The sequence below is a fragment of the Grampus griseus genome (genome assembly GCF_964374135.1).
Source record: "Grampus griseus genome assembly, chromosome: 20".
Classification (NCBI taxonomy): Eukaryota; Metazoa; Chordata; class Mammalia; order Artiodactyla; family Delphinidae; genus Grampus; species Grampus griseus.
Genome location: NC_139014.1, coordinates 48,654,464 through 48,793,793, shown reverse-complemented (window position 1 = coordinate 48,793,793; position 139,330 = coordinate 48,654,464). Strand labels below are relative to the sequence as shown.

The following is a 139,330-nucleotide window of genomic DNA, read 5'->3' as shown; positions in this document are numbered from 1 at the left end:
GCCTCTGATGCAAAACAGAGGAGTTGCAGCAGAGAAGTGGCAAGATGAGACCTGCTTTTATTGGGAATGGAGCTGGGGTATATGGGTAGATGGGGAGGAGGCTGCAGTAGTTCAAGGTGAGCACTGATGAGCCCGAGCTAAGCAGTGGGGCCCTGGGACAGACCCAGACGGACAGGACAGACTAGGTGCCGAGGAAGAGGGAGAGGTGATGGGGGTGGAGTCAGGATGGCAGAGGAGGAGTGAGTTGAAGCTTGCCTGTGGGATGGACAAAGGAGATGAAAAAATGTTTGTTGGATGAATGTCTTCCCAGTGGCCATAGGATTGGAGTGGTCACGTGTTCAACAGAGGGATAGTTAATGCAGCCAGTCTGGCCACAACAGGTTAAACCAACTCTGGGGCGTGTCCTGCTGCTGGCTTTCTGCAATGACACAGTCTGGTTTCCTGGAAGACAATTAACACACAGCTAGCTTTACTCCTGATTTACCACCTGGGTCTAGCTTCTTCTGTGATGCCTCCTGCTGTCCCTCTGGTGCAGGGAATGTGGGTTGGGGAGTGGGCTGGTGGCCAGACCAGCAAGAGCTGGAGGAGGAGCAGGTAAACTGGAGGTGGGGGGAAGGGGGAAACATGGGTCCACCGACCCCAGCCCCCATCCAGGCTGCTGGCTAGAGCAGAAGGTCAACCAGGCCTGGTGGCCACTGCCCTTTTCAGGCATGTGTTCTAGATCCTTCTCCTACTTCAGCCCATGTTTCTTCCACAGGCTCTCACCCCGTGTATCCCAGAGTTCTCAGTCCCAAATGAAAACTCTCAGGTGGCAACAAGAAACCCATTATCAGTACCTTAGTCTCTCTTTTAGGGTCTGCAGATAAATTTGAATTTCAGATAATAAATTTTTTAGTATAAGTATATCCCAAATATTGTATGGGACGGACATACTTATATACTTCAAAAATAAAAAGAAAACCACTCATTTGAAATTCTCCTTTAACTGGGCATCCTTTTTTAAAAATTTGCTAAATCTAGGGACTTCCCTGGTGGCACAGTGGTTAAGAATCTGCCTGCCAATGCAGAGAACACGGGTTCGAGTCTTGGTTGGGAAAGATCCCACATGCGGCAGAGCAACTAAGCCTGTGCGATGCAACTATTGAGCCCGCGCACCTAGAGCCCATGCTCCGCAAAGACAAGACAAGCCATCGCAATGAGAAGCCCGCGCACCGCAATGAAGAGCAGCCCCTGCTCGTCTGCAACTAGAGAAAGCCAGAGTGCAGCAACGAAGACCCAACGCAGCCATAAATAAATAATTATTTATTTATATTTTTTAAAAAAACTTTCTTTAAAAAACTTTTTTTTTGCTAAATCTGGCAACTCTGCCAGCCCTCCCCCAGCGGATGGAGACAGCCACTGCCACCTGACCTGTCACTGGCCCAGGTCCTTTAGTGCGCGGGCACCAGGGGCTTTACTTCCATTTGCCAGGCACATGGCCACACGACGACCCTCTGAGGAGGGAGTTCAGCCCCCTCTGGGTGAGAAAACTGAGGCTCGGAGACACGAAGTGACTTGCCTAAGGTCAGACAGTAACGCAGGCGCAGAGGCAGGATCCGAGCACCGGCCCGGCCAACTCCAAGTTCAAGCTATCTGCCCTCCCCACTCAGTTTGTCAAACCACCTCCTCTCCGAGCAGGAAGGGCTAAGGGTGGGCTTCCGCCCTGCAATTCACAGAGAGGAAAAAAGGCCAACGCGGTGGAAGCCCCCAAGCCCGGAACAGACAAGATTTGGTGCTAGAATATTCAAAGCGATTTTGAAACCAAGCGCCTCTTAGTAATAACAATACTAACCGCGGTCATTTGCATAGCTCTCGGCAGTTGACAAAGGGTGTCTCCAGCAGTCGATTAGAATAATAAAGAAAGCAGATGGGAGAGGGAACGCCTGCAGGACCACTCGGCAGGCCCGGGGACTTTTCCGGAACTCAGTCCGGGTGTCGCGTGGGGAAGAAGGGAGGGGGGAAGGGAAGAGAGGGGAGGTGGGGTGCATCCTCTCGGCCGACTTCCAGGAACTCCGGGGTTAGAGAGCCGGAGCCCCAGGCTTGGGATGAAGATCTGGGCGGGACTCAGAGCCTGGCGATGCCCCAGTGGGCGTGAACGTGTGGGGGTGATCAGTTCCTGACATTTCCTGCTGGGCTGTGTCCCCGTGTGTGCGCTCAGCCAGAGGTTAAGGTGACCGGGTTGGATTTCGATGGCAGGGGACTGGGAGCCCGGCCCGAGGGTGGGTCCGGGACGGTGGGTCAGGGACGGCTGGAGGGGAGGGGCTGGAAACCCCTACAGGGGGTGGGGTGGGGGAGTGGAGGTGGGGGTGGGTGGACAGAGGTTGGGGAAAGTCTGGTCAAAACGAGACTTATGTAAATTAAACCTTATTTTCCCCTTGACCCACAGGATCCTTTTGGATCGCACCTGAAGTTCTCACCTGCAGTTGCCAGAGGCTGCTAGATACTTGAGTTTTGAGTTTTTCTTCTTTTTATATGCCACGTGCTGCTGGTGGGGGAAGGGTCGCGGTTGGAGTGGGGTTAGAGGTGAGGGATGTGCTTTAGGCTACCTGGGGCTTAAGGAGTGCCAGGAACCTTAGGGAATCTTTCCGAAAAGCTAGAAAGGAGAAAAGCTGGGTAGAGAAGGGGAGGGGAGGGGAGGGAAGAGAAGGGAAGGTGGTCCCTGAAAACTGGGTTCACCTCTTGGTGGGTATCACAACCAAGCCAAAGATCGGGAGAAGGAAAGATTTATTACTTGCAGCAAGTAAGGAAAACATGGGGGATCTCTCCCAAAGCAGTGTCTCCAAGAACAGCAAAATTGGGGAAGTTTTAAGCTAAGAGTACATGTGTATTTATGAGGGTGCTAGAGCACAGGAGAAGTCAGCATAGAATTGGGGCAAAGGGCAGCAGAGTCCAAGCCTTCGTTGATTGAAGTCAGGAGCGTCAACATCATCATTCCGTCCTCCACCTGGGTGGGGCGTTAGCTCCTGCAGAACGCAAAAATGCGTTATTACCTATATCCCTTGAGGAACCAGGACCCTGCCCCGAGGCTGCACTACTGTTTCAGGGCAGCCTCCCTTGTTTCTGCAGTTCCCTCCCTTAAGATCATTAATTACTGAGAACTGTTTGAGGGCAACCATTGTGTCCAGGCTTAGATTACAAAATGGCTTTGGCCAAAATGGATTCTCTTATGTCAAGAAAGCCATTCCTGGTTCTCTTTCTCCAGGTACCACACCCCCCTGCCCCGCCCCGCAACCTATCTGCTTACAAAGGGAGAAAGGAAAAAAAGAAAGAAGGAGGGAGAGGAAGGAAGGAAGGAAGGAAGATATACGGGTGTGGATAAGGATAATCTCCCCCTCAGTTTCTGGTTTGATAACGTTATTTTTTTTCTTAGTTTTCTCCTCTAAGCAGCTGTGTCCAAAGTGTAGTCGTGTTAAGCTGACAAGAGGGCAGAAGATACACTGATTTGACCCCCCCCAAGTTAAAATTTTATTTCAAATCTTCTGCAAAGGGATATACTTTGAAAAAATCTAGTGGAAAGATTCCCTCTGGGTAGAAACGTTTGATATGAAAAAAATTGTTAGTTAATTGTCATCAAGCTGGACTTTAAAAATCTGGGTAAGCAACATTAGCCTGTTTGCCAGATGGAAGATGGTTGTGTGAATACATCTAACTTCCAGAGAAGAAGGTCTTCTCAAGTATTTTTATCAGGAATGCTAGGGATTTCCCTGGCGGTCCAGTGGTTAAGGCTCCGTGCTTCCACTGTAGGGGGTTCGATCCCTGGTCAGGGAACTAAGATCCTGCATGTCTCGCGGCTCTGCAAAAAAAAAAACAAAAAACAAAAAACGAAGGTTCCAGGAATTACATTGGGCAAAAAAGTTCTGCTCCAGATAGGTGTGGGACGATTGGCACAGTGAGGTCGTCCCTGGGCAACTGGGCTCCCCAACACGTACCCAAGGGAATGGGGTACATAGGTCCATCAAAAGACACGGGCAGCACACACTACCAGCCCTCTGGGGCACCTGCACCCCACCCCTGCCCTCACCGCCTCGTGCTATACAGCACGCTAGCCCAGCTGGGCCCCCTGGGCCCGAGTGGGGAGCTGTTTTGCTTTAGTTTCGGTTCCCAGCAACCCCTCCTCCCCACCTACCACACTCGCCCACCTGGAGCAGCAGTAGACAGGATGGCCGGAGAGAAGGCAGCCCTTTCAGTATCTGTGGGCATCTGCTGCATCTCGAAGCCTCAGGCCCGAGAGCTGCCACCTGGCCGAGCTCAGAGCTCTACCTTGTTTCTACAGCCTTCTTGCTGGTCAGACGGGCTTCTCTTCTTCCGGAGTCTTCAGGAACCTCCCCTATCCAGCCCACCTGTTTGTGGCCTGGCCTCCTCGAAGCATTGTGAGGCCCAGGTGAGTGGGGTCAGCACTTGGGTGGCCCTTGAGGGCAGGAAGCGGGACTAGTGATGGGGCACCTTCTCTCAGGTAGCACTGTCTGTGCATGGGATGAATGGCTTCAGGAGGTAGGCAGCTAGCAGTTCTTGGGAGTTTAAGCACACACAGGGGCCAGACACTTTCCAGAGATTCTGTGGAGAAAATCCAGCCACTGACAAAGCCTGTGGTGTCCTCACCTGGGTCCCTACTGTCCCACCTCCGCGAGAGGTTGGAAACTCGTGAGGGCATTTCTGGAGCGCTACTAGCGGTTTGTGCCTTCTAGGGTTTTGGGACCAGGAATACTAAACTCATGCAGTGGGTTGGGAGTTGGTCCCAGCAAAGGAGAATTATCTCTATTGAAATGCCAATAGTGGAAATTCCTTGGTGCTCCAGTGGTTAGATTCCAAGCTTTCACTGCTGAACGCTGGGGTTTGATCCCTGGTGGGGGAACTAAGATCCCACAAGCTGCGCAGTTCAACCAAAACCAAAACCAAAACCAAAACCCTCACAAATACCAATAGTGACTCCCTGAGAAGCACTGGTAGGGTTGAACTGGGTGACTTCTGAGGGACTTGATTTATTTATTTGGTTGCACCAGGTCTTCGTTGTGGCACGTGGGCTCCTTAGTTGCAGCACGCAGGCTACTTAGTTGTGGCATGCGAACTCTTAGTTGTAGCACGCATGCAGGATCCAGTTCCCCGACCAGGGATTGAACCCAGGTCCCCTGCACTGGGAGCGTGGAGTCTTATCCACTGCGCCACCAGGGAAGTCCCCTGAGGGACTTTAGATGTGAGTGGCTGCCATTTTAACATCCACTGTAGGTGATATATGGAATCCTGGCAAAATAACCCCCAAAGAGGAGGATTCAAGGTCTAGGCACACATGGCGTGTATGTGTGTATGTCCAGGCATACATGGGGGTATTGTGCATGCACAGGCACACTTGAGTGTTCACAGTATGGACAAGCACACACGGGTTTGTACATGCACTGTAGGTACACACGCACACTCACACATGCACACAGGTTACAAACAATCCTCTGGGAAAACTCTGACCAGCCCAGTGATGGGTGTAGTGAGCTGGGCAGGGAGATGGGGGAAGAGAGGAGCAGGGAAGGGAGGAGAGGGGAGGGGAGTCCTGGGGGCAGTGTGGGTGGAGAGGCTGCATTTGGGGACCTCAGGTGACACAGCAGCCCCAGTTCCCTTTCTGGGAACTCAGCCTCTCCCTGGCTAGAATCAAGCCTCTCCCTGGAGCTCTGCCCACCAGCAGATTTGGAGCCAAGAAGATGCCGTTCAGTTTGAGTGATGGAGTCAGCTGGTGGTTGGCTGGCACAGGTCCCTTGGGTTGATTTAGACATGTGTCCATCCCCTGCCTCCCACAAGCCTCCGCAGTGGGACCAAGGGTGCCTGCAGGCAGATGACTGAAGGCTCTTCCGCTGGTCTTGAGCATCCCTTTCCTGAATCATTGGCTCTGCCACTTGCGCTCCACCCTCTCCTTGCCTGCCTCCTGCTGACAGCCTATGTCCGCCCCCTGCCCTTCCTCCAGCTTGCTGTCCTCCTTCACCATGATTGCCACTCACCTGAGGATTCAGCTGTGTCCCATGAACCTTCACCTGGCCCAGCCCATCCCCCTGCAACAGGTTTCTAGGTTTGTCTTGGGCCGTATGTGAGACCCAGGCTGAATGAAGTTGCTGTGCCCATGGGGACGGAAGCAGGGAAGGGGTTCAGAACATCTGAGGCAGAGAGAAGCCCCTTGTCGTTAACAGCTTAAGACACAATTGTGGGCATAATTAACACATAGGTACTTTTTTTTTTCTTTTTGGCTACATGGCATGCAGGATCTTAGTTCCCTGACCAGAGGTTGAACCCACGCCCCCTGCAGTGGAAGCCCAAAGTCTTAACTGCTGGACCAGCCGGGAAGTCCCCCACAGGTACTCTTAAAACAACACATTTAAAAAATCACCGCTTACAGGTGCATGTTCCGGTTCAACTTCAAGAGCAGCCCCCAAACACGGGCACACACAGAGCTGTGCGTGCACCAAGGGTGCCCCTGAGCGCTCACAGTGCATCCGTTGTCTCCAGCAGCTCGCTGGGCCAGTGCTCTCTTTCAGCTGTGTCTCTCTACTGCTCCCTGAAGGGCAGAGACTGCCAAGCCCAGCTGGAGAAGGAGAAGGGGGGGTGGGGTGTGAAGCATCTGCACCCCACTGGAAAGGCACAGCCTCCAGTAGCAGTTGGGCATACCTTTGGGCATAGTTTTCCAGGAGGGAGTAGGTAGGGTGGTGGGCTGGAGCTGGATCTTCTGGGCTTGCAGGCGCTGTGTATTTAGTGATGTTGCAAGTCTGGACATGATGGGAGTATTTATACCATGGCAATTGACAAATGCTACAAGTCCCCCTCCCCACTCAGTGGGTTAAACATTTCCCCAGAACAAAACTGGAGCAGGAACAGAATTGCCTTGTTTGCCAGATTCCTGTGAAAGCTCTCAGCCTGACCTATTGTGCCTGTCATGGGCAGGAGAAATGCCAGGGGGTGGGAGTGAGTGTGGGGAACAGATATTTCTATACCTGTGGGTGGCCTGGGTTAAGTGGAACAGGGGCCTCACCCTCTGACCGTGATGCACCTCGGCACCCAACAGTTGTGACTGTTCCCTTTGCCTGGAAACCCTTTCCTTCTTTCTCTATCACAATCTGACCTTCAAGGCGCAGCTGGATCCTGCCCATTCTGGGAGGGTTCCTGGATGCACTGCAGGTAGTGGGGATGGGGTCTGGAGCCCAGCCAGGGCCCTGACTCTGCCACTTACTAGCTGTGTGGCTTTGGGTGACTTAACTGTGCAGAACTTTGATCCCTTCCTCTATAAAATAGGCGTAATGGTGGGGGAGATAAATTAGGAGTTTGGGGTTAACATATATACACTACTACATATAAAATAGGTGAACAAGGACCTACTGTATGGCATAGGGAAGTATACTCGATATCTTGTAATAACTTATGGCAATAACTTGTAATATCTTATAATGTAATATCTTGTAATAACTTATAATAGAAAAGATATCTTGTAATAACTTATAATGGAAAAGACTCTGAAAAAGGATATATATATATACACACACATATATATGTATAACTGAAAAAGTGTTGCTGTACACTTGATAAAAACACAACGTTGTAAATTAACTATACTTCAATTAAAAAAAAAACTTTCAGGAATTCCCTGGCGGTCCAGTGGTTAGGACTCACACTTTCACCGCAGAGGATGTGGGTTCAAACCCTGGTCAGGGAACTAAGATCTTGCAAGCCGCGCCGTGCTGAAAAAAAAAAAAAAAAAAAAGGAGTAATGATATTTATGCCAACACAGTGTGAGCATTGACCAAGGCCACCTGTGGGACACACATGGCACAGGGCTGGCACAAAACTAACATTTGATAAATGGCAGTTCCTTTTCCCTCCTCCTGTCCAACCCATGGCAGATTGCAGACACCTCTGTTTAGCCTGAGTCACGATAATTGTAAATGCTCCAACTTGGCCAGATTGGCTGTCAGATTGGATTATAAAAAGAATCCAGATTCATGCTGTTTACAAGAGAAAACATCTAAAACAAGGATATGGAAGGTTGAAAATAAATAGAAAATACTAACCAAAAGAAAGCTGGTGTATATCTACAAATATCAAACTATTATTTAAGACAAAAAATATTTATGAGGAAAAACAAGAATATCTACATTGTGATTACAGGAACAACCTGCTAAGATGAAAAATTCTCAAGTTGTATTACCTAATAATATATCCTTAAAACATATAAAGCAAATATCAAAAACGTGAAAAAAAAACCCATGGGAGAATGGGAAAATAGTTTTGCAAATCATGTAGTGATGAGGGATTTGTATCTAGAAAGTATAAAGAACTCTTACAACTTAACAATAGAAAGACAGGGAATTCGCTGGTGGTGGTCCAGTGGTTAGGACTCCACGCTTTCACTGCCCTGGCTCGGGTTCCATCCCTGATCGGGGAACTAAGATCCCACAAGCCATGTGGCCAAAAACGAAACCAACAAACAAAACAAACAATAAAGAGAAAAATAACCCAATATAAAAATTGGCAAAGGATTTGGATAGACCTTTCTCTGAAGAAGATATGCAAATGACCAATAGCTACATAAAGATGTTGAACATCATTAGTCATGAAGGAAGTGCCAATCAAAACTTCAGTAAGGGCTTCCCTGGTGGCACAGTGGTTGAGAATCCGCCTGCTAATGCAGGGAACATGGGTTCGAGCCCTGGTCAGGGAAGATCCCACATACCGTGGAGCAACTAAGCCCGTGCGCCACAACTACTGAGCCTGTGCTCTAGAGCCCGGGAGCCACAACTACTGAGCCTGCGCGTCTGGAGCCTGTGCTCCGCAACAAGAGGGGCCGCGATAGTGAGAGGCCCGCGCACCGCGATGAAGAGTGGACCCCCGCTTGCCACAACTAGAGAAAGCCCTCACACAGAAATGAAGACTGAACACAGCCAAAAATAAATAAATAAATAAAAAGCCAAGCATTTGAAGAAAAAAAAAAAAAAACTTCAGTAAGTAAGATACTACTTCACACCCACTAGGATGGCTAGAATCAAAAAGGCAGACAACAAATGTTTGCAAGGATGTGGGGAAATTGGAACCCTCGCATGTTGCTGGTGGGAACGTAGAATGGTGCAGCTGCTGTGGAAAACAGTCTGGCAGTTCCTCAAGCTGTTAAAAATGGAGCTGCCATTTGATCCAGCAATTCCACTTCTAGGTATATACCCAATACATTGAAAACATAGGTTCACACAAAAACTTGTACATGAATTCTCACAACAGCATTACTCATAATAGCCAAAAGGTGGAAACAACCCCGATGTCCATCAATGATGAATGCATAAACAGATCATAGTGGATCCCTACAACGGAATATTATTCAGCCATAAAGAGGAATGTAGTACTGATCCACGTGATGACATGGATGAACCTTGAAAACACTATGCTCAGTGAACAAAGCCAGACACAAAAGGCAAACGTATGATTCCATTCATATGAAATGTCCAGAACAGTCAAATCCACAGAGACAGAAAGTAGACTGGTGGTTGCCAAGGCTGAGGTGGGGGGTAAAGGGGAGAAGCTGGGGAAGAATGGGGAGTGACTGTTCATGGGTACAGGGTTTCTTTTTGTGCTGATGAAGTGTTTTATTACTATAATTATTATTTTTATTTTTATGTTTTGGCTGTGCTGCACAGCTTGCAGGATCTCTGTTCCCCAACCAGGGATTGAACCTGGGCCACAACAGTGAAAGCCCAGAATCCTAACCACTAGCCCACTAGGGAACTCCCTGAGGAAGTGTTTTAAAGTTGATCGTGGTGATGGTGCGTAACTCTGAAAAGACTAAAAACCATTGAACTGTACAATCTTAATGGGTGAATGTGTGGTATGTGAATTATATATCAATAAAGCTGATTAGATAGATATATATGTAAATTCGCCTTTGCTGTATTCTGCCCCCCCTTACCACCCCACCCTTTGGTTGTGACTTTAGTTGAAGTGTGTGGGTTTCTTTTTTTTTTTTTAGATTTTATTGGAGTATAGTTGTATTCTGCCTTTTTTTTTTTAACATCTTTATTGGAGTACAATTGCTTTACACTGGTGTGTCAGTTTCTGCTTCATAACAAAGTGAATCAGCTATACATATACGTATATCCCCATATCCCCTCCCTCTTGCGTCTCCCTCCCACCCTCCCTATCCCACCCCTCTAGGTGGTCACAAAGCACCGAGCTGATCTCCCTGTGCTATGCGGCTGCTTCCCACCAGCTGTCTATTTTACATGTGGTAGTATATATAACTCCATGCCACTCTCTTCTCACTTCGTCCCAGCTTACCCTTCCCCCTCCCTGTGTCCTCAAGTCCATTCTCTATGTCGTCTGCGTCTTTATTCCTGTCCCGCCCCTATGTTCTTCAGAACCTTTTTTTTTTGGATTCCATATATATATGTTAGCATATGGTATTTGTTTTTCTCTTTCTGACTTACTTCACTCTGTATGACAGTCTCTAGGCCCATCCACCTCACTACAAATAACTCAACTTCGTTTCTTTTTATGGCTGAGTAATATTCCATTATATATATATATATGTGCCACATTTTCTTTATCCATTCATCTGTTGATGGACACTTGGGTTGCTTCCATGCCCTGGCTATTGTAAATAGAGCTGCAATGAACATTGTGGTACATGACTCTTTTTGAATTATGGTTTTCTCAGGGTATATGCCCAGGAGTGGGATTGCTGGGTCGTATGGTAGTTCTATTTTTAGTTTTTTAAGGAACCTCCATACTGTTCTCCATAGTAGCTGTATCAGTTTACATTCCCACCAACAGTGCAAGAGGGTTCCCTTTTCTCAGCTCCTCCCCTCTTGCCCATGGGTGTTTGACAAGGAGCAGGAGGCTGTGTTCCCAAGTCTTTCATCAGTCCTGGGTCTGAATATACCCCTGAAAGGATGCCCCCCTTCTCTTTGGGGGCTGGATCGAATCAGGATGAGGATGAGCGTTCTGGCAAGAGGCATAACCCCTCTCGCGTTAACCATTTTGACCACTTGGATGTGTGCAGAAAAATTCATTCTCACTGAAGATCTGGGGTCTTTTCTGGTGGGGGGGCCCACACCACGTGGCATGTGGGGATCCTAGTTCCCCGACCAGGGACCGAACCCATACCCCCTGCAGTGGAAGCAGAGTCCTAACCACTGGACCACAGAGAAGTCCCAAAACTTGGGGACTTGAAGAGTCACCCCCAAGCCCCAGGCATTTCCTCTTGTCTCTGGTTGCCTCTCTCCTTCCTCTCCCAGAACCCAAACTGATCTCTCCCTGGACTCAACACTCATAGCAGTGTGTTGAGCCTATTCTGTGTGTGTGTTTTATCGGAAGGAAGAAAGTGCAGACCTTGCACAGATCAGTGCCTCTCCCTGAGGCTCTTCTGTTTCATAGATGCCTGGGACTCCAAGGGGCTCCTTACAGGGTTTCCTCTAAACCAGGGGTCTGCAGGCTCTGACCTGTTAGCAAAACTGGTTGGTGGCCTGTGTTTGTTGAACCCTGACTACTAATGGTCTTAACATTTGTTGGTTTAGAAAAATACACTTCCCCTCCTCCTCCAGGATCTCCCCAACTCACACAAGAGGAATTCTGTGGAACATGATTGTTTCTGCCTCATCGCAGACATGGTGATAATGAAGTCACACTGTCACAGGAGATTTCCTGTTGAATGTGTGGGCACCCTGAGCGCACCCTGGGAAGGACATGTCCCTGTCCCAAGAGAAGGGCCCCTGAGAGCAGAAGAAGGAGGAAAAGGGCACCCTCTTCCCCTTTTCCATCTTCCTTTCCTCCCACCTCAATTCTACTACAGAGGAAGGATTTGAATTAGAACCTGGACAATGAGTCTACACCCAATGGACAGATGGGAAGACTGAGGCCCCAGCCCCAGGGCCTTTGCCTGGCTGGCTGAGTCACTGGAGACCCTGCCTCTAGTAAGCATGTGCTGACTCCAGGTGTTCTTGGAGACCCTCATAGTGGTGAGCTGACGGTTTAGCCCTCCTGTCCAGCCTTGGAACTACCCTGCCATGGATCTGACTCTTAGCAAAGAAGTTATCTTTAGCAACACCTGGTGGTCACTGACCGTCATAACTCTGATTTGCCTTAAAGGCTGATTGATCCTCAGAAGCAAAGAGCTTATCCAGTCACATAACTTTATTTCATGGAGAAAGTTCAGAGAATAGCACTGACCTACCAGAAGTGACACAGCAATTCACTCCCTTCTTTATTAAAATGTGAGTGAGCCCAGCATGAGTGCCAGGTACTAGTGACAGCAGCAGCTGCTAAGACCCACCGTGGGAAAGAAAGAAAACAAACAAGAAAACTATCAGGGACTTCCCTGGTGGTCCAATGGTTAATACTTTGCCTTCCAATGCAGTGGGTGTGGGTTCAGTCCCAGGTCGAGGAGCTAAGATCTCACATGCCTCGAGGCCAAAAAACCAAAACATAAAACAGAAGCAATATTGTAACAAAATCAATAAAAACGTTTAAAAAATAGTCCACATCAAAAAAAAAAAAAATCTGGGGAAGCTGGGACGAAGTGAGAGAGTGGCATGGACATATATACACTACCAAATGTAAAACAGATAGCTAGTGGGAAGCAGCCGCATAGCACAGGGAGATCAGCGCAATGTTTTGTGACCACCTAGAGGGTGGGATACGGAGGGTGGGAGGGAGGCTCAAGAGGGAGGGTATGTGGGGGTATATATATATACATATAGCTGATTCACTTTGTTGTACAGCAGAAAGTAACACAACATTGTAAAGAAATTATACTCCAATAAAGGTATTAAAAAAAATAAAAAACAACTAGCAGACAGTGATAGGAGCCATGCAGAGCATTAAACTATGAAGCTGGGACAGAGAGTGACTGGGTGACTTTTTTTTTTTAATTCAAGTAGTTGATTTACAATGTTGTGTTAATTACTGCTGTATAGCAAAGTGATTCAGTTATACATATATACATTCTTTTTTAAAAAATATTAATTTTATTTATTTATTATTTAGGCTGCAATGGGTCTTAGTTGTGGCACGTGGGGTCTTTTAGTTGAGACATGTGAACTCTTAGTTGTGGTATGCATGCGGGATCTAATTCCCGATCGAACCTGGGCCCCCTGCATTGGGAGCTCAGAGTCTTACCCCCTGGACAACTAGGGAAATCTCTATACATTCTTTCTTCAATATTCTTTTCCGTTCTGGTTTATCATGGGATATTGAATACAGTTCTCTGTGCTATACAGTAGGACCTTGTTGTTGATCCATTCGATATATAAAAGCTTCCATCTGCTAACCCCAACCTCCCAATCCATCCCTTTCCCAACCCCCTCCCCCTTGGCAACCTGTTCTCTTTGTCCGTGATTCTGTTTCTGTTTCACAGATAGGTTCATTTGTGTCTTATTTTGTTTTATTTATTTTTTGAGGCTATTGTGAGCAGAATTGTTTTCTCAATTTCATTTGGTTATTCTTTTTTAAAATTCTTTTAAAAAATTTAAAAAATGAGATATAATTGATATATCATTTCATTTTGGATTGTTCATTCCAAGTGTATAGAAATACAATGTAAACTTGCTGAACTCATTTATTAGTTCTAAAGGTCCTTTAGTGGATTCCTTAGGGTTTTCCATATCAAAGATCATATCATCTGTGACTAGAAATAGTTTTAATTCTTCTTTCCAATCTGGGTACCTTTTATTTCTTTTTCTTAACTAATTGCCCTGACTACAACCTCCACTGAAATGTTAAGTAGAAGTGGTGAGAGCAGACATTCTGGTCTTATTCCTGATCGTAGGGGAAAAACATCCAGTCATTTACCGTTAAGTATGTCAGTTGTGGATTTTTCATAGATGTCCTTTTTCAGAATGAGGAAGTTCCATTCTATTCTTAGTTTGAGTGCTTTTAATCAGGCAAGGGTATGGGATTTGTTAAATGCCTTTTTTTTTTTTTTGCATCCGTTGAGATCATATGATTTTTGTTTATTGATGTGATATATTACATTAATTGATTTTTCAGATATTAAACCAACCTTGCATCCCTACGATAAATCCTGCTTGGTCATGGTGTATAATTATTATTTTTTAAAAATTTTATTTATTTCTGGCTGTGTTGGGTCTTCGTTGCTGTGCACAGGCTTTCTCTAGTTGCGGCGAGTGGGGGTACTCTTCATTGCAGTGTGCGGGCTTCTCATTGTGGTGGCTTCTCTCGTTCCGGAGCATGGGCTCTAGGTACGCAGGCTTCAGTAGTTGTGGCATGTGGCCTCAGTAGTTGTGGCTCATGGGCTTAGTTGCTCTGCGGCATGTGGGATCTTCCCAGAACAGGGATTGAACCTGTGTCCCCTGCATTGGCAGGTGGATTCTTAACCACTGTGCCACCAGGGAAGTCCCGTGTATAATTCTTTTTTTTTTTTTTTTTTTTTGTGGTATATATATATACATATAGCTGATTCACTTTGTTGTTTGGCCTCTCACTGCTGTGGCCTCTTCCGTTAAGGAGCACAGGCTCCGGACGCTCAGGCCCAGCGGGCATGGCTCACGGGCCCAGCTGCTCCGCGGCACGTGGGATCTTCCCGGTCCAGGGCACGAACCCGTGTCCCCTGCATCGGCAGGCGGATTCTCAACCACTGCGCCACCAGGGAAGCCCCCCGTGTATAATTCTTATAATTAAAAATATTATTATTGTTTTAAGCCATAAAATTTGGGCATAATTTGCTAAGCAGCAACAGATAATTAGTTCAAGCTGCTTGGTGTGGGGACCATGGGCTCCTTGCCCCCTTAGTTGCCAGGGGAATGTGGTCAAGAGTGAGGCAGTTGCCTGCTGCAGTGTCTGTTCTCTTGGGCAGCTATGAAGGCCTCATCTCTCCAGTGACTTGGTGGTGGGGTAGTCTCACGTGGAGCCAGGAGCCAGGAACTCCTTCTTCTCTTTGGTGGTGTGAGTGTTACAGCTGGACATGGGACACCTAGAGGCAGAGCTGGAACTAGAACCCGAGCTTCAAGTCCCTGGGTCTCCAAATTCTTTCATTGGGAGTCATGACGCAGCTTGTCCTCCTGTCGCTTTCAGTTATGCTTGAATACATGGGGAAGAAAGGCGTCTTTTTGCATGAGGGTCTAGGTTGGCCCCTGGAAAATAAATTGCTCTAAATAACAAGAGAGTCAGGGCCTCCAGCTTAACTTTTTATTTTTATTTTTGGCTGCACCATGTGGCAGGTGGGACCTTAGTTCTCTGACCAGGGATCAAACCCGTGCCCCCTGCAGTGGAAGCGCAGAGTCCTAACCACTGGACCACCAGGGAAGTCCCTGGTGCCGTGTACAGCTCAGGCAACCACTTAGGCTGTGCTCCACTCCTCAGATCCTGGTCCACACCAAAAGGGAAGGGAGCTGTGAACACTAGCACAGGGATTGCTTCCCCAGGGCTGCCGGAAGCCCCACAGAGAGGTGTCCTTGTGTGCAGAGAGCTCCTAGGTGCCCTATACTTGAGAGAACATTCTGTGCACAAGCACGCCACCCTCTGCATGATCCCCAAAGAAGTGTGTTGGGTCATGTTTTCAAAAGGGGACAGAGTTCTAGCTATTTGCTAGTAAAGGCTGGAGTGACAGAAATACCTCAGCTGAGCGGCTTCCCTGGTGGCTCAATGGTTAAGAATCCCCTTGCCAATGCAGGGGACATGGGTTCGAGCCCTGGTCTGGGAAGATCCCACGTGCCGCAGAGCAACTAAGCCCGTGCACCACAACTACTGAGCCTGCGCTCTAGAACCTGCGAGCTACAAGTACTGAGCCCATGTGCCACAACTACTGAAGGTCGCACGCCTAGAGCCCATGCTCTGCAACAAGAGAAGCCACCACAATGAGAAGCCCACGCACCCCAATGAAGAGTAGCCCCCGCTCGCCACAACTAGAGAAAGCCAGTGCACAGCCAAAAATAAGAATAAATAAATAAATAAATAAACAAATAAATTTAAAAAAACAAACAAAAAAAGAAATACCTCTGCTGAAAATAATTAGTCCCAGGCTGGTGCAGCTGGTCGCCTAAGAAGCATGTTTCATTCACTCATTCAGAACATCCATTCTGTCTTGCTGCTCTGGTTAAGGCCTGGGCCAGACTCTGGAGGAGGCAGAAAGAGTGCCTTTCTTTTAAGGGGCTTACTGACTCATGGGAAAGAGAGAAAATCCCAATAACGAGCAGTAAGTTTCAGGATAAAGATAAGTACTCAGCCAAGCCTGCAGGCTTCCTGGAGGAGGTGACCTCTGAGTGGAGTTTGGAAACACCAGTAGGAGGTGGTATCATGAGCCCAATGGGTGGATATTGAAAGCTCAGGGAACACTGAGAGCCGGGGATGGGGAAAGTTTAGAAAATTCCCTTCCTTTTTTTCATCTGTCTCTGCCCACTTCCTCTTTCCCTCTCTCTTTCTTCCTTTCCTTCTCTTTTCCCATCTTCCCTTTAGTTTGGCAGCCTCCCTCAGCCTCACCCTGCCCCCAGTTCGGGCCCACCACTCACCAGGGCTAGGTCCCTATTAACTGCTAGTCCTTGTATTCATAGCTTCCAAGGGAAAGGAGGAATTTTCAAAATTGCTACCAAATCAAGAGAGCCCAGGGAATTCCCTGGAGGTCTAGTGGTTAGGGCCCAGCTTTGATCCCTGAGTGGGGATCTAAGATCCTGCAAGCCTTGTGGTATGGCCAAAAAAGAAAAAAAACAAAACAGGGGAGCCCAGGTGAAGAGGGGAAGTGGGCTTCTGCAGTCACAAAATCCTGACCTTTCTGGTGTAGCTGCACCCATGCAGCACCGGCAGCCCTGACCCTGCCTCAGCCACAGGTATAGCACATGGTCGGTCATGTTTATCTTGTTTTGTCTCATAGCATTATTTTTTGGTGTGATCATAAAAACTATACAGGCCACTACTTTTTCTTTTTTAATATTATTATGTAAGTGAGATACTGCAGAAAATTTAGCATATACAAATGAGACAGTAAGGTAGTACAGGGAATTCCCTGGCGTTCCAGTGGTTAGGACTCAGTGCTTTCACTACTGGGGCCTGGGTTCAATCCCTTTTTGGGGAACTAAGATCCCGTAAGCATGACCAAAAAAAAAAAAAAAAGAAAAAGATAGTATAGCAAAAAGGAGAGGAGCACAGAGTTCAGAACCAGGTGGGGCAGTTATTTAGCCCCTTTGGGGCTGTTTCTGATTCTAAAAAATAAGTATAGTTATCATACCCAATTCACAGGTAGTTGGCAGGGTCCAGCACATGGTGAGTACTATTTAATATTTGCTATTATTACTATTGGAAAGTAAAGAAAAAAGAAAAAAAAGAAAGGAAAAAAAGTACCTATAATTCTAGGAGCCTGAGATAAATACTGTTAACTCTTTGGGATATATGCTTCTATACTTTTGCCCTGGGTATATGCTTTATAAAAATGGTCGGTTCTGGGCTTCCCTGATGGCGCAGTGGTTGAGAGTCCGTCTGCCGATGCAGGGGATACGGGTTCGTGCCCCGGTCCGGGAAGATCCCACATGCCGCGGAACGGTAGGTCCGTGAGCCATGGCCGCTGAGCCTGCGCGTCCGGAGCCTGTGCTCCAAAACGGGAGAAGCCACAGCAGTGAGAGGCCCGCGTACAGCAAAAAAAAAAAAAAAAAAAAAAAAAAGGTCGGTTCCATAATGTGGGATACAATATGATCACAGCTCTTATTTTCCCAGTTAATCACTCATGATTGCATGTGTCTCATTAGCAAGAAATCCAGGATCTTTAGACCACCCTGAATTATCCATGAGATTTGGGGGTTTATACTATGCCTGGAATAGCTCATGACTGCTGTTGCTTCTTATGGCCACATGGTGTCACTATTGGAGCCTGATCCCAACCAGTCCATAGGACTTGCTGGTGAAGGATGCTGTTGTGTCCTTTTGAAAACCGGCTAAACTCAGCTAGGGGCTTGCAGGCTTGAGATCCCAAGCCTGTGGCTCTCAGTGCGAAGCAGCTCTCTTTCCTGTACACTTCCCCCTAGTTAGTGTGCCCGCTAGCTTCAGGAGCCCCAGGTTAGGACAGTATTTCCCTTTCTCCTTGGGAACCCACACCAGGGGCTTGTTTAAACCCTCCAAATATAAAGGGTCACCTGACACCCCCTTATCCTGGGAGTGTGGTCACTTCCTCTTGTAGGGCACCGAAGTGGTTAGCTTTCTGTGAAAGATGTTGTTTGCTCACACAACGGCTACTTGCCTACTTCTTCTTTACTAACGGAGGCAGCCTCCCACGGGGCCCACCTTCCCAGCTTCTCTTGCAGCTGGGTCACAGACATTGGCTCAAACCTGGCTGGAGGGTCTTGAGGGGATGCTGGCTGGGGGATTTCTGGGGAAGATTTTCCTCTCTGATAAATACACATGAATATATTTCAGGAGAAATCTTCCTTATTGGGACTTCCCTGACCGTCCAGTGGTCAAGACTTCACCTTCCAATGTAGGAGGTGCGGGTTTGATTCCTGGTCAGGGAGCTAAGATCCCACATGCCTCTCGGCCAAAAAACCTAAAACATAAGCAGTATTGTAACAAATTCAATAAAGACTTCAAAAATGGTCCACATCAAAAAAATCTTTAAAAAAAGAAAAGAAATCTTCCTTCTTATATGTGAGAGGGCAAACCTGCAGACGAAGGCTGAGGTAGCCAGCCTTCAAGAAGATCTCCAGGTAGCTTTGCCTCCTGGTTTCCATGCCCTTGTGTAGTCCTCTCGTGCAGTGAATCAGGGCTGGCCTATGTGACCGATTAGAATACAGCAGAATGCAGACTTAGAGGGCTAGATTGTGAAAGGTATTGAAGTTTCTGCCCTGGTCCCTATTGGATTGCTCCCTCTGGAGGGAGCAAGCCACCACACTGTAAGGACACATACCCCACTGTGAGGACACATACCCCACCGTGAGGACACTCAGGCAGATCTGCAGAGAGGAGTCAACAGCCAGTGCCGACTTGCCAGCCATGTGGGTGAACCATGGGGGTCCTTGGAAGTGGACCCTCCAGCTCCAGTCAAGCCTTCAGATGGGCACAGCCCCAGGTGACATCTCACTGCACCACATGGGAGACTGAGCCAGAACCCCCAGTAAGCTGCTCTGACCCACTGAAGCCGTGAGGGATAATAAATATTGTTGCTTAAAGCCATACATTTGGGGGGGGGTTGTTATACAGCAATAGATAAGTACTCAAAGGCCAACACTATAAAGACTTCAGAGAGGAAAGATGGAAAACACTGGTGTCTTCGATGACATCATGGTGCCACTGAGTTCTCTCATCCAAGTACTAACCAGGCCCGACCCTGCTTAGCTTCCGAGATCAGATGAGATCGGGCGTGTTCAGGGTGGTATGGCCATAGACCATGGTGCCACTGAGTTAACCAACCCTGAAACCTCCTACTTCCCATCCCTTAGAGTGAGAGACGTACACACAAACTGCAAAGCTGAGTGGACCTTCTAGGGCCATCCAATCCCTCCACCACCATGGCTACCAACATTCAGATAGGGTAGTTGAGGCGCAGAGAGGGAAAGCCTCTGGTTTGCCCCTCGTAGTGTTGGACCCCAGGCTTCCTACGTGGTCATCCATGACTCTGTGTTGCCCCACGCCGGCCTCCTGCTCCTGGGACGTGATGTTCTTCTGTTTTATTCCTAAAATGCCTCTTGGGCAACGCCTCTTCATAAAAAACCCCTCTAGAGGTCAAATCCTGAATCCCTGGTAGGAACCCACCTTTGGAAGCCGAGGAGTCCAAGGCAGTCGGTCGTATTCTGATGCTGTGCTCCTGGCCAACACCCAGTCTCCTGGATTTGACCAATCCCGGGGGTTCTGACTCCTTGAGCTGCTCCCTTGCTCTGAAAGCCAAGGCAGGGTGGCATTCTGGGCTGGCATAGTGAGGGCTGGACCTGGAAAGGGGTGACCATGACCAGCGTATCTGGGGCAGCTGCCTCTGGATGGGGGGCAGCTCTGTCTCAGTGTTCACTAGCTGCAGCGCTCTTGTGTAGTTTGCATGAGTGTGAGTGTGTGTGTGTGCTTGCAGGCTTGGCTTCTCACTCATGCACTCATACTTGAGGGTGTAGCTCTGCCCGTCACTCCTCGGCCCTGAGGGCAGGGCTGAGACCAAAGTCTCATCTATGTGTGCTGGGGAAAACCCTGTTTTATTTAACACTGACATAGCATTTCCTCAACACCAGGCAAAGTTCTAGGCACATTTCAAACTCATTTAAGCTGCAACAACCCTACAAGGTATGTACTATCATTATCCCCATTTTATAAATTTATTTATTTACTTATTTTTGGCTGTGTTGGGTCTTCGTTGCTGCGTGCGGGCTTTCTCTAATTGTGGTGAGCGGGGGCTACTCTTCGTTGCGGTGCGCAGGCTTCTCATTGCTGTGGCTTCTCTTGTTGCAGAGCACGGGCTCTAGGGCACGCAGGCTCAGTAGTTGTGGCGCGCAGGCTCAGTTGCTCCGCGGCATGTGGGATCTTCCCGGGCTGAAACCAGTGTCCCCTGCGTTGGCAGGTGGATTCTGAACCACTGCGCCACCAGGGAAGTCCCATCCCCATTTTATAGATGGGATAATAGAGGCACAGAGAGGTTGATTGGCCTAAGATCAAAGGGTCAGTGAGTAGTGAGTCTGGCTCCGGGTTAGGATCTTAGCCATGATGCCAGCCTGCCTGCGTGTGCTCAGGCTGAAAGGCCTGATTCTGAACTTCCCTATGTTTCACAAAGACCATCCACATGGGGTTTGTGGTTGGACTGCATGGCAGAGGCCAAGGACCAATCACTACCATCATCATCATCACCATCATCGTCATAACAATAATAATTGTCACCGAATGCTTCCTACGTGCCAGGCTCTATGCCGGGAATGTTACGCGTACTTATCTCAGTTCGTCCTCACAGTTAACCCCTCCAGCACATATTCTTCTCTCTGTATCACACATGAGATCATTGAGGCTCAGAGAGGCTGGGGACTTGCCCAAGGTACACAGCTAGGAAGAAGCAAAATCGGAATTCGAATCCAGGCTCGTCAGACGGCAAAGCTCGTTTCCTTGCCATGTCACCAGACTGGTTTTTTGTTTGTTTGCTTTAACTTAAAAAAAAAATTGAGGTGAAATTCACATAACATAAAATTTTAAACGTTTTAAAGCATGCAATTCGGTGGCATTTGTTACATTCACTATACTGTGCAACCATCACCTCTATCAAGTCCCCAAAACATTTTCATCACCCCAAGCGAGAGAGACCTATGTACCTATGAAGCATTCCCTCCTCTCAGCCCCTGGCAACCACTAATCTGTTTTCTATTTCTATAGACTTAACTATTTGGGGTATTTCATGTAAATGGAATCATATATTGTGTGACTTTTTGTGTCTGGCTTCTCTCACTTAGTGTGTTTTTGAAATTTAGCCACGTTGTACATGGGTCAGGACCTCATTCCTCTTTATGGATGACTAATATTCCATCGCAGGTATACACCACATGTTGTTTACTGATTTTTCAGTTGATGGACATTTGTTTCCACCTTTTGGCAAGTGTGAATAGCACTGCTATGAACATTCATGTGAAAGTGTTTCTTTGAGCCCCTATTTTCAGTTCTTTTGGGCATATGCTTAGGAGTAGAATTGCTGGGTCATGTGGCATTCTATGATTCACCTTATTTTTTTAAATTGGAGTATAGTTGCTTTACACTGCTGTGTAGGTTTCTGCTGTACAGCAAAGTGAATCAGCTATACGTATAAATATAGCCCCTCTTTTTTGGATTTCCTTCCCACGTAGGTCACCACAGAGCACTGAGTAGAGTTCCCTGGGCTATACAGTAGGGTCTCATTAGTTATCTATTTTATACAGAGTATCAATAGTGTATATATGTCAATCCCAATCTCCCAATTCATCCCACCCCCCACCTTTCCCCTTTGGTGTCCATATGTTTGTTCTCTATGTCTGTGTCTCTATTTCTGCTTTGCAGATAAGATCATCTATACCATTTTTCTAGATTCCACATATATGTGTTAATATACGATATTTGTTTTTCTCTTTCTGACTTCACTCTGTATGACAGTTTGTAGATCCATCCACGTCTCTGCAAATGACACAATTTCGTTCCTTTTTATGGCTGAGTAATATTCCATTGAATATATGTACCACATCTTCTTTATCTATTCCTCTGTTGATGGACATTTAGGTTGCTTCCATGTCCTGGATATTGTAAATAGTGCTGCAATGAACATTCGGGTGCATACATCTTTTTGAATTATGGTTTTATTTGGGTATATACCCAAGAGTGGGATTGCTGGGTCATATTGTAGTTCTACTTTTAGTTTTTAAAGGAACCTCTATACTGTTCTCCATAGTGGCTGTATTAGTTTACATTTCCACCAACAGTGTAAGAGGGTACCCTTTTCTCCACACCCTCTCTAGCATTTATTGTTTGTAGATTTTTAAAAATTTTTATTTATTTATTTTATTTTTGGCTGCATTGGGTCTTTGTTACTGCACGCGGGCTTTCTCTAGTTGCAGTGAGCGGGGACTAGTCTTCGTTGTGGTGCACAGGCTTCTCATTGCAGTGGCTTCTCTTGTTGGGGAGCACGGGTTCTAGGCTCGCGGGCTTCAGTAGTTGTGGCTCGCAGGATCAGTAGTTGTGGCGCATGGGCTTAGTTGCTCCACTGTATGTGGGGTCTTCCCAGACCAGGGCTCGAACCCTTGTCCCCTGAATTGGCGGGCGAATTCTTAACCACTGCGTCACCAGGGAAGCTCCATTGCCCATTTTTAATTGAGTTGTTTGTCATTTTGTGGTTTATCTTTTTATTTAGAAATAACTTTCAACTTACAGAAAAATTACAATATAGTACAAAGAAACCCAAGCAATCTTTACCCGAATTCATCTATTATTAACATTTTGCCCCATTTGCTTTCTTGCTGTATCTGTTTTTTCTTTTTTTTTTCCTGAACCACTCGAATGTAAGTTGCTTACAGGATGGCCCTTTACCCCTAAATGCTTCAGTGCAAGGATTTCACTTACATAACCGTAGTGCAGTCATCAACTTCAGTAAATTCAACACTGATCTATTTCTTCCTAATCTATCATCTACATTCCAATTTTATCCATTGATCCAATAATATGCATTTCTTCCTCCAGTTTAGGACCCAGTCCAGGATCCCATATTGCATTTAATTATCATATCTCTTTCATCTCCTTTAATGTGAAACAATCCCTCAGTCTTTCTTAGTCTTTTGTGACCTTGACATTTTGAATAATACAGTTCCTTTAAAAAAAATATAGTCTTCTATACTCTTACCATCTGATCTAGCAATTGTGTTTCTTGGTATTTACCCAAAGGAGTTAAAAACTTACGGCCACACAAAAACTTGCACATGGATGTTTTTTTATCAGCTTTATTTATAATTGCCCAAACTTGCAAGCATCCAAGATGCCCTTCAGGAGGTGAATGGATAAACCACGGCCCATCCAGACAATGGAATATTATGCAGTACTAAGAAGAAATGAGAACCTGCTAAAGGGGCAGCCGGTGGTGCCCTGCTCGCCTGCGTCAGCGCCCTAGGCTGGTAGGACCTGCTCCCTTCCCTTGCCTCAAGGTGCTCTTCAGAATCTGAAAAGGAAGCAGTTGGGGGCATGGTGCCTGTGAGCTGGGGCGCACACCAGGGACATCTTTCATCCCCAGGTCCCTCCCCGAGCTTGAGGTCAGAACAGAGATGAGAGTCTAGAGGAGAAAGGAAACTCGCCCTTTGGGCTGATGCCCACGCCGGGAAAGCTCTGGCTGACTCTTCGTGGTGCAAGCATCTCGGTCTTCATTTTACACATGAGCAGACTTGAAGCTTAGAGGAACCCATTCATTTCTTAGTCCAACAGTTAATTAAAGCACCTACTTTGTGCCGGGCCCTGGGTTAGGCTCTGGAGACACAACCACGAACAAGACACGCGCTCATGAAGGAAGACACAAAACATAAGGAAGTGATGCCCAACTGAACTTGAGCCCGCAGAGGTCTGCACAGGGGTGCCCAGCTCTGCCACACATGTATCAATACAGAGTGGCGGGCTGCCTCCCTGGACCTGTTTCTCCATGAGGAAGTAGAGAACATCTGCTCCCTTCCCCTAACTTTCTGGAAAGAAGGCCAGGGAGGAAGAGCCCTCTCTCCCCCAAGGTCCTGGTTCTTTTGGACAGGTCCACTTGCCAGAAGACCAAGGGGGCTTATTTCTGCCGAAGCTGCAGGGATAGGTCTCAGGGCACAGAGCCCTAGTGACCTCACTGCCGGAGCAGGTGCAGGGGGATGGGATAGTTTCTAACTCAGGGGCACAACCTTTAGACACAGGACCTCCTCCTCTTTCAAACACTGCGTGGCTGGAGAGCCAGGAGCTAGAGCTGTCTCCCTACATGGTCTCTATAAAGCAGTGCTGGATAGCTGGGGCTGGACTAAGAGCTGCTGGCAGGTAGATCTGGTTTCCCGTACCAGCCGTGGCTGTGGGCAGTTCACTTAAGCCCCTCTGAGTCTCAGTTTCATCCCAGAAATGGAGGAAATGACAGTATTTACCGTATAGAGGTGTTGGGAGATCAAATGAGATAATGCATTTAAAATGCTGTACAGTGGTTAAGAATCCACCTGCCAATGCAGGGGACACGGTTCGAGCCCTGGTCCAGGAAGATCCCACATGCTGTGGAGCAACTAAGCCCGTGCACCACAACTACTGAGCCTGCGCTCTAGAGCCTGTGAGCCACAACTACTGAGCCCGCGCGCCACAACTACTGAAGCCCCTGCGCCTAGAGCCCGTGCTCCGCAACAAGAGAAGCCACCACAATGAGAAGCCCACGCACCACAACGAAGAGTAGCCCCAGCTCGTCGCAGCAAGAGAAAGCCGCGTGCAGCAATGAAGACCCAGTGTAGCCAAAAATAAATAAATTAAATAAATAAATTTTTAAAAAAAGAAGAAGAAGAAGAAATGAGCTCTCAAGCCGTGAAACAACATGGAGGAAACTTCAATGCAAATGACTAAGAGAAAGAAGCCAATCTGAAAGGGCTACATCGTGTAAGATTCCAACTATATGACATTCTGGAAAAGGCAAAACTATGGAGACAGTAAAAATATCAGTGGTTGTCAGAGGATGAGGGGAGGGAGGGATGAATAGGCAGAGCACAGAGGATTTTAGGGCAATAAAACTATTCTGTGACACTATAATGGTGAGTACATGCGGTACGTTTGTCCAAACCCATAGAAGGTACCACACCAAGAATGAACCCTAATGTAAACTATGGACTCTGAGTGATAATGATGGGTCAAGGTCATCAACTGAAGCAAATGTCCCACTCGGGAGGGTGGGGTGCTAATAATAGGGGAGGCTATGCGTGTGTGGGGCAAGTGGGAGTAAAGAGTAAAGAGGGGTAAATGGGAAATCCTAACCTTTTGCTCAGTTTTGCTGTGAACCTAAAACTCTAAAAAATAAAGTCTATTAAAAAAATAGTGTCCCTCATTTGGGTTTGTCTGATGTTTCCACGTGATTAGATTGGGGTCATGCATTCCTGGTGGGAATCCTGCCCCTCGTTGGTGATGCTATTTTAATCCTTTGGTCAAGATGTTGCCTGATTCTCCTCCTGTATCGTTACCCTTCCCCCCACCTGCTACTAATAAACAATCTGTAAAGAGACACTTTAAGAGCATGCCAATATCTTTCCCCTCATCAAAAATCTCCCGCTAAACTTCACATCCAATGTTGAGTTTTGCCCACAGGCTGCCTTCCTGTCGGCCGCCCCTCGCTGTCTTTGTTTCTCCGGTTAGGACATTACGTAGGAGCAGGTTAGCCTCCGCTTCCGGTCCAGTCCAGTGTCGCTCTCCTGGCCAACACCCAGCCTTCCTGATCTGACCCGGGTTCGAGTCCCTCATTCACAGCCCATCTCATGTGTGGCAGCCAGACCTTCCCACAGCGAGTGGAACTCTGGGAGACTCGTCTCATTTCCTGTCCTGCAAAGCTTCTCTTTCTCACGGCTGCTACCATAGCCCCAGGCTAGGTCAAAAGGACCAGCCACCCTGGGTGGTGAGGCCAGGAGCTCTCTTCCCCCCAGCAGGCCTCAGGGGCTGCGGATGGTGAAATCTCACCTTCGAGGCTGCACTGGGATCAGTAGAGACCTGCAGTAAGATACCGAGCGGTTAGGGCAGCTGCTTTGAGGTTGGGCGGCTGGGAGCCCACAGGAAGTGACTTGGTGCAGATCTGATGCGTCTTTACCCCGGCACCCATCCCGGGACGGGAGCTGCAGGCTGGCGAGGCTGGGGGCATGTCCGCGGAGTGCGGGGAACCTGGGCCCGAGGGGCTTCAGGGCTGGTCCCCGGGGCCAGGCGGGCACTCAAGGGCCATGGGCTCGGGTCCGTGCCCCTCTCCATCCCCGCCCACCCCCTGGAGCCTGCCCCGCTGGAGAGCTTACGTGGCTGCTGCCGTGCTCTGCTACATCAACCTCCTGAACTACATGAACTGGTTCATCATTGCAGGTGAGGAAGGGGACGGGCATCCTGGGCGGCACTTGCCCATCTACCTGCTGGCTGCCCTGCCACCAGCCGGTGCTGTGTATCCACAGTGGGCTTCTGTCCAGCAGACTTTCTTCTTGTGCAGCACATCCCTGCTATTCTTACCCCCGGCCTGGTTTCAGCCTGGCCTGAAATGGGGGAGGGTCAAATGAGTTCCCAATCCAGCCCCAAACTGTATATGCACCCAGGTGTGGGTGCACAATGGTGGGTGGGTGAGGACAGCAGGGAGGACTGGGCCTCGGGCAAATGTCTGGTGGTTCTGGGTGGAAGGTCGGGGTGAGGTCGTGGAGGACAGGGTGGCCTGGCCCTGCTCCCAAGCAAGAACTAGCTGGCTGGTTGTTTCTGGGGCATCAGGCTGCGTGCAAACTTTGCACATTCTGCCTTCCTTCCTGTAGGCCCCAGGGCTCAACCTGCTGTGTCTTCATGTCACTCACTCATGCACTTATTCATTTGTCCATTCATTCATTCAAGATTCAGCCTTTTCTCTCTTGATCGCGGATTCCTTCAAGATCGACTGAGCACTATGGGCCTTGGGGACCCTCTGGTGGGCCTTGGGGACCCAGGGGAGGGGAAGTCAACCTTGTAGCTCCTGAACTCAGGAATGAGCCTCATGGGGCAGAGGGACAGAGGAGCCTGGGGAGCTCCGAGGAGGTGCTTGCAGCAGGTGGGGCCCTCCTCCGAGCCCAGGGTATGGATTCAGCAGTTACCAGCTCGCAGCTGTGGAATGAATGGGCCTGGGGTTGCAGATAGCACCAGACCCAGTGGGCGTGTCTGTCTTCGAGGAGCTCAGAGGCACACAGGACACACGTAGAAGGGGCTCTAATCCAGGACAGACTTGGGAGAGCATCATTTGGGCAGCCCCAGGATGAAAAACTGAGGGTTCCGACAGAATTCACAGAGGAGGGGCATATGGTTTGGGTCTTGAAGGCTGAAAAAATCGGTAAAGCAGGGAATGGGGTCAGGCAAGGGCGTTCAGAGAGAGGGGTCGGCGTGAGCCAGAGCACATGGGGCCAAAGTGCATGCTCTGATCAGGAGAGGAGCTGGGGGAAGCGGCAACTTATTCTAAAAGGGTGTTTGGGGCTGGATCATAGGTTTCTTGGGGGCCAGGCTGGGAGCTTGCACTTTCTGCTGAGGCCGTGGGGAGCAAGTGGGGAGACTGTAATCAGAGTTGAGGCCCTGATGGAGGCAAGAGGAGACGGGGAGGTCAGTCAGAGGCTACCACTAGGATTAGACTGGAGCTGGGGAGGCATGAGTTGGACTGGGGGTGGAGGGCATGAAGGGGAGAGGAGGGGTCAACCAGGCATGTGGAGCTCTTTCAGCCCCACAGGCTGGGATCCCTGCTTTCCTGGGAGGCCGCTGGCTGGGCTGTCAGTCCCTGAGTCCTCCCGGCCTGAGGCACTTTCCCTGATGGGAATTCCTCTGGCTGTGTGAGTAGCAAGGCTGTGGTTATTGGGCTGAGGGAGACCAGGGGAAGTGAAACCCCACAGAGTGCCTGGGGACGGTTGGAGCAGGTGATTGTCAGCCACTAGAATTCTCTGGTGTGAAGCAGGTCTTTGGCAGGCCAGAGGGACAGAGGAAAGATAAAAACAAGGCTGGGACTTCCCTGGTGGCACAGTGGTTAAGAATCCACCTGCCGGGCTTCCCTGGTGGCGCAGTGGTTGAGAGTCCGCCTGCCAATGCAGGGGACGCGGGTTCATGCCCCGGTCTGGGAAGATCCCACATGCTGCGGAGCGGCTGGGCCCGTGAGCCATGGCCGCTGAGCCTGCGCGTCCGGAGCCTGTGCTCCGAAACGGGAGAGGCCACAACAGTGAGAGGCCCACGTACCGCCAAAAAAAAAAAAAAAAAAAAAAAAAAAAAAAAAAAAGAATCCACCTGCCAATGCGGGGGACACGGGTTTCAGCCCTGGTCCGGGAAGATCCCACATGCCGCGGAGCAACTAAGCCCGTGCGCCACAACTACCGAGCCTGCGCTCTAGGGCCCATGAGCCACAACTACTGAGCCCGAGTGCCAGAACTACTGAAGCCCACGTGCCTAGAGCCCGTGCTCCACAGCAAGAGAAGCCACCGCAATGAGACGCCCACGCACCGCAACGAGGAGTAGCTCCAGCTCGTCGCGACAAGAGAAAGCCGCGCACAGCAATGAAGACCCAACGCAGCCAAGAAAAACAGAGCAGCACAGGACTGGGGGGATCCCAGGAGCAGTCAAAACAAGGGGCTGAGTCCCAGTCCCCCAAATGAGTGCGAATATAGAGAATTTTTACTTAGCCATTTTCTTTGTTTACCTGTGTTGTCTCTTGCCAATGAATATGTCTAATTCGTGTAAGTAAAAGTATTAAAAGGGAAGGAAAGACATACAAGTTGGTATCTGGACGTTGTGGCAACTGGGTACAAAGTGAATATCAGAACAAAACCCTCTCACTTTGCTTCTCTGCTTCTTCCATCTTTTTCACCCACTGGCTGGTCTTACAGGTGTGGATGTGGGGCTTTCTTCTCCATCGTGGGGGTGTTTCTGCAGGGCTCCATTTGTGACTCTGGGTGGGAGGGTAGACCCAGCTCCCCTAATTCCAGCTGTACAGCCATAGGTGGCTGGAGCCTCTGTTTCTCCATCTGTATAATGGGGACAGTGATACTGAGGGCCCTCAGCCATCTCATAATGCAATCAAAGTGATGACAGGGCCAGAGCCTCACAGCTCAGATGAGCAGGTGCCTGGGACCGTGACTAACTCTGAAATACCACCAAGGGGCTGAGGGGATTTCGGCCTAGCAATCCTCGGAGGGGCTTCAGAGCAAGAGCCTGCCACCCTCAGGGGCCGAGTTCGGACCTAAGTGGGACCCGCTGAAGCTCTCATGGGCATTCCGTGTTTGTGTGTCCATGCCTCTGGAAGAACATGCTTGTGTGTGCATGTGTGCAGGCCAGGGCACATATGCCTTTGCATGTACATGCTCATGCAGGTATATGTATGTCTATGAATGTCTGGAGTTTGTATACAAGCAGGGCTGCACAATCCCAGGGACTTTCATTTACACTGTAGTCTAAGTGAACGGCTGCCGTCACTATGACTGTGACGTGAAGGGCAGCCCTGCACGAGTGCAAATGCATGCATGCCTGTGCGTGTGTCTTTACGTGTACATCTCAGTGTACGTATGTCCGGGTGTACGAGACTGGGCTTACACGCCTGTGAGTGCAGGCTCCTGTATGTGTATGTCTCGGTGCCTCTGGGAGTGCCTGTTTGTATGTAGCTGTGTGGATCTGCATGTCTGTGTGCCTGCATGACTAAGTGTCATGCTTGTGCATGAATGTGTGTGTATATCTGTGCCTTTGGGATGTGCTGGCTCCTGTATCTGTGTGTGTGTGTGTGTGTATGTGTTTGTGTGCATGTGTGGGAGAGAGGGGAAGAGAACAGTGGGCCCGGGTGCCACACCGGTGCTGTGCTGGTCGGCTGCAGGCCTGTCCCAAATGCAGGGGCAGCTGCCCTTAGAGGCCTGGCAGGCAACTTCCCATTTCCTGAGCACTGTCCGTCTGCCCACAGGAGTTCTGCTGGACGTACAGAAGTTTTATCAGATCAGTGACAGCAATGCTGGTTTGCTTCAGACAGGTAAGGAGGGAATCCCCAGCCTGGGGCCCTGGGCTCATGCTGGGTGGGGGTCTTTCAGCAGGTCCTGCTCTGTGTCCATCTCCAGCTGCTGGGAAATGGGTGCCAGGCTGAGCCTCACTGAGTCCCTTGGCACAGAGGATGGGTGGTATTTGGGTGGGAGGGACAGTCTGGGTCGGAGAAGGAGGCAGCACAGGCTGGGATCTGGATGGTGCCTGAACAGCCTCTTAGGGTTTGAGGGTAGGAGCTGTGGAAGAAGCAACGGGAGCCGGGGCTGGAAAAGCCTCCCGAGTGGAGTTGCTCACTCATCCTTCACATCTGTTAAGCTCAGCTTTGTAGCCGGGGTTGAGAATTTCTGATGTGTGCTTTCCTCTCACGGACCTGATCACTAGGACACAGACAGACAGACAGTGGACTTCCCTGGCAGTCCAGTGGTTAAGACTCTGGGCTTCCACTGCAGGGGGCATGGGTTCGATCCCTGGTTGGGGAACTAAGATCCCACATGCCTCGAGGAGCAGCCAAAAAAAATAAAAAAAGGTAGACAGAGACACGTACCCCGCCCATGGGCTCAGGTGGGGTCTGGGCCCACTGGGGCCTACATTCCAGCAGTGGGGAGCAGCCACACCTCCCATTCCAAGGTTGGGGTCGCAAGGCATTAACTTTTCCCCAATGACTGGATGGCGACACACACATGCACATGCACATGTATGCACACACTGTCACAACACAGGATACACGTGTGTGTTCTTTACAGTTTTGAGAGAATTCATGTACAGATCGAGCCCGTATATTTCTTTTTTCTTTTTTTTTTTTTTTGCTTGTGTTTCCTTATTTATTTTCATTTTGGATGATCTGTCCATTGGTGAAAGTGGGGTGTTAAAGTCCCCTACTATGAATGTGTTACTGTCGATTTCCCCTTTTATGGTTGTCAGTATTTGCCTTATGTATTGAGGTGCACCTATGTTGGGTGCATAAATATTTACAATTGTTATATCTTCCTCTTGGATCGATCCCTTGATCATTATGTAGTGTCCTTCTTTGTCTCTTCTAATAGTCTTTGTTTTAAAATCTATTTTGTCTGATATGAGAATTGCTACTCCAGCTTTCTTTTGGTTTCCATTTGCATGAAATACCTTTTTCCATCCCCTTACTTTCAGTCTGTATGTGTCTCTAGGTCTGAAGTGGGTCTCTTGTAGACAGCAAATATATGGGTCTTGTTTTTGTATCCATTCAGCCAATCTGTGTCTTTTGGTGGGAGCATTTAGTCCATTTACATTTAAGGTAATTATCGATATGTATGTTCCCATTCCCATTTTCTTAATTGTTTTGGGTTTGTTATTGTAGGTCTTTTCCTTCTTTTGTGTTTCTTGCTTAGAGAAGTTCCTTTAGCAGTTGTTGTAGAGCTGGTTTGGTGGTGCTGAACTCTCTCAGCTTTTGCTTGTCTCTAAAGGTTTTAATTTCTCCATCAAATCTGAATGAGATCCTTGCTGGGTAGAGTAATCTTGGTTGCAGGTTTTTCTCCTTCAACACTTTCAATATGTCCTGCCACTCCCTTCTGGCTTGCAGAGTTTCTGCTGAAAGATCAGCTGTTAACCTTATGGGGATTCCCTTGTGTGTTATTTGTTGTTTTTCCCTTGCTGCTTTTAATATGTTTTCTTTGTATTTAATTTTTGACAGTTTGATTAATATGTGTCTTGGCGTATTTCTCCTTGGATTTATCCTGTATGGGACTCTCTGTGCTTCCTGGACTTGATTAACTATTTCCTTTCCCATATTAGGGAAGTTTTCAACTATAATCTCTTCAAATATTTTCTCAGTCCCTTTCTTTTTCTCTTCTTCTTCTGGAACCCCTATAATTCGAATGTTGGTACGTTTAATGTTGTCCCAGAGGTCTCTGAGACTGTCCTCAGTTCTTTTCATTCTTTTTTCTTTATTCTGCTCTGCAGTAGTTATTTCCACTATTTTATCTTCCAGGTCACTTATCCGTTCTTCTGCCTCAGTTATTCTGCTATTGATCCCATCTAGAGTACTTTTAATTTCATTTATTGTGTTGTTCATCGTTGCTTGTTTCATCTTTAGTTCTTCTAGGTCCTTGTTAACTGATTCTTGCATTTTGTCCATTCTATTGTCCATTCTATCTCCAAGATTTCGGATCAACCTTACTATCATTATTCTGAATTCTTTTTCAGGTAGACTGCCTATTTCCTCTTCATTTGTTAGGTGTGATGGGTTTTTATCTTGCTCCTTCATCTGCGGTGTGTTTTTCTGTCTTTTCATTTTGCTTATCTTACTGTGTTTGGGGTCTCCTTTTTTGCAGGCTGAAGGTTCGTAGTTCCTGTTGTTTTTTGTGTCTGTCCCCAGTGGCTAAGGTTGGTTCAGTGGGTTGTGTAGGCTTCCTGGTGGAGGGTACTAGTGCCTGTGTTCTGGTGGATGAGGCTAGATCTTGTCTTTCTGGTGGGCAGGTCCACGTCTGGTGGTGTGTTTTGGGGTGTCTGTAGACTTATTATGATTTTGGGCCGCCGCTCTGCTAATGGGTGGGGTTGTGTTCCTGTCTTGCTAGTTGTTTGGCATAGGATGTCCAGCACTGTAGCTTGCTGGTCGTTGAGTGAAGCTGGGTGCTGGCGTTGAGATGGAGATCTCTCGGAAATTTTTGCTGTTTGATATTATGTGCAGCTGGGAGGTCTCTTGTGGATCAGTGTCCTGAAGTTGGCTCTCCCACCTCAGAGGCACAGCACTGACTCCTGGCTGCAGCACCAAGAGCCTTTCATCCACAGGGCTCCTTAATTTGGGATGATTCGTTGTCTATTCAGGTATTCCACAGATGCAGGGTATATCAAGTTGATTGTGGAGCTTTAATCCGCTGCTTCTGAGGCTGCTGGGAGAGACTTCCCTTTCTCTTCTTTTCGAGCCCGTATATTTCTTTCCTAAAATATATCTGCCTGAGAACAAGCATCTGGCTCTTTTTTTCCCACCTCCCCTTTAATACTCACCTGTCCACCATTTAAAACATATATTTATTTATTTATTTGGCTGTGCCAGGTCTTAGTTGTGGCATGTGGGATCTAGTTCCCTGACCAGGGATCAAACCCGGGCTCCCTGCATTGGGAGCGCGGAGTCTTAACTGCTGGACCACCAAGGAAGTTCCCGTCCACCATTTTTGGCAGGAAAATACACCTATCCCCATTCTGAGTTTTACTAGGTATAGAAACATCCAGGGTACTAGACAAAGGGACCCCTCATGGCTGTTTGGCTTCTGTTGATGAGGCCCTGGAACGGGTCAGAGAGAGCATCGGTAGAAACCAATTGGGGATGTTTCCTCCAGGCTACAAACCCGGGGATGGCAAGGCGCCAAGCCTTATCTAGCTGTCCCGCTCGTGTGTGACAGTCTACTATTTATCTGCGATTGAGAATTCAGAAGTGAGATGGTTGTCTTAGGGATGGGTATCAACACATGTATTTCAACTAAAAAAATGAAGCCAACATTTTAATATCTTTTCTTTTTTTTTTTTTTTTGCGGTACGCGGGGCTCTCACTGTTGTGGCCTCTCCCGTTGTGGAGCACAGGCTCTGGACGCGCAGGCTCAGCAGCCATGGCCCGTGTCCCCTGCATCGGCAGGCAGACTCTCAACCACTGCGCCACCAGGGAAGCTCTTAATCTCTTTCTTACAGACAACCAGTCTGATCTGTCCTACTGATTGGGCAAACGAGGACTGGCTTTGCCCATAAGCCTTTATGGTAGACATTTCCCGTAAACTGAATGAGCTTAATCTGCAGCCTAAGGATTTGGATGAAAATATAGTTTAAAACATACAATCATGCTGGAAATCACATCCTTCTCAACTATTTAAACTTACGATAAAAATGCCTATGCTGAAAACATGCAAAAGGGTACACAGTTCTGTAAACCGAGGCACCGAGCAAAAGAGGTAGATCACTGGTTAGACCACCGTATTTTCCAGTTGCTCCTGTCTTGGGGCTGAGGCCGGCAGCTGGTGCTTACCTTCCAGTCATATTGTAGCCAAAGGGAGGCTGTGTCTCGGTTCAATACCCACAACCTTCTAGATTAAACAGATAATGGAATCTGAGTCAGTATTTCCCTTCCCTGGTTCTTACCATGGTGAACAGGATTATGACCACAAGGCCCCTGATACGTGAGTTGTGGGGAGGGAGAAGTTTGTGTGTATGAGAGAGAGCGGGGGGAAGCCTGTGAACATGGGGACGTGCTTGTGCGTGTGTAGTGGGGAATGTGCATGTGCGTGTGAGTGTGTGTGTTTGAGGTTGGATGAAGGGAAGGGGTTTCTCTGCAGAAGCAGCCCAAAGAGGTGTGTGGAAAGGGCAGTGGGCTTGGAGGCCTGACGACCAGGCTTGTCCCCAGTGACCTCAGGTGAGTCTTTTCACCTTTCTGGGTCACCGTGCAATGGCCCTAAGACCTACCCTGCTGTCTGTCTGCAGGGTGGTAGGCTGGAGGAAACCGATGACTCAGAGGGCACGGTGTAGCTCTAAGAGTGGGGTGGAAGGTGGGGGGAAGCAGTGGTCAGACACCCCTCGCCCCACCGCTATGGGACAGAGAAGCTGCTGGAGTTAGTTAACTGATTTACAATATTTAAAACGAACACTGATGTGGACCTTACCGTGTGCCAGGTGCTAGTCTAAGGGCTTAATAACATTAACTCATTTAATCTCACAACAATCCCACGAGGCAGGGATTATTATTATGCCGATTTTACGGATGATGAACCTGAGGCACAGAGAGGCTATGGGGCTTGCTGAAGGTCACACAGCTGGTAAGTGACAGAGCTGGGATTCAAATCCAGGTAGCTGCTTATAGAGTCCTTCTCTGAACCCTGTGCTCCTTAATTCCTCCCACCTTGTCACAGAAATGATTTTAATCTGGAGAGCGAAGGCGTGCCTGCCTTCCACTTAGGGGCAGGCTTCTCCATCCCAGGAGATCTGCAGGTTTAAGGTGTTTATATCCTGTAAAGGATCCCTACCTCCAATCTCATAAAAGTATGAGATTTGGGGAAATATTTTATAAGCTTTAGGTAAAGATGTGCATTAACAAGACACAAAATGACTCCCCCCCGAGGAAGACTGATAAATTTGACTACATCAAAGCTAAATCCTTCTGTATGATGGTGATTGAAACTATAAGTGCAATTAGCAATAATAATAGATGACATTTGTTGGGCATTTACATAAAGCCCGTCACTGCCTTTTATATGCTTTATTTTATTTAATCTTCCCCATAACCTTATGGGGGAAGTACTATTACTATCGTACTCTGTAGTTGATAAAGGGAAAACAGGAGAGTTAAGGATTTTGTCCAAAGTCACACAACTAGGAAGTGGTGGGGTCAGGATGTGAGTCCAGGTATTCAGTCGCAGAATTTGCATTTTAAATCCTTAATACAAATATAAAGGACTGGGAGAAAATTATCCACAAAGAGCCCGATAGAAAAATAGGCAGAGGATGTGAACACAGAGCCTGCTACTCAGCCTCACTTGGAAAAAGAACAATGCAGGTTAAAACGTCAGCGAGACGCCATTTGTGTTTCAACCATTAAATGAACAAAAATAAATCGATTGATCCTAGCAAGTGTCAGCAAGCAATATACATACTTCTATTCAAGTGTAAATTGATACAGCCTTTTTGGAGGCCTATTTTGGCAGTAGTTATTATATATTTAAATGCCGTTCACACCAAAGACCTTTCTCAGCGGAGGATTAGGTCAAACCATATTAAACTGCCGTTTTTGTAGGTCAAAACTGGCTTAATTTCCGCAATTGCCTACGGCTCAACCCAGTAATAGAGCGGGTCAGGGCAAAGTGGGAGGGGCTGGAACCTGAGCTGGGACGAATCTGGACATTCATTGGGCTCAGGACATGTCAATCATCTGTGCTCCTGAATGAAGACGCAGACGCTGGGCGGGGCCCCCCAAAGCCTAAGGCCCTTGGGTGGTGGGACGGGGTGGAGGAGGGTCGGACCTTGCCCAGGTCACCTGGCGGCTCTCGGAGGCAGCGGAGGAGGGTGGAGGAGATTTTATTTGAGGAACAGAAGCAGTGAAGGTAGTTATCCACGTGGTATAGTCACGCAAAAACGTGGCAGTTTCTTTGTCTTCGCAGAATAGCAAACGCATTCACTAATCCAGCCACCAATTCATAAGCGTTTAGTACTTTAAAAAACTGTATAAATACAACTGCAGCGTCAGGGGAATGTTTTACCTACTTAGGAAGACCAAATCTTTTCCAGTCTCCAGGGGCCGCTGGTTTATAATCACTGTGCTCTTTCTAAACCGTGCTCATCAGCTCGGAGCAGGCACCTGGCCCGCCCCCCGCCCCCTCTTGCCTTCCACGCCCTGCCTCCAGCAGGGGCTTGAGAGCGAAGTCCCTGTGAGTTCTCCGAGAGACAGGGCCCTGGCAGCTCCACGCCGGGCTCTGTGTTCACTTCTGTCTCACGTTTACACGGCCTGGGAGGGGGATGTTGACTTCTCCACTGCTGGGCTGGTGCTCAGAGAGGTGGAGTTAGTAACCCAAGGCTGCACAGTGAGCAAGCAGCAGAACTGAGATTTGAGTCGTGGCCCTGCCCCCACCCTTTCCTTCCAGTCCCCCTGACTCTGGGCAGTGGTGGGGATTGGATTGGGGGATTCACCTTATCTTTTCCTCCTCCCAGCCTCCACCCACTGCCAAGCTTGTGGTGTCTGAGCCGGTTCCCTTTTCTGGGCCTGCTGGACCCATCTGCCCCCCGCCCCCCCCCCCCCCCGCCTTTGTCGAGCCGGGGATGCATGCTGCCCCCTGCGTGTCTCCTTCAGTCTTCATCGGCTGCCTGCTGCTGTCTGCACCCGTGTTTGGCTACCTGGGCGACCGACACAGCCGCAAGGTGACGCTGAGCTTAGGTATCCTGCTCTGGTCAGGAGCAGGCCTCTGCAGCTCCTTCATCTCCCCTCGGGTAGGTACCCTCACCCCTTCCCAGGCCCCTGGGGGACCCTCCCCCACCTTCTTCCTCCCTGATCCAGCCCCAGCAGAGCTGCTTCTGCTCCATTGCAGGCTCCAGGCTGGCTGGGGGATTGTCTTCTAAGGGCTGAGAGAGGGGCCTTCTGAACAGGCTGTTGGACTTTCTTAACAGGGGCCTTCCTCTCTGGCATCTCCCGCTGCTGCCCATGGCTTCACTTCCGCTCGACTGTGCTAGGGCTGGGGGTGAGGGTAACTGCTACTGTCTGCAGGAACTGGCCTGGTTAGCACAGATGATGCCCAGGAAGAGGGCTACTCAGGGCAGGGGGTTGGGGGTGGCTGTGGACACCAGCAGGGGGCACCCGTGTGGTTTGGGGAGCCTGGACTGGGAGGATAATGAGGTGTCTGGAGCCCTGATCTCCCTCTCCTCCCCTGGGGCACATGTCACCAGATGCCCTCGGGTCCCTCTGACAAATCCTCAGGTCCCCTTGCCCCGAGGGTGATTTCTGGAACTCACTGCAGTCTTGTGCCTGTTTGCCCAGTACTCCTGGCTCTTCTTCCTGTCCCGGGGGGTGGTGGGCACTGGCACTGCCAGCTACTCCACCATTGCGCCCACTGTCCTGGGAGACCTCTTCGTGAGGGACCAGCGAACCCGAGTGCTGGCCATCTTCTACATCTTTATCCCTGTTGGAAGGTTGGTATTACCCTGGATCCACTTCCCTGGGTGGTAAACTGAGGCCTAAAGGAGTCAGAACAGGAGCCGGGCTGGGTGGAGGAGACATCAGAGCAGAAAGGCTTGGAATCCCAACTCTACCCCTTCCTCACTGTGTCACTTTACCTCTCTGAACCTCAGTTTCCTCATCTGTAAGTGGGGCCAATATCACGAACTGACAGGCTATGGTGGGAGTTAGAGATACATAATGAGGATGCTCCCTACATGCTAGTACACTCCAGGAAGGGGTGAGAAGTAGCGGCGCAGCAGTGTGGGCTGCACAGGGAGGGGCCAGCCCTGGGAGGGGAGGCAGACAAATGTCTTAGGGTTGGGCCATGCACTCCATAGTGGGGTAGGACAGAGTGGGTTTTGCAGTCAGGCCCCTGAGCTCTGACTCAGGTTTCCTGAAATCTCCTGATTTGGGCAGGGCTGAGACTTGGGGAGGTGGGGTGGGTGGTCCCCAGATAGAGAGACAGTGGATGTTTGGGATGGGCCTGGAGCCAGAGGTCACCTGTGACTTGACCAAGGGCAGTAGACATCTGGGCCTCACGTGGCTCACTTTTCCCAGTGGAAAAGGCAATGAGCTGCAGAGAGCCGGCTCCCTGGGGTCGGGGCACCCCGGCTGAGGCTGGCCTTGGGGCCTCAGGGCTGCCTCCCTTCCCTCACTGCCCATTTCCCCTGCCCCCTGTCGCAGTGGTCTGGGCTACGTGCTGGGGTCGGCTGTGACGGAGCTGACCGGGAACTGGCGTTGGGCCCTCCGAGTGAGTCCAGCTTCCTTTTCTTCCCTCCGCTTTCCCCCTGGGCCGGCAGGGACTTTCCAGCCTCCAGTGGCCTTTGCCCCTTGGCACGGTATCTGGCGCCATCGGGGTGTTCAGACATCAGCAGCTCAGACATTTGGGGCGTCCTGTGGACCACGGCCTCTGGAAGTCGTGCCCCTGGTTCAGATCCCAGCTGCTCAGTTTGCTAGCTTGCAAGTCACCTCCCTCTTTGGGGCCTCACTTTGCCTGTCTGTAGAGTGGGGGAGTAAAGTCTACCTTATGGAATCTTGAGGATTAATGAGATAAGGGATAGGAAGACACTAGGGCAGGGCTGGTGTGGCGGATGGAGGTGTGGGCCTGGAAAAGGGACAGTTATTGGGGCAGCAAGTACTCAACAGTCAGGGTCAGTGTAGTCACGCCTCCAGGTCTCAACCATGTCAGGCTCACAGGTCCCAATAGAGTGGTGTCTGTATAGGACAGACAGGTGTTAAGTCAAACCCCAAGGGGACCCCGCTCCCCAGAGAGGCTGTCCTCTCAGGGGTGAGGGGGTGAGAAACAGTGGTTTGTCAAGCTCTGTGTATAACCAGCTCCCAGGAAGTGAGTCCCTCCCCAGCCTGGACCACAGAGTTCAGTCACTGCCAGGATCTCCTGGGTCGCAGGAGTGTGTGGCCCTGAGCTTCCTGGGCCCTCCTGTCCCCAGATCATGCCCTGCCTGGAAGCCGTGGCCTTGATCCTGCTTATCGTCCTGGTTCCAGACCCACCCCGGGGAGCTGCTGAGAAGCAGGGGGTGGTGACCGTTGGGGGCCCAAGGAGCACCTGGTGTGAGGACGTCAGATACCTGGGGAGAAAGTGAGTGTCCCTGCCCCTCCCTGCATGTCACTGAAAACCCCTCTGTCTGCCCTGGCATCACTGACTTCCTTCCCTCCACCTCCAGAGAACCCTCCCCGACTGCCCCAGTGTTCAGAACCCTCTTCCTTCTCTGAGCTCCCACTCACCAATGGAGATGCCCCTCCCCCACTCGGAGGCCCCCTCCCCCTAGCCATGTGACGGCATACGGGCTGGGAGAGAGGGAGGAAGACACTGTGAGCTCCAGCCTTGGCTCTGCCCTGCCTTATCCCAGAGTGACCTGAGACTTGGAGCCTCACTTCCCTCATTTATTCAGTGGACATAGTTCGCCAGCTTTGCCGGCTTCTCAGGGTTACTGGGAAGATGCCCGAGTGAATCACTCACCTCTCTGAGCCTCACGGGAGAGCATCCCTCCTCTGTTCCAGGCAGAGTCACCCACATGGCCGGGTCTCATGATTTACCAAAATATGGGGCATGGGCAGGACCCCACTCTCTTTGTTACAGACCCACGAGCCGAGTGGAGGGCACTCAGAGGAGGGTGGGGCAGCACAGACAGCTTGCTGGAGAATGTGATGTTGGATTTGGGTCCGTCAGTCTGGGGAGACTTGGTCAGGCAGAGAGGAGGAAGGAACAGCTGGAGGGAAGGTGCGGAGGTGGGAGGGGCAGGCTGCTTAGGGAGTGTCGGAAGGACCTGGAGCCACCTGAGTGCCCAGGAGAGGGGGGAGTGGGGCGGTAGGAGGCTCCCGCAGCCCCAGCCCTCTCTTGGGTCGAGCCACATCATCTTCTCTTACAGCTGGAGTTTTGTGGGGTCGACCCTTGGAGTGACAGCCATGGCCTTTGTGACTGGAGCTCTGGGCTTCTGGGCCCCCAAGTTTCTGTTCGAGGCCCGTGTGGTGCACGGGCTGCAGCTTCCCTGCTTTCGGGAGCCGTGCAACAGCCAGGACAGGTGAGGAGGGGCGTCTGGGTGCCGGCTCAGGGGGGCTCTTGATGGGGAAGTTCTCAGGAGGTTCTGAGCCCCCAGATTCAGCCTCTGTGGGCTCATGGAGCTCTGGGCAGACACCGGGACTTGGGGGCCCGCTGGCAGGTGGCAGACCTGGTTTTAGCTTGGGCAGAGCCCCTGCTGCTCTGAGCGGCCACAGGCAGCTCCCTTGTTCTCTCTGGGCCCCAGTCCCTGTCTTCCTGCTCTTGGGCTGCTATGGGGGTCCAGAAAGCACTTGCGGGCGGGTGAGGCTTCTGTGGGGCCTGTCCTTCGGAGGGACCCGTAGTGTGAGGTCGTCCCATTCTACAGATGGCAAACTGAGGCACTGGGATGCTTCATTACTTCTCTGGCTTAGGGATTTCACACATGCATTTGTATGTTCTCTGCATTGACAGTCCTGGGAAAGCTGCTCTTCTCACCCTGCTGTTCTCCTGTCCCCCCAGCTGACCCTGTTCTCCAGGGGCTCCATGACCTCCTGATGGAGCGGGCATGTCTAATCCTCTCTTATTTGCTTCCTCCTTCTCCCTGCTGATGCTTTCCAGTCTCCTTGAGGACCCCTTCTCCTCCCTGATCCTGCCCCGATGGGTTTCTCAGAGTTCCTCAGGGCTCCGTGTTCTCCCCTGAGGCCTCAGTGACACTAGTTGTCTGCTGGCAGCATTGACATCCCTTCTCCCCAGCCTCCTCTCTTGCCTCTGCCTCCCTCCCTGATGCCCAGGGAGAGCTTCGTGTCATTTCCGGAATGTCCCCTGCTCCGTCACTTGTCTCTGCCTTTGCCCAAGCTGTGCCCTTTGCCCATAGCTACCTCCCCTTTTCTCATCATTACTTCTTATAAGCTTTAACTTTAGTTCAGGCCCTATTCTAAGCCCTTTACATGAAAAACCGTCTGAGGTTTTATAATAATAAACCCTAGTATTCGTGTATTACAAATGAGGAGGCGGAAGATCAGAGAGGTTAAACAAATTGTCCAAGGTCACACAGCTCAAGTAGCAGAGCCAGGATTCAAACCCATCTGACTCCAAAGCTTCCGCTCTTAAGCTCCATGTACTGTTGCCTCTGGAGACTGCTTGGTACTGTTAATTGACTTGAACATCTCCCCACCAGCTGGCATACAGTGGGTGCTCAGGCAGCATCCAGTAAGTGAATGAATGAATGAATGCATCAAAGGATACGGTGATTTTTTTTTTTTTTTTTTTTTTGCCACACCAAGCAGCATGCAGGATCTTAGTTCTCTGACCAGGGATTGAACCCATGCCTCCTGCAGTGGAAGCGTGAACTCCTAACCACTGGACCGCCAGGGAAGTCCCAGGATATTGTGATGTTTATCCTGGCTCCTCAGCTAGATTCTTGGATCTCCCCAGAGGCAAAGACTGAGTCCTAAAAGTCCCACTGCAGCTTGAAAAAGTGGGGAAAAACCAGGTCTCCATCCCACTTCAGGCATTGACTGGCTGTCTGTTCCTGGGCCAGTGATTTCCCCATTGTCTGCTTCAGCCTCTTCCTCTAACTCAGCTTATTCCCAGAACCTGGCTGAGAAGCTGTGTTAGGGTCCTGGGGCTGATGGAACAAATGACCACACACTTGGGTAGCTTCAAACAACAGAAACTTTTCCCATAGTTCTGGAGGCCAGAAGTCCATAATGGTTTCACGGGGCCAAAACCAAGTTCAGCAGGGCCACACTCTCGCTGGCGGCTCTCGGGGAGAATCCTTCCTTGCCTCTTCCAGCTTCTGGTGGCTGCTGGCGGTCCTTGGTTGTGGCCGCATCACTCCAAGCTCAACATCCACGGTCACGTTGCCTTGTCCTCTTTGTCTTAGATCTCCCTCTGCTTCCCTCTTATAAGGACATTTGTAATTGCATTTAGGGCCCACCAAAAAATTGGAGAATCATCTCCCTACCTCAAGAACATTAATGTAATCACATCTACAAAGTCTATTTTGCCATATAAGGGAATATATTGTCACAGTTTCCAGAGATAGATGTCTTGGGTTGCGGGGCATTATTCAACCTACCACAGGGTCCTGGTGTTCGGGTTCTGCACAGACCCTAGCTGTTAATACACCCTCCATAGTTAGGATAAGCCCGCAGGTGAGGGTGGGGCGGGAGCAGGAAGCTGCAGGACACAGGATTCTAGCTCAGCCAGAGGGAGAACTTCCAACATACAGAGCGGGGGCCCAGATGGAAGGGGCAGCATTAGGGTAATGAGCTTCCCATCCCTGGGGGCATGTAAGTAGGAGTTGGATAGCTACTTGCCAGGGCCATTGTACAGAGGATCAGCATAGAACTTGCAGGCTTTAAGGACCCTCTTGGCTCAGAGTCTGATTCTGGGAAGGCTTTGTGGGGGTGGGGACATTTCGTGGTAGGTGTGTCCTCTGGCCACACCTCTGCTCAGGGGCACTGGGGGTCCCCCATCTACACCGCCTGTTTGAATAAGCAATCCTAAGTCTTAGAAAGGTCTCGAGACCCTGCCAAGGCTGGCTCAGACCGGGACTCAGAGGTAGATAGCATTCATCCGGGATTTGGGGTCACTTGACTGGGCTGAGCCGGAGCCTGGTACAGCTTGCAAGGCTAGGAAGGTTCGGTGAGCACCTTTAAGCTGCCTAAGGACACACATGCTTTGTTTGGAAGCAGAGGGCCAGGAGACCCTGGCTCTGCCAATGTGGGGCTGTGTGGCCTCGGACAGGTCTCTGCCCTCTCTGGGCTTTACACAATCTCCTATAAACCAAGGGGATGGGGCAGGGAAATAAACCCATTAGTCCTCAGCCTGTGGGACGGACATTTCACAGAAGTTATTTAGGGGAGAGGTAGTTTTTTGTGGCACTCAATTTGTCAGTAACCATAGTCTTGCGTCTGTCATGTTCTTACCTCTTGGTGGTAGCCATGGAGGTAATATCAGGCACCTGGCACTTTTGGAAAGGTTTGGATCTGGGAGGGGATCCTGGCCAGGTGGAGAATGGTGGGTGGGGGCAGTGGTGCTCCAAGGCAGGGAAGCCAGAAAGTGTAGGGTGAGTTTAGAGAATTTCCAGTCATTTGTGCAGAGTGAGGGAAGGAGAAAAGAGGGGAGGTTACACAGGTCAGCAGGGGCCAGTCCTGCAGTGCTGGCTGGGAGCCTGCCCTGAGGACAACAGGGAGCCACTTAGGGGCTGGAAAGGTCCTAGTTACCTTCGTTTTTTCAAGAGTTCACGCTAGTCAGTCTCAGCATTCCTTTGGGCTTCTTTAAAAGGAGGCTTGGGGGACTTCGCTGGTGGTCTAGTGGTTAAGAATCTGTCTTCCAATGCAGGGGACGTGGGTTCGATCCCTGGTTGGGAAACTAAGATCCCACATGCTGTGGGCAACTAAGCCCGCATGCCACAACTACTGAGCCACAACTAGAGAGCCCACGTGACGCAGCTAAGACCCGACGCAGCCAAAAATAAAATGAATAAATATTAAAAAAGGAGGCTTGGGCCCATCCTTTGGGCTAGACCAGGAGGATGAAGGTGTATATTCACATCCTGTTGCTTAGTAGCTGGGTAATCTTGGACTCAACCTTTCTTTCTTTCTTTTTTAAAAATATTTTGTTTATTTATTTATTTGGCTGCACTGGGTCTTTGTTGAGACACGCGGGATGTTCGTTGCCACGTGTGGGATCTTTGTTGTGGTGTGCAGGATCTTTAGTTGCAGCATGCGAACTCTTAGTGTGGCATATGGGATCTAGTTCCTTGACCAGGGATCGAACCTGGGACCCCTGCATTGGGAGCACGGAGTCTTAGCCACTGGACCACCAGGGAAGTCCTGGCCTCAACCTTTCTTAACCTCACCTGTTTCAGCTGTCCACCTGGGAATTCTGGGAGAGATCAGTGAGCCATTTGGTTAATATCTCTTGTTCCAGGCTCTATGCTCCCAGCCTAGAGTCAAGAAAGTAAACCGAACCTGGTTTCTGTTCTCCAGGAATTCACAGCCTAGTGAATAACCTTGATGATAGAGACATGGAAGATGTTATGGGAACTGAAGGGGGTGAACAAATCAGCAGAGGGACAAGGGAAAGCATCCTCAAAGAGGGGACCTTTGTGATGGGTCTTGAAGGATGCATAGGAGTTCGGTAGGTAGAGAAACCAGTGAAGGGTGTTCCAGATGGAAGAATAAAAGTATGAAGTGGGGACAGCAACTAGTCTGGGGACTGAGGAGGATGGAATTGGGGTTTGTGGTTGAGGTCACCCAGAGTCAGATCATGAAGGACCATGTATACCACAATGAGCTGGAACCGAATCTGGTGGGTGTTTAAGAGCTGGTGGAGAATTTTAGGCAGGGAGTGGGCAGGGGCGTAGTCAGATCTGTGTTCTAGAAAGCATCCTCTGGTGGACCTGTATAGAGGTTGTCCTAGAAGGACAGGTTTCTACAGGAGGGAGGTGCAGGAGGGACCACGTGGAGTTGAAATGGGTCTAGGAGTAGGTGGCAAAGGTAGTGAAGTTAAGAGGGGGCTACTTGAGAGGTGTTCAGAAACAGAGAGTCGAAGGATGGACTCAAGGAGGGGAGGGTGTGTGGGACTTCACTGGCAGCCCAGTGGTGAAGACTCCGCGCTTCCACTGCAGGGGGCATGGGTTTGACCCCTGGCTGGGGAACAAAAAAAAAGAGAGAGAGGAAGGGTGTGTACAATGCCGGTGTATCATAGGAGCTCGATAAATAAATGCTCACTTACCTGCATTCTATTAGTACTGGGACCTGGAAGGTGAGAAGGTTGGGGCCAGTGTGGGACTGTAGAGTTAAGATTTCTGAGTGGGGCAGTTTTAGGTGGTGAAACAGTGGAGGAGATTGCTGGCAATGAGGCAGGCTGGGCGCTGGGGTGCTGGGGTGCTAGGAAGATCAGCCACATGGCCAGTGGCATCCCCAGGTTGAGGCAGGAAAGAGGATGGGAAGGGTAGGGGAGTACGTGGATCCCAGAGCAGGGTCCCAGGGACCCACGAGCATCGGTTAGGAGGGAGGGGAAGGGGCCCACAGCCACACTTTCTGTAGGTACCAGATCACGCACTGGGGGGTAGGCGGCCGGACCCCTATCCTGACGCCACCGGCTGACCAATCCCTCTCTGCTCTTTTCCATCAGCCTGATTTTTGGGGTACTGACTGTTGTGACTGGCCTTGTTGGGGTCATCCTGGGAGCAGAGGCTTCGAGGAGATACAAGAAAGTCAACCCAAGGGCTGAGCCCCTCATCTGTGCTGCCAGCTTGTTTGCTGCAGCCCCCTGCCTCTACCTGGCTCTCATCCTGGCCCCGACTACCCTCCTGGCCTCCTATGTAAGTGAAGGCCCCTTTGGAGGTGGGAGTGGGGTGAGGTGGGTAGGGAGCTCCTGTTTCACATAGGCTTACGCTGTGCCGGGTCTTCACGTACATTACGTTTATCCTTCTGGGGAGCTTTGTTATCCCCATTTAACAGATGAGGAAACTGAGGCTTACCAAGAGTAACACAGCTAGGGGCGGAACTGGGGTTTGAGCCTAAGCCTTTCTAAAGTGTGTCCTCTGAGCTCCTGGTTAATACTTTGATGGGAGAACATGAGACCCCTTTATTCCCAGGACATGTGTTGAGTCCAAGAAGAAATAGGGTAATTCTCCCCAGGTTACAGATGACGAAAGTGAGGTTCAGATTGGCCATAGCCAGTGCGGACACTGCTTTAAAGGTGACGGTATTAAGGATACCGTATCTTCCAGATCCATATCCCATCACATCCCTTCATGTGCCTCACACTCCGGTTATACCAGTGACAGGTGCTCACATCTCCCAGCCTTTGCTTGTGTCCATTCCCTCCGCCGGGGGCACCATTCCCCTCTTCTGTGCATCCTAAAGTCGTTCTGCTGTAAGACCCAACTCAAAGGCCACCTCCTCCAAAACCTTCCCAGGCTACTCTATGCTCACATCAGAATTCACTGGGGCTCCGTGCATGTTTAGGTCTCATCAGGCGTCCTGGTGTATCCGTATCCCTACATACACACTTATATGTGTGCTGCTGTATCCCTGGCTCTCCAGAGCCCTGGCCCTGGTTGTCCCACCTGATGGGAAGGAGCCACTGATACCGGGAAGATGGCGCCAGCCTAGCCCCAGCTAGACTGGTTCAAGCTTCCTACCCCTCCACTCCCACTCCCTGGTCCTAAGGCCCTGGGGACCCACCACTGTGGACATGGAAGCCCCTGCATGTGTGGGTGGGGTTCACAGAGCAGGCTGGACTCAGAAAGCAAATAACAGCTTTATTGTTCCCTGACCAGTTTGAGTGTGTCTCTCCCCCATGACCAGACCCCATAGCTTTTCTTTCTTTTTAAATTTTTTACATTTAATTTTATTTATTTATCTCTGGCTGCATTGGGTCTTGGTTGCTGCACGCGGGCTTTCTCTAGTTGCGGCGAGCAGGGGCTACTCTTCGTTGCAGTGGGCGGGTTTCTCATTGCGGTGGCTTCTCTTGTTGCTGAGCTTCAGTAGTTGTGGCACGTGGGCTCAGCAGTTGTGGCTCGCGGGCCCTAGAGCACGGGCTCAGTAGTTGTGGTGCACAGGCTTAGTTGCTCCGTGGCATGTGGGATCTTCCTGGAACAGGGATTGAACCCGTGTCCCCTGCATTGGAAGGCGGATTCTTAACCACTGCGCCACCAGGGAAGCCCCCACCATAGCTTTTCCAGTTACACTCATGAATCCCAGTCTCATTTAAATCAAAACTTTTGTTCTACTTCCAAATAAAGCTTCTATCCAGGTCCAGAAAATTGCACTGGGGAGAGGGGGAGCTCTACTCGGTTGGATTCTCCTTGCTCCATCTCTGTCCTTTGTCCCCAAGACCACGGCTCCCCTGGGATCCTGACCGCTCCAGGGTTGGGCAGGCCAGCAAAGATGACCGGAAATGGGCCAGGTGTTATTGGTGTCTGGCGTTGTTTTGCTGACTGTCAGTGCCCTCCTTGTGGTAGATGCCCAGATGTTGGCTGACTCCTCTCTTGGGAGCACTTTTGTGGGTTCTGGGGGCCTCGGGCCCCAGCATTTGCATTGTCCAATTCCCTGGTGCAGGAGACATCGTCACCTGTGTACTGTCGCAGCTTCCCTCCGCTCCTTTCCAGGGTTGCCCTTCCAGCTCTTCCTCCTGGGCCCTGTCGCCCCAGGCAGGCACCCCATGGGGCTCCCCTCTTGTGACCCTCAAGCCTGTCTCCTCTCCATGGTTTCTGTTTGACCCCTGGATGTGCTCAGGATGTAGCTGCCCCTACTGCTGCCCTTGTACATCCTCCTGTTCCCAGGTGACATGTGTTGGGGTGTCCTGAGGATGCTCTTTGTAGATGCACCCCAGGTGGCCCTGGTGTAGGAAAGTGCATTTTTTGGGCATCCAGCCAGGGAGAAAGCCCAGTGTCCTTCCTGACAGGCACTGCGCTTTCTGTGGGTGGGCCACCCGAAGCCCCTCACTCAGCTTTCTCACTCTTCAAATAAATCCTCCCCAGCCTGGGTCTCCAGCCTTCTTCTGTATAAGCTGGGGGGCCACATGGGATGGTTCCCTTTCTCTCTCTGAGTCCTGAGGTGTGTCTTGTGCCTCTTTTAAGGTGTGGGTGCTTCTCACCAGTGTCGTCAGCCTTGGTTGGGTTTCCGCTGAAGTTCCTGGGGAATAGACAAGTCCTGTTAACATTCCCTTCTGCACGTGCTCTTATTTAGTCCTTACAGTGCCCTCCTCGGAAAGGGTTTTTCTCATCCCCACTTGACAGATGGGAAAACTGAGGCCCAGAGACAGCAACACAAAGAGTAGGACAGATAAACCTCTAACGCAGCTCCGCAGACTCCAAAGTCTCTGTCCTTCATGCCGCACTGACCCTTGTCACCCCCATGGGAAAGAAACAGAGGCTGGCGTACACCAGGCACTAATAAATACCTTAATGCTTATTGTCTGAGGGAGTGACTGGGACCGTCATCTCCAGCTGGTGGGGACTGAATGGGCCTGACCTTGCAGGGAGGCTGAGGCCTGGGCAGATGGAGGCCCCATTTAAGGCCTGTCACTGCATTGGCTGGGCCCGCGGACCACCTGCCAGTTCCGCTTCTGCCACTGTCTTGCTTGGCTCTGGGAAGCAGCTCCTTGGCTGTGTTTTGGGGACACAGCTGTCCCCCGCCCCATAGCCTGGCGCATCTCCAGAGCTGGATGGCTCATCTAGAAATGACATTGCATCTTGGCTGACAAAGCCAGCTGGGGAATCTCTTCTCTAGGCCGGCCCTGGGACGCGAGGGACTGCAGGGCAGGAAGGCTGGCAGGGCTGGGATGTGTCCATCGTCCAGTGCTGGGAAGCTGCTCCTCCTTGTGGCTCGTGTTTGGGCTGGGCAGGATCCCCAGCGACCAGAGCTCCAGCCTTCCAGAAGTGGTGCGGTTCTTTCTGGAACCCCTGACCAGACCCTCCTCCTCCATGGCTCTGTCTGTGCTTCTGAGGTTCTGAGATTCAGGCTCTAGCTCCCCCCATCCCCGCACCCCCGCACCCCTGCCCACTAACACCAGTCATAAATCTTTTTTTTTTTTTGCATTACGCGGGCCTCTCACTGTTGTGGTCTCTCCCATTGCGGAGCACAGGCTCCGGATGCGCAGGCTCAACGGCCATGGCTCACGGGCCCAGCCGCTCCGCGGCATGTGGGATCTTCCTGGACCGGGGCACAAACCCGTGTCCCCTGCATCTGCAGGTGGACTCTCAACCACTGCGCCACCAGGGAAGCCCAGTCATAAATCTTTAACACCTCCAAACTGCCCCTCTTCTCTTGGTCCGCTGTCCTGTCATGGCACACGCCTTGCCGTCTTTCTCTAGGACTGTCCCAAGAGCCCCCGTCCTGGTCTCCATGTCTTCCTGCTCCCCCACCACGATCTGTTCTCCCCACACTGCCAGAGGGACACCACAGAAACTTCCCTGCTTGAAAGCCTTGCATAGCTCCTTGGTGCCTCTGGAACTAAGTCTAACTCCTCATCCTGGCATTCAAGGCCCCTCATGAACGGCCCTGACATCCTTAGTAGCGTTATTCGATGTGGTTCTGCCATGCAGGTCCCCTCCTGATTCCCAGGATATGCCCTGTGCTCTCCATATCCAGGCTCTCCCTCTGTTTCCTCTACTCCCTTCCCTTCTCCATACGCCCGAATCATTCTGGGCCTTCAAGGGAGGCTAGAGCACCATCTCTCCATGGAGCCTTCCCTGATTGCTAGAGCCAACACTCTCTCCCCATACTCGCCACTCCTCAGCACTGTCTTCCTTGGGTCCTGGTTACTTATGCTCTGACCACCCTCTCCCAGCTGGGCCCAGGTTTGTTCCTATCTTTCTCAGCACTCCAGCCCGAAGCGCAGTGTCAGGCACTTGGAGTGGGGTTGGGGTGATCAACTGTTTGCTGTGTGAATGGTTGAGTGACCAGCTATTTTCATTCATTCATTTATTCAACAGGTATTTATTGAGTGCCTATAAAGGTGGCATGCTAGTTTAAATGCCACAGATATAGCAGTAGATAAAACAGACTAAATTATCTCTGTTTTTAGGGAGCTCCCATTCTAGTTGGGGGAGATAGACAACAGGCAAGATATATAAGTAAAATTCACGATATTGTGAGTTATGGGATATTTAGGGGAACAGTGTTCCAAGCAGAGGGAACAGCAACTGTAAATACCCTGAGGCAGGAGCATATCTGCTGGGTTTAGGGAACAGCAAGAAGGGCACTGTGGTTAGTGTGGAATGAACGGAGAAAGGGAAATGAGGACAGAGAGGTGGTGGGACAAGATGATGTAGGGCCATGTGGGCATTGGGTGGGGCTGGCTGAGAGCTGAGTTGAGGTTTTGTGCTGAGGCGTGGGTGGTCTAGCTTATGTTTTTTGCATCCATTGAGATGGTCATGTAGTTTGTCCTTTATTTTATTAGTATGGTATATTACATTGATTGATATTTGTATGTTTAACCAACTTTGCATTCCTGGGATAAACCCTCCCTTGGTCATGGTGTAAAATTATATTTATATGTTGCTGAATTTGGCTTTTTAGTATTTTGTTGAGGATCTTTGCATCTATATTCATAAGAAATACTGGTCTATAGTTTTCTTGTGATGTCTTTGTTTGGTCTCATAGAATGACTTGACGAGTGTTTCTTCCTCTTGTATTTTTTGGAAGAGTTTGTGAAGGATTTGTGCTAATTCATCATTAGCCATTTGCTAGAATTCCCCATTGAAGCCATCTGGTTCTGAGCTTTTTTTTGTGGGAAGTTTTCTGATTACTGACTCGATATTTACTTATTATTGGTCAATTAAGGCTTTTTATTTCTTTTTAAGCCAGTCTTGGTGGTTTGCATCTTTCTAGGAATTTCATTCACAGTATTCCCTTATAGTCTTTTTAATTTCTGTAAGATCGGTAATAATGTTCATTCTTGATTTTAGTAATTTGAGTCTTCTCTCTTTTTTTTTTTTCTTGGTCAGTGTAACTAAAAGTTGGTCAGTTTTGCAGCCAACTTTGGTTGTATTGATTTTCTCTATTGTTTTTCTATTACTGACTTATGTTTAATGGAATCACTCTGACTTCTCTGTTGAGAATAGACTTCCCATGAGGGTATGGGGTACAGGAGCAGAAGCAGCAGAGGTGGTAAGAAATGGTTGGATTATAGATATGTTTTGAAGGTAGATCTATCAGAAGTTCCTGATGCATTCAGTGTGGGGTGTGAGAGAGAGAAGAGTCAAAGGTGAGTTCTAGGATATTAGCCTCTGTAGCTGGAAGGAGGGAGAGGCCATTAACTGAGATCGGAAAGTAGGCAGGAACAGCGGCATTTGGGGGAAGATGAGCAGCTTGGTTTTGTACATTCTGAGTTTGTGGTGGGAGGTTGACGTCCAAGTACAGGTGTTAGTAGAGCTGGATGCAGGAGTCTGGAGTCCATGGGACATGACATCATCCCTAAAACTTCAGTGGGTGGGAACTGGCTGCAGTCTACCATGAAGGATTGTCATTAGGTGTGGGAGACCTATGGGGGTCAATATCAGAAAGGGTGTCCAAAGGGGGCTGAGGAATTCGCTTTTGTTCATATTAGTTTCAAGATAGGAAGAATCACTTGAGTCTCTTCAATCCACCCATCCATCCATCCATCCCTCCTTCCATCCATCCATCCATCCATCCCTCCTTCCATCCCTCCTTCCATCCATCCATCCATCCCTCCTTCCATCCCTCCTTCCATCCCTCCTTCCATCCATCCATCCATCCATCCCTCCTTCCATCCCTCCTTCCATCCATCCATCCATCCCTCCTTCCATCCATCCATCCATCCCTCCTTCCATCCCTCCTTCCATCCATCCATCCATCCATCCATCCACCCATCCATCCATCCACCCATCCACCCATCCATCCATCCATCCATCCATCCATCCATCCGTCCGTCCGTCCATCCATCCGTTCACCTTCTCAGATTGTAGGAACCAAAGTTCTTCCTGTACTTTCTCTGCCAGTTCTGGGGAGATAGATAGGGCTTCCTGCGAAGGCCCACAGGAATGTGGGTATGTGTACTGCTAGTGTGTGCACGCATCTAAGTGTGAATATATGCAGGTCTGTGAATATGAGTGCAGATATGTGTGCTTTTGTGTGAATACACCTCTGTGTCTGTACAGCCATGCTCTGTGTATGTTGCATATACACGTCATTCATTCTATATATGCGTAGTATGTATGTGTCCATGTATGCTGTTTTGCATACATGTCTGTGCATGAGTGTGCACATGCACATGTATCAGGGCAAGCAGATAATTGTGTGGGATGTGTGTGCACATGTGTGTCTGCAGCTGCCTATAGCTTTCATCAACTGCTTCTGGGCTCTAGCTGCACTGCGTGGGGAGGAAGGGTTTTTGGAGGCATCGTGGGCATGCCTGTCCTCAAATTTCCTGAAGTAGGGCCAAGTCATGCGGTCTGTTTCATGGCAATAAGGTTTCCTGAGCATATAAAATCTGGTCTGGGGCCTTCCGTGGGGGAGCCCGTTCCCTGGGGCCCACCTGCAGGAGCAGAGGGTTCCGTCTCTTCCCTCCTTCCAGTCCCCTTGGCAGGGGAACTTGACTTCTTGGCTGTTAATTGGGATCCAGACACACACAGCAGGTCTTGGCTCACACCGTCTTCCTTGGCCTTCTTCCCAGAGCCGCTGCCCTTCAGAGGAGAAAGGGTTTGTACCCAGAGGAGGGACTGAGCCCAAGGTACGAGCTCCATCATCACTTGTCTGATAGCTGGAGGATGTGGCTGAACGTCGGCAATCACCCCTTGGGTGGGCTTTGTGGTCCAGAGGAAGTAGCAGGAGTTGGGGGATGACAATGAGCATGCATTGAGGCGTCTGAAAGACCTGGACATCGTTCCTGCTTCTACACTTACTAGCTGTGTGAGCTAGGGCAAGATCTTGACCTTGCTGAGAGTCAGTTTTCTCAGCTGTAAAATGGGAGTGTTCGTACTTTCCCCTTGGTTTCATTGAGGAGCTAAATGAACTTTTGGACCTGTTCTAGTTAGTATAGATACATAATGAAACTTAGTGGTTTAAAATAAGAAAAACACTTATTTTGCTCACGAATTTGCAGTTTGGGCAAGGTGGGGACTGGGGCTGACATATCTCTTTTCCACTTGGGGTTAACTATGCAGAATGGGGGTGGGGGAACTGGATCGTCAAAGGCGGAGGGCCGCCTGATGGTTGATGCTGGCTGTTGGCTGAGACCTTAGCTGGAGCTACTGGCTAGAGCAGCTGCCTGTGACCTCCCCATGTGGCCTGAGCTTCCTTACAACATGGTGGCCGGCTTCCAAGGACTAGAGTCTTGAGAGAGCCAGGTGAAGCTGTGTTGCCTTTGAGGGCCTGCCCTTGAAAGTTACACAGCGTCACTTTCACTGCATTCTGTTCTTCACTTGAGCCACAACTTCTTGCTCAGATTCGAGGGGAGAGAGAACGGATTCACTCTTTTTGGTGGAGACTAGCAGTGATCTGAAAGAGCATGTGGAAATATTACAGTGACTGTTTTGGGAAAATACAGTCTGCTACATGCCCCAAAGTTTCCTCCTTCACTGAGCCCTGGGTCAGTGACATCTAACATTACGGGGAGGAGTGTCTGGGCATGTGGCCATGAAACCCCACAGGTGTAACCCTACCCCCGCCCAGGGTGTCTCTGGTTCTGTGCTGCTCTTCCTGTTTCACAGGTGAGAAACCAGGGAGTGGGGGTCTTCACCCTTAAACCCTGCCGGGCTTCACGGGCCGAGGGAGCAGAGGTCTCAAGGAGCAGAGTCGAGGCCATGGTGAGGTGGCTGTGAGGCAGGTCCCAGCCAGGATGAGCAGAAATGTTCACTGACTTATCAGATATTTCCCAAGCACCTCCTGTGTGCCAGGCACTGTTCTAGGCTTTGAGGATGATGCAGCATTGAACAAAACAGGCAAGAATATGTATGCAGTAAAATAAATGGTATGTTAGATGGGAATGAGCTCTGTGGAAAAGAACAGAGCATGGAAAGTGGACAAGAAGAGGGACTGGGCTGTGCAGGATGGTCAGGGAGGCCTCACAGAGATGGTGGTGCTTCAGCAGCAACCTGAAGCAAGTGAGAGAAGGAGCCATGTGGATACACGGGTGGAATGGGAGAGAGCTCTCCATGCAGAGGGAAGTGCAAAGGTCCTGAGGGGGAAATCATGCTGGTGTCTTCTAGGAAACGTGGTTGGAATGGGGCGAGCCAAGGTAGAGCAAAGGAGATGAGGTCAGAGGGAATGCCGGGGGTGGGGTGGGGAGGGTGGGGCACTGATTGTGTGGATCCCTGCACATAGAATGAACTTGGCTTCCAATTTAAGTGAAATGGGAAACCACTAGAGAATGTCTAGCACAGAAGTGATGCTCTGACTGATGGTTTGTATCAGTCACCTATTGCCGAGTAACAAATCACCCTAAAACGTAGTGGCTTAAGACAACAATTTATTATTTCTTATGATTCTGTGAGTTGGCTGGATGGTTTCTTGCCTGGTTTCACCTGTGCTCACTCCCGTGGCCGCCTTCACCTGGAAGACTGGGTGGGGTGGGACATCCAAGCTGGCCTCACTCGTGTCTGGCCGTCAGCTGGGGCTCCTCCATTCTCCTCCATGTGGCCTCTTGTCTTCCACTGGGTGAAACCGGTTACTTACATGGTGGTCTCAGGGCCGCATTCCAAGAAAGCAAAGTGGAAGCTGCAAAGTCTCTTAAGGCCTAGGCCAGGAACAGCACAGCATCACTTCTGCCTTATTTTATTGGTTGAAGCAAGGTGTGAAACTGAGCCGGTTTCACCATGGGAAGGGACTGTACAAGGGTGTGAATACCAAGAAGCATGATTAATTGGTGGCTGTTTTGTAACTACCTACCACGTAGTTTACCAAGGTCTCTCTGGCTGCTGTGTTGATAATAGAATGAAAAAGGACAAAGACGAGAGACAGGGGAACCCATTAGGAGGCTTTCCAATATTATAGGCAAGAGATGCCTGTGGCTTGGATTGGGCAACTTATGGAGGAAGTGCGAAGAAGTGGTCAGATTCCGGGTACGTTTTGGAAGTAGAATCGACAGGATTTCCTGACGGGTTGGGTGTGGAGTGTGAGAGAAATGGGTGAGTCAAGGGCAACTCCAGGGTTTTGGGCCTGAGCAACTGGAAACACGGAGTTGCCATTTACTGAGACGGAGAAGGCTGGAGGGAAGTACGGAGTTGTTGTTGGTTTTTTTTTTTTTTTTGGAAAGGATGGGATTAGGAGTTCAATTTTAGACATGTTGAATTTGAGATGCCTTTTAGAACATTCAACTGCAGATGTTAAGAGGCAGTTGGAAATTTATGAGTCTGGAGTTCAGGAGAGAGGTCTAGGCTGGTTATGTAAAGCCGTGAGACTGAATGAGATCAGCAAAGGCCTGAGCTTGGATAGAAAAGAGAAGAGGACCAAGGATCACACTCTGGGGGACTCGACACGTCAAGGATATGGAAGCATCATGCTATCACAGTGAAATCAAGCGATGAGACCAACAATTCAATCCACCACACTCTATCAATGACCTTTCTATTTTTATTTGGGGGAAATTAAAAAAAAAAAAGCAAAACCAGAAAAGCACAAAGAAGAAGATAACAATTTTCCATTTTCTCATCCCCTAGAATCAGCTACTGTTAACATCTTGGCCTGTTTGCTTCTACTTTTGTGATGTGACCATCCTTCTATATGTGCCTCTGTATATAAACCCAGATATATGTGTTTAGAAATACTTTTGTTAAACTGAGGTTATCTGGTAATTTTAAAAACAGATTTATTGAGATGAAATTCAGGTATCATACAATTTAAAGTACAAAATTTAATGGTTTGTAGTATATTCACAGAGGTTTGCAATCAACACCACATCAATTTTAGAACATTTTCATCACCTCAAAAAGAAACTTTATAAGACAATAGAATAAATGCATTTCTTGGGCTTCCTATAAAAAAAAAAGAAACTTCATATTCATTATAAATCATTCACCATTTCCCCCTAACCATCCTCTATTCCAGCCCTAGGTAACTGCTAAGCTGCTTTCGGCCTTTATAGATTTGCCTATTCCGGATATTTCATGTAAATAGAATCATATAGTGTTTAATTCATTTATATGAATTTACCTGAAGAAACTGAAGTGAAATCAAAGGACTTGGTTAACTTCAAATTAATTTTAAAACTTTGGACTTATTGATGAATCCTGATCAGCTTTCTTATACCTCCCCCTTCTTCTCTCCCCAGTCTCCTGGTTTTTGTTAGTTATATTATTATTTTTACTTTTTCTAGATTTATAACACTCACAGTCTGTTCTCTAAGCATAATCCTTAGATCTGGGACAGTAGTCTCAGATTTAAATAGATTCAATACTCATTCTCCATCTGTTGCATAGATGCTCCATTCCTGAGTTCTTCATTTTGGTTCAACTCCTAACTGAGGAGATTTTGTGGTTAAATAGTTTTTAATCCATTCTGTCCCCCTTTCCAAACCAAAAAGGGCTAGAGAGGTGGTTTTCCTTTGGTTCATTTATGTTTGAGGTTGTCTTCTCCTCTTTCCCTCTTTTCTTGAACAACAATTCACTGGGTATGGTATTGTTGGCTCACATTTTCTTCCTTTCATTACTTTGCAAACATTTGTTCCATTGTCTTTTCGTATCAAATATTGCTGTGAAGAATGAAGTTTAAAAAATCTTTCATATCGATTCACTTTTTCATCTGGATACCTGAAGATTATATTATTTATTCTTGAAATTCAGTGGCTTAGGTAGTGTATTAGTTATCTCTTGCTGTGTAACAAATCATCCCCAAGTGTAGTTGTTTAAGACAGCACACATTTATTATCTCACAGTTTCTGTGGGTCAGGAATCCAGGCATAGCTTAGTTGGGTCCTCTGCTTCATGGTCTCTTGTAGGCTCCAATCAAGGCGTTAGCCCAGGGTCTGTGGTCTCATGTGAAGTCTCAACTAGGGAGGGATCTGCTTCCAAGCTCACTCAGTGGTTGTGGGCCTCATTCAGATCCTTCTGCGATGTTGGATTGAGGGCCTCAGCTCCTCATTGGCTATTGGCTGGAGTCTGCTCTCAGTTCGTTTGCTATGTTGGCTTCTTTTTTATGGCAGCTCCCTTCCTGAATATGTGTAGGCTGAGAAGGCAATAGAGGAGTCTATCAAGGGGAGTCACGGTCTTTTGTAACGTAATCACGGAAGTGGTATCCCATGACTTTTGCTGTATTCTGCTCATCAGAAGCACATCCCTAGGTCCAGCCCACACCCAGGATGAGATACAAGAGGCAGGGGTCTCTGGAGCCACGTTAGAAGCTGCTTGCAACAGCTAGGATATATCTCAATGCTAAATATTCTATATCATATAAAAGTTTGTTCATAACAGTGTTCTTATCTGCTGAATCAGCACTGAGTATCCTCCTTCCCCCTCTCATCTCTTTGAATATTTCTTATGTTTGTTTATTTGTTGAGTTTTTTTTTTTTTTTTTTTTTAACCTGTGTTGGATCATCTTCTGGGCTGGGACTAGGGTAAGGCCAGCAAGGCATAAGGGCACACAATTTAAGGAGGCACTCACTCCCAGGGGCTAACCCTACACTTATGCAACCCAGAGACTGAGTACCTCCTTAAATTTGGTACCCTATGTGTCTCACTTGCCGTGCTCTAGTCCCAGCCCTGATCTACTTCACCTGTCTTTCATATCATTTACTTCTCTCTAAATGTTTTCTCTTTTTCTTTTTTAAAGTTTTTTTTTTAATGTGGACCATTTTTAAAGTATTTATTGAATTTATTACAATTTTGCTTCTGTTTTATGTTTTGGGGTTTTTTTTTTTTTGTTTTTTTTTTTTGGCCACAAGGCATGTGGGATCTTAGCTCCCCAACCAGGAATTGAACCCGCACCCCCTGCATTGGAAGGCGAAATCTTAACCACTGGACCACCAGGGAGGTCCCAATGTTTTCTTCTTTGTGTTTTTTAAAAATCAGTCAATCTGTGAGATTATCTCAAACCTTTCTCTATATTGGTGATTCTACTTTGGTTGATGTCTATTCTGTTTCTGACTGTTTTTAATTTATTAGTTCTGTAATAATGTTGTTTATTGCTTTGTTCCTCCATTTATTCCCTTAAGTCTGCAATATCCTTTTATATCTCATCCTATTGGAGGTTCATTTCATTTTTGAGCTCTTTATTGAATTACTATTCATTGTAGTTTGAAACAATTATAAGGTATTTCCTTCTGCTCCTTCTATCATCTGTCTTCTAGGTTGGGTTCTTTTTTCTTCCTTCCTCCTTTTCTTTCTTCTTCCTTCTCCACCTTTCCCCCTTTCCATTTCCTCTGTTTCTCCCTCCCTCCCCCTCCCTCCCTCCCTCCCTCTTTCTTCCTTTCTTTCTTTCTTCATTTCTTTCTTCCTTCCTTCCTTCCTTCCTTCCTTCCTTCCTTCCTTCCTTCCTTCCTTCCTTCCTTTCTTTCTTTCTTTCTTTCTTTCTTTCTTTCTTTCTTTCTTTCCTCCCTCCCTCCCTTCCTTCTTTCTTTCTTTCTTTCTTCTCTCTCTTCCCTCCCTCCCTCTCTTCCTACCTCCTTCCCTCTCTCACTTTCTCTTGCTGTTTTATTTATTTTTTTTTGTATGTTTGCACAGTTCACATACTGAGTGCTTTCTCTAGCCTGGGTGTGGGCAGCTCTGCTCTGATACTGAATTTGCTTTGATATAGTGTGGGTGACTCTTTTCTCCTACTCTCTTCCTGCCTTCTCTGTGACCATTCTCTTCCCCAAAGGGGCTGCAGTTTGAGAGCTGAGTGTTAGGTTCTCTGTCGCCTGAGGGAATTGCAGGGCTCAGGTAAGGCAGGAGGGGCTTTGTGAGAACACCTGGACTCTGCTCTCTCTTCTGGGATTTAGGTAAATGCTCTATCACAGGGTTCATTCTACTTAATTACTGGCCTTAGGCCCAGTAAAAAACAGTAAAAAATTACTGTTTTTAGGCCTTATGTGGAGTCAGTAACTGGAGTCATTTATTCACTTTCACCACTTTTACCCATTTCTCCCCAGCAGCTTTTCCCACTGGTTCTCAGTTAAGAGTGGAAACACAGGACCCCTGCTCAGTTTATTTCCCTCTAGATGCTGGGGTTTTGGAGGAGAGCTCTGGGGAGGGAGGAGCTGAGAAGGGTTATATTCTCTACTTTACTCCAGAATTATCTGGGTTTTTTTGCCTTGGCTGCCAATATTTAATACTTACCTCATTAAGCTTTTTTTTTTCCTTTGGTGAAAAATGTTTCCCCCCTACCCCCCGACACTATTTTTTACTTTTGGGGGAAGGGAAGTCTATGGTGCAATTGCAACCCTCCGTTTTCACACAGGAGTTGCCCCGGATGATCTTTAAGGCTCCTTCCAGCCCAAACTAGATCGTAACCCTGAGTTCCCTTCTGGCCCAAGGAGCAATGTGGCCACCATGACACAGAGCAGAGCCAGCTTGGCGGTCACTGAGGCCTTTACATCCGGGGAGGGATGCTGCCCTTCTCAGCCTTGGCGATTCCTGAGCAAGGACCAAAGATGGAGACCCAGTATTTGCTGAGCCCGGTGCCCACAAGGGAGTCTTGCGTGATGGTTGGCAGGGAGCAGTCAGGATTGTAGCTGTGGTCCGGGTCAGCTAAGGATTCCAGGGTTGGCTATGGGACCTGCTCTCACCCCTTGGTGGCCCAGACAGCTGGGCCGTGCAGGTGCCCCAGCTTGGGGGATCTCTCCTACCACTTGGCCCTTGCGGGTTTTTTGGACAAGCCTATTTATTTATTTATTTAGGCTGAGCCAGGTCTTAGTTGCCGTGGGATCTTTAGTTGCGGCACGCAAACTCTTAGTTGCGGCATATGGGATCTAGTTCCTTGACAAAGGATCGAACCCAGGCCCCCTGCTTTGGGAGCAAGGAGTCTTAGCCACTGGACCACCAGGGAAGTCCCAGTCCTTTTGCTCTTGTGTCTTGGGCTGGAGTAACTGAGCCTTGCCAGAGGCTGCCTATGAGGGGCTGAGAGAGGCCCACCTACCCTTCCTCTGAGGACCCCACTTCCCTGCCAGGATCTAGCAGGTGTCTCTTCTTGGATGGGCAGCAGAGCCTGCAGTATCAGCTGGGTTCTCCAGGAGGACTGGAGCTCATTCCCCATCTGCCTGTCTGCCAGGCTGCTGGGCCTTTGCTGGCCCATGGGAGCTGGGCGGTACCCTTGTACCCTAAAGACAGTCCCTGCAATTACAGGTTGGCAGGCCCAGGGAAAAAGTGTGCCAGCCGGCCCAGCAGCTTGCTGGTGGCCAGTCTGTGCCAGGGACCTGCATCCTGACTGGCTCAACCATGCTGGGTGAGGAGTTGACCTGTGCAAGGGGAGGATCGGCCTTACCTCTGCCTGAGTCTCCGCAAGCCCATGGGAGACATTTGCTTTCTCCCCCCATTCTTTGCAGTTCAGAGATCAGTTACTGCCCAGTTGTCAGACTGAGATGGACCAAAGTGAATACACTGTCCCTTCCACTCCACAGGGGCTGAGCCTCCTCTGGGGCAGGTGCTCCAGCTTCCGCCCTGCTCCCTGCCCATGCCTACCTGTGCGTGCAGGTGTACGTGAGGAGGGTGTCTTTGTGTGTGAAGGTATGAGTGTGTGCATGTCCGAGTGCAGGTATGCACATGAGTGCAAAAGCAGGAGCACGTTTGTGTACATGTGTACGTGTGTGTGTGCCCGTGTGATTGTGCACAGCTTGCTGTCTACATTATAAGACCACAAGCATGCACATGTACGTGCTAGGCTGTTTTCCAGCCGCCGTCTGTTTGGTTGGTACTCTTGCCACACATATTTTAATACTTAGAATGTCATCCCTGTTACCTGCTTATGTATGTGTCTTTGTGGTGTGTGAGTTTTGCGTATGTGTCCCAGGTTATGGGTCTATGTATGCGTGCATGGGTCTTGGAGCTCTTGTGTGTGTGTGTGTGTGTCTTGAGGATGCACGTGTCTGTGCATGCTTGTGTGGTTGTGTGTTATGTGAGTGCATGTGTCAGAGAGTGTGTGTGTGTGTGTGTGTGTGTGTACGCCTCTCTGGCCGGGGGTGACTAAGGCCAGAAATATGCATCATCACCGCCCCCACTGGAGGGGGAAATCCTCTTGAGTGAAATGGAAAGGCCAGGGGTTGAGGGGCTCCACGCTTCTCAGGCAGTATTCCCAGGCCCTATCACCCAGGGAGACGGAGTCAGGGTGCAGGGAACCATGAACAGGCACTAAGGGGACAAGGCCAGATTTCCCATTTCCCTTTTGGAAGTCCCCTCCGGGGCTGCTGTCGGGAGGGATGGTGGGGCCTGGGAAACTGGTGAGGCGGAGGGACGGGGGAGGCCTGGACCAGGCCAGCAGCAGTGGCTGGGAGGAGGGGGCAGATCTGAGGGACATTTAGGATGCAGAATGGACAGGAATCGGTGTCTGGAGGGGTGCGAAGGCGAGCAAGGCATGTAGGAGCCCCCCGCCTCCCCCTTTCCGTGTCTGACCGCTTGGGCAGCTTGCTGGTGGCCAGTCTGTGGGTGGGTCCTGTATCCTGGCTACCTCAGACACCCTGGGCGGGGACAGTAACATGGGGGGACAGGAGGAGAGAGCAGGTTTGGGGACCTAGTCAGTGTGAGGGCCCTGTGGCCGTGCAGAAGAGGGCGTCCAGGGGGCTGAGGGGCCTGTGTGGGAGGAGCTTTGAACGGTCGGCTGGCTACATTCTTCACCGTGACTTAACTTCAGACCAGGGCCCTTCTTGTTTGTTTTGTTTTTTTAATTGTGGAACACAAGTCTGCATTGGTTGTGGAGGCCGCTGACTTCTCAGACCCGATTTGCACGCAGCCTGTGGGACCAACTGAAGTTATCTTGCAGCTTTAAAAGCAAAAGCTGTTGGTGGTGGAGGGGGCTGCCGGGGCGCTGGGCCACCCTATCGTAGCAGCGTTGGGGAAACCAAGGCCCAGAGTGTGGTGACCGCCAAGGGTGGCCCCACATGGCCAGGTCACACCTCTTTGATGGGGTGTCCCTCCAGGGGGTCACACCTCTTTGATGGGCTGTCCCTCCTTGAGCCCAGGCAGCCGCCTCAGGAGACTCTAATTACAGGATTAGGAGACGGCCTCTCCCCAGCTGGGCCTTTCGCCCCTCAAAGCCTCTGCGTGGAGGCGGGGATTTGGTGGCTTGGGTGGGTTTCCAGGTGTGTCTGAGGAAACCTGGCATCCTCAGGTAGCTCGTTCAGCCTGAAGGGGCCCGTTGTGGCTGCAGCCTCCCTCCGATCGGCCCTATTTTGGGGTCAGGATCCACCCTGCTCCAGCTGGAGGAAGGAAAAGGTGTACCTCAGCATGTCCCGGGGGTGTGGGGCAGCCGCGGGGAGGCCGCAGCACCCGCAGAGAGCAGGCTCCGTGCGGCTGGCCCCCCGGCTGTGGAGGGCAGGATGCCTTTGAGCTGGAAGTGGGAGGAGGGCAGCGGCCTGGCGGTCCTGGTGGATGTGGGAGTCGAGGGAAGGATGGGTGTGAGCTGCCCTCACGTCAGTCCCAGGAGGCCGGGTTGGCAGACCCTGTGGGGCTGGAATGCGGGTCTGCAGCCTGCCTGGGCCCCGCCTAAGGCTCGCCAGCTGGCCACTTCCTGATTCCCACCCCTGTGGGTGCCCAGCCCCGGGCCCAGAGGGAGGCCCCGCCCTGCCTTCAAGCGTTCCCCAGTCTGTGGAGGGCCAAGGACTAGTGAGACTGGGAGAAGACACCCGCTGCTCCCCCTTCCCAGGGGGTCCTGCCGTCTCTCCGCAGCCCCGGGCCACACTCCTGCCCGCCCGGCCTCGTGGGTGCCTTCTAGCCTCTTCGCCTCTGCTCACTACGGTTCTCTGCCTGGCACGGCCTCGGGGCCCTTCCAGACCCATGCTGATGCAGCCCATCCTTTGGGGCTCTGCTCAATGCCACCTCTACCTGGAAGCCCTCCGCATCCTGGGCTTTCCTCTGACTTCCCTCTTGCCAGCCTCGCCCAGCACTGTGGTCTCTGGGACCTCTTGGAGTCTTCCCCCGACCTCACCGACAGCTTCCTGCCCCTCACCTTGCCGCAGGGGAGAGGCGCTCACCAGAAAGTGACTTGATGTGTGACCGTCGGCCTGAGTCTTCTCATGTGTGGAGTGGATGTAATGATACGTGTCTTATGAGGTGGCTGAGAGTTGGATGGGTGACAAGAGTGGACACGCCTGGCGCGCAGTCAGTGTGCAGGCAGTGGGCCTTTGGTTCCGCGGTCCTGGGTGCTTGTAGGCCTTTGGGATCCAGAGCCTGGGCTGCCCCAGGCACAGCCCCGTGACTCCAGGAATGACTAATTCCACTCCAGCAATAAGCCCTTAGAAGCTCTGAGAAATGAGACTTTTCCCCTCCTTCTTGCCGCTTCATTAAACTCTTCTTGAGTGAGTGGAATGAGGATTGTCCTAATCCTTTGGCACGAGGTGGGGGGTTCAGGGAGCTGGGAGAGACAGGTACGCAGCGGCCTCCAGATGGCGAGGCGGAGGGTGGGCACACAAGGTTATCCCAGCCCCACAGGTGCCCGGGGTGGGGGTGGGCACTGGACGGGGGCCGGAAGCCTCGTGTTTCAGGATGGCTTTGCCCTGGGCCAGCTGGCAACCTCAGATGAGCCCTGGCCCTGACCCGGGCACAGTTTACTGTCTCAGCCTTGCTCACCTCCCTGTGCTGCTCTCAGGGTCTGGGAAGGGGAAGGCCTAGGAGGGGCTGTTGATAGGAGGCCTGGACTGGGCAGTCTGGCTGGCATGCAGTAGACACCTCCTTAGTGTACACAGGCCTTAGGGGAACAAAGGGGAGGGTGGGCAAGTCCTGGACCTTTCTCCTCTGTTTCTCCACCTTTATTTATTTATTTATTTTAAAAAAATATTTTATTTACTTATTTATTATTTATTTATTTTGGATGTGCCGGGTCTTAGTTGCGGCACATGGGGTCTTTAGTTGCAGCATGTGGACTTGTTAGTCGCAGCATGTGGACTCTTCGTTGCAGCACACATGCAGGATCTAGTTCCCCGACCAGGGATTGAACCCGGGCCCCCTGCATTGGGAGCACGGTGTCTTACCCACTGGACCACCAGGGAAGTGCCTGTTTCTGCACCTTTAAACGTGGCCTGGGAGTCCTGGCTGCCTCCCTGGGTGACCTCAGTGGCTAGACCCTGGGGGCCGTCCATCAGGGGGAGTGCTCTTCCCAGGCCCGGGCCCTAGCACTCCTCTCTGGGTCACGGCTGCCAGTCTGCCCAGATGGGAATGTCCACCCACTCTGGAGGCTGTCGCAGCTGGGAAAACAGTTGCAAACCTCACCCACCCCAGTAAGTCTCGATGGGTCCTTCCTCTGGGCAGCCTCAGTCTCCTTCTCCACAGGTGGGAAGAAACAGCGCGGGGAGGGGCTGGTGACTGAGATCCAGGGAGCCTCATCCTGGCCACCCTTTGTTCACAGGTGTTCCTGGCCCTCGGGGAGCTGCTCCTGTCCTGCAACTGGGCCGTGGTTGCTGACATTCTGCTGGTAGGTGTGAGAGTCGGAACGGAGGGCTGGTCCTGGGGCCTCTCGAGCAGGGGCAGCTGGAGTCTGTCCTGCTCAGAGCTGGACTTCTGCTGTTGAGTGGCCTAGAGGCCAGGAGGGGCTTCAGAGACCATGGGGTAGGGGACCAAGGTCAATGAACAGTCACCTTGGACCAGGGGCCTCCCTGACAGTCTCAGACATATCCTTTGACCATCACTCCCATTTTATAGATGAGCAGATGGAGGCTCAGAGAGGGCAGGTGCCTGAACCAAGGTCACACAGCCTGCAGAGGCTCTGAGCCAAGACTGTGGCCCGGGTTTTCTTTTTTTTGCGATACACGGGCTTCTCACTGCTGCGGCCTCTCCCGCCGCGGAGCACAGATTCCAGACGCGCAGGCCCAGCGGCCATGGCTCACGGGCCCAGCTGCTCCACGGCACACGGGACCCTCCCGGACCGGGGCACAAACCCGTGTCCCCCGCATCGGGAGGCGGACTCTCAACCACTGTGCCACCAGGGAAGCCTGGGCCCGGGCTTTTTGACTCTCTCTTTCTTGACTGCAATTCTCAGCAAGCAGGCTCCTTGGCCTCCACTCTGGGTGTGCAGACAGGGATGCTGGACTTCAGGGCCACAGAGCCCAGGTGGGTCCAGGCCACCCCAGCTCCCATATCATGGGCTGCAAGGCAAGGGGCCAGCTCAGGCTATAATGAGGGCTGATGCTATCCTGACCCCATGACTGCTAGGTCCAGAGTCTAGCAAGACCCTCCCTGAGCCTCACACTCTCCGTCCAGCCTCCCTGCCTCCTTCTAGGAGAAGTGCAGGGAAACTTTTTGAACACTGAAGGGCTGTGCCCTTGTGGATTACACAGGGTCCCAGACCTAGGGACACCCCAAGAGCCCTCCTCCTGCCTCCTGGTAGTCCAGGGCCGGGTGGGCATGAGGGGACCAGAGCAGCTTGCAGTCGGCTGAGAGCTGTCCTGAAGGGGGTCTAGTGCAGGGGCACGAACCTGGATTCAGGAAACAGACCTGGGATTCAGCCCTGCTTCTGCCACCTACTAGCTGTGTGTGACCTAGGCAAGTCACTTTGTGTCGCCGAGCCTCAGATTCCCTGTGTGGAAAATGGAGATGAAAATACCTCCTGGATTACTGTGAGGGTGAAATGAGATTATCCATGTAAAGCTTTTGCCCTGTTCCTGGCACAGAGAATGCTGGCTGGGATCCTGACAGCAAGTCAGTGGTTCCTACTTTCTCATCTTCCATCTCCCAGAGAAATCCTGGCATCCTGGAATCTGAGTTTGAAAGGGCTGTGGGGAAGTGTAGTCATTTAATTAGCCAACGAAACCTGCTTGAATACTGCTGTGGACGGGAGGCTCACTCTCTGTCTAGATGCTCTGGCCCTCTTCTTGGCCCAGGCTCAGCGGATGTAGACAGGGCTGTCCTGTCTTTGACTCCTGGGTGGGTGTATCAGCTGCAGGGCTGGCGCGTCTTCTCTTTTCCTCCTTCCAGGCAGGAGACTTGGGCTCCATCCCAGACTCATCCATAGACCTGCTGAATGGCCTTGGGCCTCAGTTTCCTTGTCTATAAAAAGGGGTAATCATGGGCTTCCCTGGTGGCGCAGTGGTTGAGAGTCCGCCTGCCGATGCAGGGGACACGGGTTCGTGCCCCAGTCCGGGAAGATCCCACATGCCGCGGAGCGGCTGGGCCCATGAGCCATGGCCGCTGAGCCTATGCATCCGGAGCCTGTGCTCCGCAACGGGAGAGGCCACAACAGTGAGAGGCCCGCGTACCGCAAAAAAAAAAAAGGGGGGTAATCATAACCAGCCTGGCGGGGTAAGCAAGATAGCCTGAAGGAAAGCCCTCTGTATGTGGAATCGTGCTGGCAAATCCTTTATTTTTTGGCCAAGCTGTACAGCATGTGGCACCTTACTTCCCCGACCAGGGATTGAACCCGTGTCCCCTGCATTGGAAGTGTGGAACCGCTAAGGAAGTCCCAGGCAAACGTTGTCTTGAGTGGGGCTGCCCACTTGTCCTCTGAATCCTGCCCCCTGCAGCTTCCTCCACGTCCCCCCCTCCCCCCGCCTGCTCCCTGCTGCACACGGCAGCCCTGCAGATATGTGAAGACTGCGCCTGTGTGTGCTCCCCCACCACCACCGTGTCTGTATTTGCAGGAATGATTAACCTGGCAGAGCCAGGCTCTTTGTAGAGCTGTGTGTGGGCTGGGGACAGGCGAGGAGGGGTGAGGGGGCCAGTTAGCCATAGTCTGAGCCATCTGGGTCTGCTGGAGCTGGCTGGCACTGCCCAGGGGGCCGGGCTGGACGTGATCCAGCCTACTTATTGTTCCCCACGGTCCTCCCCTGGCTTGGAGGCCTCCAGCCCCTAAAGCTTAGTGGGGCCTGTCATCCCAGGAAGGCTTCTAGCCCCCCTTCCCCTGCCTCCCCACCTTCCCAAAGCCCCTCAGTGGAGGACAGCCTTGTGACACTTTGGTGGCCGGAGCTGGACCAGTCCCTGCGGTTCTTGGAGCTCAGTCCCCTGACAGAGAGAGGGGGAAGGCTCCAGGGGGGGAGTGGTCTCCGGCAGCTGGGGGCTCCCAGCTGTAGGGTGGAGGGCAGACAGATGGTAGCTGGGGGCAGGGTGAGGAAGGGTGGGAGGTGACATGACCTGGAGAGTAAGAAGCTGCGCAGGGGAGAGGAGAGAGAGGGTGGTAGCTGGAGTTGGCAGGTCATAGGTAGCTGGGGTTGCTTTTCTAGAGGTGAGGCAGGAGCAGGCTCCAGGGGCCCAGAGGGGAGATGGGTGGAGAGAGGTCAGCAGGGGGTGGGATGGGGCTGGGGAGGAAGCAGCGTGCAGCCAGGCAGGGGCAGGAAGAGTGGCGACACTGGTGTGGCAGGAAGTGCAGGGAGGTCCCTGCTGGCTGCCCTTGCTCCTGAAGCACAGAAGGTGAGAGGGCAGCAGAACCCAGGAGCCAGGATTCTGGAACAGTCCATCCGCTTCCACTCCCAGTCCTGCACCTCTCTGGCTGGCCTTGGTTTGCTCAAGTGTGCAGAAAGGTGGTACCTACCTACCAGTTACGCCCAGGCTACGCGGGCAGAGTGAGCTAAGCCTGTATCACGCACGTTCCTGCGGGGTTGCTGTGGGCTCCATGGCCCCATGTCAGTCCTGCCTCAGGGACACGGCTCTCTTTGATCTGCTTATCCACAAGGAGGAGAACCCAGATTCTCTCTGGGGAAGAGACCTCAGGGGCTCTTCAGTGGTTCCCAAACTTCACTGAGCCTAAGAATCAGGTTTGGGGGAGCTTGTTACAAATTCAGCTTCCAGGCCCTCTGTCTTCAGGGTCTGATTCAGTTGGGTCTGTGTTGGGTTGAGGGGTCTGCATTGCTGTCGAATGTCCTGCGTGATCCCGGTAGAGCCGTTCCTCAGAACGCACTGGAAAACACTGGTCTAGTGTAGCCAGCTCCCCAGCTCGTAAACCCTCTGCGACATTCTGACTAGTGCAGTCCGTCCCCTTGTTCACCTACTCTCTGACGGGGAGCTCACTCTTTGCACGCTGGGAAGCCCCTACCTCCTGGTGGGTGAGTTAATAAAAAGGACCTTGGCTCATCACAGCCAAGACCCACTTCAGACCCACCTCCGGCAACCTCCCCCTGCCCGGCAGGGCCTCGGAGCGCCTCGCTTCCTGGAAGGCTGGAGAGTGTGTCTCCCCAGATGAACTCCCTGCTTCCCCAGACCTACTGATGGGGTCTCTGGCTCCCTCCACACCCTCCTGTCTGTCTGGGCCCCGCTCCAGCTTACCCACCGCCAACCGTGGGGAGTAGGGTAGAAGGGGGACTCGCTCCAGGTCTGTCCTCCAGGGTGCTGGAAATCCGCCACCAGGCTCACCTCCCACCTCCTCAGCACATCGCCACCCCCTCCTGCTGGGGGCTCATCACCCTCCTGGTCTCCATGCTTCCCTGCTCTGCCTGCTGCCCCTAGGTAGCCGTCTGCTCACTTGTCTGTCTCACCCTCCCAGGGGTGTCTGGGTGGGAGGGCTGAGTGGGGAACGTGAGGCAGGCTGCCAGGGAGTCTGCACCTGGTGACTGGTGCAGTAACCAGTAACCGACTTTCTGCACTCCCTTGATGCACGCCCTGGATTGGCGCTGGTTATGCCCCTGGATATAAAGGGAACAGCTCTTCTAAGAAGGGCGAGTCAAAAACAGAGGGGTTTTTATCTCGGAATAGAGTGTGCCTGGAGTTTTGGGAACCCAAAAGCCTCTGAACTTCTAAAATTACCTGCTGGGCTCTCTAGCTGCTGGTGGGGCCCAGCCTTGACCCTTGGCTACGTGGAGACCCTGGGGACCCAGAACAGGCAGGGGGAGACCTACCTCTCCCGCCACTGGCATCAGGGGCTGGTCCAGGTCCCGCAGGTTGGAGTTCCTGGGAGGGGAGGAAGGGAGGGTCCAACCAGCCCCTGCACGGACTTTTTTGGACACTCAGAGTCCATCTTCTAGGAGGCCCTGCCCTTCTGCCCAGAACCACCAGTGAGTAATCACATAATTATGGGGTGAGAAGGAAGCACTTGGGGAAGGTGCAAAGCTGTGGTCAGTTCCTTCTCAGGCTTGTTGGCAGGTCTAGGTGATGGGTGGGAGGCCCGGCCTCTCTCACCACCTGGACAGAGTGGCTCAGCGCCGGTGACCCCGGGACCAGCCGGTCACCCTCAAGAGTGACTCTTACTGCCCTGCCCACCCACAAACCCCTCTCTCCAGTCCCCGGGCTCTGGCCTTCACACCTTGGCTCACACCGTCCCCTGTCTGGAGTTCCCTTCCCTGCTCTCGCTGCCAGTTAGCGGTTTTCGGGGCTTGGGGTGAGCTTCTCCTCTTGGTTCTTCTCACTGTTTTCCAAATGTTCTATAAAAAATGCGTAAATATTGCTGGAAAGTTTCCTTCTTGCTTCTAACAGCAGAATGGTCAAAGGTCAGACCCTGGAGAAGAAGGCCTGGGATCAAATCTCAGCCCTACTATTTCCTGGCTGGGTGACCCTGGGCAAGTTACTCACCCTCTCTGTGGAGGGTTTCCCATCTGTAACATGTGGCTAGTAATCGTATCTCCCTCATGGGTTGGTTGAGTGGATATATAAGATATATATATATGTATATGAGATACAGAAAATGCATACAGGAAGCATTTAATACATGTTAATTATTATAATAATTATTATCATCGTTATTATTCTCTGATGGGCTCAGATTATGGACAGCTAGGCCTTGGGGCTAAGGCTCTGGGGTGAGACGTTTCCCTGTGGCTGCCCTGTTGGGACTGTGTGACGTGTGGCTTCTACTTGAACCTCCTGCCTCCCTCCCCTCCCGTGCTGTAGCCCTGGGTTCTGGCAGGGCCTCTCCTGAGACCAGTCTCCATGATGGTTCTACTTGACTTACTGAGTTGGCAAACTTTCAGCTAGTCCCCTCTGTGCCTGGTGCCTTGCTGAACCCCAGGGACCCCAAGAGAACTTAGGCAGGAGCTTTGCTGCTGGACAATGTAAGGGTAAGGGGAGGAGGACCATGAACCTTCCAGCTGAGGGGGATGTGCCTTCAGTTAGGGGTGCGCACGAGCTGGGGGAGCTCAGGGCAGGCACCTGAACTCTGGGAAGGCTTCACAGAGGCGGTGACCCAAAGGTCAGTCCTGAAGGACGAATGGGGATGCTCCAGTGGACCAGAGAGGGGAAGGCTTGCCAAGCAGAAGGCACAGCATGTTCAAATGCCTGGAAGCTTTCTGCCCCTTAGAATCATAGGGCATGATTTCAGCCTGATGTCCTCCAGGTATCAGATGAGGAATGATAATGAAAGTAACCCTTTATGTAGGTACTATTATTATCCCCATATGGGGTTGAGGAGTCCGAGGCACAGAAAGGTGAAGTGACTTGCCCAAGGTCACACGGCTAGTGAGTTGGGGGTGTGGGATTGGATCCCAGACAATCTGACTCTGGAATTCATATTCTTAACCTCCCAAGTGGGCCTTTTTAGCAAGCCTGCCTTCGGTCTCTGCCCAGAGGGGCTTCTTGAGATGGGGGCTGAGCCCTCCACACCACTCCGCCCAGGCGCCCACACGTGCAGGCGCCTAGCTGTGCACCCGCTCTTCACCCCACAGCCCACACTGCTGCCTTGTGGGCCCCTGAGCTGGGACACACCTGCCCCATCACATGTCACAGCCATGCCTGGTCGCCCTGATTTAACAGTGAATCAAGAGGGGTGGCCTTCATCAGGGACCTGGCAGCTCCATCCCAGGGGACCAGGGAGCCTTCCTGAGCCTCCAGGCGACCTGATGGCTCAGTGGTGGGGCTTCAGGCATTGGGTTCGTCGACCCCCTGCCATCCCACTCTCTTGGCCAGCCTGTCACCCTGCCAGGCTGGTCCTTGGCAGCCGGGGGACAGAATAGGGCATGAGGGGGCACCTACTCCTTGCCCTCGCTTGGGGAGCTCCCTTGGTGCTTCTGTGTTTTGCAGTCCGTGGTGGTACCCAGGTGCCGGGGGACGGCAGAGGCGCTTCAGATCACAGTGGGCCACGTCCTGGGAGATGCCGGCAGCCCCTACCTCACTGGACTTGTAAGGCTGGGTGGATGGCAGGGGTCCAGGGAGGAAGTGCACTTGAAGGCCTGGAGGCTGGTCTGGTGGGCCCGACAGACCCAGCCTGTCTCCTCTGCAGATCTCCAGCGCCCTGCGGGCTGCGCGTCCCGACTCCTACCTGCAGCGCTTCCTCAGCCTTCAACAGAGCTTCCTGTGCTGTGCCTTCGTTATCGTCCTGGGTGGTGGCTGCTTCCTGCTGACTGCACTGCACCTGGAGAGAGACCAGGCCCAGGCCCAGGCCCGGCAGACAGGTACCCCTGCCACCTTGCACCCATACCAGGCTCAGGGCTGACCCTATAGGAGCAGGATCACCACCCACCCGCTGAGCCCCTGGCTAGTTTATTTGTTCATCCATTCACCCATAGTTATTACGTCCCTGCTATGTGCCAGGCAAGGTGGCAGATGCTGGGGAGTGAACACCAAGTCCGAGCCCCCATGAAGCGAAACAAACAGAAGAAGTAGAAGATAGAGTATGCTCAAGGTGATAAGTGCTACGGAGAGACATAAAGCAGGAAAGTGGGGAGAGAGGAACAGGTGGGGGCAGGTTGCAGTTTTTGAAAGGGTGGTCAGAGAGGTCCGCACTGCGCGGGGACTGAGTCATGCAGCTATCTGGGAGAAGGTGCTCCTGGCAGGGGGAAAAGCTAGTGCAAAGGCCCCGACGTAGGAATGGACCTGTTGTGTTTGAAGACTGGCAAGGAGGCCAGTGTGGCTGGAGCCAGGAGCAAGGGGCCAGTGGTTGGGACGAGGGTGACAGTAATGGGACCAGAGCGTGGGGGCTTTGGGGGCCTTTGCAGGGACTGAGGCCTTACACAGAGCGAGATGGGAGCTGCTTTCTGGTTTCCAGTGCACAAGCCCCAGGGTGTCTGATTTACATCCTAAAAGCACCACTCTGGCGCTGCTGTGTTGAGAACAGACTGCAGGGGGCTAGTGTTGAAGCAGAGACGCCACAGGAGGCCCTGCAGCCGTCAGGGGAGAGCAGCGGGGCTGGGACCATGGTGGTGGCATTGAAGGTGGGGAGAACGGGTCGGATCTGGAATTTATTTTGAAAACGGAAGCTAGAGGATTTCATGACAGGCTGTGCCCAGGCCTCGTCCCCAAACGCCTTTGCCTCCTTTGGGGCTGGCTGAGCGATTTCTTCCCACAGGGATCCCTGACAGCAAGGACGTGCACAGCGAGGCCATGGAGAGCCAATGCCTGCTTCCTAGCACCGGTGCCTCCCCAGAGGAACCCTGAGGCCCCTGCCTTGCAGCGAGGAGGTCCCACCCACCCTGCTCGCACCTTTCTGGGCGGCCTCCACTGTATCAGTGCCTCTGCCCACCTTTGACTGCGGCTCCGGGACCCTGGCCAAGCTGCACCTGCCACTTCTTCGCTCCCAGCTAGAGAGCTGGCAGCGCCTGTGGCTGGGCTGGGAATTGAGCTGTCAGCACCCTCGGTGGGAGGCCTGAGCCTGTGCCTGCACCCCGCACGAGGCCACGCCAGCGCGGGTCCCTCAGCCTGGCTGCTGGCGGCCCGATTAAAGTGTGGCCAGTACAAAGCCCGTGGATATAGGCCTTTAGACCTATGTTATTTATAGCCTCAAGGTGTCTCTGCTGGGATTAGAAGCAGGAGACGGGGAGGTGGGCGGTCTGGGCCAAGGGTGCAGGGCTGCTCAGCATGGGCCTCTGGGCGTCCGCACCCTGGACCGCCTGCTCTGACCCAGGTTCCCCAGTCTGCAGGGGCAGCCCTCTGCGTGCGTTCACCCTCTGAACGAAGTGGGGGCTGAATCAGTAGTCTTGAAGAGAGGTTTCTACTCCGGTGCTGGTGTGGGAGTGTGGCTGCAAGAACCAAGGAGGCGCTCAGAGGAGTGCCTAGGCCTGCGCAGACCCAAGCTGGGGGGCTGGCATGGCTGTGCATGAGGGCCCTGCTCTGCATCCCGGCCTCCTCCCGCGCGGGGAGGGCCGGCTCGCTGGGACTCGTATTTGCCCCTGGGCTCGGAGCAGCTGGGCACAGTGGGCCCCGCAGGAGATCAACAGCTTCCAGGCGGACAGCAGTGGGGAGGCATGTCCTTTCCGCCATGAGCATAAGCGGGTCTCCCCTGCCCTGGTGCCCAGCTAGGCAATCACTGTTCACTTGCTGATCGCCACTTGCGGTGTGCCAGGCTGGGCCTGCCTCCCAGCAGCTGTGGGCAGAGCAGTGACCCAGACTCACACTCACCTCCTGACCCTTGCTTGCCGTCCTCCTGCCCCCCTGTGGTGTCCTCCCTGCCCCTTATGTTGGATGGGACAGGCTCCAGGAGCTGGACACTCCCGCTCAGCCCGCGCCTGCCACGCTCACCCCCAAGTCTCAGTGGCCCCTCAGGAGCAGCTGTCACCAGGGTGACCTCCCCTTCCACCCACGATCTGACGCTTGGCGCTCCTGAAACGGCCGGCCCTGAAGTTAGGAGAGAAAGGATTCATGAGGCTGCATGGTAAGGGTTCTGCACCCAGTTACAGTGTGGGTGTGGGAGAGGGGTCTGTTCCCACACCACCAAGCGAGTCTCTGACTCTCGCTGGGGGCCTACAATTCAACTCGACTCTGAGACGATCTACCCAGAGATAGCATCAGATTCCGCAGGGTAAGGATGCAGTGCAAAAGACTGTCCCTGTCACCCCTGTGCCACGCTTCAGATGCCAATCACAAGTCCAGGCTGTGACCAACTGTAAATCCAAGGTTCTCACAACCCCTTCCTTGGGTTCCATTAATGTGCGAGAGAACTTAGGAAACCCATTTACTCACTGTATTGCCAGTTTATTATAAAGTATAGCTCAGAAATAGCCAGACGGAAGAGATGCATAGGACAGGGTATGGGGAAAGGACTCCACACTGTCTCCAAGCAGCACTCCCCCAGATGTCCATGTGTTCACCAGCCCGGAAGCTCTCCGGACCCAGTCCTTTTAGATTCTACGGAGGCTTCATTACTTAGGCATGATTGATTAAACCGTCACTGGTTGATCTCAATCTCCAGCCTCTCTCCCCTCCCGGGAGGTAGGTGGCGGGGGTGGTAGAGCTGAAGTTCCAACCTTCTAATCACAAGGCTGGTTCTCTGGCAAGCAGCCTCATCCTTAGGTGAGTTCCAAAAGTCACCTCCTTAACAAAGGAAAGACACTTTTAGGGCTCTCATCACCTAGGAAACTCCAAGGGTTTTAGGAGCTCTGTGCCAGAAACAGGATGAAGACCAAATATATATTTCTTATTAGAAATCACAGTATCATAGTTAGTTTCCTCTGAGAAGGAGGCAGTCGGTCTGTGCGGGATTCACTGGCTGTGCGACCCGGGCCACTTCCTGTCTTCTCTGAGCTGCGGACTCCCCAGCTATATTTAAGAGGTGTGCTGAATGTGATTTTTCTAACCTAGACCTCATGTGATTTCTCACGGGCTGGGTCTAGGTCCACAGAAGCCCAGCTCCAGGATCTTCCTCCCTACAGTCCTGGGGAGGACCCCTGTGAGATTCAGCTCCCAGGAGATGGGCAAGCGCTTCCCAAGAGCCATCAGCTACCCCCACCTCTCCCACCTCAGAGTCCTCAGGCTGGGGAGAGAGATCAGAAACATGCGTTGGTACCAGTGGGTGCCCATCTTGGTGTTGGGCAGTGACTCCAACCCTGCCCTTGGACCTCACAGCCCCAGAAGGAACAGGGAAACGCTTGGCTGGGCCAAGTGAGGCACACCTATGGGCAGAAGAAGGGGTTACATCCCTCAGAAGCGTTGAGGAGTCAGCCTAGGAGCTGGTAAAAAGCCAGAGGTGTGGGGAAGGGAATCCCTGGTGGATAGAACAGGCCGAGGTGCAGGGGATGGGGCAGAAGATACGTGATGAATCACGGAGAGGTGTGGTGTGGTCAGAAGGGAGGGGGTATGTGTGTTTTGGGGGAGAGAGAGGGAGCAGGAGAGACTGGCTGGGACCAGAGGGCTCAGATGCCAGCCGAGGAGCTGGAGCATGAATCCTGTAATCAGGGAAGTTCTTTCTGACTCAAGTGCTTTCTGCGGTTTGGGTTGCCAGGCAGGGCAGGGTGGTGCTTTCTGGGACTGAGCTAGACAAAGTGCCCCACCAGGAGTTTATACGATGTTATCATCCAAAGTGTTTGGAGGCGGGGCAGGAGCAGGGCGGGCTGGCAGACTCTGGGAGGAAGGGACCAGTATCTGTTCTGCAAGCAACCCGACCCCAGCTGTACTCAGCTCCCACCCCTTGCCTCTCTGGGGCTGGTCACTCAGACCTCACTGTGCTGAGGTCGCAGGTATAGGTCTCTGAGAACCCAGCCACTCGGGCTAGGCGGGAGGAGTGGTCAATAGAACGCACCTTTCTGGCCAACAGGGCACTTGCTGGGTGATCAGTCCCTGATACCGTGGACTCACTTGTTGGGAATGTTGATGGAGGAGCACACTGCTGAGCAGGACGAGGCCCTCAGACCTGATCTGCTCACATCATGTGTTAATTGCTCTTCCTGGACACACGCTGCATTCCAGCTCCCAGGTGTCATCCAGGTATGCAGGTGTGCTTGGTCAGTGTGCGTGTGCCTGTGCGTGCTCATCTCTGTGTTGGTGTGTGAGCACGTGAGGAGGTGTTTATAGGGTCTGGATGAGAAAACTCTTCTTCCACCCTGACCTCAGGCTTGAAGCGTTAAACACGTGCGTCGAGATGGTCACCCCAGTCCTGGCTTGTCCCCCTGCAACACCAGACATCAGTCTGTTTCATTCCCTGAAGAGTCTATCTTTCCTTCATGCCTGGGTGGGCCTGTGAGCCTTCTGGTTTAATGCAGCTGCAGGAGGCAACCAGAGGTTGTTGGAGCCAAGCCTTATCTGACACAGGGAGGTATGGGACTGCACGTGCTCTTTCTGTGGGACCACATCAGTTAAGGTTGTAGGGTGGTGTGCAACAGAAACTGACTGATATCTTAAGCAAGAAAGGGATTTGTTGAAGACCTCAGGAGCTCACTGTGAGCTCTATGGGAAGATTGGAGATTCAGGGGCCAGGGCTCCAGGGCCATCTTATTGGGACATTTTCTCCCTATTCTTTTTCCTAGGCTGGCCCAGCAATATATTTTTTTGTTTACATATTTGGGTTCCATGTAAAAGTTTGAGAAAAGGGCTGTTCTGCTAAAAAAAAACAAAAAACAAAATGCTGATCCAATACACCTTTGAGGCCATCTGCACTGGAATGTGAATTAAAGGCCTAGATTGGTATCCTGTGACATCAAGATTTAAAGCCCTGGCTGAGAGAGTCCAGTTGGATCCTACGCCCATGCCTTGATTTATAGCTCCATTAAGACCAGGAAACCAGGGTCACTTAGCAAGGGAAATGGACATTGAGCATCAAAATAAAACATCAGTGAAAGAAAACAAGACCAGAAAAAACAAACCCACAAAAACCAACGACTGTGTGCATTACAGTGATCCTGGGCAGGCCACTGGCCTTCTCTCAGATGCAGCCTCTCACGGGACAGGGAAGAGGCTGGACTCAGTGTCCTTCAAGGGATTCTTCACTTCTCATAGTCTGAGTCCATGATCAAAGGAGATCGGAGCGTCTGTAATTCAGAAAGTGTTAAGGATGTTCAAAAGACAGAACAGGAACTTCTGTGTTAGTGGGGACTCAGAGGCATCTGTTCTGAGCAGGAGAGAGAGGCAGAGACGAAGCGTTCTGAGCAAAACTCGTGAGGCAGGCCCAGGCTGGGGGATGGAGGGGCTCCAAGAAGTCCTCAGTTTGGCAACAGCGGGAGCAGAGAGGAGGTGTCCTCTCCCTACCCGTGGGTGGTGCCCTGTGGAGAACGTATTCAAAGGGTGGGAGGGAAATGGCACAGGGAAGCTAATGGAGGGTGGAGTCAATCAGGGAGAAAATGCCTTTACCAGAAGGGCCCGGAGAGGAATCTGGCTGGTTCTGAGTCACGCAGAGCAACAGATACATGATGCAAATCAGCACACACTTACTGAGCACCTGCTAAATGTCATTTACTCATTCAGTCACAAACATTCTCTGAGCACCTCCACTGTCCTGGACAGCGGAAGTGAATCAGACAGCGTATGGGCCCTTAAGGCTCACGATCTGTTGTTGGGCCGGTGGAGGGGAGTGGTGGACTCATGTACAAACATAGTCAGCACAATGAGTTTGGTGTGATGGAGGAGGGATACACAGGTTACTCAAGTAACCTAGGGGAGGAAATGACAATTGAAACAAGCAGGTCAGGGAGGGCTTCCTGGAGGAAGTCATGGCTGTGCTGGATTTCTGAAGGACTAATGGGAGGAGTGACCTAGGTAGACAGCATAGGCAGAGCAGGACTAAAAAGCCGGGGGAGGGGGCTGCCCAGGGGACGCTCTCCGTGGTCCTGAACCATCAATGTGTTAGTAGGACAAGGGCTTTTGTGTTGAGGGGAGAGCGGGAACTAGAGACAACTGCCCCCAATTCCTGCCACTCCTCTGGGCTCCAGGAAGTATAACTATGAGCGAGTTCAGGGAGATCAATTTTCAGTGTAGACGGTGTAATTTTGAGAGATGGGCTGTAGGATCTAAGGCTGGAGATTGGCATGGGTCATGAAGAGTTATCGGAGATCATGTTAAGGAACTTAGATATTTTTAAAAAATTAATTTTATTGAAGTATAGTTGATTTCCAATGTCATGTTAATTTCTGCTGTACCGCAGAGTGTTTCAGTTATACATATATATATTCTTTTTCATTTTCTTTTCCATTATGGTTTATTACAGGATATTGAATATATAGTTCCCTGTGCTATACAGTAGGACCTTGTTGTTTATCCATTCTATATATAATAGTTTGCATCTGCTAATCCCAAACTCCCAAGCCATCCCTCCCTCACCGCCCCCCCCACTTGGCAACCACAAGTCTGTTCTCTGTGAGTCTGCTTCTGTTTCGTAGATAGGAACTTAGATATTTTTAATCCTGTAGGCAGTGGGGAGCCATGGAAAAGTTTTGTGCAAGGTAGTGGTAGGGTTGTATGTGTGATTTAGAAAATTACTGGCAAAAAATATGAAGAAAAGACTGGACGGGGGACTTCCCTGGCAGTCCAGTGGTTAAGACTCCGCGCTTCCACTGCAGGGGCTGTGGGTTCGATCCCTGGTCGGGGGACTAAGATTTCACATGTGGCTGAAAAAAAAAGAAAAGAAAAAGACTGGAGGGGAATGTTGGAACAGGTGGTGTTCATCTTTAAAAGGGTCCAAGTGAAACATGGAGAGGTTTGAGCTAAGTCCATGAGCAACTGGGACACTGGGAGATATTAAAGAGAAAAAATGGACAGGCCCTAGAGGTGGGAGTTGAGGGAGAGGAAGGAGTCCCAAATGGCTCCCAGGTTCCCAGCGCAGTGACAATGTGGATGCCACTGCTATTTGTCAAGAGATAAATGATACTGGGTGGGAGCAGGTTTAGGGGAAAGACGATGAATTCAATCTTGGATGTGCTGAGTTTAAGGCGCTGGGGGATATCTAGGGGGGAGTGTGCAGGAAACTGCATGTGGACCTAGTGCTCGGAGATGAGGCCACATCTAGAGATGGAGGTTGGGGTGTCCTAGGGAGGTGGATAATTGTTGAAAGCCCAAGCACGGGTGAGAGGCTGCCAGGGGAGAGTGTGCCATGTGAGCAGGGAGGAGACTGAGGCTGAGCCCTGGAGACACTCCTGTGTAGGGAGGTGGGCAGAGGGGAGGTGGACTGAGCTCCCAGGTGGCAGCCGTGGGGGAGCCAGTATTTCTCAGAGTGTGTTCTGCAAAGCTGTAGTCATCTTACGAGATGTTCTGTGGTCTGGCACGCATGGGGACAGGGCAGCCATGCTTCCCCATGGGAGACTCCCAGTGTACACTCTCAGATTACAGACTCTGAAAAGTTCCTCAGTTAGGAAACCTAATTCTCTGTGTTTATCCCACCATTTCCCAAATATACTTGCCCTTGGGACACTGGCCACTAATGAAATGTGCCCCATTTGTTTTGAAATTATGGTCTAGACCTAATGAACGAATATCAGAAGGCCCTTTAGCCATCATTGAGTTCAGCCTCCCATCACGTTGATGAGAAAGCTCTGTCCTGGAGAAGCTAAGAGCATCGCTCTGGGGCAGGAGAGGAAACGCTGGATTAGGGGGTAGACACACCTGTGTTTAGTGCGAGCCTCATCATTTACTAGTGACCTTAGGTAGATTACTTCTCTTCCCTGGGTCTCTTTATCTGTGAGATGAAGACAAGAACCCTACAAGTTCTCTAGCTGATGGTCCCAGAGGCTCTCAGGAGGCCACAGTGACTTGCCCAGGGCCATACAGACCAAAAGGGCTTATTGTCCCCCCATCACCGTGCCTTTGGTGGCCCCTTAGCCCACCTAAGGACCCACTCTAGAGAGTGCCTTTGAGTTAAAATCCCAGAAAACCCCACAGACTGGGAATGGCTGGCTTGCTTGGTGGCAGCGTAGAGGTCCCCCAAATCTGAAAGGCTCAAAACTCTGCCAATTTTCCCCTGCTCCAGAGCCTACTCAGTGGCGGAAAGGCAGTACCATGGAAAGGGAATGCTCCCCTTTCTGGATAAGGCCTAAAACTGCTCCCTGGGCAGAGCTGTGGCTGAAAGGATGAGGAATTTTGGGGAGTGGGAAGGGGACCATGGTGTTGGGCTTAGAGCCATGGTTCTGCCTTCTTCACTGCTGGACAGGCCCCTAGCTGGCCGCATCGCCCCGCTGGGCACTGTCCTTTAGCTAGCACCATCACACAGTTATGAAAGTCAGTGCCAGGGCTCAGTCCCAACCCCATGGAGCTCCTAGGTCTGTCCTTCCCTGTTTAATCACCTGCCATCCTGGGCCACCCCGTGGAACTTCCCTCACCCAGCTTTGCAGTCCTGGGCTCAGCAAACTGGAAAGAGGCAGCAAGGCAACTTTCAGAACGAAATCTGTTTTCCTAACCCTCCCGCCACAGTCATTCATACCCAACACGATGAAGCATATTTTTAGTCACTTTGCAGAATTTAAAATACACCTCGAAGGCGCCAAGAAACACCAGCTTGGGGATTAACTCTGCTCACAAGAGACGGTGGGGCGGGAGTGGGGAGGGGTGACTTGTGCTGTGTCACCCGTTGGCTATGCCATGACTCACCGTGGCCGACACCTTCACGAGATGCACCTGCCCATGGATGTGGGCTCTGGAGCAGCCTGCAGTGGGAACCGAGCTCCCAGCCCAGGCCGAAGGTATTGCACCAGCCTGGGTCAGCCCCAGCCCTGCTGCCAACTAGCTGCATGTCCACCGTAGGGTCACTTATGGGCCCTGGAACCTGTGTGTGAATAACTCTGGTTTCCCAGGCTCTGTCTACTTCTAACATTATGTCCTCAGCACTCTGTACAGGATTTTCATTTCAAAGCTGCAAACAAATGAATGGGGGAGGGAGTTACCAAAACCACAGCCCCTCTGAGATGGGTGAGAGTGGAGATTGTGGCCCTGAATACAGAAACTACCTGACCACTCTGCACAGGAGACAGGGCACCCCGCTCCCCCAAGGGAGGACCTGGGAGACTTCCAGACCCTTTAAATCCTATCCTCCTATCTACCCCCAGAGAGAGAAACTGAGACCCAGGGAATGTTAGGGGTCTTGTCTAGGGTCATGCCACACACCAGGGCAGAACTGGGCTAGGACCCAGCCTCCTGTCTCCCATTGAGGGCTTTGTCGTGCGCTGCTGAAGTGTGATGCTTGCGGTTGCCCGTTGCCGTGCCCTCAGGAGAGAAGGCCCCCTTTCAATGCCCTGTTTCGTGGGTGGAGGAGGGGGCCGGTTGGAGCCCTGGCTCTCTCTGCCAGGGGCTGCCTTTCTGAGGGGCAGGGGTAGGGTCTCGGTGTGCACACAGGAATGGGCCCAGCAGGAGGCAGGGGGCTGGATCTGAGCTTCCCTGGAGAGGTGGGTGACATAGCCTTCTGTGACTGGTGGAGGCCTGGGTCCCGGGCCAACCCCCCACCCGTCACGCTTCTTGGTTCTTACGCAGCCCTCCCTGAACTGATTAAATCATGGCGGGTGAGTAGCTGCTGGAAAGGCCGTGGGCCCTCCTACCCGCGCCCCTGACTTAACCGTCTGAGACCCTCTCTCCAGGATATCCGTATGCCCTGAGCTCTAGCCTTCAGCTCTCTCCCAGAGTCTCCGCCGCGGTAGGGGACGGGGAGGGCACTGTGTGGGTGCTGGGAAGTCCTGCTTCCCGGACGCTACTCTTAGCTCCGCAGCTCCCCACAAACCCCCTCCGGGTCCTCGTCAGCCTCGGCGGCCGCGCGGCTCCAGAGTGACTGCGCCCCCGTCGGGCGGGAGGGGCTCTGCGGCCCGGCCCTCCTCCTCCGCCCCCCGGGGGCAGCACGTGCGGGGCGGGGCTGTGGCCCGAGCCTGGGGCTGATTGGGCGCGGGCCTCGTGGGCGGGGCCGGGCCGCAGCTGTCAGAGCAGCGGCGGCGGCGACCGCGGCGCACCGGGCTGAAACGGTGGCAGCGCCGCAGCCGGGGTCGGAGCGCAGGAGCCGACGGGGCCCGGCCGGGATGGTGCAGCGGCGGCTCCTCGGCGCACACACGCACTGAGTGGGCCCAAGCTGGGCCCCGCGTCCCCCGCGCCCCCCGCCGCCCCGATCCCGGCCGGCATGATGTGCCTGGAATGCGCCTCGGCGGCGGCGGGCGGCGCGGAGGAGGAGGAGGCGGACGCGGAGCGGCGGCGCCGGCGCCGGGGGGCGCAGCGAGGGGCCGGCGGTGGCGGTTGCTGCGGGGCGCGGGCAGCGGGCGCCGCTGGAGTGGCGACCGCCGACGATGAGGTGCAGACGCTGTCGGGCAGCGTGAGACGGGCCCCTTCCGCACCCCCCAGCACCCCCAGCACCCCCAGCTGCGCAGCCGCTGCCAAGGGCCTCGGCGCTCAGCAGCCCAAACCAGCCAGCTTGGGCCGCGGGCGGGGGGCAGCCGCTGCCATCCTCAGCTTGGGCAACGTGCTCAACTACCTGGACAGGTACACCGTAGCAGGTGAGCGAGTGCCCCACCCAGTCCAAGAACCAGGACCCTCTGCCTCGAGGTACCTTGGGGAGCCTTCGGTCCCAGGCCCCCTATATCCAAGCCTTTCGTGGGGTCCCTAAGGGCCCTCCGTTCAGACACGACTGGGCAAGTGATGCCCTGAGATCTACTGGTCAAATCCAGGGACCGGCCCCCGTACCCCCGGGCCTGGGGTTGGGGGAGTCCCCACCCCTGGAGTAGCCCGCGCGTCCTCGCCAGCCCTTGACGTCCTATCCGTTGTCCTCTTCTGCGAGAGAGTCTCCTTTGCGTCTCTCTGCGTTCTGACCTCCGCGCCCCCATCCGCCCCAGCCTCAGGTTCCCGGGCCTCTCCTCCCCTTCCCCCAGCCCAGGCTGTCTGTCGGTCCGTAGCCGGTCAGTTCCTTCCTTCCTCCGCCGTCTCCACTCCCCTGCGTGCGTGCGGCGAGTGCGCGCGCCCCTTGCGGGTGTGTGCCAGGGGGAACCAAGTGTGTGCTCGCGGGCGGCGCGGATGTGTGTGTGAGCGTGTGAGCGCGTGGCTGACAAAGGCTTGGGGCTGCGGGGAGAGGAGGGAGGGGCGGGGCGGGTCCGCGGCGCCTGGAGACCCAGGATGCGGTTTGCAGCTGGCCCTGGCTAGAGGCCCGAAGACGCCTCCCCCTGTTCTGTGTCGCTTGGGGCCTGGGGTAGGGCGCGGGCCACTGGGGCTGCCTCATCCTCTGTGAGCATCTCCGGGAATCAGCCTTGGGGAGGGGCTAGAGGTAGATAGAACAACTGAGTTCTAGCCCCGGATTTTCCCCCTTGTGCTTGGTGTGTGACCTTGGGCCGGTCTTAGCCTATGTTTAGGTCTGTTTCCCCGTTTGTAAGGTGGTTGGTCCTCAGGCCCTTCTGGGATTCCAGTCTCCTCGCTCCCCTCCCATAGTTCTGGGGTGGGGGGCGGGGGGTGGTGGTGCCTGTGAACAGGGGTTTTCCCTAAATTGAGCTGCCCCTCGGTGGGAAGGGTGCAGCCTTGAGAGAAAGAGACTTTGGCCAGGCTAGCACGTGGGGGCTCTCTGCCATGGGAGAGCAGTGACTGGATACCTGACATCCTGGCGTGCTGGCCTAACCATAGCTTAGTAAAATCTGGAACTAGAAAAAAAAAAAAAGATGGAGGAATTTTGGACAGACTCGAAAGAGAACTAACTTTGTACCCATGGAGAGAGGCAAGCTCTGGCTTAAACCATAAAACATATGCCACCTGGGTCCCCTTCCCTGGGACTCAAGTCTCCCCCTCTCTTGAATGGGCTTTTGTGTCAAGGGGAAGGAGGAACTCTGATGGGAGAGCAGAGGCTTCCGCCTTTCCCCACTCCCACTTTCAAAACCCTTTATCTCTCTGACCCTCCCTGTGGGGTGTTGGAAGTGGGTACCAGTGGCACCAGTTTCCCGGTCGAGCTCAAGGGGCTCTTACTTCGGCCTGGTGAGCAGGAGTACCCAGCACCGCCCAAGTGCACCAGCCCCATGGCACACACATGTGCCCTGCTGCCTGGGACCTGGGAGCTTAGGTGCCACCCTAAAATGGGGAGAAGTCAGAGAACACGGGGTGGGGGCCTGTAGTTAGTGCAACATCGACTTCTGTCCGTAGATGGGCAAACCGAGGCCCTTGTCCAAGATGACCCGGAGAGTGCGTGACAAAGCTGGTGTTCGATCTGCCTGTTTCCCGCCCTCTCAGCTGGGCAATGAATGGCCTGCTTCTAGTGCTGTAACACACTCCAATTTGTTTTTTCATGCCCCTGACCACCCCCTCTGATATTCTTAGGGAAGCCGACTCTGCTAGGGGCTGAGGTGCGGTGGTGGGATCGGGGAGGGCTGCTGCTTATCTGCCCCCACCCCCACTTGCGTCCCAGAGTCAGAATGCGAGAACAAGATAGGAAATTTCTGGTGAATTGGTAAGGGGGGGTGGGGCAGTAGGGAGGAAGGCCCGGAAAGCTCTGTGCAAACACCGCCTGAGCTGTGCATCCCTCCCTGTCCCTCCAGGGTGGGAGCTCATGCACCACCCTGCCCCCAACACACAGCATACACAGATTTCCTCTCCGGATAAGCCTGGCTCCCTCCCTCTCTCTTTATGGTAGATTCTCCTACCACCCCCACCTTGCTGCCAAGTTCAGTTTTCAGGAAGATTTACTGTCTCTATGGCAACTACTATGGCTTGATGTATCTTGGTAGACTGGGGGGACCACAGGGGAATGGTCATCCCTGGCCCCAGTCCACCTGTTGCTGGCTGTCCAGCTGGGACAGAGGAGGGGAGGCAGACGCTCCACTGCTCAGTCATCTTTGATATTTGCGCCCACCTGATCCCTGAGAACCTCACCATCTGGCCCTGCCTCCCCCATCAAAAAATGGGTGAGTTCCCACTCTCTTCCTTTAAATCTGTCCTGTGCATTTCTGTTTTCATGGTATAGACCAGCTCTGTCCAAAAGGGATATAAATGCAAGCCACGGATATAATTTAAAATTTTCTAGTAGCCACATTAAAAAAGTAAAAAGAATAGGTGAAGTGAATTAATAATGTATTTTATTCCACTCAATATATCCAACATAATTCAACATGTAATCAATATAAAAGCTACTCATGGGATAGTTCGCCTACTTTTCATACTGAGTTTCAAAACTCAGCGTGTTTTACATTTACAGCACACATCAGTTTGGACTAGTTGCTATTCAGGTGTCCAACAGCCACAGTGGCTCGGGGCCACCGCAGTGGACAGTGAAGGTCTAGAGTCTTTGATTCCAGAGTTCACATCCAGGCTCTTCAACTTCCCAGCCATGTAACCTTGGGGATGTCTCCTGAGCCTTCTGGGTAATCATTTCCTCCCCTCCACCTCCCGGGGTGTGTGGCATAAATGAGAATGTCTCTTAAGCCAGACTCCTAGGAGAGCTTCACAAATGTCAGCTCCCTGCTCTTCCATGGCTCTGCCCAAGCTGTGCCCTGGCCACTGTGCCCTCCTGTTTCTCGGTTTCTGACAGTTCCTTTCAGGAAGCGTTGGCAAACCCCTCCCTTCTTCACCAGGGCTGATCTCCATCCTGGGAACTCCAGGAGGTTCTGCCTCTGCCCTAGCATTCCCAGCGCCACCCCCGGTGATCTGGCTAATTATGGCGTCTCCGCCTCCTTGTTCTCCTCCCCCTCCTCCCCTCCTCCTTCCCCTCCTCCCCCTCCTCCCCTCCTCCTTCCCCTCCTCCCCCTCCTCCTCCTCCTCCTCCCCTCCTCCTTCCCCTCCTCCCCCTCCCCCTCCTCCCCTCCTTCTCTTTCTCCTCCTCCTCCCCTCCTCCTCCTCCCCCTCCTCCTCCTCCTCCCCCTCCTCCTCCTCCTCCCCTCCTCCTCCCCCTCCTCCTCCTCCTCCCCCTCCTCCTCCTCCTCTTCATTCTCCTCCTCCTCCCCTCCCCCTCCCCTCCCCTCCCCCTACTCCTCCCCTCCCCTCCCCTCCTCCTCCCCTCTCCCCTCCTCCCCTCCTCCTCCTCCCCCTCCTCCCCTCCCCCTCCTCCCCTCCCCCTCCTCCCCTCCCCCTCCTCCTCCCCCTCCTCCCCCTCCTCCTCCTCTCCCCTCCCCCTCCCCCTCAGAGCCCCCCTGAGGGCAGCAGGCATCAGAAGCAGGTGAGAAGGGCCAGGTTCCTTAAGAAAAGCTCTTGCTTTTCTTACTGAGCATTGTTTCAGTTGGATGAAAGTGAGGTAGCCGGGAAACTGCCTCCAAACCCTTGCCTCATCCTCCTTGGGGGGATGAGGACACTGACACCAGGAGAATGCTGGAACTTATCCAAGGTCACATGGCGGGACGGAGCAGGACCAGAACGCTCCAGTGTGGTCTTCTCTCAGGGGGAGGACAGAGCATATCCCCTGCTTCTGACCTGGAAACTCGGAGAGTGCTGGCCAGGGCAGAAGCCCTCTGGGCAGATGGGTTTCAGCTCAGTTTAACAGCAGCAGTTTGAGCTCCCCTAGGGCACGTGGCTCCTGCACCCTCCCCCAAGCCCCTGTGAGCCTGGCAGCCACCCACTCTCCATTCGGAGCCCACTCCTGGCTGCCAGGTCAGGAGAAGGAAGGAGCCTCTCAGGCGAGGGTCCTGAGTCTCCTCTTACCAGCTCTACATCCTGGTGCCGGAGCTGCCTGTGCTCCTGGGCTCCCATTCTTGCCTCTGTAAAGTGGAAGCAGAGCTGAGGGTGTAGGTGCCAGCATTCTGCTCCTGGAACCAGGCCCAGCAAGAGGGAGCTCACGTTTGGTGAATAACTATTTGAAAGCTGAGATCCTCCCCCAACTTCTCCGGGACACCTGTTCTCTTCGGGAGACCTAGTTTCTTTCCCTTTGATCCAGCCCCCTGGCAGACCAGGCACTTGAAATTGGGCGGAGCAGGGGCTGGTGAGGAGAGGCAGAGCCCTGCCCTGGGGGAGTCCTTTTCTGCCAAAGAAGCTGAGACCGGTATCCATGGCAACCACTCACTAACACAAACCCAGAAGGAGAGGGGAGTACAGGGAACCAGCCTGGAACACAGGCCTGGCAGGGACCGAGGGGCTTCCCCGAACACCTGGGCTCTGCGCAGGAGGGGCTGCCAGGACCGGCTTTTAGCTCTTCTGTCTGCTTGGCTGAGGCTGTCCAGAGCTGACAGTTGGGGAAACAGAGGCTCAGGGCCTTTTACAGAGTCACCTGAGTGTGTAGAAGCCAGGTCAGTCCCCAGGCTCCGTGTCTATCTTTGTGGATAAGGATATCAACACCACTCCCGCCCTGCCCTCTCAGGTGGCTTTGTCCCCATGAGTGGCCCTGCCCTCGCCACCACCAAGTCAGCACTACGCAAGGGCTATAGGGCGGGGTGTCCCAGGGCCACATTCCAGAATGCCTGTCTGGTGGGTCAGCGTCCAGGTGCACCGCTGGGCTGGCCTGGAATGCCTGTGCCCCAGTGACTAACCACCAGCGGCCCATTTCCTTGCTCCTTTTCCTCCTCGGCCACTTTCTGGCTGGTTCTAACAGCATTTCTGCTGCGCCGTTGACCTGTCAGAGAAGCGCTTTGAAACTCACTGCCTTGATTTGGGACTCAGGGCCAGTGACTGGCCCAGCCTGTGCCTTAGTTTTCCCTTTGTGAATGGGGCCGGAAGGCTGCAGGCTGCAGGGTACAGCCTGGTCTGAGAGTGAGGCTGCTCAGAGAGGTGGAGTTCCGCGTCCCTTCCCCAGACAGGAAGTGGCTTTGTTTCTGCCTGGGTGTGGGGGCCTGAAATCCTGAGGGTAGAAGGGGGATGAGAGCAAAGGAGGCAAAGAGGACACTGTCTCGATCCCCAGGCCCCTGGGGCTGGGCTCCTGGTTGGGCCCTGACAGTCTCCTGGGCTGAGCTTCCTACTCCTGGCTTTATCAGAATTGCTGTGTGACCTGAGGCAGATCCTGACCCTCTCTGAGCTGTGAATCCACAATAGATGATTTTGTTCCTCTTTTTCTGTGGTCAAGGTCTTGCTCCCAAGGGTAGTATGGGGCACATGACTTGGTCTCAGGGACTCTTGTCTTCTGGAGCTCGGCTCTGCCTGTACCTCCCTTTTCCAGGACGATCCAGGACTGTTCCCTAGATGCTGCAGCGGCCAACCTTAGTTTTTGCTGCCGGGTCTCAGTGGTGTCTCTGCCCTCCTTCCAGGAAGTCTTCCCCACATCCCCCTCACTCTGTCCACCTCCATCACGGCACCTACCCCCATGTAGGGTGGCTGTCTCCCCTCAGCCTCACGTGGGCTGAGCCTGGTCATCTCTGTGTCCCCAGTATGTGGGGGGGGGCTGGCACAGGCTTGGCTCTTGTTGGCCGACTGAGTGGCAGAATTGAGTTGACCCAGCCCTGCCTGTCCCCAAAGCCCATCCTTCTGGGCTGAAGGGGCATTGGTAGGTTTGAACGACCCTGGACAAGGACCAGGCCCCTGTAGGGGACAAAAGGCCGGTGCTGCCCTTTTGTCCTGAGTAGGACACAATGAGCTGGAGGCCTCATGTGTCTGAGAAGGAAGGGGGGGCAGAGATCAGTGTGGTCCCTGTCTGCCCAGTCCGCAGCCCTGACAACGGGGCTTCCTGGCCCCATGCTGGGCAGAATGGCTCCTGTACATGCAGGAGGGCACTGTGGTGGCTTCGTCTGGTCTCTTCTGCAGGTAGGGCACTGGAGGCCAAGGGCTGGTCCCGGGTCACACTGCGAGGTGGGGTGAAGCAGAACAGAACGCTGGTCTGCTCTGGGCCTGGCCCTCTCTTGGTAGTTGGGAGTGGTTGGCGAGAGGAGCCCTAGGTAAGATACGGCGGAGGGCGGAAGCATTTATATTAGAGCAAGAAAGAAGCAGGACTGATGCCCCAGCCAGAGCTTGGAGGCTAGGGGTGGGGTCCCAGCCTCCTGCCTTGCCCTCAGTTCTCTGCCTCCATAGAGACCTTGCTGGGGTCTACCCTCCCAGCCTGGTAGCTCCGTGGGGTCTTCCTGGTCCCTTCACTGCCCAGCATGGACTTGCAAACGGGGTCCCAGGCAGCAAGGAGCACCAGTATGCTTTGTAAACTGTAAAGGGCTGTGCCTGGGCAGGGAGGGTGTTACTTGGCCACACACTGTTTCTAGCACCCAGGTGAGGGCGGTTGGTGTGGATGTTGAGAGGGGGCTGGCTGCAACCTCTTTTCTGGTGCTTTTTGGGGTGAGGTGGGGAGCACAGGCCAGGTCGGGGCGCTTAGGGGTCCGCTCGGCCTAGCTCCTGCCGGGCTCTGTTTCCTTTGCCTTCTGAATCTCAGTTTTCCAGCTGAGAAGCGGGAGTGGGGGTCGCTGGTGGCCTGGGCCGCTGGAGCAGCGCACAGGGAGGCGGCTGAGGGCTCGTGGGCTTGAGCCGTGCCGTTCTGAGGTCTCTTATCTCTCCCCACCCTCTCTCCCCCCATATCCTGGACTTATCCCAGGTCTGTGGCCACACAGGCCACACCCTCCATGGGTCATGATAAGGGTGTGGCCACCTTGTCCCCGGCCCCTGTTGGTCTTGGGAGTCCTTGAGCCAGAACAGGGCCGGGGAGGCTGAGATGGGAAAGGAGTGGCCCTGCAAAGCCCCCAAATTGCTAAGGCCGAGTCTGGTTCCAGGAAAGCTGGCCCCAAATGATAGACCAGAACCGCAGGCCAGAGGCCCGGCCGCCTGTCCCCGCCCACTATGGGCAGAGAGGCTCGGTGGGAATGGGGGTGGGGGAGGGGGAGGGAGGGCTCTCTGAGCTCTGGGGGTGGTTCTGCTTGCCCCCCGGGCTGGCGGGGCCTGTGGGCAGGGCTCTGGGTAGGGAAGGGTGCTGTGGGGTGCTCTTTATGGGAACAAGTCTGGAGTTTAAGTCTTCTAGGGAAGGGGTGAGGCCTCTCTGAGGCTGTGGGCCAGGGGTCCCATCTTCACGGCCCCTGCAGAGATGACCCAGATCTGTAGGCAGGCATGGGGGTAGGCGGGTGAGCACGTGTAGAACAAACACGATTAAGATTTAGAACGGACCCAGCAGGGGTGTATAGGGATCCTAGGTCACTCTCAGATGGGCAACCTGAGGCTCAGGATAGAGGCCAGACGCTCCTGTAGGTCACTCAGTTTGTCCCTGGGGGATGGGGGGAGGGTCTTGCCCTGTGGAAGCTCTGGGGCAGGTAGAAGTGAGTGTGCCTCACAGCCCTGGTCTCCGGCTGAGGAACCGCCTTGGCCCATCCCCATTAGGCTCAGGAAGGAGCGGGTGGGTGCTGGCGGGGCCAGGCCGTGGTTTCCCAGCCTTAGCCATTCAGAGCCAGGTCAGCAGAGCCAGGCCCTCAGGCCCCTATAATTACCGGGGTGGGAGTTGCGGCCCTGCATTGGAGCAGGGGTGAGACTTCCAGAGTGAGCCAGCCCTGAGGCCTCCACAGGGGAACCAGAGTCGCTCCAAGAAGGACCAGCCAATGGCAGGCATCACCTATCCCTTCAGATCCCTAGGCTCTGTCTTTCCAGCCATCTGCCCCCATTTTGGAGAAAAGAACGCTGAAGTGGGAATTCCCGTCTGGGAACTGGTCACAGCCGGGGCTCTTGCCCCATGATGAGCTTGATGATCTATGATAACGTTTGTAACATTTATTGACTACCTACTATGTGCCAGGCACCATTCTAAGCATTTTACATGGATCAACCCATGTAAACCTCACAACAACCATGTAAAGCAGATCTTAAAATTAATCCTTGTTACAGAAGAGGAAAATGGCACAGAGAGTTTAAGTAACTTGCCTAAGGTCACAAAGCAGGGAAGGTGGAGAAGCCAGGATTTGAACCCCGATGGTCTGGCTCTGGAGCCCATGCTCTTGGAAATTCAGCTATGCTGCCTGCTGCTCTGAGAGAGGTAGGGTAAACACGGGGTGATGATGACTGTGTTTGGGGAGTGAACGTGGGCACCAGGTGGCCTGCCCTGGATGACAGGGCAGAAAGAGACCTCAGGATCATGTCCCAACCTTGCCTCTGAGGCTGCTCTGAACTGGGGGGTCCTGAGGTCAGTGTGGGTTTCTTCTTACACCTTGGCCTTTTTGAGGACTCTGTGATGTCAGCGGGTTGGGTTCTGGACCTGGCTCCTCTAGGGGCTATTGAAGGACCAGCAGTGATGGGGGATCACTGTATCTGTAACCAACCAGATGGGTGAGTTGGGCCAGGTTCCATCCAGCTCTGGGGGTGCCTTCAAAGTTACAGGCACCTCCTCAACAAGAGCCCCAAAGGAGGGTGTTGGGGGGGCACCCTGATAGGCATGACCTCGGATCTGGGCCCTGGATGAGGTGAATCTTAGCAGGTGGAGATGAACAGTCCAGGAAGAGGGCATGACTGTAGTCAAGGCTTGGAGGCCTCTGGGCCATGATATGTGAGTCACAGGGGCTTCAGACCAGCCAGGCCAGTGGTTTCCAATCACCTGGGCAGCGAGTTAATGGATTCCTGGCTCTGGCTTCTAGACAGGGTGATTGTGCAGACCTGGAGCACGGAGGCCTCAGGTGCTAGAAGTCTGGGCTTAATTTGGGTGGCAATAGGGAGCCACTAAGCTCTACTGGGCAGCCACCCTCAATGACCTAATTTGGTTACACTCTCAGAACAGTGTCTGGCATGTAGTAAGCACTCAGTACACGTTAACACCCATATTATTGTTGTTGTTAGCAGTAGTATTACTGAACCAGGGACCTGGGCCAATGGATTTTGAAGACCTTGTGGGTGACTCTGGGCCCTAGCCAGAGTTGATAACCACTGTGCCACGGCCTTAGCTCCTTGAGTCCAGAGATTGTCTTGTGGTCTCTGAAACCCCAGCCCAGGACTTAATAGGAAGTTGATAAGTGCTTGTGTGATCAGGTTGCAGGAGGGATGCTGGATGGGCTAGTAGAGGCTGGAGGCAGGGAGTCCAGGGAGGAGGCAGTTGGAGAAGGAGAGAGAGAAAATCATTGGGGCTCATTCATGGGAGACAAGGGGGATGTCATGGTCCACTCCCAGGTGTCTGGTCTGGGGAGTGGACCAGGTAGGTGATGGAGCCGTGGAATCAGGGTCCAGGTGGCTGGGATGCTGAGAGATGATAGAGCCTGTGGGGTTGAGCCACCAGAAGGCAGTTGGCTTCAGGGGGGATGGAGATGAGGACATCGAGTTGGGGAGGGGTGAGAACTCTTTTAAGAACTTCAACTGTGGGAATTCCCAGGCGGTCCAGTGGTTAGGACTCAGTGCTTTCACTGACATGGCCTGGGTTCAATCCCTGGTCAGGGAACTAAAAAAAAAAAAAAAGACCTTCAGCTGTGAAGGGGGGAGAGAGAAAGAGCGGCTGGCAGGGGAGATGAGGCCGGACCGTTTTTACCACCAGGGTGAGAGAGGGGCGAGCACGTTTGTGCGCTGATGTGCAGGAGACAGGAGTGAGGGAGATGCTGACAGCACAGCTCAAGCAGCGGCCGACCCGGGCCAGCTTCCCGGGAGGCAGGAGGGGCAGTTGGCCTTGGACAAGAGGAGAGCCCCTTGGAGGCTTGAGAGGGGTGTAATTAGGGTCAATGGGTAAGAAAATTCAGGTGCTCCTGCTTTTCCAGAATGTTTTCTTGGCTCAGGGAGGAGGACCCTGTGGGCAGAGGACGATGTGGCTGTGGATTTGGGGTGACTGCCTGGAGAGTCCTGGATCGGGAGCTGTGGCCATGGGACAGGGGGGCGCTGCGGGTGTGGTGGGAGCCGCGCCTTGCCCGCCCTGGGCTGTTGGGGCTGATGGAGTGGGCGTGGTCTGAGCTGGAGGAGGCTCTGCTCCTGGGCGTGAGGCCCGTCCTTGACCCGCTAAACCTCAGCCTCCAGGAAAGAGACTAAAAATAAGGCTGTGGTGAGGAAGGGAGGCGGGGTGTGGGTCCAAGCTTGCCTGGAGCCCAGAGGAAAATCTGAGACAACGGTCCGGGCTGCTGTGACACACGCTCCCCGTGCCAGTGGCCAGTGGGATCTCACTCTCCTGCAGCCATGGCCCTTGGCAGGCCTTGAAGAGGGAAAACAACCGAGAAAGGCTCAGGCAGGGCCTGACCTAGGGTCTTACGGCCTGTACGAGGCCCTGTTCCCTGGAAGGGTTTCTCTGGCCTTCTGCCTGGAGCTCAGGCCTTGGACCCAAGACTGGGTTGCCGGGGGGTACAGGGGTGGGGACATCCAAAGCTGCCTGCGCCTTGGGGTCTAGACTGCTCAGGAGTTCCCAGGGACCCTGGATGCCCATCTGGGTATGGTGAAATATTCCTCCCCCTTACGAGGAACTCTATTCAGTAGAGGAAGTCAAGGAAGGCTTCCTGGGACTTCCCTGGCGGTCCAGTGGTTGGGACTTAGCCTTCCAATGCAGAGGGTTTGGGTTGGATGCCTGGTCAGGGAGCTGGGATCCCACATGCTGCAGGGCCAAGGACCCAAAGTATGGAACAGAGGCAGTGTTGTAGCAAGTTCAATGAAGACTTTGAAAATGGTCCACATCAAAAAACAAATCTTAAAAAAAAAAAAAAAGGAAGGCTTCCTGGAGGCAGAGGCAAATACTGGACCTTAAAGTCATGGGTAGGGGAGTGCGTCCAGTCAGATAGCTAGGATGTGCCTTGGGGAGGAAGCAAGAGTGTTTTGATTTGCTGTGGACACATGCCGCCTTTATGATGACCACTTTGATATGGTCTCCCTCCCAGAAAGTGGGCCTGCGGTTGCTGCAGATCCGCGCCCTCCTCTGGGCCGTGGGTGGGGACCCAGAGTGCAGGGCCCAGGGGGAGTTTTACCCTCCTACCGTCTCCTGACTCTATCCATCCTTCCGTCTACCCAATGCCTAAATTGTGATGGTCTCTGTCCTGGGTTCCGGAGATGACTTGCCATGGTCCCAGCTCTCAGGGGGCTCATGATCAGGGGGGTGAGGCAGGCCCCCGCCCATCACCTATGCATCCACGGCACAAACAGTCACTGTGTGCCGGACCCCGGGCTGGGGGGCAAGAGTGAACCACGCAGAGGCTGTGTGGCAGAAAAACAAGCTTTGGTTTTTGATAATAGACCCGGTTTCAAATCTCACCCCTGACATCTCATGTGCTGCATGACACGTTATTTCATTTCTTGGAGCCTCAGTTTCCTCATATGTAAAATGGGGATGATAGTCATAGCTAAGCCTGGGTAGCAGGGAGCCTCACACAGTACCTGGAACTTAGCAGGAACCAGCAGCTAGTGGCTCTTTGCTCCTGGCCACAGTGGATCCAAGGAGCTCATATCCGTGTCCCTCTGTCATCTCTGTAGATCAAACTAATCCTGGTGTGACAAGTGTTAAAACAAGGATGGACAGGGGAGCGTGGGGGCAACTAGCTTATGGAGGGTGGTGGGAGGGGGAGAAATTAGGGAAGACTTCCCGGAAGAGGAGGCATCTAAACTAGTCTTGAAGGTATGGCGAGAATTAGCTCAGCCAACAAAATTGCACCAGGGTAAGAAGAGGGAGCGTGTGTAGTCAGGGGCCCATGAGTAGTTTGGGGTGGCTAGGGTATGGGGTGCGGGGTGGTGTCCTGAGAAGTGAGTCTGGAGGGTGGGGTTGGCGGGGGTGAACCTGCAGCCCCACGGCCTGCTGAAGGCAGGGGAGCCGCAGGTGACGGTGATTCTGCAGGAGAGGGATGTGATCGGATCAGGAGACTATAGAGGCCCTGGCTCAGGTCTGGGAGTGGGCTGTGAGGCCGGGAGGTGAGCGTGGGTGGCTCCCCAAGGTCGGGCCCAGCCATGCCACCCACCGAGCCTGATCGAACTCAGGGCCTCTGAGGCTGGGTCGGGGCACCTCGGAGATCCCACTTGGTGGACCTGCCATCCGCAGGCCCAGGACCGGCCCCTGGTTTCCGCCTTCAAGGTAAAGTCCCAGCCGCCCTGGTTAGTAAGTCATTAGTTGGGTCTCACACAGCCTCTTCATTATGGGTAATTATGGTGAATCCACTCTGGGTATTAACAAGGAGGAGACCAGCTGCTCTTGGCTGTCAGGCTGCTAGAACAGGAAATCCCTCAGCATCCCATGCCTGGGTCTTGGGTGGGGGGACAGTGGCTTCTCCCCCAGCCCCAGCCACTGGACGAGACCCTCGTACTGTGTTTGGAGATTCCACTTTCACCCGTTTCCCTGTGGTGTGACTTTGAACATGTGGCTTACCCTTCTGTGCCTCAGTTTCCTCATCTATCCAGTGAGATGATAGTACCAGCCTCATAGGGTTGTGTGAGGGTTAAACTAATGAAGCACTTAATGCTCAATAATACGAACCATCATCATTTAAAATGCTGACGTCATCATCACCATCGCGTCGAATAGTTCTGGGAGTCCCCCGAAGGCAGGGTCCTGGTCCCTTCCTCTGTCCCCTACATGGGGAGCTCCTGAGACAGGCCCTGTCTCCTTTATCCCCTCTTTCTTCTCAGTGCAGACGTGCAGTGGTCAGGGGGACTCTGGCCTGTGGCCCAGCCTCCTGCTGTCCTCAGATAAGCTGAGGCAGGGGCCCTGGGAGCTGTGGGGCTGGGGGTTGGGCTTACCCCAGAGCCCTGGTTGAGGGCTGCACGAGGTCAGAGGGGGCTGGGCAGTTGCTGGCCTCTATACAGCCACGGCTGGGTCTGTCCACAGCTGTCGATCGTTTCTAGTTGTTCTGGTTGCCGCCCCCCCTTTGATGTAAAAAGCCCTAACGAGCGCAGAGGTGGCTGGGAGTTGGGAGAAGGGCAGACATGGCCTCAAGGGCTCCCCTTCCGCCAGGAAAGCAGACCCGGAGCCCCGTCTGCTTCCCTCTGCCTCTGGGCTCCTGCATCAGAAAACTGGGAGTCCTGGTTATTGTCCCGAGGACAGCTGGGGTAGCACATGTTTGTGCACACGTGCAGGTGAGCGGGTGTGTGTGTTGCCTGTGAGCCCTCTCCGCCCTCTCCTCGGCCAGGGGGCTTCTCCTGCAGCTTTCAGTGGCTGCCCACCCACTCTCCGGGCTGTGGGCTTTGTGGTCTCCTCTGACGGCAGGGTCCACGTCTGGGGACCCAGCACTTAGTCTGGGGCTGAGCTGCAGATGGGCCAGAGGCCCAGGCTGGTAGGAGGCTTGGCTGCCCCGCTGGGCTGAGTAACCATGGAGGAGCCTCACCTGTCTGCGCCTTGGACCCCACACTGGCCGAGTGAGGGGATGTGGTCCTGTCCCCAGTGTGAGCACCTCAGGGTAGAAGCTTGGCCTCCGAGTTTTCTGGTGGCCTGGCTAAACTCGGCAGGGTGGGGTTCTGTAGATGGGGCCAGGCTGGGCCCTGCAAGGTGGAAAGAGGGCTGGGCTGGGGCTGAGGGTCGCCTAGGTGGGGTGTGCGAATGGGGGCACCCAGGCGTCAGGCGTCGCCAGTAAGCATCCTCTGTCTTCTCCTCCCAGGTGTCCTTCTGGACATCCAGCAGCACTTTGGGGTCAAGGACCGAGGCGCCGGCTTGCTGCAGTCAGGTGAGGTCCCCCTCCCGCCCTGGCCCCCCTCCTGCTTTCTAATACCTGGTGGGGATTCCCTGCCTGTCTCTTCCCTGGTCCTGACTCACTGGAAAGGGCGTGAGTTTTGTGTCCAAATCCCACAGTTGCCTCTCACAAAAGGCACCACTTCCCCCAGCCTCTGCTATTCTTGTGAAACAAAGCAAATAACACCTGCCCTGAGGGCCTGTGGGTGAGATACAGGAATGCAGGCAACCTGGGAGTCACCTCGCAGATGCCCAAACAGGAAACTCCAGCTGGTCAGCCCCAGAGCCTCTCGCAGGCCCAGGGCAGGAGCCTGAGAACCTGGGTCCCAGACTAGACCTGGGCTTGAGGTTCTCGGCCCCTCACCCCCCGGGGTCCAGCCTTGGGACTGGTGGGGAGGCAGGGCCCGAGCCCCCCTGGGCCAGGGCAGCATGGCAGGTGATTAAGCAGCTATTCCAGCCTCTGCCCCTCCCTCCAGGGTCCATGTCAACCTCGTGACTGCCCTGCCTGCTGTGTAGCCCTGTAGGACCTGAGCTCTTGGCCCTCCACTGGCTGCGGCCCTGCCGGCTGTGCCCTCTGCAGGACCCTCAGGCCTGGGCAGAGCCAGTATTTCATCCCAGGGCTGGTTCTGACTCGGCCTTGACCTTGCTGTTTCCCCTTGGTCCTGGAGTCCATCTGGCCGTGAGGCCCAGTTAGATGTGGCTGCGAAGGTGCATGGTCTGCATTCCACTCTGGGAACCCCGTCCCCTCCCGGGCTCTCCTGGGAGGGAGGGGCAGAGAGGCTGGCTCTGTCCAGGAACCTGCCTGACCTGTCTGGGTGGCATTCCACCACGCACTGTGCCAGGCCTCCACGGCCTCCTTGAGCCACAGCCATTCAGCTAGGCTCAGTGCCCATCCTCATTTCCTAGATGGGGCCTCTGGGGCTCAGAGAGGGGAGATGAAAGCTCCAGGGTTCAGCCCGAATACATGAGAATTAACCGAGCTGGGACTATAGGGCAAGGCTGTGCCGTCTAGTTCCTCCCAAGGGCGCCCAGGCCCCTGCCGCTGCAGACATCACCTCCACCCGGAATGTGAGCCCAAGCCCCTCTGCTGGCTCGGCCCCCCCCCCCCGCCCCCCTTGCTTGGCCTCCCTGGCTAGGTCAGAGCAAGTCCTCCTGACCCGGGGCCTGGGACAGGTTCCTCTAGCCTCCTGGGCTCCGTGCAATGCAGTGACCAGCACTTACAGCTGGAGAGACAGAGTTGAAGCCGGATGGGAGTGTGGGAGGGATCAGGCTGCCGAGCTGGTGAGGGAAGGGCAGGAGGGAGCCTAGCTGCCCATCCCCCTGCTCCGTGGCCCCTGAGTCACTGGGGACCCAGCCCGAGCCTCATCCCCCTCCTGCTCTGGCCTCCTCCATTCAACTCTCACTGATGGAGGTCAGGGCCAGTGTAGCCACCCAGGGAGCGGGTTGGGAGGGCTGCGAGGGTCCTAGCGCTGCCTCAATTATGTCCCAGGCTCTGTCCTTCTTATCCCTGGCGACCTGGCCGGAGGGGGATAAGTCATCCACAGCATCATCTTGTTTCTTCCTCCTACAAGCCCCCTTTGCTCAGCTTCACTTTCCAAATGGAAGGACAGAGGTCAAGAGAGGGGAAATGACTTGTTTAAGGTCTCATGGTGAGAGAGTAGCAGGCCTGACACTGGGACTTCCTCTTGGCTTGGGTTGGGGGCACAGATGGCCGCTGGATTGGTGAGGCTTATCCCAGGTATCTGAGTGTCTGGCATCTCAGCGTTCTCGGGGTGGGTGCCTCTGGGCCATGGTGAGAGTTCCCAGCACTCTCCGAGACCCTCTAGTCATTACTCTGCGGCCCTCACCCTCCCACCTACCCTGGGCACAGCTGGAATGGCTCCCCAGAATGTCCTTGCCTCTCTGGCCAACTGAGCCAAGAAGCCAGGTGGGCTAGACCAGGATGTGACCCAATGGGCTACCAGGCAGGTCACCTAATTGGCCTCGGCCCCATGCACCTGGCTCTTCCCTGATAGGGTCAGAGCCAGGTGTTGCTGCTTGCCCAGATCAAAGGGCCAGGGCTGACAGCTGGGGTGCCTGCTTATTTGTGGGCACCAGGAGCTGCTGGGCCAGGAGACAGGGTCGGGGGGTGGGGTGGCTGAGAGTTCGGCCTGGGCCTGCCCCTGCTGTTTCCCCTCGGGACCAACTCAGGGCTGGGGTTCGTGGCATCACGAGGAAGTGTCAGGATTGGGAGGCGGGGGCAGGGGGAGAGTGGGGACAGAGGAAGAGCCAGCTCAGACTGAAACCAGACGGCGCCTTTGCTTTGGGACCAAGTCTCCTTCTGGCCTTTCTCCCTCCTCACTTTGGCCAGCCTTGCAATATCCTCCCGCTTCGACAGAGACTCAGGTTCTGAAGGCAGAGCTGGGCAGCCCCCGTGGCTCTCCCCGCAGGACCCTCCTGTTAGAAGGGAGGCCCGAGAATCTCCCTCCCTGAGGCCTCAGTGGCCAACCTAGGGTTTATATTCTGAGCAGAGTCTGAAGGAGGAGTGGTTCCCATTCCTCCCGTAGGGGCTCTGAGTCTGGTGGGCTTCCGGGTACCGATGGTGCCGGCTGTTCTGGGTCCTCCCCATCAGCCTGCCGGCCTGGGCCTCCATCCTCCCCATCCTGTGGGCAGGGAGGGTGCTCGGGCAGGGCCTGACCCCACCCACCCCATGCCTGCCGGAGCACCCTCCCTGCCCACAGGATGTGGAGGATGGCGAGTCTCCTCCAAATAACCAGTTGGCCAGATCCGGACTTTGTAAAAATAGACCTGGTTCAGCCCAGGCTGAGGTGGGGCTGGACATGTGCTCTAAGGCCACAGTCTGTGGGCTCAGGGCTCCCCCAGCGCAGACCTCACCCGCTTCTGCTCCAGGGCCACCTTCTCAGCAGCTCCGTGGGTTCGGAGTGCAGGTGGTCCGGGGGCTGCCTGCAGGGGCGCAGAACCCTCAGTGGGAGTCGTTTCAAGCTTTGGGTGCTGGCCTCCAACCAGCACCATGAGAGGTGGGTGGCGCCTTAGGGATGCTGCCCGATCCCTGTCTCCTTGATGACCTCCTGCCGGCCCTGTGAGGAGGGGCGCATCACCCGTCTTGCAGAGGAGGGAGTGAGGCTCAGCCCCAGCTTCTCCGGGTGAGCCAGGGGCTCTGACTCCTCCCCCTCGGCCCTCCGCGGCCCTGCCCCCTGCCCTGGCTCCCTGCCAGCGGCTCCATTGTCCCAGACCTGTGGGCTCAGCACACGTGAGCTGACGGAGGGCTTCCCCACACCCCGACCACAGGATGTCCTCGTGCCGGGAAAGCCGGCCCTGCCGAGACCAGGGGTGGGGCAGCCAGTCTGCCCAGAAAGCTCTCCTCAACCAGACAAAGACTGTGGGGTTGTGGGTGCTGAGCCCAGGAAGCTTCTAGGCCGGGCTGGTCTTTATTTTCAGCAGGGCTTCCTGCTGGCTGGAGAAGGGTCTGCGCCCCCATCTGGGACATGGGTCACCTGCCCAGGCCTTTGCCTGTGCTGTTGCTGCTGCTGCTGCTGCTTTTTTTAAAATTAATTATTTGGCTGCGTTGGGTCTTCATTGCTGCGCGCGGGCGTTCTCTAGTTACAGCGAGTGGCAGCTACCCTTCGTTGCTGTGCGCGGGCTTCTCATTGCAGTGGCTTCTCTTGTTGCGGAGCACGGGCTCTAGGCGTGCAGGCTTCAGTAGTTGTGGCATGCAGGCTCAGTAGTTCTGGCTCGTGGGCTCTAGAGTGCAGGCTCAGTAGTTGTGGCGCACGGGCTTAGTTGCTCTGTGGCATGTGGGATCTTCCCGGACCAGGGCTCGAACCTGTGTCCCCTGCATTGGCAGGTGTATTCTTAACCACCACGCCACCAGGGAAGCCCCTGTGCTGTTCCTTCTGCCAGGAATTTATTTCCCTCCAGGCCCTACCTAGTTGTGTTCAGGCCTCTCTGCTGGCTGGTGACAACCCTGAGGGCCGGGAGAGGCCCTTTCTCTTGGCTCCCCAGAGCAGAAGGGAGGGCTGGAAAGATGGATTGTGTCTCCCTACTGACCTTGGATTCCCTTGTCCCCAAGGGGAAGGCCCTGAGAGACAAGAGAGTCCAGGGTCGGGAGGGTTGCTGTGTCATCTTGGACAAGTTCTTCCACCTTCCAGTGGCCCCAGCTGTACAATGGGACAGACGGTAAAACTCAGGTTGGGACTTGGTGACCTTTGGCGGGACAGGGGTGGGGATGGGGTGTGGCTGCCCCAGCAGGAGTCCATCTGAAGTCCCAGGTGCCTCTGCCCACCCAGAAGAGCAGGCAGAAAGCCAGCGGGGAAAGCACTAGGGGGGCTGCCTTCCGGTTCTGCTGTGGACAGGAGGATAGGGATGGACCAGGATGGCTGAGGTCTGGCTCACCTCCTCCAGCCCCTCTGCACCCACCCAGTGGGTGCTCCTCCTTGAAGGGGGAGAACAGTGTGCTGTGGATCTCCACTGCCCTCTAACTAACACCAAACCTGGAACTAGGGGTTAGGGCCCGATCTCCCTCAGTGGTCTCCTCTCCCACTGCTTCCTCTCTCTATCACCTTCCCAGCCTACAGCCTCATGCGTCTTCCTGCTGTCCCCGACACACCCTGAACTTTCTCTGACCTTTGGAACATCAGCTGGGATCTTCTGCCTTCCCAGTCTGGCCACCTGTGGTGTGATTTAGAGCAAGGACTCTGGAGTCAAACTGGGGTATAAATTCTGGCTTAGCCACACACGAGCTGTATGATGTCACTACTTTTAGCCTCTACTGTTTCCTCCGTAAGATGAAGGTAATAGGGAGAATCAAATGAGATCATGTGTGCTTATGGCCAGGGCACATCCATGAACGGTAACTGCAGTTATTACTAACAATAAGCATTATGCCTCATTAACCATTATACAGTCTTATAAGATTTGTAATTCATATTTTAGTATACTTGATTTTAAGTAGTATCATCAGGGTGAACTCCTATGCAGCCTTCAGTGCCCTGCTCTGCTATCACTGCCTCTATGAAGCCTCCCTTCATTGTCTTGGTAGGATTTGGCCCTCCTTGCTGGTTCCCTGGCATTTTAACTCTTTAAGCTGGGCAACCCATGGACAGGGTCTGCTTCTTGGCCAGACAGGGGGGCAACTCCTATTCTGATTCTTTCTGTCCACTCCTCACCTAATACAGACAGGCATAGAGGCAACAATTCTTCCTTCTCCCCTAACATGTGTAAGTCCTGATGAGACTGCAATCTCTTTCCAGCCCATATCCTGGTCTGATCTCAGGCAGGTCCTGGGAGACAGACCCAGCAGGAAAAATTCTTTTTCTAGATAAGAGGAAATAATTTCTACCTTGACTGATCTAAACAAGGGCCCAGTGTTGACCAAGAGCCGACCCACTCAGGGCATGGGCAGGACGTGGCATTAAGCCCCTTACACGCATTATCTCATCCAGTGCTCGGAGCAAGCAGGGAGTTGCTATTTTTATCTTTATTTTACAGATGAGGAAGTCGGCGTGCTGGAGGTGGCTTAGGTTCATGAGAGTTGATTGTTAAGTTTTCAGGAATTGTGTGAGCTGGTTGTTAAGAACAACCGTTATTACAAACTGAATTATATAAACTTACGATTACACAACATCACAGCAGAGCACAGGGAGATGGGCTCGGTGCTTCGCGATGACCTAGAGGGGTGGGATAGGGAGGGTGGGAGGGAGGCTCAAGAGGGAGGGGATGTGGGGACATGTGTATGCACATGGCTGATTCGCTTTGTTGTGCAACAGAAACTAACACAGTATTGTGAAGCAATTATACAGTTATACTTTGTATAATTATACTCCAAAGAGCTATTAAAAAGAAAAACCCAAAGGTAATAAACATTCAGAATTCATCACCCCCTAATTATTTTGCTACCTTTCACCATTATCTACGTTCTTAAGGTTATTTATGTCTGTTGGATCTAGGTGGTAGAAATACTCTATGTACAACTCTGTGACTGCATCTCTCTTCCCAACTCTGATTAGTGACATCACCTTGGTAGCTTGAAATCAGGCCATGGTGGGAGTACGTGCACCATGAAAATGGGCAAACACTACACATCAGGGCTCCCCCCCACCCCGCCTCATTTTTGGAGAGCCAGTTGCTAAACATTTATCAGCACACCACTGAATTGAGGGACAGAGAGGTTGTGACCTTCCCAAGGTCACCCAGCTGGAAAGGAACAGAGCTGAATTCAAGACCAGGCACTGCGTCTCTGGTGCCCAGATTCGTGCACCTCTCTGCTGATTCTGCCCGAGGCCCCAGTCACACAGTTGGGATTAAAAGATTGCCCCCCACACCCATACACGCTCACCATCCTGCTCCCTGGGATAAGTGAGGGATAGTCGCGTTGCACCAGCCCAGCCTGCTCTCACCCCCTTGCCTCCTTCCTCCCCTCCCTCTATCTCTTCTCCTAGGGGCTCAGGTCTGTGAGGGAACAGCCAGACCCTGTGAATGTTTAGCTTGGCCGGCCACCTTATCTGCCCCCCCGGCCTTTGTCTGGCCATCTGCCCGTCAGCTGTGGGATTGCCTTCCAGGAGGAGGAATCAGGGGCTGCCTCACCGCATGACCTAGCGACTACCCTGTGTTGCTGGACTCTTTATCCCCCCTGAGACCTCGAAGGCCCCTCCCATGCTGGTAGTGTCATCCCCACAGGGTCCTCTGAGACTCTGCTGCTCTATTGTTCTGGAAGAACAAAACCAGGTCACATCACTCCTCTGCTCAGCATCCTCTGGTGTTTTCCTTTCTCACCCCTAGAAGCCACAGTCACCACAGTGAGCCACAAGGCCCTACCCCATCTGGCCTTTTCCCCAGGGTCCCTCTGCTCCAGCCACTCTGGTCTATTTGTTGTTCCACAAATATGCTAAGCACATTCCTGCCCCAGGGCCTTTGCACTTGCTGTTCTCAACCCAATATTTGCATGATTTGTCTCCTCCTCTCCTCCAGGTCTTTGCTGAAATGTCACCTCTGACCTTTCTATTTAAAATGTTAACATCTGTTTTCTTTTTCTCACACACTTTTCCTATCTCCTGTTTCTGCCCTTTTTCCCTCCTTAGCATGTGTCACCCCTTGACATACTATATTTTTTATTTCATTGTTTCTCACTAGAATGAAAACTGCAAGAGTCTAGGAATTTTGGTCTTTGTTGAATGGATGAAAGGATGGATGAATGAATGAGTGAATGAATGAACAAATGAATGACAATGTTTCCAAATGTCAGGAAAGTCTCTGCAGTCTGCTGGGAGTGAGGGTGGCTGTGTGATCTGGCAGGTATGAGACTGGGGGTTCCAGGTCCAGTTCTGCCCCGATTTGCTGTGTGACCTTGGGTAGGTCCCTTTCCCTCTCTGAACCTTTTTTTCAAGTATAATAAGGAGAGTAGCATGGCAAAGTATAAGGAACACTGGCTCTGGAGTCAGACGGGGTCAAATCCCCACTGGGACATTTACTATTGGTGGGGCCTTAGGCAAGTCACTTCTCTCTGAGTGTCTCCCCATCTGTGAGGTGGGATGGGGGTCAGAAAGATACACAAGATGCTGTGTGGTGAGCCCCTAGCACCTGACAAGTAGAAAATGTTCAGTGAATAATCTTTACTCTTTTAAAAAGTACCCGAAGGGCTCATCTGCCACTTGGGCGTTGAAGAGGATGGAGTCATGGAGTCTCCTAACCCAGAGGGCCTGTCCTACCTCCCCTGGGCCCAGATCTGGCCGAGGTTGCCCCTCTCGGGCAGCGGCTGCTTCCTCAGCAGGCGCTTGGCCTCTCGCTGGGTGGTCTGGGCGGGCGGGCTCAGCCATGAGACCCCTGTGCCACAACCGCGGCTCTCCTCTCCCCACGCAGCATTCATCTGCAGCTTCATGGTGGCCGCCCCCATCTTTGGCTACCTGGGTGACCGCTTCAACAGGAAAGTGATCCTCAGCTGCGGGATTTTCTTCTGGTCGGCTGTCACGTTCTCCAGCTCCTTCATCCCGCAGCAGGTGAGGCCTGCCCGGGCCTTCCACCCGGCATTCCTGCTCATCCTGTCCGTGTGTCCTGGTTCCTCCAGCGGGTGGCAAGTCTGATTGACCTATCCTCGTCTAGACTGGGGTTCCAGCCCGTTGGGTCCAAGTGTGGTGGGATGAGGGGGGTCTTTGGGTACTTCTATACACTGGCCCTACTGATTGGGCTTTCCCCGTGCTGGCCTTGAACTGAGGGACTCACAGCCCTGTGTGGCATCCTGACTCTCTCTGAGCTGCTTCTGATGTGGGGAGGATGCAAGGATCAGGGGGGCAAGTCTGGCCAAGGAGTCAGGGCCCTTGGGTTCTAGTTCTGGCTCTGCTGTCATCTTGCTGTGTGACCCTAGATGCGTCACTACCCTTCTCTAGGCCTCACACAGTTTGCTCTTTGTCCGACCATCAGCCAGCTCCTTGGGTCAAAGTCCTAGGGAGACAAACATTAGTTCAGTGTCAGGAAGATCCTTCTTTCTGTTTTTTTTTTTTTTGGCCACAATGTGCAGCTTGTGGGATGTTAGTTCCCCAACCAGGGATTGAACCCAGGCCCTCAGCAATGAGAGTGTGGAGTCCTAGCCACCGGACTGCCAGGGAATTCCCAGGAAGGAAGATGTTTCTTACTTGGCTCTCACAGTTCTGGATTTGAATATCCCAATTCTGTGGCCCACTCAGCTTTGTGATCTGGAGAAACTTCTCTGAGCCTCAGTTTCCTCATCTTTAATTGGGGATAATACTTCTTAGTATGAAGGGTGGTTGTGAGAAATAATTGAACTCATGAATGTCCAGACCCTGACACATGGCAGGTTTCAACAAATCATTATTTCTGTTCTTTCTTCCAATGAGGAGATATGTTGCTCTGAGAGGTAGTGAGTGTCCCGTCACTAGGGGTCTTTAAGCAGAGGATGGACAATCACATGATGGCTACTATAGAGGGAGATAGAGGAAGAAGGGGACAGACTTCCCTGGTGGCGCAGTGGATGAGAATCCGCCTGCCAATGCAGGGGACACAGGTTCGAGCCCTGGTCCAGGAAGATCCCACATGCCGCAGAGCAACTAAGCCCGTGCGCCACAACTACTGAGCCTGCACTCTAGAGCCCGCGAGCCAGAACTACTGAGCCTGCATGCCACAACTACTGAAGCCTGCGCGCCTAGAGCCCGTGCTCCGCAACAAGAGAAGCCACCACAATGAGAAACCTGCGCACTGTAATGAAGAGTAGCCCCCGCTCGCTGCAACTAGAGAAAGCCTGCATGCAGCAATGAAGACCCAAAGCAGCCAAAAATAAATAAAATTAAATCTTAAAAAAAAAAAAAGAAGGGGAGAAGACCAGGATTTGCCTTCAGGGAGTGTTCAGCCTAGGGGACAAAGGAGGAGACCCTGGCCTTGGGAGCATCCAGGCCTGGGGATGGGAAGATGTGACAGGAGCTCCCATGTTCAGAGCCTTCAAGATAAGCAAAGTGCTGAAAGTCCTCACTGAAGAGAGAGCAGTCTCTGACATCCATGTGGTCAGGGAAGACTTCCTGGAGGAGGTGGCAGTTGAGCTGGGCAGGCAAGACAGGGAGGTTAGGCCTTTTGGTGAAGATAGCACAGGCAGAGGGAGCAGCCCCATGGAGGCAGAAATGGTGGAGTGTGTTGGTAGATTGAGGAGGAGAGTGCTTTGGCTGGAAAGGAAGGCAGGGACCAGGTCATGGAGAGCCTTGAATGCCAGGTTGGAAGGCCTGAGCTTTCTCCTGAGGGAAGTGCTGGACCCTGGAAGAGTCTGAAGAAGGGCAATAGTGAGTCAGATTTACACTGATCGAGAGGAGGTTGAAGGTGAGGGCAGAGAGAACTGGCAGGTTTGGGGGATACAAGTTTGCTTCATGGGGCAGCTTCATAGCGAAGGGTCAGGCCAGGTAATAAGCTCCAGGCCTAGGACTTCCCTGGTGGCGCAGTGGTTAAGAATCCACCTGCGCAATGCAGGGGACACAGGATTGAGCCCTGGTCTGGGAAGATCCCACATGCCACGGAGCAACTAAGCCCGTGCACCACAACTACTGAGCCTGTGCTCTAGAGCCCACGAGCCACAACTACTGAACCTGTGAGCCACAGCTACTGAAGCCCGTGCACCTAGAGCCCGTGCTCTTCAAAAAGAGAAGCCACCGCAATGAGAAGCCCGTGCACCACAACGAAGAGTAGCCCCTGCTAGCCGCAACTAGAGAAAGCCCGCGTGCAGCAATGAAGACCCAATGCAGCTAAAAATAAATTTAAAAAAAAACCCAAAAAATCCCAGGCCTAGAACGTCAGGTAGAGCCTGATGGCCACAGTCAAAAATGGGGACTGGACCAGAAGAAGCTTCTGGACCCCCTCTGGCTCTTGTTCTGCCCCTGATCAGGCTCCTCCTCATCTGACCTCTGGGGCTGCTTCTGGGGTTAACCAGTGAGTACAGGACCACGATGTCAAGTCTGGGCCCCACTCTGGGTGTGTGGAAGGAAGGGAGAGATGGGGAGAGAAGATGAGCAGAGGCAGAGAGAGAAACGGATCACTCCCAATTAATCCATGAGTTCACTGCAGTCACAGTCCGAGTCCCGTGGGGGTTTCTGGTGGACCTTGGCAATGTGATTCTGAAGTAAATCTGGCAGAGAAAGTGCCCAGGAGCAGCCAAGAACATTGTGAAAACAACAATGAAAGGGCTCTTGTCCTATCAGTTATCAAAACACGGCTCTTCTAATGAAAACAGCAGAGGGATAAACTAAGAGATCAAGGAGACAGAGTCCTCCTTTCTATGGGGATTGAGTGGAGGATGGAAGTTGCATCTCAAATAAATGGTGTTGGGAGTATTGACTCTCCATCTGGATGGAAGATAAAGTATGGTCTGTATTTCTAACCATACTTCAAAATAAATCCCAGCTAGGTGAAAGTAAAGTAAAAAGCAAACCATAAAGGTCTAGAACTATAATTCAACAAGAAAAAGACGAACAACCCGGTAGAAAAAATGGGCAAAGGATAGTGACAGGCACTTCCAGGGGAAGATCCCCCAACAGGCAACATATGTAGGAAGAGACGGTTCTCGGCTTCTTGAGTAATCAGGGCACTGCAAATTAAAACAACAACGAGTTACCGTTTCACACCCATCAGATTGGCGGCAATTAAAAAGGCTGACAATACCAAGTGTTATTCAAGCTACTAGTGGGAGTGTAAATTGGTAGAGCCTCTTTGGAGAGCAAAGTGGGGCAGGATTTTGTAAAATTCTGTGTACACTGCACAGCCCAGCCTTCTACTTGGGGGTATATGCCGAAGGGAGAAGCTCCAACTCGTGGACACAAAGTGACAGGTTTACGTAAGGATGTTTGCTGCAAGTTTTGTAATAGAAAAAAAAGACAGAAACTAAATGACCTCGACTTGGGGGACGCCCAGGTAGAATGGGGTGTATTCACACTGTGAGCTTCTTAGCAGCAAATGAATGAACTAGATCTATATTAACCAGCTGAAATGGGTTTCCAAAAGATGAGGGAAAAAAATCAAGTTGTGGGACAAGACGCATGGAATGCTTTTTTTTTTTTAGTATTTATTTTACTTTTGGCTGTGTTGGGTCTTAGCTGCGGCACGCATGATCTTCGTTGCGGCACGTGGGCTGCTGTCTAGTTGTGGCTCGCGTGCTCGGTAGTTGCGGCATGGGGGCTCCCAGTCCCCCAACTAGGGACCGAACCCGCGTCCCCTGCACTGGAAGGTGGATTCTCAACCACCGGACCAGCAGGGAAGTCCCAGGGATGGTCTTTTTATGTTTATTGTGTGAGAGCACACAGGGGACACTAAATGTTGTTCCTTGGTACGTGTATGTGCAGGCAAAGGTAGAGAGGAAGTCGTGACAAATGCACAAGATAGCCAGTTCCTGGGGGAGGAGTGGGCATCTATGGGATCCCTTGTCAAAGAGGTCTTATCTGCCTGCTCTTGTACGGAGGAGAATAAGGAAATCACACCCATTTTCTTTCTCTTTCTAAAATATAACAAACATAAAAGATAAAAGAATATTTTGTATCATTCTGGGATGGACTAGCCCTTCTTGAGCAAGATGTGAAATCCAGAAGCCATTAAGGGAAAATCAACAGCTTGGACAGCATCAAATTAACCAACACAAAATAAAGCTTCTGTATGATGAAACTCCCCACAAACAAAGTGGAAAGAAAGATGATGGAAAATATTTGTGACCTATCCAATAAACCTCAATTCCCATGGTATAGAAAACGCTAACAGAAACCAATACGAGAAAGACAAAGAACCCAACAGAAAAATAGGCAAAGGCTGTGGGCTGCTGCTTCTCCGGGACAGAAGCCCAGGCAAGGGGCCAGGAGAAGGAAAACTCAGAGATGGAGGGTGAGAGAGCGAATGAACTATGGAAACGAGAGGCACAGACATGGATGGCAGGACCAGCGGCACAGAGAGAGGGCCGGGAAAGAGATGTGCAGAGACAGGGAGACCTGGAGGAGGGCTGGATGTGGGCAATGCTGGCCGGATGGGTGGTCGGGGTGGGGCCGGGGAAAAATGACCAGGCTTGGTTCTCAGGCCCTGGGCAGCTGGGGGGATGGAGGGGCTGGGTCCACATCAAAGGGGTAGAACCACTGGCAGCTGGCACGGCCCCACCCTTCCCATGTAGCTGGGCTTTGCTCTTTGATGTGTGCATGGGGGAGGGGCACTGAGCCCACTGGGCTGCCCTGCCCACTCCCCATTTACACTGCGTCCTCAGTGCTGCTAGGGTCAGCCCAGCTGCCTGGTCAGGCAAGATGGGGCCAGAACCCAGGGAGGAAGTCTCCCAATGAGTCAGGGTGGCAGTGGAGACACAGGCTTACGCCCCCCGCCAAACCTACAACTCTCAGCCCCTGAAAGTCCAGCTCCATCCGAGCACTGGGCCAGCTAGACCCAGTCCGACCCACTATTCAGAGGCAGGAACTGAGGCCCAGAGTGGCCTGGGGTGTAGTCGTTGCTGAGGCAGGGGTTGGGCTCCACCCTCTCTCCTGTCTCCTGGGCCCTGCCGCGGGTAGGGAGCAAAGCGGGGAGCGGAGATGCGCAGGCAGGGGAGCAGGCGGGCCCCCCCAGCGCTCTCCGCCCCTCCCCACAGCACTTCTGGCTGCTGGTCCTGTCCCGCGGACTGGTGGGCATCGGTGAGGCCAGCTACTCCACCATCGCGCCCACCATCATCGGCGACCTCTTCACCAAGAACACGCGCACACTCATGCTGTCTGTCTTCTACTTCGCCATCCCTCTGGGCAGGTGAGGATCCGGGCCAGGTCCCTTCAGGTTTCTCACCACTCCCTCTCCCTGGAGTTTGGCCCTCTGTGACCTAAACACATGGGCAGGCAGCCTTGAGAAGCGCCTGGACCAGCTCCCTGGCTGGCTGGGTGGGGGCGGGGGCTGGTGGCCTCCTAGACTGGTGAGCATCCCCTGCCCCCAACGCCCTGCCCATCCCTGCCTGACCGTCCCGTCCTCTCTGCAGCGGCCTGGGCTACATCACCGGCTCCAGCGTGAAGCAGGCGGCCGGAGACTGGCACTGGGCCTTGCGGGTAAGGACACCCCCAGACCAGCCGTTGCCCAGGGTCACCCAGAGATTCAGGGACAAAGCCTCAGCCGCCAGGCTCCCCACCTCGCGGGCCTGGGCTCTTCTCCTTCAGTTCACTTGGAGGTGTGAAGGGCGCCAGACTAGCCCCACTCAGGGCCCCAGTCTGTGAGGACGAAGGAAATTCCACGTTCACGGCAGCACTTCCTGCTGTGGCCTGTGCTGGGGCGGGGCTGAGGCGAGACCCCTGTGTGAGGGCCCCGGGGTCTGGAACCACTTCCTGTCCTGCAGGAGGACTCGGCACAAGTCTGCCAAGGCCCCCGGACAGTGCAATCAGAGGAAACAGAGATCCCCAGTCTTGTGAAGGAGAGGAAGCTTAAGACAAAGTGTTTTTTCCTCAAAAGCAGGAAGGAAGCAGCCTCCGTGGAATTTTTTCATGGGGGGTGGCGAATGGAGAGGAACTCCCCAGACCATGGGCTCCCAGGCCTGGTGGGGATGGGTACAGATTTCCCTGTTCTCAGGAGCTGGTGGAGGGACTGGTATATTGGAATCCAGACTCGCGAGATGTGCCCTTTCCATCCGGAGAGAGGCCTGGGGCCTTGGAGATTCTGTTCTTGACACTGGGCAGGATGCAGGGAAGACCCAAAGGGGCTCCTGAGCCTCTGTTCTCCTGGAACCCACACGGGCCCCTCCCAAACCATAAGCTACATGCGCAGCCAGTCCCTTCTCAGTGCCCCCCCACCACCACCAGGGTGAGGAGCTGGCCCGGGAAGCTTTTCCAGACCCAGGGAGGCGGGCAGGAGCTGGTATCTGGCTCCCTGTCCCCAGGAACACTCCTCTCCCAGTCATCATTCCATATGTCCACCCACCTACCTTCCTTTTGTTCCATCGATCACCCATCATCCGTCACTCGTCACCCATCACCTACCCACTCATCCGTCCTCCTGTCCTTCCATGTGTAATTCATCCACCTAGCAATCCATCCATCCATCTGTCCATCCATCTCTCTGACTATCCAGCCATCTGTCCTCCCTCCTCCATCCATCTGACCATCCCTCCCTCCCTTTCACTTTCCGTCCTCTCTCCCATCCGGCCCCTGGGCGGCACAGCCCATTTTGAGCCCCCAAGCCCCATATGCTAGCCTCACCCCCAGTGGCTTTGCCCAGTCAGGAAGGCTGGGCAGATACCAGCCCAGAGGAGGAGCCCGGGGCCCAGAGAAGGCGTGGCTGGCCTGCTCCCCCTTCCAGGTGCAGCAGAGACAAAGACGCCTGGGCCCTGGTGTCCTGACTTGGTGCACCCTGACCCACCAGGTGTCCCCCATCCTGGGCATGATCACAGGAACGCTCATCCTCGTCCTGGTCCCAGCCACTAGGAGAGGCCACGCTGACCAGCTCGGGGGGCAGCTCAAGGCCCGGACGTCATGGCTCCGAGACATGAAGGCCCTGATCCGCAAGTGAGTGCTGCTGGGAGGGGCCCAGTGGGAAGAGGGAGGGAGGGGCGCCGAGAGGAGAGGACCCCAACTTGCAGGCTGGCCCACACAGCCTGCTTGGCCAGACTCCTGTCCACAGTGCTGGGGCTACGAGTGTTTACGATCCCTGAAGCCAGAGCCCTCAGCCCCAGAGCCCGTAGGCAAGGCATTTGAGGCCTTCTGTCCCTGGGGGAAGGAGGGAGGGAAGCCTGCCTCCTGGGCCCGACCCTGCCAGCTGCGGGGATGCTGGTCCCCCGCTCAGTGTTGCTGCCCCGGCCTCTCCCCAGCCGCAGCTACGTCTTCTCCTCCCTGGCCACGTCAGCCGTGTCCTTCGCCACAGGGGCCCTGGGCATGTGGATCCCGCTCTACCTGCATCGCGCCCAAGTCGTGCAGAAGGCGGCGGAGACGTGCAGCAGCCCGCCCTGTGCGGCCAAGGACAGGTGCGGCCAGGCGGGCTCAGTGGGCGGGCGGGGATGGCAGCGGGGTGAGGGAGGCCGCCGGCCCCTCTACCCCAGCCCTGCCCTCTAACCCGTGCTGCACCGTCCTCTGTCTCCGCAGCCTCATCTTCGGGGCCATCACCTGCTTTACGGGTTTTCTCGGGGTGGTCACGGGCGCAGGAGCCACACGCTGGTGCCGCCTGCGGACTCAGCGGGCTGACCCGCTGGTGTGCGCTGTGGGTATGCTGGGCTCCGCCATCTTCATCTGCCTCATCTTTGTGGCGGCCAAGAGCAGCATCGTGGGGGCCTATGTGAGTGCGGTGGGAGTGCCAGGGTGGCCGGGGAGCTGGGCTCTGGAGGAGGGAATGCAGTCTGACTTGGGGCAGGGGGAGGGACCCCCCACGGGGAGGCTTCAGTCCTCAGTCTGCCCCTGCCCTGTCCAGGGCTGTGGGCCTGGCTTGAAGCCTATAGATAATCCACAAATTCCCCGTGCGCCTGACCGCCAGGAGCCGGGGGGAAGGCTTCTGGGGGCTCCCGGGCAGCAGTCAGGGTGCAGGGAGCAGCCTGGGGCCAGTGGCGGGTAGAGCGCCCCCTGATGGTTGCTCTGGTCTCTCCCGGGCAGATCTGCATTTTTGTAGGGGAGACGCTGCTGTTTTCTAACTGGGCCATCACAGCGGACATCCTCATGGTGAGGCAGGCCAAGGTTGCCTCGTGCTGACTGGGGCCTCTCAACCTCTCGGGGCAGATGGGGAGGGTGGGTGAAGGGGTGGGAGAGCCGGCTGGGCTTGTGAGGGGAGAGAGGGGATCAGAGATTTGGGGGTCTGCATCGGGGCAGGGCCTGGAATCAGAGGGTTGAGCAGGCAGAAGGGCAGGATGTGGGGACTGGGTGCGGAGGGCGATGTCTGGAGGCTCAGGTTTGTGGCCGGGAGGCTGGCAGTGCCAGGCTGGCACCAGAGTGGTGCTGTCTGCCAGGGCTCCACCCTCAGGGTCTGAGCTCCCGTGGACTCTGCCCTCCCGGCTCAGCCCGGGTTCCAGGCGCGCCTGCCCGAGTGCCCGTGGCTGGGTCGGGCAGACAGAGGCCGTCTTCACGGGGCCAACAATGGGCTCCAGACCAGGCGGCCAGGGACAAAGAGCCATCTGAGCGGCGGGCGGCAGGGGCTCGTGTCCTTGGGCGGGGATGGGAGCAGCCTGGGAGGAAGCAGGAGGGGGCTGTGGCCTCGAGAACAAGCGGCAGTCTGGGACGGGGGTGGTGGAGGGGGGGCTGGCTGGTCCTGTCCTCAGTGATCCTCCAAGTCAGGGCCGGGAGAGAACTGGGAGAAGGGTATGCAGGGGACCGGCGGCGGCGAGGAGGGTGGGAGGTGCCAGGGTGGGCCCTGGGGGCAGGGGGAGGAAGGACTCCTCATGGGGCCACCTTCAGCGCACTTGGGGTTTGGTGCCAGGATGTGGGTCAGCCTAGGAGATCAGTCTGCCTGGGCATGAGGGCCCCTGGCTAGCTCCCCTCCAGGAAGCCTGCCGGGCCCCGCCCGAGCTTCCCTGTGTATGTGCTTCACCCGGGGTGGTCTCTCTCCAACACCGCCCCCCCCTCACCTAGTCCCTGGCTAAAGGTGTGGTGGGCGGGAGGTCTGACTCAGCTCAGTGCCAGGCGGGGATCACTGCACACGCGGGAGCGAAGGTTGGAGTGAGTTTGCCTGAATCAAGTACCCTTGGCGGTAGGCAGGACCCCCTCCTCTGCCCCCAGCCCCAGGGGCAGCCCCAGATGCTGACAGGGTTTGGGCCCCAGGGAAATCGTGTCCCATTTTATTAAGTGTCACAGCCAAGTGACTAATTATTCCTGGAAATGGGGCCACGCAATCCAGGTCTCCCCTCCCCCCCAGTAACTGGGTGCCCGGTGGGCACTGGCTGCTCTCAGACTGTCCACAAAGGCTGGGGCTCTGACTAGATGAGGAAGCTGAGCTCGGGGGCAGGGGGCTGCCACCAGCCCCTCTGTCTGACCTTGGCCCGCCCAGCTTTGGAGCTGCAGCCCCTGTGGGTCAGGGCCTGCTTGGGCTGGTGGGGGTTCTGGGGGCCCAGCAGCTCTGGCAGTCCATGCTGGGGGTAAAAGTGGAGGCTCTTCGAGGCAGGGTCCTGCTTCCCCACCATCACCCATCCCAGCCAGCCCAGGCCTTGGCAGGTCCCCACGGAGGCGAGACCAAGATGGGTCTTAAGCTTGTGGGGAGGTGAGGGCAAGATTGAGGTCAGGGTTCTGGTCCCAGGGTTGCCACGTGTGATCCCTGTGCCCGGTGCACTTGGCTCCCCGCCAAGGGCCAAGTGCAGACGCTAAGGCAGCCTGGTCTCAGAAGCTGGGGAGGAGGGGGTGAGGGCCCAGGAGAGCAAGTCGAGACACCAGGGCAGGAGCGAGTCTGAGGCCACGGGAGCTTGAGAAGTGTTGTGACCCCTGGGCTGAGGCCAGGGGGGCACAGCTGACTCTGCTGGCCTCTGACCTGCTGCCTCTCGCCCAGTATGTGGTCATCCCCACCAGACGGGCCACCGCCGTTGCCCTGCAGAGCTTCACCTCCCACCTGCTGGGGGATGCCGGAAGCCCCTACCTCATCGGCTTTGTGAGTACTGGGGGTGGGGGTGGGGGGGGTGCAGGGCTCTGGAAGGTGGCCCCGCCCTAACATGCACCCCCATCCCACAGATCTCCGACCTGATCCGCCAGAGCACCAAGGACTCCCCGCTCTGGGAGTTCCTGAGCCTGGGCTACGCCCTCATGCTCTGCCCCTTCGTCGTGGTCCTGGGTGGCATGTTCTTCCTGGCCACCGCGCTCTTCTTCCTCAGCGACCGCGCCAAGGCTGAGCAGCAGTGAGTGCGGGGGTGAGGGTGGGCTTGGAGCGGGGGGGTCAGCTGGCTGACAAGGTCCCCGCCTCCACGCCTCCCCGATGCTGCCTCCAGCACAAGAGGGGGCCCAGGGTGGCCCCGGGGCGTTTGTGGTGGTTCTAGGTGGGTTTTTCCCTGGAATGAATGGTTTTCAGAATTGGGGGTCTGGCCCTGCTTTTCTCTCTCATTTTCTGACTTCTTTCTCCTCTCTTTACTCCTCTTTCTCTCTCTCTCTCCCTCCCTCTCTCCTCTCCCCACTCCTGGGCTCTCCCACCTCCCCCTGGGGCTGACGAGGTCCCTGCCCAGCACATCCGGTCCGCCGGCCCCCGCGATGCGATGCGCCAGAGCAGTGCCCGGGCCAGGCCCCCGCTGATCTGCCACCTTGACCCCCGCCCGTCTCTCCCCCAGGGTGAACCAGCTGGTGATGCCGTGTGCATCTGTGAAAGTCTGAGGCAGTGAGTGTGGGTCCGGGGGGCTGGGGGTGAGACTCCTTGCAGGAGGGCAGAGGCAGGGTTAGTGGAGGGGGAGCACGCAGCTCACCGTGGAAGGGTGTTCTGGAAGCAGGAGCAGCTCCTGCGTCACTCCTGCCTGAGCACATCCCAACCCTGGGTTTGGTCCTCTTCCTGATGAAATGTTGCCCGAGTTGACCAGTGGACCCATGGGAGGGGGGCAGCTCCCCCTTCCTTCCGCAGAAGGGCTGGGGGCATAGGTCAGGGTGGGGACTGGCCAGGAACTCCCTGCTCGGTTCTGGACTCTGTCCTCCCGAATCCTCCTAGAGGTGCCAGGGCCTGACTCCTCCTTGGACCTTCCTCTGGGCCTGGCCTCTGGGGGCTGCAGCTTCCCGGCAGTGCGAAATCCAAGGTCACTGCCCCACGCCTTGGCTCCAGTAGACCCACGCCCTTCATGCTACCAGAGCCCCGAGCAAGGCCTGTTTCTCCCCCATAGGGAGGATGGTGAAAGAGGGAAGCTCTGGAATGGGCTCCGCACCTGACCTCTGACCCCCTCCCTCCAGGTGCTACTGGGATAATGAAGAACCCTGGCTCCTACCTAGTCTGGGAGGTGTCCCCCGACGCCCTGGCCCCGTAGGGCTGTCCCGAAGCTTTCCATGTGACCCACAGCTGGGTGCCCACCGGCTCTGCTCTGGGACTGCTGAGTGGCCTTGGCTCCAAGAAGCTGTGTCCTCAGCTAACCTGGAAGGCTGTGTGTGCTGGAGCCATGCGCTGGGACAGACCCCCAGGCCTGGGTCTGGGCTGCAGGGGCCCTGGGCCCCAGGAAGACGACAGCCCACTGTGGGTATGTGGGGAGAGGCCGGCCTGTCCCCAGCTTATGTGATCCTGGGGCAGTCTCTGCCCTCCCCAGACTCTGGGGCCGGGGGGCTGGACTTTCCCGCACAGCTTGCTGGGCAAGGCGTCATCTGCAGCTTTGAAGACACGACACCCCCTGGACTGCACAGAGAAGGGGTGGCCCAAGCCTCAGGGCGGCACTTCCGGCTCTGAGGCTCCCTGAAGCGCCTGGGGCGTGAGGACTGCAGCCTGTCAGCTGGGCCTCTGACCTTGTGGACGTTGGACCCAACCTGGCAGAGCCGGGCACCCAAGTTGCTGGTCGCTCTGGAGGACATCTGTCTCTGCTGCCTTGGGCTGGCTGTCAGCTCGGAGATCTCCCAGGTGGGGGACCATCCTGACAGGGAGCTGGCATTACCAGGAGTGAAGGCCCTGGTGGCAGCTACACCCCACCTGTGCCCCAGGCTTGAGACCTTTGGGGGTTCCCCATGCCTACAGGGCTCCTTGGATCCACCATAGCACCCCCACCCCCCAGAAGCCAGGAACTGACTCTGGCCCGCAGGCTGGGCCCTTTCCAGGGGCAGCGCCCAGGGGACAATTCCCAGAATCTGTGGGGCAGCAGCCAGAGCTCTGGCCGTCAGAGGAAGCAGCCCTCCACTAAGCTTCCTGGCCCAGGGCCGAGCCTGGTGGGAGCGGAGGCACATCGGGACAGGCCAACACCCAGAGCCACCTCCACGCAAACAGCAGCTGCTTTCAAATGCAGCCCTTTCCAGACCCCCCCGCCCTCAGAGCCACACGCTGGGGCGCCAGCCCCCCAGCTTCCCCCGTGGAGCTCATCACATCCCCTCTGCGTCACACACTCCCTCCCGGTACCTCTGCTGGAATCAAGGTGGTTCTGGTCTCGGTGGCCCCGTGTGGCCAGCAGGAGACCCTAAGAGCCAGCCAGCTTAGTGCTCTCTGCCCACAGTTGAAGGGCTGGCGTGGCTTCAATGGTGGGGAAGTTGGTGTAGCCCCCCTCCCCACCAAGCTCTGGGGCACCCTGGTGGGGGGGCTAACCCAGGGGTGGGCTTCCCCCAAAGACCAGCCTGGCCTCGACTGGGGCCCCAGCAATGTTTTCTTGTTGTACAAGAACCAGGTCCAAGTGTTGCTTCCTCTTCCTTCCGGAAGCCAAACTGCTCCTTTATTTTTTAGAGCTGCTGATTGTGAATCTCAGAGTCTTAAGAGAGAAGCCAAATATATTCCTCTTGTAAATGAAGAAATAAAGATATTTAAGTCACGCCCCAGTGGCTCCCGCAGGAAAGCAGCCTGGGGGGTACGAGGCATGGTCACACTTGTACCCCACCCGCCAGATACCAGAGCCCTGGGCCTGGCCCACACCGCTTGGGGAGCCAAGGTCCCAAGCGTGCTGTGTGCCTGAGAGCAGCAGCAGGGCCTAGCCCAGGGCTGGGGTCTCTGAGGCCACGCCTGCTGGGGCAGGACCTGCCAGCAGGCTGGCAGCAGACCTCCCACCCCCGGCGCGGAAGGCAGAATCTCAGACGGTGGCTTGTGTATTAAAATTGCGGTGAAAAAATAGGGGTCTCTAGGGCGGATGGGGACACTCACAGCTTTTTCGCCTTCCTCAGCTGCCCCTTCTTCTTGAGCCCGCTCTGGAGGAGGCTGGGGCTCCTGCTGGCCAAAGACAACCTGGCCTTTCTCCGAGGCAGCGCGGACTGCGGCGACTTGCCTGAAACCCCCTTTTGGGGCAGATTCTTCTGACGCTTTTTGGCAGCAGGCTCCTTGGGGGATTCAGGAGACACGGGGGTGGCTCTGCTCACCTGGGACAGCTTCCGATTTTTCTTCTGCGGCTTTGGGGTCTTGGCGGGGCTGCTGGGGCTCGTGGCAGGGGGCTCTGGGGTCGGACTCTTGGAGGCAGGCAGCCCCTGCGCCTGGGACTGGGCTGGGCCCTTGCGCTTGATCTTCCTCTTCCTCTTGCCAGTGCTGGGGGGCTGGTCCCCACCGGCGGCTGCGGGCTTGGCCGCCTCCTCCTGCGTGGCGTCCTCGGACTTGCGTTTCTTACGCTTCTTGGTCTCTGGCAAGAACCCCTTTTTCTTCCGCTTCATGCTAATAGGGCTCAGCGTGGCCTTAGGGACTTCCTTGGCATCCTTCTTCTCTGACTTGGGACGCCTGGGAGGAAGTGAGCAAAGGAAAGAAGTATGTGGTGAGGGCAGGGTTGACCTCCGCGTCCGTGGTCCCCAAGCTGCCCAAAGCTCCCACACTGTGGTGCAGACACCAGGACGTGTGCAACGTGAGGGTCTTCCCAGCCCCTCCCAAGGTGGGGGCCCCCTCTCCCCGAACGTACTGGACTCCGAGGAACTTCATGGCCTGCCAGTAGAGATCATAGAGGCGGCTGGAGCCGGCCGAGTGCGCCCCCTGCTGTAGCCCCTGCTGCAGCCTCGGCTGTTGGCTCTGCAGCACGCCCAGGACAGCGGTCAGGTCCATCGTCAGCTTCTGCAAAGGGGCAGGAAGGCTGTGGCTGCAGTGGTGACATGAGGCATGGCCTGCCTCTCCCTGGCTCCTGGCCCCTGTCCTCCCACCCTTGCCCAGTGAGAGCCACTCTGTGAGCCCACCCCTCTTCTGGACCCTCAGCCAATCCTGCCTGTACATCCCTAGTCTCTCTCGCGTTGCAAGGAAAAAAGAGCCCCAGGTGCCATGTTCTGTTCTCTTCCCACAGCCCATAAGGCCCACCCACCTCCGGGGTGCCCCATGCAGTGACCTCAGGGTTGCCAATGCCTTTCCTCCTATCTCTCCCTCCCCGTCACATACTGAATGGGTTGTTTTTCAAATCCACTGGCTTCCAGAACACCTCTCTCTCCTGGCTTTTTACTACCCCTCTGAGCGTGGCTTCTCAGGTCCGCTTGCCGCTCTGCAAGGCCCTGGCCCTGTCTGCTCCCTGCAGCCCCCTCTTGGAAGCTTATCCCACACCTGGGCTTTGATCAAGTGTCTCCGCTAAGAACCCCCAAACCTCTTCCTCTGGGCCAGACTGGAGGAACCAGAGCCTTGCCCACAGCGGCCCCTTGAGCATCTCACGCTCCACCCGCCCGGCCCGCCTCCGAAGGCCCAGAAACCTGTGCCCCGCGCTCACAGCCGCGTCCTCCCGTGGTCGCCAGCCCTCCCAGCCCCTTCTCGGTTTTCTTACTGGAGCAGAGGGACAGCCCCTGGCTCACCCCACCCCGGCCAGGCACTGGCTGTGGCACCCTCGCCCCTCACACAAAGCCCAGATTCCTGAGCCTAGCGTCCAGAACCTTCCCCACCTGTCTCCCCACCTGCCCCCTCACCTCTGCTCAGACTGCCTACCCTGCCTGCGTGGTGCCCTCCCTCCTGCGCCCAGGCTCACCTCATGATGGATGTTCCTGAAGAGAACGTTGAGCAGCTCCAAGGAAGACAGCTCCTTCTGGCGCCCTGACTTGGTCTCGGCCTCACCCAGCGTCCGCAGGGTCTAAGGAGAAGGCAGCCAGGCTGAGCCCCTCCAGAGAGCTGCCCAAAGCCTTGCTGTTGCCCACACGAAGAGATTGGGGCGCCGAGGAGAGAAATGCCTCCTTGGGGGGACCCCCAACCCACCCCCAGACGCAGGGTCCAGCAACCCTTGCCCCTTGGTTCCCAGAGCACCACTGCCAGTGGGCGGGGGAGCGGAGCCCCGTGGCTGTTACCTCGGTGACCTTCGCCAGGATCTGGTCCAGCAGCTGCTCCCACTCGGGGTCCTTAAAGCACAGCCTCAGCTCCCGCGTGGGCAGGGTCTTCTGGAGCAGCAGGCAGGCCTGGGCCTGGGGGGTGGGGGGGGTGGAGAATGGGGTGACCAGGAGCCTCGGCACGCTGGGCCAGGGCTGAGGGAACCGCAGGGGGACCCCACGAGCTCCAGGAGCCTGCTGGGCACTGGAATAGGCCACGCGGGAGGCGCTGTCGCCACAGAAGCTCTGGGCTGGGCCCTCACCTGCCCCTGCCCCTTCTTCTCAGGCAGGTGGGAGAACCGAGGCCTGGGGGGCAGCCAGGGCTGTCAGTCAGCCGGACAGGGTTCCTGGCCCTCCACTCACTCAGTGCATCCTCCTCCTGTGTCGCCAGCCCCCTCGTCCCACCCCCGCCCCCAGGCCTACACCCATCAGCCCGGGGCTTCCTCTGCGCAGGTCAGAGCACGGTCTCTGAGGAGCTGGTGGGCTCGGGCCACACAGGAAGGGCCCCCCACCCCCAGCTGCTCTGGGCCTACAGTGGGGGCGGGGCTGGCCAGGTCGGAGGGGCAGGGCCCACCCTCTGGCCCGCCCAGGGCAGCATTCCCAGGCCGCACAAATAGCTAACGAGCCAGCCAGGAGTCGAGCGGGCAATTCAGACAGGCCCTCAGCTGGGATCTGGGAAGCCCCTTACCTGATGGCGGGGCCGCGTGTGGCTTGCCACGTGCTCGACCACGATGGGGAGCAGGTTCTTACAGAGCATCTGTGGAGGGAGTGATGGGCTGTGAGCTAGGCTGTGAGGACTGGGCCGAGCAGGGGCCCAAGGGGGCGGCCTGGCACTACAACTCACCGGGTGCCGGGAGAAGAGGCTGAGGAACATGGGAGCCGTGAGCGGGCTGCTGCGCTTGGTCAGGAAGGAGCTCAGTGCCGATGAGTAGATCGGGGTCACGAGGCCCAAATCCAAGCAGCTGGCAGCCTGCACCGTGTGAGAGAGAGCTGGTGTGATGCCAGGGAGAGGGGGCCCTGGCATGGGAGCAGAGCCTGGGCTGCCTTCAGAAGGCTGAAAGCTGGGTCCCGGGGAAGGCTCAGCCTCAACTTCCCATCTGTGAAATGGGCAGATGGTCGCGCCGCCTCCTGGGACTGGCTCCCACCGGCTTGGACTTTCCAGGCTGAGCCTTCCCGGGCCAGTGCCTGCTCACCTCTGGGCCCTGGGGCTGGGTGCCGGCGTCAGTGGCGGCTTTCTCCTTCTTCTGGGCCTTGCAGGTGGACTTGCCCACAGTGTTGCCCTTTAGGACCCGGAGCAGGTAGAGGGAGGCGTTGAAGTAGTAGAGGCAGACAGAGGAGTCAGCCTGGCGACCGGCCTGCTGCACCAGCCGCTCCAGCTGGGCGTACAGAGTCTCCACGCGGTCGCCCACGTTGCGGCAGTAATGCCGGGAGCGGCACAGGTGGTGCCTGGCGGGGGAGAGCGGGGTGGGGGTGGTCACGATGTTACCCCCCCACCCCGCCCCACGGCAGGGCCAAGCCCCAGGGTAGGGACGCCGGGGCTTGGCAGGAAACAAACACCTAAAGAAAGGGGTCTGACCAAGGGTGCAGGGGCAGGCCCGGGACCACATGCAGATGGGCCCTGAGGAGAAGCCGGAGGGAAACCAGCTCCCTGGGTGAGGCTCCACCACGGGCCAACACCCCGACCTGGCCACAGCCTCATCTACACCCGCCCCCCGGGGGATGGTGGCTTCCAGGCTCTTTGTAAGACACAAACCAGGGCCTGCGCGCTCAGTACCCTTCGGGCCTGGGCAGAGTGGGAGGGAGAACTAGATGAGCACGTGGGACCTGGGCCTGCAGGGGGCGTGAGCGGGGGCTGCGCTGTCCACTGCCCCGCCCCACCTGCTCTGTGCTATGCACTCGGCACCTCAAGTCCTTAGGCCTCTGTCTCCACCACCTCCTCTGCCCTCTAGAAGACAGGGAGGGCTCCACCTGCCACGCTGCGCCGACTCTCTTGCTGGGCTCCCTGCTCTAGCACCGCCCACTCGCCCGCCTCCTGGCTGCAAATGCCTCCAAGGCTCCCAGTACTGCGAGGGCCGGGCCACGGAGGCCTCTCGCAGAGGCCTCCGTGTGACACGTGTGGACACGCCCTTCTGCCCCGTCTGTGGCCTCTGGGCCTGAGGAGCTCCCTGCACTGCCTAAACTTCTCCCAGGGGGCCTTCCTTGGCACCTCAAGCCTGGGTTAGGTGCCCCTACCGTCTCCCATCCAGCCCCTGCCACAGGCCCAGAATGTCGCCGCTGGACGCCCTGTCGGGTTTCCCAGCCTCAGTGACCCCGAGGGCAGGGATGGGACTGGGGGCCCCGTGCTAAGGGCTGCAGAACACACGGGCGGGGCAGAGCTGAGTGGGACTTCCCGAATGATGCGGGCCCCCGGCGCTCCCCGCTCCTACCCAGGGAACCCCAGAGGCCCGGCTCCCGGGGCCCGCCCGCGCTCACATGAAGATGCGGGCCGTCTTGTGCAGCAGGTCCTGCTCCTGCTTCGTGCTGCTGGTGCGCATGCTGCGCCGGATGACGTGCAGCAGCGGCTCGAGCACCTCCAGGACCAGGGGGTTCTCGGGCTGCTTGGTCACCAGCACCTCGATCAGGTCCAGGACCTGTAGCCAGGAAGGGTGGGCTCAGCCAGGTGTGGGGACGGGAGCAGAGGGAGGCTGGACGGAGGGTGGGGGTGGGCCGCCTCGCGGGCTCACCCTGATCTGGAAGCCCCGCCGCAGTGCCTTCTCCTTCTGGAGCTTGTTCTTCTCGTCCCTCCGGGCCTGGATGCGCAGCTTCTGCTCGGCAAAGAGGCTGGCCAAGTTCTTGTCCAGGGCCATCATGGCCTCATCCCCCAGCTCGTCGTCGTCCTCGCCGTCAGCTCCGCCCTGAGGAACAGAGGCCCCGTGAGCGGCCCGGCCTCGTGCAGGAGACGCACACGAACGCAGGGCCCCCAGCCCGGCTCCTGCTCACCAGCGCCTTCCCTGCCTGCAGCACCGCCCGCAGCTGCTCCCGGAAGCCCTGGTCCACGTCCCCGTCCCGCTCCTCCTCGTCGCTCTCCTCGTCATTGCTCTCCTCCTCGTCGCTCTCCGAGTCTTCATTGCCCTTGTCCTCGCCGTCGTCCGAGCTCTCGTCCTGCGGGTGGGCCGCGCGTCATGCCTCTCCACCACTCACCGCGTGTCCGCCCGCCCCCCCCCGCCCCCCCCTCGCTGGCACGAACCTCCGCGTCCCCCAGCAACTGCCGCTCAGAGGCGTCTGTAACCACCACGTTGTCGTCCTCATTCTGGCTCTCCTCGGGGTTTAGCACCTGCCGGGATTCCCAGATGGCTGACGCACCTGTTGGCCCGGCCCCTTCACCCACCTCAGACCCCTGGGCCCTCTCAACTGCCTTCCCTGACCATGGCCGTCCGGTCTCGGCCAAAGGTCCCCATTTCAGGGAGGAAGATGGAGCCCAGGAGAGAAAGCCACTCCCTCCAGTGCCTCCTTGATAAACCCCGTCAGCTCTTGGCAAACCCAGGGTCAGGGTGCACAGCAGGAGACTCTGAAGGAGGCCCCCGACCACCCTGCAGGTTACAGTCAGGACAAGGTGGCAACGAGGCAGCCCTAGTGCAGCCCAGCACTTGGGAGAGCCCCATCCCGGGACCCATTTCCCCAAAGGCCCCAACTTACATCCAGGATGAGCTGCAGGGCACGTGGAGTCAGGTGGGAGCAGATGTGGCTGAACACACTTCGGGCCACCTTACGCATCAGGTGGCTGGGCTGGGCCAAGAGGGCCAGCAGGATCTCCAGCAGCACCTCCACCCACGGCGGCTCCTGCGGGTCTGCGAGCAGGGAAAGGGCTGAGTCTGGGCAGGGCACCAGCGCCCCATGCTGGGTCCCTATTGCCTGCCCCCCCACCCCCCCGGGACGATGACCCACTGGTGGCCTTGGAACGGGTCCGACGGGGCTTCTCCGCCAGGCTCTTTTTGATGCAGGTCTGGATGTCGCCCAGGAGGTCACAGCTCTCTGTGGGGGACTGTGCAGGACAGGACAGAAATCAGGAGCCAGGCCCCATTCCCAGCCTTTGCTGAGCCAGGAAAGGGGGTGGCCAAGTGGGAGGAGCTGGCATCTGAGGCCTAGAAGACTCCCGACTGCCCTGGCCAGTCACCCTCACAACCCAGAGCAGAGGACCCCAGCCAGACCCCAGGGGCAGCCCAAGAGCTGATGACCTTTTACACGTAACACGCAGGCACGGGGTCTGAGCGCCCTCAGAGACCGTGAAGCCCAACCTGCCCACCGCTGCCAGAGCAGTGGAGAGCCTGACAAGGCTGGCCTGGTCAGGATCACAGGGCACCAGCAGGTCCCAGCCTCCTGATTTGCAGTTCTAGATTTCTCCTCCCACACCAGGCTCGACATTGCTACAGAGAAAGACCTGAAAATCATTGCTCTTAACAAATTTAAACCCATCTTGATAGGGGAATAAGCCCAGACTCCAGCCACCGACCGGTGAGTTGAAAATAACCTGTGTGACTGTCGGTACCAAAAAGGCAGACTTTTCCCCATAATGCAGCAGGGCAGCGTCAGTGTTGGGGGCAGGGGTGGTGGAGCGAAGGCCAGAACAGGGCCCAAGCCCTGGCCATCTTTGCCTCCAGCTTCCTGGCTGTGGCTGGGTACCTTTTACCCAAGTCAAGCTCGGAGGTCCCAGGGTCTGGGTAGGCCCCTCAGAGGCCCAGTGCCAAGCACTGGAAGGGGCATCGAGACCGATCGTTATCCACACAGCTCATGTACGAGCTGGGTTGAGTGCCCAAGACCTGGAAGCAAAAACTCCCAGAACGGAGTCCCGTCTCAGACTGCTCAAGACCTGAAGCAGCCCCACAAGAGCCAGCCCACATAACGCAAGAGGAAAACCTTCAGAGAAACCAGGGTTCAGAGCCGGGAAGAAACCACGAGGCTCAAAAGAGCTGCCGGCACTAAACTCCAAACGTGGTCAAAGTTTCTTGCTGGAAAGAATAGAAAAAGAGACAAAGCTGGTTCTAGAGGACCTGTCACGAGAAAGAGTATGAGTGACCATGTGAGGAATATAGTGACAGGGCACAGAACCCCACGTGGGGAGCACCAGACAGAAACACGCTACCCTCAACCCACTACTATGGGTTCTGGAAGTGCGAGAGTCAGACAGAAAAGTCAGGACCCCACTTCTAATTGACCACTGACAGACAGAAGAACTGCCCCCATCGGTGACTGGTATGCCCAGAGCCAGAGCCCCTCTTCTTTACATCCATCACCTCTGGTCAGTAAGGCAGTTTTGGGAGGCCCTGTGGGATAGTAGAGTCAGATCCCTATGTTTGAATCCTAGACAACAGCTGTATGGCCTGGGGTAAGTTACTTTACCTAAGTCTGTTACCCCACCTGTCAAAAAGAAGATGCGGCTGCCTCAAAACTGTGGGCATTACAAACAAAGGACACTGCCTGGGGAAGCTCAGGATGTAGCTGGGGCCCAGTAAGTGGATGCAGTGATTTTGTCCTTGGGCTGTAATTCCAGCCCGCAGCAGTCAGCCTAGGAAACCTGCCAACTTCAACACTCCAGGGCCTCTCCTGGCCACCGCGGACCCCAGGTCTGTAACCCCTTCCCTTCCAGGCCGCCATACCTTGAAGAGGTGTATGCCCACCAGGAGTAGCAGGTGCTGGAAGGCAGTGGCCTTGGCCTCTGAGGACTGGGCCTCCAGTTCTTTCAGAGTCTTCAGAGTCCTGGGTGAGACGGGCACACCCTCAGGCACTGTGGCCAGCGTCAGTGCCCCAGAGTGTCCCGCCCATGCTGTGGCAACTGCACCCTCTCACCGGTCCCAGGCCTGGCGCTGCTGCGTGGTGAAGGCCACCAGGGGAACCACGTTGCGGCTGTGGCTCAACAGCAGGTCTGCGAACCGCACCAGGTGGTAGGTCCAGGGCTGCCCGTCCTGCGTCTGCCCCGGCGCCTGCCGGAACTGCGTGCTCAGAGTCTGCAGCAGGCTGGTAGGGGCGGGGTCAGGGTCACAGGCTGGGCTGGTGAACAAGGCCACACACCCCCAGCCCCACACTGTGACCCACTGGAACTCACCGGGCCGCAGCTTCAAACTGGAGGGAGCAGTGCCCCGAGGCCACCTTCCTGCCCGCTCGCCCACCCTCAGACCTCTCCCAGGCTGCCCAGCACCCACCTGAAGAAGGCACTGCCCACCACCTCCCGGGTCCGGCTGTCCAGGGGGTGAGAGAAGTGCTGCTCGGTCTCAGGGATCTGGGACATGGGCTTCTTTGTCTCGAAGAATGAGTGGAAAAAACAAAACCTGGGGAGGGAGAGAGGGAGGGAGGGAGAGAGGGAGAATAACCCGTGTTACCCTCAGTCAGTGCCACCATTCTGACCAGCCCATCCTCGGGCCCTCACCGAGGGCCTGGTGCCAGGTGGCAACGATGAGAGAACGGCCATTTCTCAGGTCTGGATCCCCAGCAGAACAGAGCCCAGGCCGGACTAGGGAGAGGACCAGCATCCCTCCCTCACAACCAAGATGTGAGGCTGTGTGGCCTCGGCCAGGGAACCATCGCTTCTGCCTCTCTTGGGGCTGCAGGGAGGGTGGGAGGGGCGCCTGGCAGATACAGAGGCGAGGACCCCCCAAAACTGCCGACGCGCAAAGGCGTCTGGGGAGGGTGGAGCCAGCCCAAGCCTCTACGGTCCCCCTTCCGAGGGTTCCCCCAAGGAGTTCCCCTAAATCTCCTCCTGCCTAAGTGGCAGGAACAACGTGACCCCCAGGCTCCTGGCTCCAGGGGGACCCAAACCAGGATCAGACAAGAGGCCGCTGCACCCGTGGGGAGGTGGGGTTCAAGCCCATCTCGTGACGATACCTGGCCACCTCCTCAATCAGGGTCTCCTCCTTCTCCGCGTGCAGGTTGTCCACGATGCTGACCAGGCGGAAGATGAGCCACTTCCGTAGCCGGAACACGGCTCGCTCGGGCCTGTGGGCAGGAGGCAAGTCCGGAAGCTGTTTAGAGGTGGTGAAAACAGTGCCCCCTTGCCCCGTCTTGGAGACAGGAAAACCAATAAAGATTCCCCCAACGCCCTTATCACCAGCACGGGGCCACGTATGAGAAAACCGAGGCCTTTAACAGCGAAGGCTCAGGGGCTTCCCTAGCAGTGCAGTGGTTAAGAATCCGCCTGCCAACACAGGGGACACGGGTTCGATCCCTGGTCCAGGAAGATCCCACATGCTGCAGAGCAACCAAGCCCGTGCACCACAACTACTGAGCCTGTGCTCTAGAGCCCACGAGCCACAGCTACTGAGCCTACGTGCCATAACTACTGAAGCCCACACGCCTAGAGCCCGTGCTCCACAAAAAGAGAAGCCACCGCCATGAGAAGCCTGCGCACATCAACAAAAAGTAGCCCCTGCTCACCACAACTAGAGAAAGCCCATGCGCAGCAACGAAGACCCAACACAGCCAAAAATAAGTAAATATATATATATTATATACAAAAAAGAAAGAGTGAAGGCTTAGATCTTCCCCACCTCTCCCCGCTTGGGGAACCACGGTACCATGCGAGGGAGGGTCCAGGCCTTTAGGGCCAGGAGGCCCCTCCCCACCAGGCCCACTCACCCGTGGAACAAAGCGTCCTGGGCTTTCTTCTGGTTGTTGGTGCTGAAGTCCACCAAGGAGTCCAGGTTGGGCTGGAGAAACATGTCCCGCAGCCAAGCCACGTAGCCCTTGAGGGCGGGGAGACTCAGGAACTGCGTGACCCGCCAGAAGGTGGGCACGACGGGGAGGCCCTGGTTGGTGACGGACGTGAAGCCCACCACCAGGGCCAGCTGCCGCTCGGGGTCGTCCTGGCAGCCCTTCAGGAAGGCCCCCACGTACTCATTCATCTCTGGAGCAAACTTGAACTGGCTCGGGAGCTGCGAGAGGTGGGCACAGCACCGGGGTCACCAGCCAGGAGGGATCCAACAGCGCCCCAGCTTCTTCCACAACAGGCTATACTGAGGCCCAGGAAGCCCCTCCCTTGTACCAGCTGGGTTGCCCAGGCGCCCCAGAGTTTAATCTTTGTAACAACCCTTTGCCCTGGGCCCCTCTGTTCTGCAGATGAAGAAAACGAGGCACAAAAAAGCTTGCAAGTAACTTCTGAGGGTCACGGGGCTCCACGTGGTGCAGCTGGGATCCAGCTCCAGTCAGTCTGGCCCCCAGTCCGTGCACTTAACCACTGCTCTGTCCTTTCTAAGCCTGTCCTTCACCCAGAAGAGAGGAACAGCAGCTCTCCAAAGCTGGTTGTAAAGATGAAACGAGCTACTAACAAACCCAGCAGCACTTCCTGTGAACCGGGCACTGCTTTAAGCGCCTGTGGACAATGTTAGCCTGGTTATCCTCACAATAACCGGGGAGGGTCCTGCTCCTCTCATCTCACGGGCAAGCAGAAGCAGGCACAGAGAAAGGAAGCAAACTGCGGAAGGTCACACAGCTGCGGTGGAGTCAGGAGGGGACCTGGCCGACCCAGGTCCGGGATTCCGTGCTCTTAACCACCAGCTGATTCTCCTGTGGCGCACTTAGCTTAGTGTGGGGTGCACAGACTGCTCAAAACGGCATCGGTGATGATGGCTGTTCTCACTGTAGCACTAGCTGGGGGTGGAGGGAGGTCTGGACAGACTGCTGGTGGGGTATATAGAGGCGGGGGAGGGGTATACAGCTATAGAGGCAGGGGGAGGGGTATACAGCTATAGAGGCAGGGGGAGGGGTATATAGATACAGAGGCAGGGGTTGCGGCGGGGGGGTCGGCCCTCAGGTAGCTCACTCTACACAGAGAGAAGGGACACCCAGGTCCCAGGTCCCTCCCAACAGCAGCTGTGCTTGCTCATCCCAGGCAGGACCACTGACATGGAGAGGAGAGCAACCCTCTCTTCCGGAAGCCAGCTGACCCCGGAGGCGGCCCCCCCCACCCCAACTTCTTAGCAGGAAGCAGCCCAGTCGCCTGGCCCTTTCTGGCAGGGCTGGGACACAGGGGGCAGCACCTACCTTAGCAGTGACCATGTGCTCCCCGTAATGGCGGATCAGGTCCCCCTGCATCACCAGCTGCAGCTGCTCCTTGGACAGCAGGGGCAGGGCCGCGCCCAGCAGGCGGAAACACAGGTAGCTAAGGGGGCGCAGGACAGAGCCTGGTCAGAGCCCTCGGACCCCTGGCCCATCCCTGCTTAACAAACCTGGGAGAAGGGATGGAGAGAGGTCAAGCACTCACGCACCTGGCCGGCCAGAACTGCTTCTTCAGGAGCCCTTGTTCCACAACTTCCTTCCAGAACCGTGGGAAGCTGTCTTCCTGGAGCGCCAGGCGGAGCAGGTCCAAAGCCACGGCAGGCAGCTTGCGTTCCTTCTTCACAGAGGTGGCCGCCATCTTCAGCACAGTCACCAGCCTGCAGAGGAAGGCGGAGGGGACTCAGGGGGCACTCCCTAAACAGACAGGGCCAGGGGCCTGGGGCCACATGGACACCCGACCCCAGGCCATGGCGCAAACCCGTGGATGGAGAGGCAGCCCAGAGAGCCCATCTCCCCGCCTCCCTCACACCTGGGGATGCTCTCATCTGAGAACAGGTTGACCGGTCCCATCAGCTTCTCCAGCTTCTTGGGCACCTTCTGCTGGGCCAAGAGGAAGAGCTCCAGGTGCTCAGGGGAACCAAGTACTGAATTCAAGTCGGGCTTGAGGACTTTTGGCAGGATCTCCTGCAACATGGCCTCTGGGACCTGGCGTGGGGACATGGGTTGAGGGATGGGGGCCTCCCTCATAGCACCCTTTGTCTCTCCCCATGGGGCGAGTCCTTTGGGCCCTGTTCCACCTGCCAGCCCAAGGAGGGACAGCCACAGTCCACCTTGCCAGGCATCAGAGCGTGTTCCTTAGAAAGCTCAAGTTCCCAAGTCCCTGAAGCTGGGTTTAAACAAGCACCCCACTGATGCTAATTGGCCCTGGACCACCCTTCTAATTATTCCTCTCCTGGGTTCTGCAGAACTAGCCCATTTCTTATACAACATGCCCCACGTGAAGGTCCTTCTGGCTCTGTGGCCAGGGCTGTGCAAAGCCTTGGCCTGGGATGTCCCGGTCCCTGCCTTTTCCTCAGCAGCAAAGGATTCTAGGTACTAGCCCACCTCCATTTCCCACATAGGGCAGTGGGGGCCCCTGAGGGGCCAGCTCTGCCCAAATCAATGGCAAACACGTTGAACCCACCGGGCACATGCCAGGCACTGTTCTAAAACGGCACCATCCAATATGGCTGCCACTGGCCACATGTGCACATCACGCACTTAGGATGTGCTAATCTGAATGGAAATACACTGTGAGTGTTCAACACGCTGGATTTTGGAAACTTAAAAGAACGTAAACTACCTCTACAGTTTTTTTGTACTGACCGCACATTAATACTTTAGACACAGTAACATGTTTTATTTAGTCTAGTAAACCACACCTATTTCTTTCTCACTTTTTAAATGTAGTTACTACAAAACGTCAAGTACCACACACATTTCCGCGGGACAGTGCTGTGTTTCCACGCGTAAACTCGCGTCGTCTCCATTTTCCTCTACAACAGGCAACGTTACCCCAGGCCCCGTACCTGCGAGAGGATGTCCACCAGGGCCTTCTGGGGCTGCTCCTGCAAGTGGCTGTAGTGCTGGCCCAGGACTTGCAGCAGCTTCACCGCCTGCATCAGTGCCTCCGAGTCCTGGTACCCCCAGAGGCAGAGAGGGTGTGAGCAGGGCATGCCCCTCTCCCCCCACCACTCCAAGCCAGTCCACATACCCCCCAAACCCTTACCTTCACCAGCCTGCCTGACTGAAAGAGGGCTAGCACCCCAAACAGGTTTCCAAAGAGAGCAGGTCTCACCATCCCCTAGAAAAGGATTCCAGGCACTGGTGAGAAGGATCCAAGTGTTCCCCAAGCCTGGGGCCGCTGACCTCCCCGGGGCCACTAACTGTCACCTTCTTAATCTTCTGCAGGTCATATTTCTCTTGTATCTGCTGCAGGATGCTGCACAAGGGGATATCTTCAAAAGCCTGTAACAGCTGCCAGGAGGAAAGGAGGGGTTCTGGGGGAGCGGCCCAGCCACATCCCAAAGGCCTCCATCTCCCACTTCTCCCCTTCAACTTCTGCCCAGAGGCCGTGGACCCCCGCTCCCACCCCAAGGATGGCTCCGAAACTGCCTACCCGCCTCTGAGCAGTGCTGATGATAGAACACAGCTGTGAATGGAACTGAATCTTGCCTCCCTACCCCATGCCCAGCTGGGGTTCAGAAAGTACCTCCTTGGGCCGCTAGATTGATCGACTGCGATTCCCAAACACTCCGTCCCCACAGCCTGCTCTGAGCTCCCCCCAGGCAGACCCTCAAGGACCAGGTCTCTACAGCCCTTCCATTTGTTCAGACTCCTTAGAGATAGCCTATAATTAGCTGAAGTGCCCCTTGGGAGAAGAGGGCCCTGAACCCTGCAGAGGTAAGAGAACTCACCCCAAAGCTTACTATCCCCAGTAAATGTACCTCAGAGGCTGAGTCAACCCATGTACCCCAAAGCGAACTCAACCTTCCACTGCACCTGCCTGGGCTTCTCTGCACACAGGCCGTGCTCATGCAGTTTTCTCCGCGTCCACGTGGGGACACCTCCCATCAACTCGGATGCCACCCCATCAATTTCTCAGCTGCCACTTCTCCTACAGCTGGGACATCTGCCCTTCTCACTCCCCCACCGTTTTGATCAGCAAGGCTGAACCCATTCCAGGAAGCACCACCTCACCTGCGCCAGGGCCAGACTGTAGCAAGGCCGGGCTGTTTCTCGTCCGACCCCGAGCCCAGTGATTAGGCGCTTCAGGGAGTACTTCAGCTCGGATGATCCCTGAGGAACCAAGCACATCCCCAGGTGGGGCGGTGAAAAGAACCGTCCGGCACCTGCTCATCCCTTTTCCTCGGCGCGCGCTCACCTGGGCCTCCACGTTCGCGACCACATAACCCCGGGCCCAACTCCTGGGGCCCGCCGCTACATCTTTGCCGGGATCTATACAGCCCCGTCCCAGGTCCCGCCACCATACCTCTGGCCTTGCGCGCAGATACTCCAGCAACTTCTCCGTGGCCTCAAGCCGCGTCTCCTGCTGCGGCTTCGCAATGTCCCAGAAGAAATCCAAAAACTCGCGGCTGTGCTTGAGCAGGCCATGACGGTCGGCAGGCCGGGCGCCACTCTTCGGGGCCTCTCCCGGAGCCGGAGGCTCAGCAACGTCCGTACTCTCCGTCTCCGCCATGCTTGTCGAACACGTGGGCTCTGAAGACTGCCTCTTCCAGGTCGGGTCGCGGCGCATGCGCACTGAAGTGGGTCGGCTGGGGGCGGGGCGGCCTGGCTCTTCTGTTCTCAGGGAGATCAGGAGTTTCAATTTTATTCAGATTGTGATGGGGAATCACTGGAGGATTTTACGCAGGGACAAGGCTTGATCTTACTTACACTTTTAATAGATTATCCTGCTGTGTGGAGGACGGATTGTAGGAGAGCAGAATAGAAGCAGGAAGACCAGTTGGATCAGACCAAGGTAATGTGAGAAAATTCCAGCTAATTTAGAGCTGGTAGTGGGTGATGGAAAAAGAGAGGGATGTTAGGTTTGGGGCTAACATCAGCGGGTAGGCTGTGGTATCACTTGAGCTGGGGGAAGAATTTTCTTCGTTGTGGGGAGCAGTAAGGGGGAGGTGGTGGGGTTGAGTTCTTTAAATCAGAGATACCTCTTACAGGGCGGCTGAGGAGTGCTACTGGCCACGCCTGTTGCTTAGCTTGAGAACCTGTCTCTGGAGGATCGTCGTTCAGAGACCCTGGCGCTCTGGGAAGCGGGGAGGTGAGGGCCAAGTGCTGGCCAGCTCCAGCCCCTTTTGTAGCCCGAGACACCCAACTACTCATCCTCTCAACCACTTCCTTGGTCTGCTGTTTCAGAAAGTGAGAATAAGTGGTTTACCTTGTACATGTGGTGCCCCAGAGGTGAGCAGAAAGACAGCAGCCCGGCTCTGTGTCCCTGGGTAGGGGTCTCCTGTGTTGTCCATGGGCGAAGCCCAGACACCAGGTGCCTAAAAGGCTGATGTGAAAGTAACCAAGAAGTAGGAATGGCACGTGGCGTCCAGGAGGCTTGATCTTTGTTTCCAGCCCAGATGAGGGAGATCAGTGGAGTGTGGCCTGAAGGGGAGCACAGGGAGGCCAGCAGTGCGCCAGGATCTGCCTGCCCTGCCCGGAGGCCCAGAGCTTAGGGAGGGGCGTGGCTTTTTTCCACCTGTCCTTCCCGGAGCTGGATCTGAACTCAGGGCCGTCCCCCAGGCCCTGGTGTTCCTTCCTCATTGTCCTCAGGTTCCTTAGCTGAAAAAACTCAAGTCCAGGCGACTGATCAGGCCAGAAGTTGAGGGCCTAAGCCAGCAGTGGGCACAGGATTGGTGCACACTCTGCATGTACTCCATTGGTGCTGGGCCCGCTCTGCCCTGGCCTCCAGGCTTGAGACCCCCTACTCCCACCCACCCCTGCCAGGCACCGCCCCACCTTAAAACCCCTGAAAGGAGCAGCAGCCACTGGGGACACTGGAGACATGGGCATGCTCTGCGTGGGCTGACACCTGAAGCAGGGTCCCTTGGCCACAAGCTCCGGGGCTCTCTGTTGGTCCTTGCTAGGCCTGGGTTTGGGGCCCAGCCAAGTGGCTGAGCAGTGAGTGAGTCATGACTCTGGCAGCTGCAGGGGTCCCTGAAGGCATGAGCCCCAACACGTCGGCCTGTGTCATCTGAGCTGTCAAGAAGGATGAGGGGACAGGCCCAGGCACTGTTTGCAGACTTGGCCACCAGCTTGCTGAGTAGAACCCCGGCACTTGGGGACAGGCGTCCAGAGCTGAAGGAACTGTTGAGCGAGGAGGTAAGGAGCACAGAGCCGCTGCTGTCCACGGTGGCCAGGACACTGCTCCCGGGGCTGACGGCAGCTTGTAGGGGTGCTGGGCAGCGCTGCGCCCCCCGGACTGTAGAGCTGCCTCCAGTAGTTCCAGGCCAGCTGAGGGGCTGGGGGTGGTGAACAGGATGCCCTGGGGCACAGGTAGCTGCAGTGCTGGCTCCAAGGTGGGCATGGGCCTAGCTGAGGGGCCCTCCAGCCCGCAGACTCAGTAGAGCGTCCCTGGCAAGGTCTGGGGTGGGAGCAAGTGCAGCCCGGTGGAGCACAGCTGCCAGTTTGGGGTTGGTGGCTCGGGGCCCAGGGGAGTCCCATCAGTGTGGCAAAGTAGGGGACAGAGGCCCTTTGTGCCCTGGGCTGCGTCTACCAGAAAGCCCTCTTGAGCCAGCATGGTGGGGCCTACCAGCAGGTGTGGCGAGGGCAGGCGGCCAAAGCCTGTGTGTAGCAAATGCAGGGCAGGCAGAGCCGAGGGTAGCCCCAGGCCGGGGTCTGACGTCAGGGCGGTTGAGTTGCCTGAGGAGCTACTATGGAAGAGGCCCCAGAACACGGTGCCTGGGAGGAGACAAAGGGGTCACACAGGGGTCCGGGGCACTGACTGGTGTCAGGGGCACTCAGTAGTCCCAGGTGAAGGGTCACTGACTTAGCCTGGGGTTAGTGGTTACTGACTAGGCCTGGAGACAGGCATCAATAACCAGGCCTGGGGTCAAGGTCATACTGATCTGGGATCAAGGGTCACAGCCTAGAGTTGGGGCTACTGCCCCAGTCCTACGTCCTGCTCACCAGCCAGCCTTGAAGGCCAGGGGCCACTGACTGCCTGAGTTCCAACTTACTGATCATGCCCAGGGTTGGGGTCGTGGGTCACTGACCTAGCCCTGTGGCATGAGGATGCACCACCGCCAGACACAGAGCTGCTCCGAGTCCAGCATCCACGACGTTGCCCCCGGCAACAGACAGCTCTCGACCCAGGTGGGAGCACGTGGCTGCAGCAAGAAAGGGGCTGTCTTGGGACTGGGCCCCGTGACCCCGGCCCTCCCCTCCCCCGAGCTGCTCCTAGCACTGACCTGTAGGGCTGATGATGCTGCCGCGGTGGTACACGCCAGGCCTGTGGGAGCGCCCACTGGCTGGAGGGGCCCCAGAGCCCAAGGTTCCTGGAGAGGCACAGCTCTGCAGAGTTGCCTCACGGCCAGGGAGAAGCCAATGGCCACCAGCAGCAGGGCAGCCACCAGCTGGGCCCAGGCCCCGGGCAGACTGCCAGCCTTGTTCCTGCAGAGAGGGATGTCCCGAGCCAGGACCAGGCAGGCAGACACCCAAGAACCCAGCAAACAATTCCCAAAAGGTTTGGTCTTGCTTGCAAGGAGGAGTATAAGTTTGCCAAGGAGAAAGGGCCTCCTGGCAGAAGTCACAGCATGTCTGGAGACACAGAGATGGGAAAGAGCTTGGGGGAAATAGTCTCTGGAGAGGAGGTTGGAGGGGTGGGTCCAGCCGATCTGGAGGGACGCCTGAAGGGGGCTTGGCACGCCTGAGGAACAGGGCCCGGTCAGGTGTAGCCAGGACCACCCTGCCCAGCAGGTGCCTCGTGCACCAGCGGGTGGGAGCTGGGAGCCTTTGGCAGAGCAGCCGGCAGGGCCGACTTGATACAAATGTCCCTTCAGAAGCACAGACCTTGGATTGGCCAGGCCTGGGGCTGCAGCCGGGGGTCCCCCCACTCAACCAGAAGTTTCCTAGAGCTGGCCAAGCACGGGGTTGTCTGGCGCTCCTTAGGGGCTCCAGAGGGAGACACTTGCCAGCCTCAGTCCTGAGTTGCTGGGTGCCCAGACCTCTCCCTGACTCACCCAGAGGAGTCCTGGGGCCCCGAGGGATGTGGAACGAGCTGCTCTGATATCTCACCCTCTTCCTCCTCAGACCAGCAGCTTCTGGTAGAGCACAGGCCCTGCTATGGGTTCCATGGCCCATGGTGCCTGCCCACCGTCCAGGCTGAGTCTTTGGAGGCTCTGCCCGAGCCTGAGCCGGTGGGGAGGAGGTGGAGGCACCCTTGGGGAAGGGTGGTGGGCAGGGCACGGGGCCAGGGAGGCTGTGAGTGACCCTGCCCCACCAGGGCACAGGGCCCGAGGAGCTCCTGTGGCAGGCGACCCTGTCAGAGGAAGGAGAAGCCCAGTCCTAGGGCCACAGCCCCCGAGACCCAGGGCACCCGCAGGCCGCTCCTTTTAGGGGTGCCGCCTTTGGATCCCGGGCCTGTTAAGGCTCTAATCTAGGGACGGGAAGCTTGAGTGAGAACTGCAGTACATTGGCTTGGATCGGGGCTCAGCATGTGACTAGTTTCTGGTATGGGGGTTTCTGGTCTCTGGCTTGGGTCAAGGCTCAGCCTGAGGCCACTCCAGGGGTCTGGGTGGGGGAGCAACTTGGGTGGTGAAGGTACCTACCTCCCTGGGCACGTCATGCGGCGCTTATCCAGCAGGTGGCGCCATAGGGCTCTTGGGGAGCTGCAGCCTGGAAACCAGGTGTTTCCATATTCTTTCATTCTGGGTTTCACTTCAAGGAGTTCTGTGGGAAGATCATAGAACTCCAAAGAGTGCTGCAGTCTCATCTGTTCTCCAGTCATCTCTCTGCTGACCACGCTCTGCTATGAGCGCCTCAAACCCCAAACCCTCCGCTGTGCTCTCAGCGGACCATCTGTCCTCCCACTTCACATATCAAAGCCAACACCAGAAGCCCTCTATATCCACCCCCAACTACAAACCCACCTTCCACCCCACTCCAATGGAAAAGCCTATTCCCTGCCTCTGGTTCTGGCCCCGACCTCTCCCCCACTTCCTACCTCCTGCTTCCCCAGGGACCTCACTCAGTGACCCCCTTCTCTCCTGTAGCTTCACATCTTCTCTGCGGGTTCCTTCAACAACACTTAAGTGTCGAGTCTCCAGAAATCCCTCTCCTAGGCATGTACCCAACAGACATGTACTAGAATGTTCATAGCTGCACTAGCTGGAACAGCCCCAAATTGGAAAGCTCACACACCCATTATCAATAGCATGACTGTAGTTACACAGTGCAATACTCTGCAACGGTGAGAATGAGGGGTCTACAACTGTATGCAATGATATAGATGGATCTTACAAAGACACGACGACTGAAAGAAGCCAGGGACGAAAGAGCACATCCTATTTGCTTCCATCTGTATAAAGTACAAGAACAGGTGAGCCTAGTTCCTGCCATTACAGGTCAGGAGGAGGCAGAGAGGGCTTCTGGGATGCTTGGTGATGTTGTTTATCAATCTGACGTCGGTTGCATGGGTTCCTGATTGTGAAAGTGCATCCAGCTGTAATTTGTGACACGTGCACTTTTCTGGAGGTATATTGCATTTCAATAAAAAGTTTTTTAAAAAGCTGGAGTATTTTCTCCATTAAAACCACAGCCACACTCGGTGCTTTGTGACCGCCTGGAGGGGTGGGATAGGGAGGGTGGGATAGGGAGGGTGGGAGGGAGGGAGACGCAAGAGGGAAGAGATATGGGAACATACGTATATGTATAACTGATTCACTTTGTTATAAAGTAGAAACTAACACACCATTGTAAAGCAATTAACCCCAATAAAGATGTTAAAAAAAAAAAAACCACAGCCACAAAAATCGTCCTTTCATCTCACTCAGCTCTCCAGCCACTTCTCTTTCTCTCGGCCTCTTCACAAGCAGGTAGAGTGGTTAACTTTGCTGTGCATTGGGAGTTTTTAAAATCAGATTGCTGGGCTCCGTTCCCAGAGGTTCTGACTTTGTAGGTCTGGGGTAGGGGCCAGAAATTTGCTTTCCGAACTCCCAGGTGATGCTGCTGCTACCAGTCCTGAATGAGCACTGATCTACAAAAGATACACACCTGCTGTTGCCACTTCCTTGCCTCCCATTTTTTCCCCCTCAGCCCACTACAAGCTGGTTTCCATCCCCAACCCACCAGAGAAACCTTCAGTTTCTAGGCTTTCTGATTTCTTGGACCAATAACTTACCAACCAACCGGAGATACCAGCATAGGGTGGCCAACTTTTTATTTTGCCATGGATTGGGTGTGGGAGGGTCACAATTACCATCTGTGTTCATTTCATAAAATAATTTGATTTCACTTCCTGTTAATACAACGTGGGAATGTTATAGTGTCGGAATGAAGGTCAGGCCTTCCTTCCTGAGAAAACGCAGCTGGGAACCTTATGTGTCTATATGCCCCATCCTCAGACTGGCCTCTGCGCTCCTAGCACTGGCTCCCTTTATCCAGCAGACAGTCTGTGACACCTGTCCAGCCAACATTCCTCTGTCCTTAGAACTATGCCCTGGCAAACTCTTTGGGACCAAGACCTCCACTGACTAGGTCCGGGAGACCTCTCCCTGTATGGTCTTTCTCATTCCCACAGCTCTGGGCCTGGACAGCACTGCCCCACACCTCCGGAGATGCCTATTAGCTAAGCTCCAGTTAGACGCCAGACAGGCTTCGGGGGTGAATAATGGTCAGGCCAAAGGGCAAATGGTGCCAATCATTTCAGTGCGAGTTGGGAATGGAACTAGGTTCCAGAAACCTGGGTCTGGTCCGATCTACAAGCCTTAGCAATTGCCCAGCTATGAGACCAAAGAGCCCGGAGACAGTGACAGAGATGTCAATGATTTATTGGGTAGGGAATCTTACAAGTCTGAAGCAAAGTCCTGGAGGGGCACCCCACCACGGATGGCGGACGGCAGGCAGGCAGGCAGGCAGGCGGGCGGGCGGGCAGTCCCCCCACCATGGATAGCGGGCGGCGAGCAGGCGGGCTGGACACGACAAGCTTCATTACTCAGGGAAGAAGGAGGCTACCTTTTATAGGGGGAATTGACGTCAGGTTGACTCATCAGTTACCAGGGAAACCAGCGGCTGGGGCAGGGAGCAAGTATGTAGGTAGTTACTGATTAAGCCCTATGATTAAGAGGATTGGGTAGTCGTGTGAGTAGGGTGTAGGTTAAGCAGGGACTGGTCAAGCAGGGTATGTACAGAGAGCAAGAGAAGCCATCTTGAGTGGCCTGACCCCAGAGCCTCAATCTACAATGCTAAGATGATAATGGATAAGCCTCATCGCTGCAACTATACACACACACACACACGCACAGGTGTCTCTGAGTGCGAAGTGTAGGACTATAGGTTGATTCATGCCTTCATCATTTATTTTTAAATTATTATTTATTTTGGCCACACTGTGCGGCTTGCGGGATCTTAGTTCCCCAACTGGGGATTGAACCCGGGCCCTAACCACTGGACTGCCAGGGAATTCCGTATTTTTAAAGTTTTTTATTAAAGTATAGATGATTTTCAATATTATACTAGTTTCAGGTGTACAACATAGTGATTCAATATTTTTATAGGTTATACTCCATTTAAAGTTATTACAAAACAATGACTATATTGATGATTTCATTCTCTTAAAAGTACTCAACTTTATCCTAATGGTTCTGCACATTAGAATCACCTGTAAGCTTTAAAAGCTCCTAATACCCAGGCAGACCAATTAAAAAATTAAAGCAAACTCTTTAGGTTGGAGATTCATCAGTTAGGTTGGAGATTCATCAGTTTTTAAAAATTAATTAATTTATTATTTATTTTGGTTGCCTTGGGGTCTTTCTTGCTGTGCGTGGGCTTTCTCTAGTTGCGGCGAGCGGGGGCTACTCTTTGATGTGGTGCCTGGGCTTCTCATTGCAGTGGCTTCTCTTGTTGTGGAGCACAGGTTCTAGGTGCACAGGCTTCAGTAGCTGTGGCACGCGGGCTTCAGTAGTTGCGGCTCATGGACTGTAGAGTGCAAGGTCAGTAGCTGTGGTGCGTGGCTTTAGTTGCTCCGCAGCATGTGGGATCTTCCCGGACCAGGGCTCGAACCCGTGTCCCCTGCATTGGCAAGCGGGTTCTTAACCACTGCACCACCAGGGAAGGCCCTCATCAGTTTTTTAAAATGCTTTCCAGGTGTTTTCAACGTGCAGCCAAGGTTGAGAACCACTGCCTTATCTAGCCCGCTAGTTCAGTGATTTCTGCAACTGGAATCATTTCCAGGGACTTAAAAATGATACCAATGTGCTAATCCCTCCCCCTCTCCAGTCCCACACCAATGGAGTCAGTATCTCTGGAAGTGAGCCTCAGTTATCAGGAGAGTTTTTAAAGCTCCTCAGGTGATTCTAATGTGTAGCCAGAATTGAGAATTGCTGCTTCTATTAATACCCTCCTAGGTGCCTTTACCAGGCATTCCCTGGGTATCTCTTCTGTGCTGGGGGAGGGTGGTGAGGAGCCTGGGAACAGCCAGAGGTTGGTTGTCCTCCAGCAGCCCTGGCCGCTCCTACAAAAAGAGGCAAGGAAGGATATGGGCCCAGCAGTCAGCTTCTCTCCAGTCCCCTCAAGCTGACTTTCCTGCTCATCATCTCTGGCT

At 54.4% G+C, this 139,330-nt stretch overlaps 4 protein-coding genes across 6 annotated transcripts; 2 read left to right on the top strand and 2 right to left on the bottom strand.

The window, feature by feature from the left end:
* Positions 1–26,288: 26,288 nt before the first annotated feature.
* On the top strand, positions 26,289–72,354 carry SPNS3 (SPNS lysolipid transporter 3, sphingosine-1-phosphate (putative); the record flags this gene model as incomplete). 2 transcript variants are annotated; one of them, XM_082679219.1, is made up of 12 exons in its annotated part: positions 26,289–26,499; positions 30,065–30,130; positions 36,935–37,071; positions 37,616–37,767; positions 38,480–38,546; positions 39,244–39,392; positions 40,183–40,335; positions 45,441–45,630; positions 64,244–64,309; positions 70,771–70,869; positions 70,970–71,141; positions 72,035–72,354. In XM_082679219.1, 12 exons carry the CDS (start codon positions 26,289–26,291, stop codon positions 72,121–72,123), a joined length of 1,551 nt encoding a protein of 516 aa, XP_082535345.1. In that variant the 3' UTR covers positions 72,124–72,354. The 2 variants fall into 2 exon arrangements, with proteins under 2 accessions (XP_082535345.1, XP_082535344.1); XM_082679218.1 differs by lacking the exon at positions 26,289–26,499 and having other exon boundaries at positions 29,818–30,130.
* A 9,121-nt stretch (positions 72,355–81,475) lies between these two features.
* Positions 81,476–116,288, top strand: SPNS2 (SPNS lysolipid transporter 2, sphingosine-1-phosphate; the record flags this gene model as incomplete). Of its 2 annotated transcripts, none has more annotated exons than XR_014298393.1 (13): positions 81,476–81,845; positions 95,658–95,723; positions 103,583–103,719; positions 108,822–108,973; positions 109,197–109,263; positions 110,567–110,709; positions 111,012–111,164; positions 111,283–111,472; positions 111,784–111,849; positions 113,660–113,758; positions 113,839–114,002; positions 114,312–114,472; positions 115,030–116,288. XR_014298393.1 is itself a non-coding variant. In XM_082680158.1 (13 exons), 12 exons carry the CDS (start codon positions 81,476–81,478, stop codon positions 114,466–114,468), a joined length of 1,650 nt encoding a protein of 549 aa, XP_082536284.1. In that variant the 3' UTR covers positions 114,469–114,472; positions 115,030–116,288. The 2 variants fall into 2 exon arrangements, 1 of the variants encoding a protein (XP_082536284.1); XM_082680158.1 differs by having other exon boundaries at positions 114,426–114,472.
* Positions 116,289–116,441: 153 nt separating this feature from the next.
* Positions 116,442–132,073, bottom strand: MYBBP1A (MYB binding protein 1a). Its single transcript, XM_082680157.1, has 28 exons — positions 131,960–132,073; positions 131,461–131,576; positions 131,057–131,364; positions 130,765–130,863; positions 129,958–130,041; positions 129,794–129,868; positions 129,594–129,701; positions 128,555–128,730; positions 128,235–128,402; positions 128,011–128,128; positions 126,607–126,902; positions 125,857–125,967; positions 125,178–125,303; positions 124,825–124,992; positions 124,635–124,734; positions 122,926–123,022; positions 122,677–122,828; positions 122,228–122,314; positions 121,981–122,142; positions 121,725–121,895; positions 121,474–121,631; positions 120,195–120,447; positions 119,846–119,971; positions 119,690–119,758; positions 118,984–119,097; positions 118,671–118,772; positions 117,636–117,784; positions 116,442–117,460 (listed from the first exon to the last, which is right to left on the bottom strand). Exons 3-28 carry the CDS (start codon positions 131,318–131,320, stop codon positions 116,896–116,898), a joined length of 4,098 nt encoding a protein of 1,365 aa, XP_082536283.1. The 5' UTR covers positions 131,321–131,364; positions 131,461–131,576; positions 131,960–132,073; the 3' UTR covers positions 116,442–116,895.
* A 456-nt stretch (positions 132,074–132,529) lies between these two features.
* GGT6 (gamma-glutamyltransferase 6) lies at positions 132,530–134,864 on the bottom strand (the record flags this gene model as incomplete). Its single annotated transcript, XM_082679939.1, is given in 11 exon segments — positions 132,530–132,652; positions 132,656–132,755; positions 132,757–132,976; positions 132,979–133,124; positions 133,126–133,222; positions 133,225–133,470; positions 133,785–133,898; positions 133,980–134,082; positions 134,088–134,181; positions 134,751–134,822; positions 134,824–134,864. Coding segments are annotated over 11 exon segments (1,356 nt in total).
* Between the last annotated feature and the right edge of the window lie 4,466 nt (positions 134,865–139,330).

Excerpts from the sequence above, each read along its gene's own strand:
- MYBBP1A (XM_082680157.1), bottom strand. The coding sequence starts at position 131,320 with ATGCGCCGCGACCCGACCTGGAAGAGGCAGTCTTCAGAGCCCACGTGT. Across the intron at positions 128,129-128,234 it reads AAGCAGTTCTGGCCGGCCAG|CTACCTGTGTTTCCGCCTGC; the intron begins GTGCGTGAGTGC and ends GCGCCCCCTTAG. Across the intron at positions 118,773-118,983 it reads TCCTGGCGAAGGTCACCGAG|ACCCTGCGGACGCTGGGTGA; the intron begins GTAACAGCCACG and ends CCTTCTCCTTAG.